The following is a 134,043-nucleotide window of genomic DNA, read 5'->3' as shown; positions in this document are numbered from 1 at the left end:
CGATAGGTGAAATTGCTATTTACTAGCTTCAACATTCGCGGTTTTAACATTTATTTCTTTGTTTTGTTTTTAATTGGAGAAGTGTTGAAAATCTATTCTCGCAAAGATGTGTAGATACAAAGGCAATCAATTTTACGTTTGGGTTTGAATTGTGCATAATACACCAACATTGTGTGAGAAGTTTTTCATTTAACACAATACGTGACGCGCAATCATACCGCAAATTTAAGAATTTATCTTGAAATTAATCGGGTGTGCTGGCAACATCAGAAAATGGGTAACGCGTCAATGCATATTCTTCTTCTTTCAGCTCAGGGAAAATAACACCGCAGTTCGTTTACAAAAGATTCAAGATGCCCAGAATCCTCTTTCAAATTTTTATTTACCTCACAATCAGAGTTTCTAAAACATGACAATATTTCCAATATTTATTTTTCTTCGCCAAGTTTGCAGCTTTGACAAAAGTGCCAAAAGATTATCATGAAAGAGATACTATTCGTTCATTTTACAGGTTAAGTTTATGTTGATGTTCGAATGTAGGGCCTATATGCTAGGTATGATACTCTCTCCAACCACTCTTTGTCGTTAAAGTAAATTCTTTATTTATGTCTTTTACAGTTCTTGAAACAGACGGGTGTTTAGGGCTCCAGATTTAATTTAATTTACGTCTTTTATTAACAATGAAGTCGGAAGAGTCTTGCTGGCGAGGGCATACCGGTGAATCATGCAGTGGATCCTCATTAGAGAGCTAAATCTTTTACTTTTTGCTGAAAGCCCGATTTTGACCCAAAACATGACGCACCATTCATACATACCCCACAGCTTTTTCCCATTTTAATCATCCAGTTTCAAAAAACTTTTTTATTTTCACAAAATAGCAACTCTTCTTTTTCTTCTTTACTTTCATCTGAATGAATATGTTTCACTAAGGCAAGCAACACGATCTCACGTCTGTCGATTCATTAACTTGAAAATCAAACAATGGTGAAAGTTTGATTTAATTCAAATTTGTTTTTTAACATCTGCGGACATGTCTGCTATAAGCCGCTGAATAGGTTTGTTAGGCAGAGATATTTTCTGCATCTGTACTGCACTGGAATCCGCAAAAATTAATTTCACCATCCTCAACATGCAGGGTTTGATGAGATTTTCTCCTATTGTATGAGAGGTTTTTTGCTTGGCAATTTCTAATGCGACTTCATAAGATGCTTGCACTAATCCTGTGTTACGAGGTAAAAACTTCCTGTTCGATCAAGTCTCTGACGTTTGCAACTAGCTTCAGGGCGACGAAAGAATTTCATATAGTTTTTGGTGTGGTTCGAATGACTCGTCTCAAAGGACGCTTTAGTTTTGAAGGTTTCATAGACTCGTGACTGAGAACATTGTTTAATCTCTATTCCATTTCCAGTGATGTCAGTATAGCAGAATTTCAGGTATTTTTCTAAATATTTATGTTTTTTCTTTCATTGCTAGGGTTTAGTCTGCCAGTTGGCGACCCCCCCCCCCCCAAGAAAGCCTTTCGCGACCCCCAGCGGTCGCGACCCCAATTTGGGAACCCATGGTCTAGACTAATTTCATACAACCTTCTGTTAGCCTAAAGCTAGAGGCCTACATTAGTCTAGACTAATTTCATAGAACATTTTGTTAGCCTAAAGCTAGAGGCCTACGTTAGTCTAGACTAATTTCATAGAACATTTTGTTAGCCTAAAGCTAGAGGCCTACATTAGTCTAGACTAATTTCATAGAACCTTCTGTTAGCCTAAAGGTAGAGGCCTACATTAGTCTAGACTAATTTCATAGAACATTTTGTTAGCCTAAAGCTAGAGGCCTACGTTAGTCTAGACTAATTTCATAGAACCTTCTGTTAGCCTAAAGCTAGAGGCCTACATTAGTCTAGACTAATTTCATAGAACCTTCTGTTAGCCTAAAGCTAGAGGCCTACATTAGTCTAGACTAATTTCATACCTTCTGTTAGCCTAAAGCTAGAGGCCTACATTAGTCTAGACTAATTTCATACAACCTTCTGTTAGCCTAAAGCTAGAGGCCTACATTAGTCTAGACTAATTTCATAGAACCTTCTGTTAGCCTAAAGCTAGAGGCCTACATTAGTCTAGACTAATTTCATAGAACCTTCTGTTAGCCTAAAGCTAGAAGCCTACATTAGTCTAGACTAATTTCATAGAACCTTCTGTTAGCCTAAAGCTAGAGGCCTACATTAGTCTAGACTAATTTCATAGAACATTTTGTTAGCCTAAAGCTAGAGGCCTACATTAGTCTAGACTAATTTCATAGAACCTTCTGTTAGCCTAAAGGTAGAGGCCTACATTAGTCTAGACTAATTTCATACAACCTTCTGTTAGCCTAAAGGTAGAGGCCTACATTAGTCTAGACTAATTTCATAGAACCTTCTGTTAGCCTAAAGCTAGAGGCCTACATTAGTCTAGACTAATTTCATACCTTCTGTTAGCCTAAAGCTAGAGGCCTACATTAGTCTAGACTAATTTCATACAACCTTCTGTTAGCCTAAAGCTAGAGGCCTACATTAGTCTAGACTAATTTCATAGAACCTTCTGTTAGCCTAAAGCTAGAGGCCTACATTAGTCTAGACTAATTTCATACAACCTTCTGTTAGCCTAAAGCTAGAGGCCTACATTAGTCTAGACTAATTTCATAGAACCTTCTGTTAGCCTAAAGCTAGAGGCCTACATTAGTCTAGACTAATTTCATAGAACCTTCTGTTAGCCTAAAGGTAGAGGCCAACGTTAGTGGAGACTAATTTCATAGAACTTTTTAACTATCCCAACCGTGTCTAAACCTATCCCAGACTTGTCTAAACCTATCCCAGCCGTGTCTAAACCTATCCCAGACTTGTCTAAACCTATCCCAGACTTGTCTAAACCTATCCCAGGCGTGTCTAAACCTATAACAGCCGTGTCTAAACCTATCCCAACCGTGTCTAAACCTATCCCAGACTTGTCTAAACCTATCCCAGGCGTGTCTAAACCTATACCAGCCGTGTCTAAACCTATCCCAACCGTGTCTAAACCTATCCCAGACTTGTCTAAACCTATCCCAGCCGTGTCTAAACCTATCCCAGCCGTGTCTAAACCTATCCCAGGCGTGTCTAAACCTATACCAGCCGTGTCTAAACCTATCCCAACCGTGTCTAAACCTATCCCAGACTTGTCTAAACCTATCCCAGCCGTGTCTAAACCTATCCCAGCCGTGTCTAAACCTATCCCAGACGTGTCTAAACCTATCCCAGCCATGTCTAGACATATCCCAGCCATGTCTAGAACTCTCCCAAAGTAGATCTGTTTAGGCATCAGGCTTGTCTATCAAGGTCACTTGCCATCAAGGTCAGACAGTACCATCTTAAGGCCGAACAAAAAACAATCGCCTTCTCGCAGGTCCTCTCGTGCTTGTTGCTATAGCAACAGTATATTATTTTATTCATCGCGATAAGGCCAGGGTGTAATGGGCTGGCGAGATCTAGCCGTAGATTGTGTCACGGACTGTTTATGCTTCCAATTGCTTGATTCTCGCCCACTCCGAATGTCATATTGTTTCTCGTGGATCTCCAGACCCCAAAACCCTAAGTGACGCTGAGCTATAAATCTGATTTGAGCAGCCCTAACAGCATGTCATCATTTCTGTTTTAATGGTGGCTACAGTTACTAATAAATGTGGGAATAGCATCGCTCTCTCTTTCCACAGATACAATACACTGTGGGAATAGTATTGTTCTGCTTTAAGTTTCAGATAAATGCGGTAAAGATTTTTTTTTTTTAGACCGTCGGGCTGTTTCTAATTCCTGCTCTAAAATAAGAAGTGTAGCATTAAAGTTGAAATGAAAAATCTAGATTTTGTTTTTGAAATGTTTTTACCATGGATTATAGTCACTGAATCGTTTAGTGGGATATAAGGATAAATATGATAAATTAGGCCCGTCACTAACTATATCAATTTAGGGATTAATTAGGCTAAATTCTCGGTAATAAGATATTTGGATAAATTAGGACAACTACTACTAGTTAATATGAATTTGGGATGAATTAGACTACTATGTATACTTATATAGGATGGGTGGCAGGGTTTTACACTGCGCCATAAGGCTTATTTAAATGGTTCTGTACTAAGCAAATAAAAAAAAATTATTATTCTCTTAATTATTATTAAATTAAGGTTTATTAAAGATTATAATATAGCTATAAAAAGGAATTTTTTCAAAATCAATTATAGAAATGCAAACACCTAAATAAAACGAACATAGAAAATCGTTATACATACCAAGCTTTCTTGTTCCACATTCTTTTGATCGCTAGCTAGCTTTGAAGTTAAACTGTACGCAATATTCGGAGGACCTAAGAGAGGCAAAGACATTTTTACAACTTCATTATTTCAGACCTGACATAAGTTAGACCCTTTTTATGTATGGGTGGTTGTCTCGTGATGGCAATACTTTGCAATAAAATAGGTTACGATTCTAAATTAGGAAATAGTTTAATTTAAAATTAAGTGAGTTACTATTATATATATATATATATATATATATATATATATATATATATATATATATATATATATATATATATATATATATTTGTGTGTATGTATGTCTGTATAAATATATAATAGTTTCCATCCGAATGTTTTAAGTTAGCAGTACATAGTTTTTTATACAAGGGAGATAACAAGGTTTTTAGAATAATCTAATCTACTACATTCCCTTGATAAAGTCGAATAAGTACCTTCCTAAACAAACACAAACACACATACACACATACACATATACACACAAACACATACGCCGTCACGGAAAGAATTATTTCAGGGAATTCTAGTGGATAAGGTTGATGTAATGGGTGGGGTGGGGGGGGGGGGGAGTAGAAGTCAAAGAAAATTCAGTGGATTAAGTTAATGTCGGGTGGTATGTACAGTTGATTATGAACAGTGGATTTTATGTACAGTGGATTATGTACACCGGATTATGTACAGTGGATTATGTAGTGGGTGATGTCTGTTGTTTTAAGTTGATGTACTTGGGTGGGGGTGTTCCCAGTGTTTTAAGGCGATTAAGGGGTGGGTGTATGTCCAGTGTCTTATGTCGATGGGCGTCACTAGGTCAGCAGGTGTGGCACCCCTCCAGAGAAAAACACACACACACATACACACACACACACACACACACACACACACATATATATATATATATATATATATATATATATATATATATATATATATATATATATATATATATATATATATATATATATATATATATATATATATATATATATATATATATATATATATATATATATATATATATATATACCTGTTTAAGTAAGCCTACTTAATAATTTTTAAAATTCCGAATCTATTTAAAAAGCACTTTTGGGCTGACCTTCGACCTTTACTTGCAGCACTGTGTTGCACGCTTGCTGTGCTATTGCAGCGAGTGTAGCCTTGGCCGCCGGTCAGTGATGTCCCGACAGTGTGAGCAGTTTTTCTTGGAACACTGGAAGACAGTTATTTTAGATTGGGGCATCTAAAAAAAGACGGAGATTGCGTTACGAAACTCCGCAGGAAGAGTTCCTCGAGTTACTAAAAGTAATTATTTTTAGAATTCTATGTATAGAAAGATAGACAAAAATTAGTTTTAAAAATGTAACATGCCTGATGAAACTTAACAGTAGTATTTATTACTAATCCTTACTTTTAAAACTGTTGGTTTCGCTGCTAGACCATTCCTGTTGTTAGACCTATGGAATTTTTTAATGGACGAAGGGAAACAACCAAGTTAATATTTCAAAATAATCTAAGCCTGGTTAATTCCTCTGAATATTCAAAATAAAACAATATACAATTTTTAGCGCAATTTCCATACTGGGGGATTGCGATTATTAACTCGTCATTTCTGGATGGATGGATGGATGGGTGGGTGGGTGGGTGGGTGGGTGGGTGGGTGGGTGGGTGGGTGGGTGGATGGATGGATGGATGGATGGGTGGGTGGGTTTGGGTGGGTGGGTGGGTGGGTGGGTGGGTGGGTGGGTGGGTGGATGGATGGATGGATGGATGGATGGATGGATGGATGGATGGATGGATGGATGGATGGATGGATGGATGGATGGATGGATGGATGGATGGATGGATGGATGGATGGATGGATGGATGGATGGATCGATGGATGGATGGATGGATGGATGGATGGATGGATGGATGGATGGATGGATGGATGGATGGATGGATGGATGGATGGATGGATGGATGGATGGATGGATGGATGGATGGATGGATGGATGGATGGATGGATGGATGGATGGATGGATGGATGGATGGATGGATGGATGGATGGATGTGTGTCCGCAGCGTGTCCGAAGCTTGTATCTTCTTCTCAACGAAGTAATATCGAGGACTAGTTCCAAGAGTAAATATGTTGAGCAAGTTCCGAGGATGAACATAGGCCAAAAAAGTTCCCGGAATTCCTTCCTCGATTTCCCGGAAAAGCCAAAAAACTCGAAAAAATGCAGTTTTTTGCTCATATCTCGGCAACCAGACCACTTAGCGACTTGAAACATTTACCCAATCGATTCCTGTCATAATTTAGGACAATATTGCCGAAGAAAGTTTTCAAAAATATCCTTTCGTTCGGTCACAAAAAATTAATTTCTTCTAATTTGTATTGGCTAAGATTACTAAGAATATACAAATATTTCTACCACCCTCATCCCTTCGCGTCTCACCACTAGAAGAAGCGAAGCGGTGAAGTTCCAAACCAAGCACACCGGCTGAGGCAGTCGCTAGTGAGAGGTAACGTCTACTTGTTTTCCCCTTTGATGCGTAGCTGGACGCGTTCTGCGGTACACGCTGCTCTTGTGGAGAGAAACGAAAAGGGGTGCAAACATCTACGGATGATTCGTTCGGTCACAAAAAATTAATTAAGGAAATTGCGCTTAAATTGTCACTAGACTTTTTATTAACTTGTTTTTATCATGGAGACCTCAGGGAGTCTTTGTGAGCCATTGAAGTTCGTGAAAAGTAAGAGCTCTGTCCTATCACGATGTAGGCCCGGCGCTACCATTAAGGTGTACTGGGCATTATCCATGTGTAAACGCCATTAATTAAAAATTAACTAATGATTATTACCTTCAATTGTATGCTAATAAAGTAAAGATTCCTCTTTAGACCTAGCGATCCATGGGGCAGATGAAGTAGAATTTATATATTTCTTGACCTCTACACATGGAGGGATTATGTGGTCAGCACTATGCCCAGTCGACTCAGGGTAATGTAATATGATAATTATCGTATTTAATATCGATCTTTCAATTTCGAGCATAGATAGTTATCTAATTGTAATGGTAGTGGAGAACTTACTTGCCTTCAACTATTTCGCAAAGTAGACTTTCGAAAAAAAATGTGATTACTCTTCAACACTGAAATTGAATTAGTAAAAACTTTTGCGAAGAAGCAGACATGAAAAATTAAATTTAAAAAATTATAATTGGTGCGAAAGGGGGCGTTTGAATCGGTTTTGCCGAGGGCACTAAATAACCAGGTGCACTCGCTGCCACCATGCACGGAAATGTTTCAGCTCATCATTGATTGTGTAATCAATATATGTGTCATGCACTACAGGTGCTATGAAAAGATGGTGAATTGATCAGCAGATATCTGGCTATGTGTAGCTGTAACGGATATAATATGTTTTTTTTCCTAATTATTAGATTTATAGTCGTCAGGATATAATTGAAATTAGGTTTTCCTGACAGAAACTTATTAGAAAACTCCTTCTTCGACCTACGCACAAGCAGTCTGTTTAATATATTGAGAATTGTGAAGTCAAGGGAACTCACTCTTCTTGTATTAGTCTTATATTTATAATGTTTTGAGTGATGTCCCTTGTATGTCATGTGTCCTCCGGTAGCTGAATAAAGACTAGAAACATCAACGTGGCGTTATCGTCCGTTGTATCCAGTGGCGGAACTAGAAAAAAGGGGCCACCCCGCAAAAATTTTTTTAGCCCCCCCCCCCCATATAAATATATGGGTCCATATATGTATATATGTATGTATACATATACTCAAACACAAAATACGAATATAGGATACTTATTGCTGGCCTGTTCGTGTTATGAGAAATACGTGTTTTTTTTTAATTAAAACATATTACAACATCATGTCATGTGTGTAAGTGCACTAGTCTGTTTTGTGAAAACCAGCTTTATATTATTTTAGCCGTATCACCTTTAACCTCATAGTGGTCAAAAGGATATAAAACATGAAAGCTTTCTGTAAATAATGGTGTCTCGTGTCATGTTTATTTTTATGTTTTTTTTGTATTTATTTTATTAATTTTAAATACATTTTCTTTTTATACAGTGTCATTCTTTAGTATGTAATTTATAAACAAATAATAAGAAAGAGAAGTAATTGCTTTTTAATTTGTTTAGTACAAATCTATTAAAACAAGGCTTATGAGCATCACTATTTGACTATTCAAAAAAGGGAAATAAGTCATGGAAGTGGTTTGAACGTTTGCTTATCTTTGATAAGTTTGATTGTAGGAGAAAGAGGACTCGGCTTTCACAGTGGTTTAAAAACGAAGGAAAAATGAGCGTGGGGTGGTGTCTATAGAATAAAGATAATCCAACCGCAGCTACGGTAATCTTTTTTACAAAACAAACATTAAGTAAAAAATGCAAGAATTTTTTTTTTAACTAAAACAATTTTTTATGGTCGGCCGTGGGCCCCTAAATGGCGTGGGCCCCCCCCCCCCCCCGCATTGCGGGGTCTGGCGGCACTGTAGTTCCGCCCCTGGTTGTATCATAATAAAAACACCAATCTATTACATTTGGCGACGAGGATAAATCAATCCACTAAAAAGAGCACATGCTTACTTAAGAAGAAGCTTGCTAGAGCATATTGGCTAAGTATTTCTAGGATAATGGCGCTGTATGGCCAGATAAAAGAATTTAATTCGAATGAAGAAACCATTCATGATTATCAAGATAGGTTAAGCTTTTACCTTGAAGCTAACGACGTGACGATAGAAGCCAAAAAGAGAGCTGTTTTATTAACAGTCATAGGGCCTCAACAATTTAGGCTATTAAAGGACTTATGCGCACCAGCTAGTCTAGCCACCAAGAGCTTTAACGAGCTGAGCAAATTGCTAACAGACCACCATGCGCCTGTACCATCAAAGTTTCTATGTCGAGCTAGATTTGACAGTAGGACTCGTCAACCAAACGAATCAATATCAGAATATGTTGCTGCTTTACGTCATCTAAGTGAATTCTGTGAATTCGGGGACACGCTGTCTGACAGACTATGTGAAAAGTTTGTGACAGGTGTAAACAGCCCTGATGTTCAAAGAAAGTTGCTTCTCGAGTCAGATCTCACATTGGAAAAAGCAATACAACTTGCAACTTCATTCCAGCAGTCATCCGATAAGGCGAGATCTCTGACGCCCTCAGGGATCCATGCAGTAGACAGCAGGTTAGTCAACAAACACCAACCCCATCAGAGCATTTCAACTTATGCTAAACAGCCTGCACGTTCAAATCCTAGATCTAAATCTAGTAATAATTATCAAAAATGTCATCGATGCAACGGTCCCAATGCATCTCATCGATGCAAGTTCAAGTCAGCAACTTGTTATAAGTGCAGTAAGCAAGGTCACATTGCCAAGGCCTGCTTTGCAAAGTCTTCGTCTGTTGCTAGATCTAGCCAGTCAGGACAGTACCGCAACCAAAGGCAGCACTATGTTAACTGTCACCAAGTCAGCCTAACCCAACCAATGAACCACTCTACCAGTGAAAATGCTCAAACTGATTCGCAGCCGGAGTTCAACCTGGTCTCTGTGAAATCAACAAGTCATGCTCCCATCAACGTACTAATTTGTATCAACGGTAAGAGCATCATCTTCCAACTTGACACGGGAGCATCTCTAACTGTCATCACAAAGAAGGACTTTGACGCTGTCACAGGAGGATCAGTGCCTCTTCAACCATGTCACAAGTGCCTAACAACATACACAGGTGACAATGTTCCGGTGATAGGAGAGTGTATGGTTCATGTAAGCTATAATGGTCAAAGTGTTAAACTTCCTCTTCTTGTGGTTGAAGGAAATGGACCACCATTACTAGGTAGGAACTGGTTAGTTGATCTTAAGTTAGACTGGGAGGGTATATTTTCAGTGAACAAAGCAAGAAATTCTAGTTTTACTTCAATAGATAAAGTTATATCTGAAAATGAAGGTGTCTTTGGTAGTTCAGGATTACTAAATGATAGGACAGTGAAGATAAGCATTAAAGACACAAATCCGAGATACTGCAAAGCTAGAGTTCCACCTTATGCAATGAGGGATAAAATTGAAAATTAGCTAAGTAGATTGGAATCTAATGGCATCATAAAGAAGGTAGACTATTCCGATTGGGCAACGCCCATTGTGCCAGTGTTAAAGAAGGATGGTTCTGTAAGAATTTGTGGAGACTATAAAGCTACACTGAATAAGCAAATAGAGCTAAATAAGTACCCTATTCCTAACATTGAGGAAATTTCTTTGAATTTGGCAGGAGGAGACAAATTCACTGAATTAGACTTTATTCATGCTTATACTCAACTAGAACTGCATCCAGATTCAAAAGTCTATACGACAATAAACACACATAAAGGACTCTACCAATATGAAAGACTATGTTTTGGTATATCATCTGGCCCTGGAATTTTCCAAGCTGTCATGGACAGTATTTTTCAGGACATTCCAAATGTTTGTGTTTACTTTGACAATGTATACATAACTGGTAAGAATGACACTGAACATCTTAAAACACTTGATAAAGTCTTGAAAATAGTTGGTGAAAAGGGTTTAAAGATAAACAAAGATAAATGTCAATTCATGCTGACAGATATTAGTTTTCTGGGTTATAATTTGAGCAGACAGGGTCTCAGACCTCAACCTGAGAAAACAAAAGCCATTAAAGAAGCACCCAAACCTGAAAATACCCAACAGCTAAGAGCTTTTTTGGGCTTGATAAATTACTATGCGAAGTTCATAGGGAATCTGTCTGGTAAACTATCACCACTGTACAAGCTGCTGCAGAAAAATGCAACTTGGCACTGGGGTAAACAACAAGATGCTGCTTTTAATACAGCAAAAGAAGCTTTGTCTTCTGACACCTTACTAACTCACTATGACCCAGGGAAAAGACTTATCTTAACATGTGATGCTTCACCAAATGGTGTAGGCGCAGTTTTATCCCACATAGATGAAAATGGTGACAGACCCATTGCTTTTGCCAGTAGATCTTTGAACCAGGCTGAGAAAAATTATTCTCAGTTAGATAGGGAAGGCTTAGGCATCATTTTTGGTGTTAAGAAATTTCACAAGTTTCTGTTTGGTAGGGAGTTCACCATCTTTACAGATCATAAGCCATTGCTGGGTTTGTTTGGGGAAAACAAACCCCTGCATAAGCATGCCTCACCAAGAATTCAAAGATGGGCTATCACACTAGCCGCATACAATTATGAATTGAAATACAAACCTGGATCTGAGAATAGTGCAGATAGTCTTAGTCGATTACCTTTAAAAAACCAAAGCCTTAGTTGTGTACCAGAAGATGTATTTGTTTTTTTCACTATCATGGATAACTCCAATATAAATGTGAATGATGTTAAGAGAGAAACACAAAAAGATGAGTGCTTGATAAAAGTATATGAGTACTGTAAGAATGAAAGAGTAAACAGGTTCTTAGCCAAATACCGCACAACTCCTCATATAACAACAGGTGTTGCACCATGCGAATTGCGGTGTGGTAGGAAAATTAAGACTCACCTTGACCTACTACATCCAACTGTTCAAAGGTCTGTTTCCCAACATCAGCATACACAAAAAGTAAATCATGACAAAACATCCATTGAGAGAGAATTTGGTGTTAATGAGAATGTGTATCTAAGAAATTATAGGAGAAAGGAAAAATGGATACCAGGTCAAATTGTTCAATGTACAGGACCTGTGTCTTATAAAGTAAAAACAAATGATGGACTTATTGTCCGTAGACATGCAGACCAGTTAAAAATAACTTGTGCGGATAATAAGTGTGAATCTGTCAATCCCGCCAAATCTGACTAGTTCACACCAACTCAGTTTGTTCCACAACCAAGTTCTGTTGATATGAGTGAAACAAGTAGTCTAGAGTCAGAAAATGTAAATTCTGGAATTAATGATTTAGATCCTGGACTTCCTGAGCTAGAGAATCCAGATGGTCAGAATCTTGAGTCACCGAATCAACAGCCACTGAGAAGGTCAAACAGGACAATCAAAGTCCCAGATAAGTTAGACCTTTGATTTTAAAGGTTAAGAGGACTTTGACATCATTGTTTTGTATTTTAATTATGTTGTAGGATATTTTGCATTTGTTTGTAAGGGTGTAATCTACCAAATGATTCAAATCATATAATGTTCATGTTACAATATATTTGGTGATTTTAGGATACTATCATTTGTTCTATTGAGAGCTGTGTTGTTGTTTACTAAGGGTAAAGGGATGTAATATATTGAGAATTGTGAAGTCAAGGGAGATCACTCTTCTTGTATTAGTCTTATATTTATAATGTTGTTTTGAGTGATGTCCCTTGTATGTCACGTGTCTTCCGGTAGCTGAATAAAGACTAGAAACATCAACGTGGCGGTATCGTCCGTTGTATCATAATAAAAACACCAATCTATTACAGTCTGACATATTTTTTTTGCTTACAAAAGTCATCGGTAGATCCATTCGGAGTTTCTTTCTGGCTTCTCTTTCTTTACAAACTTTTATTAATAAAAAGTTCCCTTTTCAAACCTGACGGCCTACGGGGCTAGTCAAGTAGAGTTCACTTGTTTCTGTGACCCCGGCATATGAAGAGATAATGTGGTCAGCACTATGCCCAGCAGTCTTTACTTTCCCTAACGTGAGTTAGGTACCCATCAGAGTTGGGTGGAATCAGGGACGGTCTACTGACCGTGAACCCAGATTCGAACTCGAAACTTACGGGTTCGCAATCCAAAGCGTGGGTCTCTTCCTAAATATTAGTAAAGGTATCCACACTTTTCTTTATAGATATTTAAATAGTAGTCTATAATTTAATTTTTCCTTCTTAGTGCATTACTATATAAAAGCTTGTTATTATAACGTTTTTTATGAAAAAAAATTTTACAAGCTTTTATTTAACTCACTTCCTCTATCTGTCGTCAGTCAGTCTGTCTAGCTCGAAACGCCCGAGCGAAATTGCAGGCACTTCTAACTGAAAGATACGGTTCCTAGTTGGTGCGTGGGTCAAGACATGAAGACAATGCAACATGACATTAAATTTGACTTAATTGGTTGCTTCATATTTTTTTTTATGAATTGATTAAAATTGTGTCCAAATTAGTAGGCTGTCTCAATGTAATAAGGGGTCGTCCATAAATAACGTCACACTCGTAGGGGGGAGGGGGTCCGTAATTTTGTGACGGTGTGTGATGAGGGGGAGGGGGTTCAGATGGTGGAACTTCACACTTTGGCATTATAAAAAAGCAATGTTATAAAACGAATTTTAGCAGTTATTTCGCGTTTTAGAAAACTGTTTTAATAAATTGTAATAGGAATTGATCAAAATACTCTAGGTTGACGGAGTTCTAACACGATTTTGGAAAAATATCGATGTTTAAAAATGTTGAAGGGGTTGTAGGCTGAGGTGTGACGTCATTTTAGAGGGGGGGGGGGGGGGTTCTGGCTTTTTGTGACGACGTGTGACGGAGGGAAGGGGGGTGAGGAGGTAAAAATCGGCAAAAAAGCGTGACGTCAGTCATTTATGCATGACCCCTAATGCACTAAAAAGTAGAAAATAAATTATACACTACTATTTAAATAACTATAAAGAAAAGAGTTGGTTTCTTCCTAAATATTAGTAAAGGTATCCAATAGATACTTATACTTTAGTGACCCACGCTTTTCTTTATATTTATTTAAATAGTAGTGTGTATAATTTATTTTCTACCTTTTGGTGCATTATTACATAAAAGCTTGTTATTAAAACGTTTTTTATGAATTTTTTAAATTAATTATTTTATTAATTTTGCTTCCCCTTCTCCCTAACTACTAGATCTATCTCAGTATCTGCGAAGGATAGAGGACTGCTTCATTTTAAATCATGTGAAGATTGATTTTAAAATGTTGGTAATGATACTTAGATCTAGATCTATAATTGTGTCAAAAATGATTAATATTTTAGTGTTCAACACTACATTTAAATTTACAGATATATTCTAGAATCTATATAGAGAATCTATATCTTTATAGACAGATCTAGATTATAGGTCTATTCTGGGCTCTAGAATCTATAAACAAATGATCCCGACATGGGTAAAATAAAAATAGGATGAAATTAAGAAACGGTTAAACGTAAATAAATAGGAAATGGCGCGCTACCACATCGTGACTAGAGTAGATATTAGATATCATTATTTCGACTAGACCATTTGGCATTTATATCTAGAGATCTACAAGCCTAGATTTAGATCTAGATCTAGACCTAAATTAAAAAGATTTCGAGACCTATTGATAAGAATCTATCCTTGCCAATAATCTAGATTATTCTAGATCTAATTCTAGATCAGATCTAGACCTAGATCTAAGATCTAGATCTTAGAGTCTAGAGAAATCTTGATCTAGAATCTATTCTAGATTTTCTAGAATTAGAATATAATATTATATAGATTCTAGAATCTAGATCTATATCTAGCTCACTGCTAAGTTAAGACCATCCACTTATTGCAGAGCAAAAATGGTAGGCTTAATTAATGACATATTTTTTATTTAAATTTATTGATTTGTTGATACATTTGATTTTAAACATTAGGACCCAGATCTAGATCTAGAGTGAAGTTCCACAATCGGTCACACATAGCGAACTCCCGACTTTCACCGGGCGCTATTTTGTAACCGTTTAACACAGAAACAACCCAAAGTAACCCTAACCCTAAGCCAAAGTACTATATCACTCCTCTGCCTTTCTACTCTTAATATGTATCAATCATTTTATATTATATTCCTACGCATTGAATTTGAGATATTCATGTTTTAGTGACGTGCTACTTGCGATATTTTTTCCCCCTCTTTTTTTTTCCCTGCGGCCATCTGAACCGGCTTGCGTAACGATCGTGTTTTATACGTTTTAATCCTAGTTTAATAGGCCTAAATAAAATAAATATTTTACACTTTTAAACTTGTTGTTGATTGTATTATTAATTAATAGATTGCAAAACCAAATTAAAAACTTGTTAATTAAATTAATTAACGACATTAAAAGTTGACCCAGTGATGACTCAAGGGACGCAACTATATTAATCATAACAAAGGGACGTAACAACCACTGACAAGACATAACGTAACATTTGCTTAGATATGCTTGTATGTAGAGTCACAATCTAGATTTAGAAGAAGTAGATGATCGAAATAATTTAAAACAGCAGAAAAAAAATAGAAATTATACAGATTCTAGGCTTAGCTTGAAATGTAGAGCATCTAGAACTAGGCTAGTCTAGCTCAAGTCATTGGTTACGCAGCGAGGTGAAACCACCCAAATCGTTACCCAAGCTGCGGCCACCCCTATTCACCTATCAGGTTGCTTTATTAGCCTTATCTATCGTATGTACATGTCCCGCACATATTGTAGAGGCTATTTATAGTTAACCTAGTTATAAAAAGCTTTGATTGGTTGGTTTATTCATCTCATCCGGGACCTAGTGTTTTTCATAGGGGGAACTAGAATCGCCTACGACGTCATACCTCGAAACTTTAAAATTTAAAAACTCGACTTCCAGAAGGAGAAAAACAAAAGAATTTGACCTGGATATATTTAGAAATAGACAGGTTTACAGCAGATATCGGTAGTTTCGTATAAAACATCAAAACAAATATTGTACGAAGCGATAAACAGGCGATGGCAGCACCCGGGTTTTAACCACGCGTGGAACTTTACTCTAGATTCTAGTCTTAGTTAGTTTAACTGCTAAGGCTAAGTTAAAAAGTTTGATTCACCTTCATCTTGCGATCTAAGCTAGATCTACATCTATCTACATCCTGACTTTTTCATTTGTACTTGAAAAAATTTGCCATTCTAATGAATGCCTATTCTAGCGATAAGAATCAAAAAATTAAATATAAAGTAAAGTTCCGTACGCTGTTAAAACACCGCTGCAGCCGCACTCCTGTTTTTCCCTTCATATAATAATTCACCCAATTGTTTGGATGTTTTATACAAAACTACCGATATCTGCTGTGCGCATGTCCATTTCTAAATGTATCCAGGTCAAATTCTTTTGTATTCTCATTCTGGAAGACGAGTTTTTAAATTTTTAAAGTTTAGGTATAACGTCATAGGTGATTCTAGTTCCCCCCAGATGAAAACACTAGGTCCCGGATGAATAAAACCAATCAATCAAGGCTTTAATAACTAGGTTAACTATAAATAGCTTCTACATGTGTGCGGGACCCTGTAAATACTATAGTTAAGGCTATTAAAGCAACCTGAGAGGAGAAATTGGGGTTGTCGCAGCGGGGGGTAGCGATTAGGGTGTTTGTTGTACCCTTAATGTGTCACCAACTTGAACTAGACTAGCCTAGATCTAGATCTTCTCTATTTAAATCTAAGTCTAGAATCTAGGCCTATAGAGAGGTTGCACGTGATGTCATGGATTTGTAACCATGTAAACGTCCGCCATTTTGGGTCTACATTCAAAATGGTGGTCTGCGCTGTGAAAGGTTGTAGTTCTCGCTATGGAAATTGTAAAGGCATTTCTTTATTTCGACTGCCTAAAGTTATATTACACCAAGGTGAAACAGATCGGCAGTTAACTGAACGTAGACGTCGTACATTTTTGGCCAATATTTACCGAAGCGGTGTGAGTGAAGCAGCTGCAAACAACATGCGGATCTGTTCTCGACACTTTGTTTCAGGTAAAGAGTTAAATGATTTACATTTAATAAAATGTTAGGTCATCTCAAATACTAATATATCGAAAGTTATAAAACGTAATTTGTATTAGAGTCTAGTCTCGTGAATATATATAGTCAATATTCGATATATTATATAGATCTAGTAATATATTGTATTATTTTACCATACTCGAGTCATATTGACGATAGAGTAAGGCCTAGCATTAGCTGGGTAGCTAGATCTAGAATCTAGTTAAATACTCTATCTACAACTACTACTAGATCTAGTACTGAAACTTATAAACTAAGGTCTAATTATTATTTAACTAATTAAAGTCTCATAAACACTTATAATATATGATAAGCCTAACAACTTTACTATTGTATTACGGCATAAATAATTTTTTTTGGTTTCTGCAACTGAAATTATTGGAAACAGATTGGGTCACAGCTTACACTAGTTCTAGGTTAGGCAGACATAGAACTCTAGGATTAACTAATTATTACTTAAATTAACTTTACAAAATTTACACTAGATTCTAAATGTTTTATCAGAGTAAATAAAGAATAGTAAGTAATAGATCTAGTAGACTTAAGACTTAAATATAACTTTATTTTTTAAACTGTATATCATATTGAGTCTAGTAATTATTAATAACATATTATATATATTATAGTTAGTCATATTTCTCATATTTGGATAAGCTTTTTAAAAATAGGCCTTCTATTCACGTGTAGTCTTTTTAAAAAAAAATATTCTATTTATCCAGGTAGACCAGCAAACTTCAGAGATGAAACAAATGTTGACTGGGCTCCCACCCTGTTCCTTGGACATGATAATATTTCTATGGCAAAAGTGAAGTTATCAGTCGAAAGACACACACGTACATTAGAGAGACAAGCAAAGAAACGTGCTTATGAAGCTGCAGAGGCCCTTTTGGTACTACCATTGGGCAGTTCAACAAATATCCAGTGCTTCAATAATCAAACAGCCAATACTTCCCCAGTGGATATGGGTGAAGGTAGTTCAAATATTCAGTGCTTCTATAATCAAACAACCATTTCCCCAGTGGATATGGGTGAAGGCAATTCAAATATCCAGTGCTTCAATAATCAAACAACCAACATTTCCCCAGTGGATATGGGTGAAGGCAATTCAAATATCCAGTGCTTCAATAATCAAACAAACATTTCCCCAGTGGATATGGGTGAAGGCAATTCCAATATTCAGTGCTTCAATAATCAAACAAACCACACTTCCCCAGTGGATATGGGTAAAGATAAGGCAAATATTCAGACAATCAACACTTCCCAATTGGCTATTAGTCATCAATATGCAAAGGATAGCACACAAACTATCACTAGCAGCATTGGTGTCAATATAGATTCTCTTTTTTTTGAGATGCAACAGTTAAGGTGTGAGAATTATTTGCTTCGTGAAAAAGTATTATGCTTTGAGCTAACCCCAGAGTCTTTCATAAATGACGATGATAAAGTCAAATTCTACACAGGTATTCATTCTTATGGTGTACTGATGCTTATCTTCAATAGCAGTAGTGGCACTATAAATCATAACCACAATAATTGTCTCACCAAATTTCAGGAATTTGTGCTAACATTGATGAAATTAAGGCTTAGTCTGCCGCTGCGAGATCTGTCATACAGATTTAAAATTTCACTGTCAACAGCCAGTAGAATTTTTGAGAAATGGGTTCGCCATATGGCTCACAACCTTAGACAATTTATAGTGTGGCCTGAAAGGGAGGACATACAAAAAACTATGCCTAATTGTTTCAAGCGTTCCTTTGGTGCAAACACAGCAGTTATTATTGATTGTTTTGAAATTTTTATTGACAGACCATCAAGTCTAGCTGCTAGAGCAATCACCTGGTCACAATATAAACACAACAATACCATTAAATTTCTTATAGGCATCACTCCACAATGTACTATATCTTTTATATCTAAGGCTTGGGGTGGTAGGGTTAGTGATAAATACTTAACAGAACATTGTGGCATTTTAAACAAACTTTCACCTGGAGATTTAGTTTTGGCTGATAGGGGATTTACAATAGCAGATAGTGTTGGGCTTTATTGTGCAAAGCTTGCTATTCCTGCTTTTACAAAGGGAAAAAAACAACTATCAGCTTTGGAAGTGGCTGAGACAAGAAAGATTGCAAATGTTCGGATTCATGTAGAAAGGGTTATTGGGTCAGTTAGACAAAAATACAAAATTCTAAGTGACACTTTACCACTGGATTATTTAAATGAAAAGGGCAATCCTTTAATAGATGATATAGTGACCACTTGTTGTGCATTGATTAATCTTTGTCCAGCTATTGTGCCTTTTGATTAATTTGAGTATTTAAAAATGCCATTTATTGTTGTCAGCACAATCTATTGTTACCAGGTTGTATTTTAATATTTAATAAAAAATAAAAACACATTTCATATTTCATTTTTATTTTAACTTATTCAGAGTAGGCTTATTTCTTTTTGTCAGTGGTAAGCCAACAGCTTTAGTAATGCCAGATGCCTTTTTATTGGTATAATAGCATGCCAAGAGTTCAGGCAATATAATTTTCTGAAAAAATTCTGCTGCCTTAACAGAGATGCTTGACCACAAATTACTGTCAAAAAAAATTCTTTCTATGTGAACATCTTTTGTTGTCCATATGACAAAATCAGCATATGAAGACTTGGTAGCTGCCATTTGGGTCTGGATTTGATAGTAGTAGCGGTGTGTGCTACTTAATTGTTTATTTGGTCCCAGACCAAGGTTTTTGGCCTCCTTATTGGATATGTCACTTAACATTTTCTCCTTAGTGCATGAAGGACACTTTATCTCAACCACACCTTGTCCACAGCAGTCACAGGTAACCATACCATCTGGAGAGGCTCCTATGTAGTGCATTTCAGGATGAATTACTAGTCCACTTTTTGTAATTTTAAAATTAATATGCTGTGCCCCCCAGCTTTGTGCATATTGCTGAAATGCAAAGCTTTCATGTTCACAACCCCACCTCATGCCAGGAGATTGAAATGTTTGTTGCTGAGGGTAACATATTTGTTTTACAAGGCACATTGATGGCTGTGCTAAGTTGGTGTTGCAACAGGCTTGAATTCTGGATGCAGTAATACGCCCAGCTCTTTGACGAAACCATTCCTTTGAATGTGACTGATCTCTAGTTGCAGCTTCAATAGCCTGCCGAGAAACCTCATTGAAATGTTCCCAGCGTAAAGAATTCCCCACTGCCACTAGCTGAGTGTAACTTAAATTTATGTGTTTTGGGTCAAATAATGATGTGAGCGGAGAAGGTAGTGTTGTCTGTGAAGCTCTGAATGTGTAAGTGTGTTTAGGGAGTATTGATAGAATAGCTGATGCACAGCTTATTTTTGATAGCTCTTCCAAAAATGTATCTTTGTCTAGCGGGGCAGACTGTGTTTGTTTCTCTATGACTGATGTGTTTATGGTTGGCTGCTTGTCTAATTTCTTCTTCTTTGCCTCTGGGGTATCAAAATTTACATCAGCCACCGCCAGATAAGGGACTTTTTGAAGGGAGGGAGGGAGAATCCACTGACAAGTTTTTTGTGTGGTTGACACATTATCTTGCAGTCTACATCCTGCTTCTATGGCAAACAGCAGGGCCCCTATGTGTGAACACGATTCGCCTAGCCCAGCCATGCAATTGCAGTGGGCAGCCAAAATAACTCCAGTTTGTTGACAAAAAAGCCATGGCTCAACTGGCTTTTCTGCTGCCTTTTGTGAATGCTTGACCTGCAAAATAAGACAAGTATTAATTAACAAATTGAGGCTATAACATAAACACAAATCAAACTGTTGTAGCTGATTAAAAGGAAAAATAATTCAAGCTAGAAAACATTGGATTATTAGATTCAACAAAAATGTACAGGTCCTAAAAAGTTTGGTACCTTATAGTGGTACTAATTTTCTATTTGATTTTTTAATTTTATGAATGGGCTCATCATGGGTTTATTATCATGGTTTAAGCATGGTAAACCCATACCAAATGTTGCCATCAACTACCACTGAGCAGAACAAGTCACCAAATTTAATGTAAAATTAGTGTTTATTTTATGTGAGAATGGTTTAGAATAATCATCAATATTATTAATATAAATATTGGATTAGTAAAATCCAAAAAAATGGACAGGTCCTAAAAAGTGGGATACCTGCCTTATACTTACACCCTGCTTTCCCCTAAGTCATTTAAATATTTAGGTAAACATCATAAGACATTATATTTAGTCTATTAATTAAGAATTGACTTACTTTGGCAACAACGACGACTTTGCTTCCAAATTCTCTGCATTTTATTTGGGACACAAGCCCATCCGTAAAGTATACATAGGACTTCATGCTTTTATAGTTTCTCATCTGTTCCTGTGTCACTTTGTTGGTCGAAAACACTAAATAGTTCACTATGTCCATGTTTTCAATTTTTGGCCAAATACTGATATCATCTACAAGTTGACGCTGATCACTAAGAAGATACGGATCTTCAATGCATAAAAGTTCAATTTTTTTAATGTATTGTTCTTGCTCGGTAGGTGCGAGGCTTTTAACATAAGCTGAACACATTCTGGAACTAGTCTAACACAAAACTGTACTGAAGACTCCACTGCCTAGCGCTTTATATTAAAATAATTTATATACACCGGTTGTTAGGGCCGGCGATAGGGCATCAACATGGCGGTCAACATGGCGGCGGATGAAACATCACGTGGTTTTGGTCACGTGTGTGCAACCTCTCTATATATTGTCTTAATTTGTCTGTTGTTTTAAATTATTTTCAATCATCTACATCTTCTAGATCTAGTTTGTGTCTCTACAGACAAAAAAGTCCAAGCAAATGTTACATTATGTCTTGTTAGCGATTGTTACGTCTCTTGTATTATGTATATTATGGTTGCGTCCCTTGATTGTTCACGGGGTCATCAGTGATGTGTAGTTTAATTACAGTCTTTTTTATTTTGTTTTGCAATCTCTTAATTAATAATACAATGAACAACACATTTTAAAGTGTTAAATACTTATTTCAATAATTAAAATTATGGTTGTTACGTAAGCAGGGGCAGGCAAAAAAAGGCGGGAAAAAAATATTGCATGGAGGCTCGGCACTAAAACATGAATATCTCAAATTCTATGTGTAGGAATACAAAATGACTCATACATATTAGCGCAGAATGGCAGCAAAGTCACAGAAGACTTTTTGTTTGTTTCTGTGTGAAACAGTTACAGTCACACAGTACTTTCAGTTTGTTTCTGTGTGAAACAGTTACAGTCACACTCAGTACTTTCAATTTGTTTTTGTGTGAAACAGTTACAGTCACACAGTACTTTCAGTTTGTTTCTGTGTGAAACAGTTACAGTCACACAGTACTTTCAGTTTGTTTCTGTGTGAAACAGTTACAGTCACACAGTACTTTCAGTTTGTTTCTGTGTGAAACAGTTACAGTCACACAGTACTTTCAGTTTGTTTCTGTGTGAAACAGTTACAGTCACACAGTACTTTCAGTTTGTTTCTGTGTGAAACAGTTACAGTCACACTCAGTACTTTCAGTTTGTTTCTGTGTGAAACAGTTACAGTCACACAGTACTTTCAGTTTGTTTCTGTGTGAAACAGTTACAATCACACAATACTTTCAGTTTTTTTCTGTGTTACAATGTTTCTGTGTGAAATAGTTACGATGTTTCTGTGTAGTATGCACCATTCATACCCAAACTTGAAATTGATTGCCTTTTGAGATTTAGTTACTTTTGTGTCTACATATCTTTGGGAGAACAGATTTTCAACATTTCTCCAAATAAAAACAAAACAAAGAAATTAATTATATGTTTAGAATGACATGAGGTTGCGTTAACAAAAACTCAACCGCAAATGTTGAAGCTAGTTAACAGCATGCAGTTTCACTCATAGTATTAAAACCGTTATCAAGAATAATTTATATAGAAAGTCTACTAGAACATCTTATTTTAATTCTTATTAATTTCCTTACTAATTTCGACTTTTTAATTCTATGGGGAACCACTGAACTAATATATTTTGCATCAAGCTTAGATATTCATGTAAAATGACTTATGGATGGTGTCTAAATTTAAATTTCCACGTTTGAGGATTAACTGATTAATAATATAAATACAAAGATTAAATTGGTCATTTCTAATATAATAGTACATTATCTTTAAAATTTAATAATAGTTATAAGATAATACTACAGAGGTAATGGAAAGTAAAAAAAAAAAAACTAATTCAAAGATAAAGCTGGAACATTAACACTTTAATAATGTGATCTAAAGCAACAGTAATTAGTTGTTTAAAAAGTCAAAAAGCAAAGAAAACAGAACTATGTGACTTTATTTTACTTAAAAATAACTGAAACTAAGCAACAGTAATATAATTTTTAAACAGTAGGTTCAGATCAGCAAATAAGGCAGCTGTCTATCCTTTGGTTGTGGCACATCACATCTAGTTTCTGTAGGCTATTTATTGATTAGCCATCCTTAACTACTAAATAAAAGTAGCCTTTAACTAATGCTACTAATATTTAGATACTTCAACATAATCATTTAATTTTGCAAGGGCGGTGCCTCAGGAAGGTGCCATTTATCTTTATATGCTGTATATAAGAGCGTTGAGCTCAATGGTGCCTACATCTTTATATGCTGTATATAAGAGCGTTGAGCTCAATGGTGCCTACATCTTTATATGCTGTATATAAGAGCATTGAGCTCAATGGTGTCTACGCTCATTCCATTTATCTTTATATGCTGTATATAAGAGCGTTGAGCTCAATGGTGCCTACATCTTTATATGCTGTATATAAGAGCGTTGAGCTCAATGGTGCCTACATCTTTATATGCTGTATATAAGAGCGTTAAGCTCAATGGTGCCTACGCTCATTCTAAACAATGTGATAGGCAATGGATAAGATGGGGCTTTGCAGACGCTGACTTAATTGAATCAGACGTGTTCGCTAGCGCCCCAGCAGGCTGCGAATTGGCGCCCTGGGCTATCCTGTGGGCAATATAGCCTACATTAGTTTTAACGAGCACCTTACAATATTGACCAGGTAGCACACAACATTCAATGATTAAACCGAGCCAGGGGCCATACACGTCACCCCTTCGCTAGTGTAATTGTGGGTCCCTGAGAGCACCCCTCTACGTCACTGATAGGCGGTGTGTAGTTAACTGTGATATTACGGACAGTGATTTATGTACACTCAAGGCTTTTATACTGCATGTCCCATGGCATGCTGGGCGGTAGTGTAGGTAAACCTGTGCCCCGATAAATATGATTCAAGCCGCATGCATTGTTTACATTTAAATAACTCAGTTTTAGAAAACAAGGTCATGAGTCTAAGAATATCGGATTGGTAAAGCATTGATAAAACCCTCCTAATATATTTCATCAGACTTCGTTTTTTCTTTTATGCATTACTGCACCTTTCATCTGATCGCCATAAAACTTTGAGTTTATCAGAATACCCCGAGATGGTTTCTGCAGGGGGGGGGTCAATTTGGCTCCCAGGCTTTCCTGTCAACGCTATGGTGCTTTTGTTCATTTTAATCAGTGCGATAGACTATGGGTAAAATGGGGCAATAAATTGAATCAGGCCTGTCCACCTGCGCCCCGGCAGGGTGGGGGTTTGGCACCCTGGGCTATCTCTTGAGTGCTATGCCGTCTACTTTCATTTTAAACAGTGCAAAAGACTATGCATGAGATGGAGTCATTCACTAAACATAATCAAACACATCCCCCGGCAGGGTGCTGTTTGGCACCCTGGGTTAACCTGTGAGCACCATTGTGGCTACATTAGTTTTAAGGAGTCCTGGGTTAACCTGTGAGCACCATTGTGCCTACATTAGTTTTAAGGAGTCCTGGGTTAACCTGTGAGCACCATTGTGCCTACATTAGTTTTAAGGAGTCCTGGGTTAACCTGTGAGCACCATTGTGCCTACATTAGTTTTAAGGAGTCCTGGGTTAACCTGTGAGCACCATTGTGCCTACATTAGTTTTAAGGAGTCCTGGGTTAACCTGTGAGCACCATTGTGCCTACATTAGTTTTAAGGAGTCCTGGGTTAACCTGTGAGCACCATTGTGCCTACATTAGTTTTAAGGAGTCCTGGGTTAACCTGTGAGCACCATTGTGCCTACATTAGTTTTAAGGAGTCCTGGGTTAACCTGTGAGCACCATTGTGCCTACATTAGTTTTAAGGAGTCCTGGGTTAACCTGTGAGCACCATTGTGCCTACATTAGTTTTAAGGAGTCCTGGGTTAACCTGTGAGCACCATTGTGCCTACATTAGTTTTAAGGAGTCCTGGGTTAACCTGTGAGCACCATTGTGCCTACATTAGTTTTAAGGAGTCCTGGGTTAACCTGTGAGCACCATTCTGCCTACATTAGTTTTAAGGAGTCAGGGGCCAACGCGTCGCCTCTGCTGTAGTGTAATCATTGGCTCTTGAGAGCACCCCTCTATGTCCCTGACACCTAGGTGGTCACTGAAGTGTGTTCTACCTATTACGGTGAGTGATGAATGTACACTTAACCCTTTGAGCCCTGGCCTCCCTGGCCTAATTTCTCCCATTTCCTGAGCTCCCAGGGCCAAACCATTTTTAACTTATCTGCTTCTAACTTTGCCTATAACTTTTGAACCGTTTGAGATAATCAGACCAAATTTGGTATCCAGACTCAGGATCAAACATCAAAGCAGAAAGATTCTGAAATTCTTTATTTGTTTACAATGTATGAACAGAACAATGTATATAAAACGAACACGTAATTATTGTTTTGATAGAACATAGAAGAAACCAATTTTCATTTAGTAATTGTTTTGTTATTATTGATACCTGGCCATACTAGTTCATCGCCAGAAGTCCACTTTTGTGTGATAACTTTCAAAACAGTTATCACTGCCGGACCCGATGCAAAGAAAAAATTTGCATGTTTTGCACCAGTAAACAGTTTTATTTTTTCGTTTCGGCAAGTCTTTGTCCTTGGCACCACGTGCATCAGAACGTACTTGAACAGTTTCATTGTCACTGTCAATTTCAATGTCACTGAGTTCAGTCTCAAATTCAACGTCACTATCATCACAACATAGACCAGGTATATTATCTTCTTCATCAGATTCAATAAGTAGTTGTAATGCCTGAGTTGCAGTCATTCTACTTCTTTTGTTGATATTTCGGTCTTTTGCTTCATCTTTTGCACCAACTTTACGTGCTGAAGTCGATGGCTGTGGCTCAGCTTTTCGTTTCGGCGGCATTGCAACGAAATGTAAACACTTTCACTTTTCCTAAAATCTATTTTTAGAATCATAATCACGCACTAAAAAGACATGCGCAGTTTTAGTCAGTCTTCCACTAATTATATTTAATTAGACGGTATACCGGCCGCTAGGAATATGACGCTAGATCATCGGGCCGGAAAACCGGCTTTTAGGACATATATGCCTAATGTTGAAGCCGGTTTACCGGCCTGGCGGGCTCAAAGGGTTAAGACTTTCATGAGGTAGTGTAGGTAGACCCAGCTTCAGTTTTTATTATTTTTATGGACACTTTTGATTGCAAAATCTAAAAATCACCTTTTATCCATGTCAACAATTATGGTCACTTTTGATTGCAAAATCTAAAAATCATTTTTATCCATGTCAACAATTATGATGGAAGGATTCTCCTTAACTGGGTAATGTCCATTGAGTCAATGAAATAAAGTCAATGTACTGTTGCTAGTGGGTGCCACCTTGTAGATACTGTATGGAAGGTATTTGTTGTCAATTATCGCTAAGCAATATTTTCAGGATATAAGGAATTTTTTTGGATCAAGCGTAGCACACGTAAAAAGTTCACATAACAAGCAAAGAGTTGAATCAGGCAAGCAATCAGCCAGACAAGCAGTGAAGTGTCCTACACAGAAAGCGAGTGAGGACTTGGTATCAGCCACAAGAAAGGGATCTGCTAAACACTGCACAACATTTGGAACTTCATCTCAAAATAAGTATAGCTTTGATGAAGAAAGTGATGCAATTGTAGTCAATGATGATTCAGATAGTGAAATTATTAAAAATTCTCAAGACTCATTTCAAGGTAAGAAAAAAATGAATGGATTGAGTGTCATTAAGGGTAGTAGCCAGATTTCTAAAGACAAAAATTCTAAATGTGTTGGCAAAATAAATGAATGGCAAAATGATGAAAAGAATAGCAAGCAGTTAGAAAGGAAAAAAAGTGTAAATAAGAAACAGAATGAAAACAAAAGGAGGTCTCTGGAAGAGGAGTTAATTGAAGTGGAAAGTGTCAAATCTGGTTCCTCAAAGTCTGCCAAGCTCTCTTCTCAAGGGAGTGAGTCCATTCAAGAAAAAAGAGGTGAGTCGACCAATGCTGCAAGCAATGACCATCAAATTGAGATCAAAGCAAATCCCAAAAAGAGAGCCCAAAAAAGGAAGGTGAGTTAACATTCTTATTGAATAATCTTGATTAGGAATCATGCATTTGGAAGAGGAATTAGTTCATAGGATTTTAATGATCCTAACCATTTTAATTTTAAGATCTTGTTGTTTACTTGTCTAGCTATCAGGTGAAGAAGAAATATCAGAGTTAAGCAGTAGTGATGCTGATGAGTTCATCAGCAGCAGAAGAAAAAAGGCTAGTTCCAGCATGGTCAAGTCATCTAAAAAAAATAGAGTTCTAGACTCAGGTAGGTTAGGCTTAAAGCAATCATCAACTGATTCTTGCACTTGTTGCTTAAAGCCATCAACTGATTCTTGCACTTGTTGCTTAAAGCCATTAACTGATTCTTGCACTTGTTACTTAAAGCCATTAACTGATTCTTGCACTTGTTGCTTAAAGCCATTAACTGATTCTTGCACTTGTTACTTAAAGCCATCAACTGATTCTTGCACTTGTTGCTTAAAGCCATTAACTGATTCTTGCACTTGTTGCTTAAAGCCATTAACTGATTCTTGCACTTGTTACTTAAAGCCATCAACTGATTCTTGCACTTGTTGCTTAAAGCCATTAACTGATTCTTGCACTTGTTGCTTAAAGCCATTAACTGATTCTTGCACTTATTAACAGACTCTGATGAAAAGCCACTGGTTAAAGAGAAATCAAAAGGAAAAAAAGAGAAAAAAGAATTACAAGATGACTCTGGTAAGAAAAAAGAAAAGTTTAAAAACTTGATCACAGAATAAACCTGATTGCTCAGGGGGAAGGGGGAGGGAAGAGAAATTTTTTGCACAAATGACAGTGTGGATGTGTTACAAGTTAGTATTTAAAATAGTCATTTAATGAAAAAATTATCGCCCTCAGAAAGGCTAGGCTCTAGATTTTACCCGCTATTTTTCATTAAGTTTGGGTTTGCAGGTAGAAAATTACGGAGGAGGTGTGTAAGTGGTAGTTAAAGTATAATTTATCTAACTAATTTTAATCCACCTTCAGTTAAACTGTTTTTTTTTTTAATCTTTACAAATATTGATGATTAGGGCTAACTAACCCTCCCCTCCTTGTAACTAGAGAAAACTTAATATAAAAACTAGCTCAATTTTCTAAAATAAATGTCATTATACTGTAAGTAATAGAGTACAAGTGTTGCATTATTCTGTAAATTAGTCGCTAAAATATTATCCGTTTAAAGTCTGGAATTTTTCCAAAAAAAGTCTGGAATTTCATTTTCTAAAAGTGGTACGAACCCTTTCTAGCCTAATTATATTTTTAAAGGTTCCTATATATGTAATCATCTTCAAGAAATTGTATCAATTCTATGGTTTTCTCTTTTAATGTGTGACTAACCAATTTTCTGCAAGGTTCTGATGAAGATCCACTTCCAAAGGAGAAACCAAAAGGCAGGCAGAGAAAGAAAGAAAACCATACAAATGACTCGGGTAAAAGTTTTATTTAGCACATACGTTGCATGAATACTGACATTTATTATTTTCTTATACACAGAGTATAGAGGAAATATTGTAATCGTGCAAAAAAAAAAAAAAAGATTTGCAGAAATCTCATTGTTTTAGACGGAAGCTGGTCGTTTTCCCAAAAGACACTTGCCTGAATGCCGTTTGCCCGAAGGCCGATTTCCCGAATGGACACTTGCCCGAATTCGACAAATCCCCGAATTTACACTTGCCCATATGCGACAAATGCCTTAAAGCCACTTGCCCGAAGGCAGTGTGCCCAAAAAATGTTAGTATTAGAAAATAAATGTTACCAAATAGACATTATTAATCAATTCAAGTTTGAAATTTTGATAACAAATACATTTCTAAGCATAAAAACAACAATGTTTATATATTTTTTTTAATTAAGCTTTAATTTTTGAGAAAGTGATGTAAAAAAATCTTTTTTCTTTATTAAATATAAGGTGATGTTGGCAGCTGTGTCTTTACACTCTTTTAATAAATGTTTTGAACACCTTGCTTAGCCGACATGTTGCATTGGTTGTATAGCGCTTATGACATGGTGTAGGCGGCGTGGTGTCTCGCATCATTGAACAGAGGTGCGTTTTTGTTGGATTTTTTTTGTTTTGTTTAACATGTGTGGTGATCATTTCACAAAGAACAAGGCATGGTCTAGGTGGCAAATTTAAGAACTAAAGATAGTCAATTATATTTTATCTCCATTTAATGCACCTCGTTTAGACAATGTGTTGAAGCGATTACTGAATAAAGAAAGCAAAATTCATTTTAAAATCCTGAGATAAATGAAAATGGAATTTTTGTCTTGTTTCAAAGATCGGAAAGAAAATATGTTTGTACACTTTTTATATTTTGCAAATACAAATTAATTAAGAATGTCTGTGTTCGGGCAAGTGTCCATTCGGGCATTTGTCACATTTAGGCAAGTGTCCATTCCGGCATTTGTCACATTTGGGCAAGTGTCCATTCGGGCATTTGTCACATTTGGGCAAGTGTCCATTCGGGCATTTGTCACATTTGGGCAAGTGTCCATTCCGGCATTTGTCACATTTGGGCAAGTGTCCATTCGGGCATTTGTCACATTCTTGCAAGTGTCCATTCCGGCATTTGTCACATTTGGGCAAGTGTCCATTCGGGCATTTGTCACATTCTTGCAAGTGTCCATTCCGGCATTTGTCACATTCGGGCAAGTGTCCATTCGGGCATTTGTCACATTTGGGCAAGTGTCCATTCCGGCATTTGTCACATTCTTGCAAGTGTCCATTCTGGCATTTGTCACATTTGGGCAAGTGTCCATTCCGGCATTTGTCACATTCTTGCAAGTGTCCATTCCGGCATTTGTCACATTCGGGCAAGTGTCCATTCGGGCATTTGTCACATTTGGGCAAGTGTCCATTCCGGCATTTGTCACATTCGGGCAAGTGTCCATTCGGGCATTTGTCACATTTGGGCAAGTGTCCATTCCGGCATTTGTCACATTTGGGCAAGTGTCCATTCGGGCATTTGTCACATTTGGGCAAGTGTCCATTCCGGCATTTGTCACATTTGGGCAAGTGTCCATTCCGGCATTTGTCACATTTGGGCAAGTGTCCATTCCGGCATTTGTCACATTTGGGCAAGTGTCCATTCCGGCATTTGTCACATTCGGGCATTTGTCCATTCTGGCATTTGTCACATTTGGGCAAGTGTCCATTCCGGCATTTGTCACATTCGGGCATTTGTCCATTCTGGCATTTGTCACATTTGGGCAAGTGTCCATTCGGGCATTTGTCACATTTGGGCCAGTGTCCATTGGGGTAAACAGCATTTGGGCAAGTGTCTTTCAGGAATTTATCGTAGACTCGTTTTAGACCTCCCTGAGTAGGAAGAACTTATTTTTGCAATCTTGTCTGTGTGTGTGTGTCTCTGAACATGATAACTTGAGTACCATTAAAATTTCATATATAATTATTATATCAAATTTATAGTTCTGTATCAACTTTTTGGCAATTTCTGGTCACCGGAAGTGAAACTTATTCTACTTTTCAATTTTTCAAAAGTCTAGGGTTAGGGTTAGTATAACTTGAGTTCTGTTTCTGATAAATAGATGAAACTTCACATATAAGTAAAAGATCTTATCCTCTGTTTTCTTTCAAATTTTGAGTAATTTCCGGTGACTGGAAATAGTACTTTATGCTATTTAAAAAAATGCATATGATTTTATAAAGTACTAATGTCCTGTAATATCAAAATGTATACCTGCATTGATTGCAGTACAGTTAGTGTGTTATTCTTTTTTCCACAAGATCTATTCTATATTAAAAAGTTCAAGTATTAAAAATTAATTGAAAGGCATGTGCATATCCCCTGTGGTGTATTATAAGAATACGAGCCGACCCGCGACATATCATACGCCGCTATTTAGTTGTTTTTTCTACTTTTCAGTCATTCTTAATTTGTGAATTCGACAGTACCAATGCTGCCACTGAAAATATTTGCTTTAAAACACTAAACCCCCATCTCCCCCCCCCCCCCCCCCCCCCGTGAAAGCAGCCTCCTCTTAATTACCTCCTCTAAGTTTAAAATAGTTTCAAACTGAATTATCTGCCCCTAATAGCCGTCAGCAAACTAAACATTTAGTGTGAACTACAACTCATCTGACCATGTGAAGGGGGTGGGGGGGTGGTAGCGATGGAGAGGAAGAGAGGGGACTGCAAGGCGCGCGCTTGCAGCTTGTTTTCTAACGGCTCCCAGAAGAGAATTATATATATATATAGATTTGAGAAAGTTGAGGGGAGATCACTCTTGCTTTATTTATGGAATACTGTTATGTTTTTTTAATTTGTGACCTTGAATGTTATGAGGTTGTGTTGTGTTAGTTTGTGATTCATGTTGGATAATTTGCTGATGGTTTTTATCTTTGATTAATGTAGACATTGTTGAATGATGAGTCAAGTTTGAAACAATGGGTCTCTCCATGATTTTTAGATGAAGAAAGAAAACTGACAGCTTTGGATAAGTTTGTCATTCACAAGAGAAATGTGAAGGGCTCAGCAGAAGCTCCTGTGAGAACACCTGTGAGTGTTGTTGACTTTTTTGGATCAGGGAATACAAGCAGGTGTCAGCGCACAACGGCCGTGAGCAAGCGTAAACATGGGGATACAGTGGAGAAGGTGGGCAATTTCTTCTACTGCATAGCTCTAATATTTCAAGCACCAATTTCTTCTACTGCATAGCTCTAATATTTGTAAACATCGGGATACATTGGAGAAGGTGGGCAATTTCTTCTACTGCATAGCTCTAATATTTCAAGCACCAATTTCTTATACTGCATAGCTCTAATATTTCAAGCACCAATTTCTTATACTGCATAGCTCTATTATTTCAAGCACCAATTTCTTCTACTGCATAGCTCTAATATTTCAAGCACCAATTTCTTATACTGCATAGCTCTAATATTTCAAGCACCAATTTCTTATACTGCATAGCTCTAATATTTCAAGCACCAATTTCTTCTACTGCATAGCTCTAATATTTCAAGCACCAATTTCTTCTACTGCATAGCTCTAATATTTCAAGCACCAATTTCTTCTACTGCATAGCTCTAATATTTCAAGCACCAATTTCTTATACTGCATAGCTCTAATATTTCAAGCACCAATTTCTTATACTGCATAGCTCTAATATTTCAAGCACCAATTTCTTATACTGCATAGCTCTAATATTTCAAGCACCAATTTCTTCTACTGCATAGCTCTAATATTTGTAAACATGGGGATATAGTGGAGAAGGTGGGCAATTTCTTCTACTGCATAGCTCTACTATTTCGAGCACCAATTTCTTCTACTGCATAGCTCTAATATTTGTAAACATTGGGATACATTGGAGAAGGTGGGCAATTTCTTCTACTGCATAGCTCTAATATTTGTAAGCATCGGGATACATTGGAGAAGGTGGGCAATTTCTTATACTGCATAGCTCTAATATTTGTAAACATGGGGATACAGTGGAGAAGGTGGGCAATTTCTTCTACTGCATAGCTCTAATATTTGTAAGCATCGGGATACATTGGAGAAGGTGGGCAATTTCTTCTACTGCATAGCTCTAATATTTCAAGCACCAATTTCTTCTACTGCATAGCTCTAATATTTCAAGCACCAATTTCTTATACTGCATAGCTCTAATATTTCAAGCACCAATTTCTTCTACTGCATAGCTCTAATATTTCAAGCACCAATTTCTTCTACTGCATAGCTCTAATATTTGTAAACATGGGGATACAACGGAGAAGGTGGGCAATTTCTTATGGGGATACAGTGTAGAAGGTGGGCAATTTCTTCTACTGCATAGCTCTAATATTTCAAGCACCAATTTCTTCTACTGCATAGCTCTCATATTTCAAGCACCAATTTCTTATACTGCATAGTTCTATTATTTCAAGCACCAATTTCTTATACTGCATAGCTCTAATATTTGTAAACATGGGGATACAGTGGAGAAGGTGGGCAATTTCTTCTACTGCATAGCTCTATTATTTCAAGCACCAATTTCTTATACTGCATAGCTCTATTATTTGTAAACATGGGGATACAGTGGAGAAGGTGGGCCATTTCTTCTACTGCATAGCTCTGTTATTTCAAGCACCAATTTCTTATACTGCATAGCTCTATTATTTCAAGCACCAATTTCTTATACTGCATAGCTCTATTATTTCAAGCACCAATTTCTTATACTGCATAGCTCTAATATTTCAAGCACCAATTTCTTATACTGCATAGCTCTAATATTTCAAGCACCAATTTCTTATACTGCATAGCTCTATTATTTCAAGCACCAATTTCTTATACTGCATAGCTCTATTATTTCAAGCACCAATTTCTTATACTGCATAGCTCTAATATTTCAAGCACCAATTTCTTCTACTGCATAGCTCTAATATTTCAAGCACCAATTTCTTATACTGCATAGCTCTAATATTTCAAGCACCAATTTCTTATACTGCATAGCTCTAATATTTCAAGCACCAATTTCTTATACTGCATAGCTCTAATATTTCAAGCACCAAGTTCTTATACTGCATAGCTCTAATATTTCAAGCACCAATTTCTTATACTGCATAGCTCTATTATTTCAAGCACCAATTTCTTATACTGCATAGCTCTAATATTTCAAGCACCAATTTCTTATACTGCATAGCTCTATTATTTCAAGCACCAATTTCTTATACTGCATAGCTCTATTATTTCAAGCACCAATTTCTTCTACTGCATAGCTCTAATATTTCAAGCACCAATTTCTTATACTGCATAGCTCTAATATTTCAAGCACCAATTTCTTACACTGCATAGCTCTAATATTTCAAGCACCAATTTCTTATACTGCATAGCTCTATTATTTCAAGCACCAATTTAATATACTGCATAGCTCTATTATTTCAAGCACCAATTTCTTATACTGCATAGCTCTAATATTTCAAGCACCAATTTCTTATAATGCATAGCTCTATTATTTCAAGCACCAATTTCTTATACTGCATAGCTCTATTATTTCAAGCACCAATTTGTTATACTGCATAGCTCTATTATTTCAAGCACCAATTTCTTCTACTGCATAGCTCTAATATTTCAAGCACCAATTTCTTATACTGCATAGCTCTATTATTTCAAGCACCAATTTCTTATACTGCATAGCTCTATTATTTCAAGCACCAATTTCTTATACTGCATAGCTCTAATATTTGTAAACATGGGGATACAGCGGAGAAGGTGGGCAATTTCTTATTGGGATACAGTGGAGAAGGTGGGCAATTTCTTCTACTGCATAGCTCTAATATTTCAAGCACCAATTTCTTCTACTGCATAGCTCTAATATTTCAAGCACCAATTTCTTCTACTGCATAGCTCTATTATTTCAAGCACCAATTTCTTATACTGCATTCTATATTATAGTTTCGCTGTCTGTCTATCTATCTATCTGACAAGAACGCTCTAGAGAAAACACAAGCAAAATAAAAACATGCACAGTAATTCAAAAAACGAAGTATGACGCGGTCACATTTAGCTTAGAGCAAGCCGAGAGTGTACGCAATTGTATGACGTCATTGATTTTCGAGTAAACATTGAATAAAAAGGAAATTTTGTCTAATCTAGGTGGTTTGCGTGAAGATTTTCTTTTATACAATTCTTTCATACAATTCTTCGGGTAGGGGCGAAGCCCCACCCCCGCGTAAAAACGTCTGAGGCCCCCCCCCCCCCCCCCCCGCCCGCCCCAACTCAAAAGAAATGTCGTAATCGATACTCTATAATAAAATTATCGCCTAATTAAGGTGTCTAATCTAAAAAGTGGTTTTCTTGCAATTTCTTTAATGCAATTCTTCGGGTAGTGGCTAAGCGCGACACCAGTGTTTCTTTCAGACTTTTTCCTCCCCGGAGAGGGGTGGGGGTAATTGAAATTTTCGGGGGCGGGGGTAGAATTTTCGGGGAGGGGGGCGGACACTGGAAAAAGTATATAATTATATTTCATTGAATAAGACGGTAGACATGTTTTTTTTGGGGGTGGGGGGGGGGGGTGGTTTCCTCATCGATACTCTATAATAAAATTACCGCCTAATTAATGTGTCTAATCTAAAAAGTGGTTTTCTTGCAATTTCTTTAATGCAATTCTTCGCGTAGTGGCTAAGCGCGACACCAGTGTTTCTTTCAGACTTTTTCCTCCCCGGAGAGGGGTGGGGGTACTTGAAATTTTCGGGGGCGGGGGTAGAATTTTCGGGGAGGGGGCGGACACTGGAAAAAGTATATAATTATATTTCGTTGAATGGGACGGTAGACATGTTTTTTTGGGGGGTGGGGGGGGGGGGGGTTAGTTTAGAGAAAAGAGACAGCACTATTAACCTAGCGCCCGGTGTATCCTTCCTCAAATGGCCATTTTTCTCGTAGCTCTAATATTTGTAAACATGGGGATACAGCGGAGAAGGTGGGCAATTTCTTCTACTGCATAGCTCTATTATTTCAAGCACCAATTTCTTATACTGCATAGCTCTATTATTTCAAGCACCAATTTCTTATACTGCATAGCTCTAATATTTCAAGCACCAATTTCTTATACTGCATAGCTCTATTATTTCAAGCACCAATTTCTTATACTGCATAGCTCTAATATTTCAAGCACCAATTTCTTCTACTGCATAGCTCTAATATTTCAAGCACCAATTTCTTCTACTGCATAGCTCTAATATTTCAAGCACCAATTTCTTCTACTGCATAGCTCTAATATTTCAAGCACCAATTTCTTATACTGCATAGCTCTAATATTTCAAGCACCAATTTCTTATACTGCATAGCTCTATTATTTCAAGCACCAATTTCTTATACTGCATAGCTCTAATATTTCAAGCACCAATTTCTTATACTGCATAGCTCTATTATTTCAAGCACCAATTTCTTCTACTGCATAGCTCTAATATTTCAAGCACCAATTTCTTCTACTGCATAGCTCTAATATTTCAAGCACCAATTTCTTCTACGGCATAGCTCTAATATTTCAAGCACCAATTTCTTATACTGCATAGCTCTATTATTTCAAGCACCAATTTCTTATACTGCATAGCTCTTATATTTCAAGCACCAATTTCTTCTACTGCATAGCTCTAATATTTCAAGCACCAATTTCTTATACTGCATAGCTCTAATATTTCAAGCACCAATTTCTTCTACTGCATAGCTCTAATATTTCAAGCACCAATTTCTTCTACTGCATAGCTCTTATATTTCAAGCACCAATTTCTTCTACTGCATAGCTCTATTATTTCAAGCACCAATTTCTTATACTGCATAGCTCTAATATTCCAAGCACCAATTTCTTATACTGCATAGCTCTAATATTTCAAGCACCAATTTCTTATACTGCATAGGTCTAATATTTCAAGCACCAATTTCTTATACTGCATAGCTCTAATATTTCAAGCACCAATTTCTTATAATGCATAGCTCTATTATTTCAAGCACCAATTTCTTATAATGCATAGCTCTATTATTTCAAGCACCAATTTCTTATACTGCATAGCTCTATTATTTCAAGCACTCATTTGCAGTGGTCTGTGCCACCCAACTTTTTTTATGCTATTAAATTCATTTGACAACTAGAGCCTTTTTCAGGGTCATGAAATAAACGAGTATCTCAAATTTTAACTGTAAAGTTTTTAAAAAAAAGTTTTGGTAGTTTTCATGGCTCAGAAGTGCAAATACCAGATGGGTTTAAGAAAGCCAGAATTCATTCATTTCACACTTTTATTCCCATCCATCTTTTGTCTGGAATATTTTGTCTTTGAGATAATTTACTGGGATGATCAAGTAGACTTGACATTTTGTTTTCTAGGATGATCAAGTAGACTTGACATTTGATGAGGAATGTCATGATGATGAGGATTTTCTAAAGACACTCGACCAGTTAGATGGACCAAATGTTAAAAAAGTTAGTCGATATCAGTTATGGTCAGTTAAAATAGTTAGATGGACCACTAGCTACAACAGTTTAAAAATTATTTGAATCTTCTCTCAATCCATTGTGTAAAAACAAATGCCTTGGTTGTGCAGGTCAAAGTTGAAGAAGAAAACCCAGCACTAGCCACAGAAACCTGTAAGTAGTTTGTTCTAGACTAACAGAACTGTTCCTCAAGTAGTTTGTCTATAACTTCTATTTCATAGGGAAAAAAAAGTAGTAAAATTGTTTTCATTGCAAGCTTTTATATTATCATCTTTATCCTTCAAAAAATAGATAATAAATTATTTTCTTAATAATCACTGTTTAAAAAGCTATGCAGAAAGCATTTGTCGCTTCTAACATTATTGTAAAGGTATTCAATAGATAATATAGTAACCCATGTTTTTTATAGTTTTCTTTGTAGTGCAGCTTTTGACGCACCGTTTGGTCAGTTGGGTGCACCGTCTGGTCAGTTTGATGCACCGTTTGGTCACTTTGGTGCACCGTCTGGTCAGTTTGATGCAATCTGGTCAGTTTGGTGCACCGTTTGGTCACTTTGGTGCACTGTCTGGTCAGTTTGGTGCACCGTTTAGTCACTTTGGTGCACTGTCAGGTCACTTTGGTGCACCATCTGGTCACTTTGGTGCAAGTTCGGGTCAGTTTGGTGCAACGTTTAGTCACTTTGGTGCACTCTCTGGTCAGTTTGGTGCACCATCTGGTCACTTTGGTGCAAGTTCGGGTCAGTTTGGTGCACTCTCTGGTCAGTTTGGTGCACAGTCAGGTCACTTTGGTGCACCGTCAGGTCGCTTTGGTGCACTGTCTGGAGAGCCTTGTTTAGATTTTATTTAGCAAGTCTTGCTGACAAACTTTTATTTAGCAAGTCTTGCTGACAAACTTTTATTTAGCAAGTCTTGCTGACAAACTTTTATTTAGCAAGTCTTGCTGACAAACTTTTATTCAGCAAGTCTTGCTGACAAACTTTTATTTAGCAAGTCTTGCTGACAAACTTTTATTTAGCAAGTCTTGCTGACAAATATTTAGCAAGTCTTGCTGACAAACTTTTATTTAGCAAGTCTTGCTGACAAACTTTTATTTAGCAAGTCTTGCTGACAAACTTTTATTTAGCAAGTCTTGCTGACAAACTTTTATTTAGCAAGTCTTGCTGACAAACTTTTATTTAGCAAGTCTTGCTGACAAACTTTTATTTAGCAAGTCTTGCTGACAAACTGGCAAGCAAGATCAAACAAAGGGAAGAGCATTGCGTGGCAAATTTAAAGGAAGAAACACAGCCAGCAAGGGAACATTTAAAAACAGTAAGTACTTACAGCTTGTGCTTGTGATTTCAGCCTTGAACTTCCAACTTTACAGGCGTATCTTTTTTTTTACCTGAACTTCCAACTTTACAGGCATATCTTTTTTTTTACCTGAACTTCCAACTTTACAGGCATATCTTTTTTTTTACCTGAACTTTCAACTTTACAGGCGTATCTTTTTTTTTACCTGAACTTCCAACTTTACAGGCGTATCTTTTTTTTTACCTGAACTTTCAACTTTACAGGCATATCTTTTTTTTTACCTGAACTTCCAACTTTACAGGCATATCTTTTTTTTACCTGAACTTCCAACTTTACAGGCGTATCTTTTTTTTTACCTGAACTTCCAACTTTACAGGCGTATCTTTTTTTTTACCTGAACTTCCAACTTTACAGGCGTATCTTTTTTTTTACCTGAACTTTCAACTTTACAGGCATATCTTTTTTTTTACCTGAACTTCCAACTTTACAGGCATATCTTTTTTTTTACCTGAACTTTCAACTTTACACACGTATCTTTTTTTTTACCTGAACTTCCAACTTTACAGGCGTATCTTTTTTTTTACCTGAACTTTCAACTTTACAGGCATATCTTTTTTTTTACCTGAACTTCCAACTTTACAGGCATATCTTTTTTTTACCTGAACTTCCAACTTTACAGGCGTATCATTTTTTTTACCTGAACTTCCAACTTTACAGGCGTATCTTTTTTTTTACCTGAACTTCCAACTTTACAGGCGTATCTTTTTTTTTACCTGAACTTTCAACTTTACAGGCATATCTTTTTTTTTACCTGAACTTCCAACTTTACAGGCATATCTTTTTTTTACCTGAACTTTCAACTTTACAGGCGTATCTTTTTTTTTACCTGAACTTCCAACTTTACAGGCATATCTTTTTTTTTACCTGAACTTTCAACTTTACAGGCATATCTTTTTTTTTACCTGAACTTCCAACTTTACAGGCATATCTTTTTTTTTACCTGAACTTCCAACTTTACAGGCATATCTTTTTTTTTTACCTGAACTTCCAACTTTACAGGCATATCTTTTTTTTTACCTGAACTTCCAACTTTACAGGCATATCTTTTTTTTTACCTGAACTTCCAACTTTACAGGCATATCTTTTTTTTTTACCTGAACTTCCAACTTACCCTTAGACTTAGGGTTATAGTTTTGTCTATTTTAATTAGGGTTCTGGTAAGAAAAAGGTAAGCAAAAAAGAAAAGATTTACACCATGGAGGTAACCAAACCAGCTGACAAGGTCAAGGTTGAATCACCACCACAAGATGAGATCAAATTGACACCAGACACCAAACATCTGAAAATTCTAGCAACAACAAAGAGCCCTACAGAGTCAGCTGATCTAGATGAAGTAAGGCACCAACTTAATCTCTTTATTTTAAAACAGAAATATTTGATCACAAATTTAACATGGACATTTAAAGCCCAACTGTCACATGGACATTTAAAATCCACATGTCACATAGACATTTAAAGCCCAACTTTTCCAATGACAACATCTTGTATTACAGAGTGGCTTTGGGAGAAAAGGAATCTCAGGATTTCAAGCATTCAAAGCCAGGTCAGGACCAGCAGCCCTAGGCTCTAAAGACATCCCAGAGGTGAGTTTCTCATGCATGGCTAGCATAGCTCACTCTCACCAATCCCTATCCCAGAGGTGTGTTTCTCATGCATGGCTAGCATAGCTCACTCTCACCAATCCCTATCCCAGAGGTGTGTTTCTCATGCATGGCTAGCATAGCTCACTCTCACCAATCCCTAACCCAGAGGTGTGTTTCTCATGCATGGCTAGCATAGCTCACTCTCACCAATCCCTATCCCAGAGGTGTGTTTCTCATGCATGGCTAGCATAGCTCACTCTCACCAATCCCTATCCCGGAGGTGTGTTTCTCATGCATGGCTAGCATAGCTCACTCTCACCAATCCCTATCCCAGAGGTGTGTTTCTCATGCATGGCTAGCATAGCTCACTCTCACCAATCCCTATCCCGGAGGTGTGTTTCTCATGCATGGCTAGCATAGCTCACTCTCACCAATCCCTATCCCAGAGGTGAGTTTCTCATGCATGGCTAGCATAGCTCACTCTCACCAATCCCTAACCCTATCCCAGAGGTGTGTTTCTCATGCATGGCTAGCATAGCTCACTCTCACCAATCCCTAACCCTATCCCAGAGGTGTGTTTCTCATGCATGGCTAGCATAGCTCACTCTCACCAATCCCTATCCCAGAGGTGTGTTTCTCATGCATGGCTAGCATAGCTCACTCTCACAAATCCCTAACCCTATCCCAGAGGTGTGTTTCTCATGCATGGCTAGCATAGCTCACTCTCACCAATCCCTATCCCAGAGGTGTGTTTCTCATGCATGGCTAGCATAGCTCACTCTTAGCATTCAGGTCTATTGGCACACAATCAGTCCATTGCTTTCATTTGATTCATGTCTTATGTCAGCTGTAAGAAAACCATTTGTCTTCATTGAAGGGAGCTGAGAATTGTCTAGAAGGCTTGACCTTTGTTATCACTGGAGTCTTGGACTCCATTGAAAGAGATGAAGCCAAGTCGCTGATAGAGAGGCATGGAGGAAAGGTGACAGCTAGCATCAGTGGCAGGACCAGCTTTCTTGTTGTAGGCAGGGAGCCAGGTCAGAGTAAAATAACAAAGGTAAGTTTACAATTGGTCAAGCTTTTGAATTGGTGGTGGTCAAACTTTTGTGTTGCTGGTGGTCACACTTTTGTGTTGCTGGTGGTCAAACTTTTGTGTTGCTGGTGGTCAAACTTTTGTGTTGCTGGTGGTCAAACTTTTGTGTTGCTGGTTAAACTTTTGTGTTGCTGGTGGTCAAACTTTTGTGTTGCTGGTGGTCAAACTTTTGTGTTGCTGGTCAAACTTTTGTGTTGCTGGTCAAGCTTTTGTGTTGCTGGTCAAACTTTTGTGTTGCTGGTGGTCAAACTTTTGTGTTGCTGGTGGTCAAACTTTTGTGTTGCTGGTCAAACTTTTGTGTTGCTGGTCAAGCTTTTGTGTTGCTGGTCAAACTTTTGTGTTGCTGGTGGTCAAACTTTTGTGTTGCTGGTCAAACTTTTGTGTTGCTGGTGGTCAAACTTTTGTGTTGCTGGTGGTCAAACTTTTGTGTTGCTGGTCAAGCTTTTGTGTTGCTGGTGGCCAAACTTTTGAGTTGGTGGTGGTTAATCTTTTGAGTTGGTGGTGGTTAATCTTTTGAGTTGGTGGTTAAACTTTTGAGTTGGTGGTTGAACTTTTGTGTTGCTGGTCAAACTTTTGTGTTGGTGGTGGTCAAACTTTTGAGTTGCTGGTCAAACTTTTGAGTTGCTGGTGGTCAAACTTTTGAGTTGGTGGTGGTCAAACTTTTGTGTTGCTGGTGGTCAAACTTTTGTGTTGCTGGTGGTCAAACTTTTGTGTTGGTGGTCAAACTTTTGTGTTGCTGGTGGTCAAACTTTTGTGTTGGTGGTCAAACTTTTGTGTTGCTGGTCAAACTTTTGTGTTGCTGGTGGTCAAACTTTTGTGTTGCTGGTGGTCAAACTTTTGTGTTGCTGGTGGTCAAACTTTTGTGTTGCTGGTCAAACTTTTGTGTTGCTGGTGGTCAAACTTTTGTGTTGCTGGTGGTCAAACTTTTGTGTTGCTGGTGGTCAAACTTTTGTGTTGCTGGTCAAACTTTTGTGTTGCTGGTGGTCAAACTTTTGTGTTGCTGGTGGTCAAACTTTTGTGTTGCTGGTCAAACTTTTGTGTTGCTGGTGGTCAAACTTTTGTGTTGCTGGTGGTCAAACTTTTGTGTTGCTGGTGGTCAAACTTTTGTGTTGCTGGTCAAGCTTTTGTGTTGCTGGTGGCCAAACTTTTGAGTTGGTGGTGGTTAATCTTTTGAGTTGGTGGTGGTTAATCTTTTGAGTTGGTGGTTAAACTTTTGAGTTGGTGGTTGAACTTTTGTGTTGCTGGTCAAACTTTTGTGTTGGTGGTGGTCAAACTTTTGAGTTGCTGGTCAAACTTTTGAGTTGCTGGTGGTCAAACTTTTGAGTTGCTGGTGGTCAAACTTTTGTGTTGCTGGTGGTCAAACTTTTGTGTTGCTGGTGGTCAAACTTTTGAGTTGCTGGTGGTCAAACTTTTGTGTTGCTGGTGGTCAAACTTTTGTGTTGCTGGTGGTCAAACTTTTGAGTTGCTGGTGGTCAAACTTTTGTGTTGCTGGTCAAACTTTTGTGTTGCTGGTGGTCAAACTTTTGTGTTGCTGGTGGTCAAACTTTTGTGTTGCTGGTGGTCAAACTTTTGTGTTGGTGGTGGTCAAACTTTTGTGTTGCTGGTGGTCAAACTTTTGTGTTGCTGGTGGTTAAACTTTTGTGTTGCTGGTGGTCAAACTTTTGTGTTGCTGGTCAAACTTTTGTGTTGCTGGTGGTCAAACTTTTGTGTTGCTGGTGGTCAAACTTTTGTGTTGCTGGTGGTCAAACTTTTGTGTTGCTGGTGGTCAAACTTTTGTGTTGCTGGTCAAACTTTTGTGTTGCTGGTGGTCAAACTTTTGTGTTGCTGGTGGTCAAACTTTTGTGTTGCTGGTGGTCAAACTTTTGTGTTGCTGGTCAAACTTTTGTGTTGCTGGTGGTCAAACTTTTGTGTTGCTGGTGGTCAAACTTTTGTGTTGCTGGTCAAACTTTTGTGTTGCTGGTGGTCAAACTTTTGTGTTGCTTGTCAAACTTTTGTGTTGCTGGTGGTCAAACTTTTGTGTTGCTGGTGGTCAAACTTTTGTGTTGCTGGTGGTCAAACTTTTGTGTTGCTGGTCAAACTTTTGTGTTGCTGGTCAAACTTTTGTGTTGCTGGTCAAACTTTTGTGTTGGTGGTGGTCAAACTTTTGTGTTGCTGGTCAAACTTTTGTGTTGCTGGTGGTCAAACTTTTGTGTTGCTGGTGGTCAAACTTTTGTGTTGCTGGTGGTCAAACTTTTGTGTTGCTGGTGGTCAAACTTTTGTGTTGCTGGTGGTCAAACTTTTGTGTTGGTGGTCAAACTTTTGTGTTGGTGGTGGTCAAACTTTTGTGTTGCTGGTCAAACTTTTGTGTTGCTGGTGGTCAAACTTTTGTGTTGCTGGTGGTCAAACTTTTGTGTTGCTGGTCAAACTTTTGTGTTGCTGGTGGTCAAACTTTTGTGTTGCTGGTGGTCAAACTTTTGTGTTGGTGGTCAAACTTTTGTGTTGCTGGTGGTCAAACTTTTGTGTTGGTGGTCAAACTTTTGTGTTGCTGGTCAAACTTTTGTGTTGCTGGTGGTCAAACTTTTGTGTTGCTGGTGGTCAAACTTTTGTGTTGCTGGTGGTCAAACTTTTGTGTTGCTGGTCAAACTTTTGTGTTGCTGGTGGTCAAACTTTTGTGTTGCTGGTGGTCAAACTTTTGTGTTGCTGGTGGTCAAACTTTTGTGTTGCTGGTCAAACTTTTGTGTTGCTGGTGGTCAAACTTTTGTGTTGCTGGTGGTCAAACTTTTGTGTTGCTGGTCAAACTTTTGTGTTGCTGGTGGTCAAACTTTTGTGTTGCTGGTGGTCAAACTTTTGTGTTGCTGGTGGTCAAACTTTTGTGTTGCTGGTGGTCAAACTTTTGTGTTGCTGGTCAAACTTTTGTGTTGCTGGTCAAACTTTTGTGTTGCTGGTGGTCAAACTTTTGTGTTGCTGGTGGTCAAACTTTTGTGTTGCTGGTCAAACTTTTGTGTTGCTGGTCAAGCTTTTGTGTTGCTGGTCAAACTTTTGTGTTGCTGGTGGTCAAACTTTTGTGTTGCTGGTCAAACTTTTGTGTTGCTGGTGGTCAAACTTTTGTGTTGCTGGTGGTCAAACTTTTGTGTTGCTGGTCAAGCTTTTGTGTTGCTGGTGGCCAAACTTTTGAGTTGGTGGTGGTTAATCTTTTGAGTTGGTGGTGGTTAATCTTTTGAGTTGGTGGTTAAACTTTTGAGTTGGTGGTTGAACTTTTGTGTTGCTGGTCAAACTTTTGTGTTGGTGGTGGTCAAACTTTTGAGTTGCTGGTCAAACTTTTGAGTTGCTGGTGGTCAAACTTTTGAGTTGCTGGTGGTCAAACTTTTGTGTTGCTGGTGGTCAAACTTTTGTGTTGCTGGTGGTCAAACTTTTGAGTTGCTGGTGGTCAAACTTTTGTGTTGCTGGTGGTCAAACTTTTGTGTTGCTGGTGGTCAAACTTTTGAGTTGCTGGTGGTCAAACTTTTGTGTTGCTGGTCAAACTTTTGTGTTGCTGGTGGTCAAACTTTTGTGTTGCTGGTGGTCAAACTTTTGTGTTGCTGGTGGTCAAACTTTTGTGTTGGTGGTGGTCAAACTTTTGTGTTGCTGGTGGTCAAACTTTTGTGTTGCTGGTGGTTAAACTTTTGTGTTGCTGGTGGTCAAACTTTTGTGTTGCTGGTCAAACTTTTGTGTTGCTGGTGGTCAAACTTTTGTGTTGCTGGTGGTCAAACTTTTGTGTTGCTGGTGGTCAAACTTTTGTGTTGCTGGTGGTCAAACTTTTGTGTTGCTGGTCAAACTTTTGTGTTGCTGGTGGTCAAACTTTTGTGTTGCTGGTGGTCAAACTTTTGTGTTGCTGGTGGTCAAACTTTTGTGTTGCTGGTCAAACTTTTGTGTTGCTGGTGGTCAAACTTTTGTGTTGCTGGTGGTCAAACTTTTGTGTTGCTGGTCAAACTTTTGTGTTGCTGGTGGTCAAACTTTTGTGTTGCTTGTCAAACTTTTGTGTTGCTGGTGGTCAAACTTTTGTGTTGCTGGTGGTCAAACTTTTGTGTTGCTGGTGGTCAAACTTTTGTGTTGCTGGTCAAACTTTTGTGTTGCTGGTCAAACTTTTGTGTTGCTGGTCAAACTTTTGTGTTGGTGGTGGTCAAACTTTTGTGTTGCTGGTCAAACTTTTGTGTTGCTGGTGGTCAAACTTTTGTGTTGCTGGTGGTCAAACTTTTGTGTTGCTGGTGGTCAAACTTTTGTGTTGCTGGTCAAACTTTTGTGTTGCTGGTCAAACTTTTGTGTTGCTGGTGGTCAAACTTTTGTGTTGCTGGTGGTCAAACTTTTGTGTTGCTGGTGGTCAAACTTTTGTGTTGCTGGTGGTCAAACTTTTGTGTTGCTGGTGGTCAAACTTTTGTGTTGCTGGTCAAACTTTTGTGTTGCTGGTGGTCAAACTTTTGTGTTGCTGGTGGTCAAACTTTTGTGTTGCTGGTGGTCAAACTTTTGTGTTGCTGGTGGTCAAACTTTTGTGTTGCTGGTCAAACTTTTGTGTTGCTGGTGGTCAAACTTTTGTGTTGCTGGTGGTCAAACTTTTGTGTTGCTGGTCAAACTTTTGTGTTGCTGGTGGTCAAACTTTTGTGTTGCTGGTCAAACTTTTGTGTTGCTGGTGGTCAAACTTTTGTGTTGCTGGTGGTCAAACTTTTGTGTTGCTGGTCAAACTTTTGTGTTGGTGGTGGTCAAACTTTTGTGTTGCTGGTCAAACTTTTGTGTTGCTGGTCAAACTTTTGTGTTGCTGGTCAAACTTTTGTGTTGCTGGTCAAACTTTTGTGTTGCTGGTGGTCAAACTTTTGTGTTGCTGGTGGTCAAACTTTTGTGTTGCTGGTCAAACTTTTGTGTTGCTGGTCAAACTTTTGTGTTGCTGGTGGTCAAACTTTTGTGTTGCTGGTCAAACTTTTGTGTTGCTGGTGGTCAAACTTTTGTGTTGCTGGTGGTCAAACTTTTGTGTTGCTGGTGGTCAAACTTTTGTGTTGCTGGTCAAACTTTTGTGTTGCTGGTGGTCAAACTTTTGTGTTGCTGGTGGTCAAACTTTTGTGTTGCTGGTGGTCAAACTTTTGTGTTGCTGGTGGTCAAACTTTTGTGTTGCTGGTGGTCAAACTTTTGTGTTGCTGGTGGTCAAACTTTTGTGTTGCTGGTGGTCAAACTTTTGTGTTGCTGGTGGTCAAACTTTTGTGTTGCTGGTCAAACTTTTGTGTTGCTGGTGGTCAAACTTTTGTGTTGCTGGTGGTCAAACTTTTGTGTTGCTGGTGGTCAAACTTTTGTGTTGCTGGTCAAACTTTTGTGTTGCTGGTGGTCAAACTTTTGTGTTGCTGGTGGTCAAACTTTTGTGTTGCTGGTGGTCAAACTTTTGTGTTGCTGGTCAAACTTTTGTGTTGCTGGTGGTCAAACTTTTGTGTTGCTGGTGGTCAAACTTTTGTGTTGCTGGTGGTCAAACTTTTGTGTTGCTGGTGGTCAAACTTTTGTGTTGCTGGTCAAACTTTTGTGTTGCTGGTCAAACTTTTGTGTTGCTGGTGGTCAAACTTTTGTGTTGCTGGTGGTCAAACTTTTGTGTTGCTGGTCAAACTTTTGTGTTGCTGGTGGTCAAACTTTTGTGTTGCTGGTCAAACTTTTGTGTTGCTGGTGGTCAAACTTTTGTGTTGCTGGTCAAACTTTTGTGTTGCTGGTGGTCAAACTTTTGTGTTGCTGGTGGTCAAACTTTTGTGTTGCTGGTGGTCAAACTTTTGTGTTGCTGGTGGTCAAACTTTTGTGTTGCTGGTGGTCAAACTTTTGAGTTGGTGGTGGTCAAACTTTTGTGTTGCTGGTGGTCAAACTTTTGTGTTGGTGGTTAAACTTTTGTGTTGCTGGTGGTCAAACTTTTGTGTTGCTGGTGGTCAAACTTTTGAGTTGGTGGTGGTCAAACTTTTGAGTTGCTGGTGGTCAAACTTTTGTGTTGCTGGTGGTCAAACTTTTGTGTTGCTGGTGGTCAAACTTTTGAGTTGGTGGTGGTCAAACTTTTGTGTTGCTGGTGGTCAAACTTTTGTGTTGGTGGTTAAACTTTTGTGTTGCTGGTGGTCAAACTTTTGTGTTGCTGGTGGTCAAACTTTTGAGTTGGTGGTGGTCAAACTTTTGAGTTGCTGGTGGTCAAACTTTTGTGTTGCTGGTGGTCAAACTTTTGTGTTGCTGGTCAAACTTTTGTGTTGCTGGTCAAACTTTTGTGTTGCTGGTGGTCAAACTTTTGTGTTGCTGGTGGTCAAACTTTTGTGTTGCTGGTCAAACTTTTGTGTTGCTGGTCAAACTTTTGTGTTGCTGGTGGTCAAACTTTTGTGTTGCTGGTGGTCAAACTTTTGAGTTGCTGGTGGTCAAACTTTTGTGTTGCTGGTCAAACTTTTGTGTTGCTGGTCAAACTTTTGTGTTGCTGGTCAAACTTTTGTGTTGCTGGTGGTCAAACTTTTGTGTTGCTGGTGGTCAAACTTTTGTGTTGGTGGTTAAACTTTTGTGTTGCTGGTGGTCAAACTTTTGAGTTGCTGGTGGTCAAACTTTTGAGTTGGTGGTGGTCAAACTTTTGAGTTGCTGGTGGTCAAACTTTTGTGTTGCTGGTGGTCAAACTTTTGTGTTGCTGGTGGTCAAACTTTTGTGTTGCTGGTGGTCAAACTTTTGTGTTGCTGGTCAAACTTTTGTGTTGCTGGTGGTCGAACTTTTGTGTTGCTGGTGGTTGAACTTTTGTGTTGCTGGTGGTCAAACTTTTGTGTTGCTGGTGGTTAAACTTTTGTGTTGCTGGTGGTCAAACTTTTGTGTTGCTGGTCAAACTTTTGTGTTGCTGGTGGTCAAACTTTTGTGTTGCTGGTGGTCAAACTTTTGTGTTGCTGGTGGTCAAACTTTTGTGTTGCTGGTGGTCAAACTTTTGAGTTGGTGGTGGTCAAACTTTTGTGTTGCTGGTGGTCAAACTTTTGTGTTGGTGGTTAAACTTTTGTGTTGCTGGTGGTCAAACTTTTGTGTTGCTGGTGGTCAAACTTTTGAGTTGGTGGTGGTCAAACTTTTGTGTTGCTGGTGGTCAAACTTTTGTGTTGCTGGTGGTCAAACTTTTGTGTTGCTGGTCAAACTTTTGTGTTGGTGGTGGTCAAACTTTTGTGTTGCTGGTGGTCAAACTTTTGTGTTGCTGGTCAAACTTTTGTGTTGCTGGTGGTCAAACTTTTGTGTTGCTGGTGGTCAAACTTTTGTGTTGCTGGTCAAACTTTTGTGTTGCTGGTTAAACTTTTGTGTTGCTGGTGGTCAAACTTTTGTGTTGCTGGTGGTCAAACTTTTGTGTTGCTGGTGGTCAAACTTTTGTGTTGCTGGTGGTTAAACTTTTGTGTTGCTGGTCAAACTTTTGTGTTGCTGGTGGTCAAACTTTTGAGTTGCTGGTGGTCAAACTTTTGAGTTGCTGGTGGTCAAACTTTTGTGTTGCTGGTGGTCAAACTTTTGTGTTGCTGGTGGTCAAACTTTTGAGTTGCTGGTGGTCAAACTTTTGTGTTGCTGGTGGTCAAACTTTTGTGTTGCTGGTCAAACTTTTGTGTTGCTGGTGGTCAAACTTTTGAGTTGCTGGTGGTCAAACTTTTGTGTTGCTGGTGGTCAAACTTTTGTGTTGCTGGTGGTCAAACTTTTGTGTTGCTGGTCAAACTTTTGTGTTGCTGGTGGTCAAACTTTTGTGTTGCTGGTCAAACTTTTGTGTTGCTGGTGGTCAAACTTTTGAGTTGCTGGTTAAACTTTTGTGTTGCTGGTGGTCAAACTTTTGTGTTGCTGGTGGTCAAACTTTTGAGTTGCTGGTCAAACTTTTGTGTTGCTGGTGGTCAAACTTTTGAGTTGCTGGTTAAACTTTTGTGTTGCTGGTGGTCAAACTTTTGTGTTGCTGGTTAAACTTTTGTGTTGCTGGTCAAACTTTTGTGTTGCTGGTGGTCAAACTTTTGTGTTGCTGGTGGTCAAACTTTTGTGTTGCTGGTGGTCAAACTTTTGTGTTGCTGGTGGTCAAACTTTTGTGTTGCTGGTGGTCAAACTTTTGTGTTGCTGGTCAAACTTTTGTGTTGCTGGTCAAACTTTTGTGTTGCTGGTGGTCAAACTTTTGTGTTGCTGGTGGTCAAACTTTTGTGTTGCTGGTGGTCAAACTTTTGTGTTGGTGGTTAAACTTTTGTGTTGCTGGTGGTCAAACTTTTGAGTTGCTGGTGGTCAAACTTTTGAGTTGCTGGTCAAACTTTTGAGTTGCTGGTGGTCAAACTTTTGTGTTGCTGGTGGTCAAACTTTTGTGTTGCTGGTGGTCAAACTTTTGTGTTGCTGGTGGTCAAACTTTTGTGTTGCTGGTGGTCAAACTTTTGTGTTGCTGGTGGTCAAACTTTTGTGTTGCTGGTGGTCAAACTTTTGAGTTGCTGGTTAAACTTTTGTGTTGCTGGTGGTCAAACTTTTGTGTTGCTGGTGGTCAAACTTTTGAGTTGCTGGTTAAACTTTTGTGTTGCTGGTGGTCAAACTTTTGTGTTGCTGGTGGTCAAACTTTTGAGTTGCTGGTGGTTAAACTTTTGTGTTGGTGGTCAAACTTTTGAGTTGCTGGTCAAACTTTTGTGTTGCTGGTGGTCAAACTTTTGTGTTGCTGGTGGTCAAACTTTTGTGTTGCTGGTGGTTAAACTTTTGAGTTGCTGGTTAAACTTTTGAGTTGCTGGTTAAACTTTTGAGTTGCTGGTTAAACTTTTGAGTTGCTGGTCAAACTTTTGTGTTGCTGGTGGTCAAACTTTTGTGTTGCTGGTGGTCAAACTTTTGTGTTGCTGGTGGTTAAACTTTTGAGTTGCTGGTTAAACTTTTGAGTTGCTGGTTAAACTTTTGAGTTGCTGGTTAAACTTTTGAGTTGCTGGTCAAACTTTTGAGTTGGTGGATAACTTAAAATTTGGTCAACTGAAAATAGTTTCAATGAGGCATTGACCCCATACAGTGAGGCATTGACCCCATACAGTGGCATTGACCCCATACAGTGTGGCATTGACCCCATACAACGTGGCATTGACCCCATACAGTGTGGCATTGACCCCATACAACGTGGCATTGACCCCATACAGTGTGGCATTGACCCCATACAGTGTGGCATTGACCCCATACAATGTGGCATTGACCCCATACAACGTGGCATTGACCCCATACAGTGTGGCATTGACCCCATACAATGTGGCATTGACCCCATACAGTGTGGCATTGACCCCATACAGTGTGGCATTGACCCCATACAGTGTGGCATTGACCCCATACAGTGTGGCATTGACCCCATACAGTGTGGCATTGACCCCATACAGTGTGGCATTGACCCCATACAGTGTGGCATTGACCCCATACAGTGTGGCATTGACCCCATACAGTGTGGCATTGACCCCATACAGTGTGGCATTGACCCCATACAGTGTGGCATTGACCCAATACAATGTGGCATTGACCCCATACAGTGTGGCATTGACCCCATAAGTATGGAAATATGTAGAAGATCTAAATCTAATGAGTTGAAAAACTCTCTAATTCCAAATTCTGATAGTTAAATAGCTTCAAGTTGAATAGACTGCTGGTCAGTACTAAATTGAAGACAAGACACATGTCCTCATTTTGTTTGAAGGGTAACCAGCTGAAAGTCAAGCAAGTAGATGAAGATCAGCTCTTTGATCTTATCCGATCCTTGCCTGGCAAAGTTTCCAAGTATGAAATTCAAGCCAAAGATCAAATTAAAAAGGTAAAACGTGTATTGTAATTGTGAAACAGACTACAATTAACTGCTAGGTAACATAGACTAGAGTTGACTGCTGGGTAACATAGACTAGATTTGACTGCTGGGTAACATAGACTAGAGTTGACTGCTGGGTAACATAGACTAGAGTTGACTGCTGGGTAAAAAAAGTAATCTTTTAAGTAATAATTTTGCGTGCGTATTAGTCTAGCTATAGCTTTATTTATACACATTAACATTTATATTAACATTTTTCGGGCAAACGGCCTTCGGACAAGTGTCCATTCAGGCGTTTGTCACATTCGGGCAAGTGTTCAGTAGGGCATTGGTAGCATTCGGGCATTTGTCGCATTTGGGCAAGGGTCCATTCAGGAAATCAGCATTTGGGCAAGTGTCTTTCGGGTAAATGTCCGGCTCCCAGAAGGGGGGGGGGGATACAAATTTTGAACTTTTCATAAATATATTTCTAACTGCTAATCTAAAATGATTTTTATCATTTCTGAAACAATGATTTGTGTTTGAATAAAATATTTGAACAACTTCAAGTCTAAAGATTCCTACTGGTTATATTCTTCAGGAGTCTTTGATAAAAGATACTCATTATGAAGGAGTAGGTAAGCATTCAAAAACTTTGAAGTTTGACGAAGCTACACCATCAGGACCTGCCAAGTGTTTATTTACTCAAATCAAAAGCACTCCACAAACCAGTTCAGCTGATGTATCTCCTCCATTAAACAAAGCAGACGGCCCCAGTTGCCCTGAGAGTTTGCTGTGGGTGGACAAACACAAGCCCACCTCACTCAAGAATATCATTGGCCAACAAGGGGAGAAAAGTAATGCCAGAAAGCTGCTTCACTGGCTGACTGCCTGGCATGAGAACATCATTGTTAAAAGACTTAAGGCTTCAGGTATGTTGGCTTGTCCTTGACCTCTCATGTCTGCAGGCAAGCAGGTCAAAAATAGGTGCTAACAATAGGTGCTAACAATAGGTGCTAACAATACTCCTGTGCAATATGAGTACATGATTGTTCCAATGGATTGAAAGCAAATTTGATCTAGTTGTCAGTTGTCCAATTGGTTCTACTCTAAAGCATTGCACTTTTTTGGGTTAGATTTTTTCTATTTATGTATTCTACTGCCCCTGGATAATTCATAGCAAGAGTATATACAGAATTTATGATACAATGACAGCTTCAACTCATTGACTATACAATATATTGAGTTACAAATTAGTACAGTGGGGAAAAAATGGATTCTGTATATAAATAAAACCAGAAGTGTGGGGGTGTGCTCAAGGATGTCCTACCCAGGATCTGAATTGGAGACTTTAGGGATAGCAGACGTGTGCCCTCACTCTATTAGCCTTATTAAAATAACTAGCCGTTGGTACCCGTTACACATAAATTATAGGACTATATATTTCAATGTTATACTTGTTTGGGAAAAATGTTACACGTGAATTATAAGACTATATATTTCAATGTTATACTTGTTTGGGAAAAATTTTTATAAAAAAAATTATTGGTCAAAACGCTATGTGCTCTACCACACGTTGAACAATATTAGTGACAAAGCAAAGAAATAACTAAACAGCTTAAAATCCGACACATTTAAAATCAAATAGGCGGCTACCAATACCTATTAAATTAAAACCAAATTATATACATTATTAGTCAACACAACACCATATTAAATGCACACACTGATTAAGAGACTTAAAATTAAGAGACTTCGTTAAAAACCCGGCTGTTCAATGGTAGTTGTGCTGTTTTTGTCTTTTAAAAACCTGGTTGTTCAATGGCAGTTATGCTGTTTTTGTCTTTTAAAAACCCGGCTGTTCAATGGTAGTTATGCTGTTTTTGTCTTTTAAAAACCTGGCTGTTCAATGGTAGTTATGCTGTTTTTGTCTTTTAAAAACCTGGCTGTTCAATGGTAGTTATGCTGTTTTTGTCTTTTAAAAACCTGGCTGTTCAATGGTAGTTATGCTGTTTTTGTCTTTTAAAAACCTGGCTGTTCAATGGTAGTTATGCTGTTTTTGTCTTTTAAAAACACTTATTTTGGCACAGCATGGATCTGACCACATTATTCCTTCATAGGAAGGAAGACAGAATCAGGTGAACTCTACTTCACCTGCCCCATGTCCCGCCAAGTCCCAATAGGCAACTTTATCATTCACATCTAATAAAAATTAACTTTGATGTGGTGTGTCTCGAACCCGTACCATCCACATGGTAACTATTTCACTATCATCTCAGCTATTTAGGCATTTCAGCTTAGGTGCAGAATAAGTGTAGTACTTTACTTGAGTTACGTGAATAGGCCCTATTATCTCAAATGAAACTTTATCCAAAATTACCTGATTCCATTAGCCAAACAAACAAAGATGTATATAAAATAATTAAGGCCTGAAATAGTTTAGTATAGAAGCTCATTATGGGCATAGATTCTAGATAGAGCTAGAGTCTAGATTTTGCTAGATCTAGATATAGAATCTAAATAGATAAAGTAAATTTTATAAGTTTAGGCCAAGAAAATTGTATACATTTCATAGTGTACGTCTTGAAGTTGATAAGTAGATGTATAGACCTAAACCAAATTTGAATGAAATAGCTCATTTCTTTATATTCTAAAATTGGAAGATGAGGCCATTAGTTTTGTGCTCTTTCCTTTGTTTAAACATTTGGCATGTGACATCATGCCGTATCTTTAGGTTCTCCATATATCGCTCAACATATTGATCACTTTGCCAAAAGATATTGAGGACAGAGAGAGAGAAGTGCGCACATGGTCTTTTATATATTAAGATAATTTTACTTTTATTAGGGTGTTAAATTAGCAATAGTGTGAAGTTAAGTATTAGTTAAATTAGTATAGGCTTTATATAAAGGTTAAGACTCGAAGCATAATTTTTTAAAACTCAAGTGAAAGATATACAAAGATAATCATAAATAAACATGACTCATTTATTTAGTCGCCACAATATGTCATGGCCAATTATGCAATTAAGTATTAAAAATTATTTTTTATTTAGAAAGGAAAAGCGACTTGGCAAAGTGTTGACTACACTATCACTTCATATACCAATATGAAATCTAAAATCATAAGTTTGTTTTGAAAGCAAAACCTATGCTTTTAATTTTGAATAATGATATAGTCTGTTTTAAAAAATGAAAATATTGGGTTTTTTTTTCAAAGCAGAAACAATGACTTTGTATTTTTCAGCAAGTTTTTTTGCTGGGGGTAAAGGAGATGGGTCAGGTAACAGAGCTGCGCTTCTTTCTGGACCCCCCGGGATTGGGAAAACTACAACTGCTACACTAGTCTGTAAGGTAAGGACATTAGTTAAATACATGCTACACTAGTCTGTAAGGTAAGGACATTAGTTAAATACATGCTACATTAGTCTGTAAGGTAAGGACATTAGTTAAATACATGCTACACTAGTCTGTAAGGTAAGGACATTAGTTACAACTAAATACATGCTAACTAGTCTGTAAGGTAAGGACATTAGTTACAACTAAATACATGCTACACTAGTCTGTAAGGTAAGGACATTAGTTAAATACATGCTACACTAGTCTATTGATTTAAATTTCTTGATATGCAACATGTCAGGATGTTCCTTTAGAAATAATGAATTAACGAAATAATGAATTCCAATGTAAAAACAGGAAGCCAAATTTTCCTATGTGGAACTCAATGCCTCAGACTGTAGAAGCAAACGAAGTCTGAAAGAAGTGGTCTCTGAATCTTTGAATAACCAGACTCTAATAGACTACATGGGAGAGAACTGTTCTAACACAGGCCAGAGACATTGCCTCATTATGGATGAAGTGGATGGGATGGCTGGTAATGAGGACAGAGGTGGTCTCAATGTAAGATTTATTGCTACACTTGGGGGAACTAATGCAGTTGATAAATAGTGATTTTTGTAGGAACTAATACAGTTTATAAATAATGATTTTTGTAGGAACTAATACAGTTTATAAATAATGATTTTTGTAGGAACTAATACAGTTGATCAAAATGATTTTTGTAGGAACTAATACAGTTGATAAAAATGATTTTTGTAGGAACTAATACAGTTTATAAATAATGATTTTTTGTAGGAACTAATACAGTTTATAAATAATGATTTTTGTAGGAACTAATACAGTTTATAAATAATGATTTTTGTAGGAACTAATACAGTTTATAAATAATGATTTTTGTAGGAACTAATACAGTTTATAAATAATGATTTTTGTAGGAACTAATACAGTTGATCAAAATGATTTTTGTAGGAACTTATACAGTTGATAAATAATGATTTTTGTAGGAACTAATACAGTTTATAAATAATGATTTTTGTTGTAACTGGTACAGTTGATAAATAATGATTTTTGTAGGAACTAATACAGTTTATAAATAATGATTTTTGTAGGAACTAATACAGTTGATCAAAATGATTTTTGTAGGAACTAATACAGTTGATAAATAATGATTTTTGTAGGAACTAATACAGTTTATAAATAATGATTTTTGTAGGAACTAATACAGTTGATAAATAATGATTTTTGTAGGAACTAATACAGTTTATAAATAATGATTTTTGTAGCTAGTACAGTAGATAAAAATGATTTTTCTAGGAACTAATACAGTTGATAAAAATTATTTTTGTAGGAACTGGTACAATTGATAAAAAGCACAAAGATACCTATCATCTGTATTTGCAATGATCGCAACTCAGTGAAGATGCGTTCCTTGTCTAACTACTGCCTAGACCTGCGGTTTACACGTCCAAAAGTTGAGCAGATCAAGGGGGCCATGATGTCCCTTGCATTCAAAGAAGGGGTTAAAGTCCCGCCTGCTGCATTGAATGAAATTATTTTAGCCTCAAACCACGACATCAGACAGGTGAGTCCAATTTATAACAGCTGAAAGGTATGTTTTATATTCATCCACATTTTTTCAGCAAGCCTTCTAAAACACTAGAATATTCTGATTGTTTTGACATTTTTCAGATTATTCACAACCTGTCTATGTGGAGTGTATCTGACAAAAATCTCACATTTGACCAAGTGAAGATGGATTCTTCCAAAGCACAAAAAGATGTCAAATTGGTAAGTAGTGCAGTACTTGTCTGAAGTAGTGAGGTACTTGTCTGAAGTAGTGAGGTACTTGTCTGAAGTAGTGAGGTACTTGTCTGAAGTAGCGAGGTACTTGTCTGAAGTAGTGCACTACTTGTCTGAAGTAGTGCGGTACTTGTCTGAAGTAGTGAGGTACTTGTCTGAAGTAGTGCAGTACTTGTCTGAAATGTTAGGGTACTTGTCTGAAGTAGTGAGGTACTTGTCTGGTGTAGTGCAGTACTTGCCTAAAGTAGTGTAGTACTTATCTGAAGTAGTGCAGTACTTGTCTGAAGTAGTGCAGTACTTGTCTGAAGTAGTGCAGTACTTGTCTGAAGTAGTGCAGTACTTGTCTAAAGTAGTAAGTTACTTGTCTGAAGTAGCGAGGTATTTGTCTGGAGTAGTGCAGTACTTGTCTGAAGTAGTGAGTTACTTGTCTGAAGTAGTGCAGTACTTGTCTGGAGTAGCAAAGTACTTGTCTGAAGTAGTGCAGTACTTGTCTGAAGTAGTGCAGTACTTGTCTGAAGTAGTGAGTTACTTGTCTGAAGTAGTGAGGTACTTGTCTGGATTAGTGCAGTACTTGTCTGAAGTATCAAGGTACTTGTCTGAAGTAGTGCAGTACTTGTCTGAAGTAGTGCAGTACTTGTCTGAAGTAGTGCAGTACTTGTCTGAAGTAGTGCAGTACTTGTCTGAAGTAGTGAGGTACTTGTCTGGAGTAGTGCAGTACTTGTCTAAAGTAGTGCAGTACTTGTCTGAAGTAGTGCAGTACTTGTCTGAAGTAGTGCAGTACTTGTCTGAAGTAGTGCAGTACTTGTCTGAAGTAGTGCATTACTTGTCTTAAGTAGTGAGTTACTTGTCTGAAGTAACGAGGTACTTGTCTGGAGTAGTGCAGTACTTGTCTGAAGTAGTGAGGTACTTGTCTGGAGTAGTGCAGTAATTGTCTGAAGTAGTGAGGTACTTGTCTGGAGTAGTGAGTTACTTGTCTGAAGTAGCAAGGTACTTGTCTGAAGTAGCGAGGTACTTGTCTGGAGTAGTGCAGTACTTGTCTGAAGAAGTGAGTTACTTGTCTGGAGTAGTGCAGTACTTGTCTGAAGTAGTGAGGTACTTGTCTGGAGTAGTGCAGTAATTGTCTGAAGTAGTGAGGTACTTGTCTGGAGTAGTGAGTTACTTGTCTGAAGTAGCGAGGTACTTGTTTGAAGTAGTGCAGTTCTTGTCTGGAGTAGTGCAGTACTTGTCTGAAGTAGTGAGGTACTTGTCTGGAGTAGTGCAGTACTTGTCTGAAGTAGTGCAGTAATTGTCTGAAGTAGTGCAGTACTTGTCTGAAGTAGTGCAGTGCTTGTCTGAAGTAGTGAGGTACTTGTCTGAAGTAGTGCAGTACTTGTCTGAAGTAGTGCAGTACTTGTCTGAAGTAGTGCAGTACTTGTCTGAAGTAGTGCAGTACTTGTCTGAAGTAGTGAGGTACTTGTCTGGAGTAGTGCAGTAATTGTCTGAAGTAGTGAGGTACTTGTCTGGAGTAGTGAGTTACTTGTCTGAAGTAGCGCAGTTCTTGTCTGAAGTAGTGCAGTACTTGTCTGAAGTAGTGAGGTACTTGTCTGAAGTAGTGAGGTACTTGTCTGAAGTAGTGCAGTACTTGTCTGAAGTAGTGCAGTACTTGTCTGAAGTAGTGCAGTACTTGTCTGAAGTAGTGCAGTACTTGTCTGAAGTAGTGCTTCCTTTACTAAAGGGGGCCCTGCTTCCTTTACTGGAGGGGCCCTTCTTCCTTTTGCTTCCTTTACTAGAGGGGCCCTGCTTCCTTTACTGGAGGGGCCCTGCTTCCTTTACTGGAGGGGCCCTGCTTCCTTTACTAGAGGGGCCCTGCTTCCTTTACTGGAGGGGCCCTGCTTCCTTTACTGGAGGGGCCCTGCTTCCTTTACTGGAGGGGCCCTGCTTCCTTTACTGGAGGGGCCCTGCTTCCTTTACTGGAGGGGCCCTGCTTCCTTTACTAGAGGGGCCCTGCTTCCTTTACTGGAGGGGCCCTGCTTCCTTTACTGGAGGGGCCCTGCTTCCTTTACTGGAGGGGCCCTGCTTCCTTTACTGGAGGGGCCCTGCTTCCTTTACTGGAGGGGGCCTGCTTCCTTTACTAGAGGGGCCCTTCTTCCTTTTGCTTCCTTTACTGGAGGGGCCCTTCTTCCTTTTGCTTCCTTTACTGGAGGGGGCCTGCTACCTTTACTGGAGGGGCCCTTTTTCCTTTTGCTTCCTTTACTGGAGGGGCCCTTCTTCCTTTTGCTTCCTTTACTGGAGGGGCCCTGCTTCCTTTACTGGAGGGGCCCTGCTTCCTTTACTAGAGGGGCCCTTCTTCCTTTTGCTTCCTTTACTGGAGGGGCCCTTCTTCCTTTTGCTTCCTTTACTGGAGGGGCCCTGCTTCCTTTACTGGAGGGGCCCTGCTTCCTTTACTGGAGGGGCCCTTCTTCCTTTATTCCTGGAGGGTCTCTGCTTCCTTTACTAGAGGGGCCCTGCTTCCTTTACTAGAGGGGCCCTGCTTCCTTTACTAGAGGGGCCCTGCTTCCTTTACTGGAGGGGCCCTGCTTCCTTTACTGGAGGGGCCCTGCTTCCTTTTGCTTCCTTTACTGGAGGGGCTCTTCTTCCTTTTGCTTCCTTTACTGGAGGGGCCCTTCTTCCTTTTGCTTCCTTTACTGGAGGGGGCCTGCTACCTTTACTGGAGGGGCCCTTTTTCCTTTTGCTTCCTTTACTGGAGGGGCCCTTTTTCCTTTTGCTTCCTTTACTGGAGGGGCCCTTCTTCCTTTTGCTTCCTTTACTGGAGGGGCCCTTCTTCCTTTTGCTTCCTTTACTGGAGGGGGCCTGCTACCTTTACTGGAGGGGCCCTTTTTCCTTTTGCTTCCTTTACTGGAGGGGCCCTTCTTCCTTTTGCTTCCTTTACTGGAGGGGCCCTGCTTCCTTTACTGGAGGGGCCCTGCTTCCTTTACTAGAGGGGCCCTTCTTTCTTTTGCTTCCTTTACTGGAGGGGCCCTTCTTCCTTTTGCTTCCTTTACTGGAGGGGCCCTGCTTCCTTTACTGGAGGGGCCCTGCTTCCTTTACTGGAGGGGCCCTGCTTCCTTTACTGGAGGGGCCCTGCTTCCTTTACTGGAGGGGCCCTTCTTCCTTTACTGGAGGGGCCCTGCTTCCTTTACTAGAGGGGCCCTTCTTCCTTTTGCTTCCTTTACTGGAGGGGCCCTGCTTCCTTTACTGGAGGGGCCCTTCTTCCTTTATTCCTGGAGGGTCTCTGCTTCCTTTACTAGAGGGGCCCTGCTTCCTTTACTAGAGGGGCCCTGCTTCCTTTACTAGAGGGGCCCTTCTTCCTTTTGCTTCCTTTACTGGAGGGGCCCTGCTTCCTTTACTGGAGGGGCCCTTCTTCCTTTATTCCTGGAGGGTCTCTGCTTCCTTTACTAGAGGGGCCCTGCTTCCTTTACTGGAGGGGCCCTGCTTCCTTTACTGGAGGGGCCCTTCTTCCTTTATTCCTGGAGGGTCTCTGCTTCCTTTACTAGAGGGGCCCTGCTTCCTTTACTAGAGGGGCCCTGCTTCCTTTACTGGAGGGGCCCTTCTTCCTTTATTCCTGGAGGGTCTCTGCTTCCTTTACTAGAGGGGCCCTGCTTCCTTTACTAGAGGGGCCCTGCTTCCTTTACTGGAGGGGCCCTGCTTCCTTTACTGGAGGGGCCCTGCTTCCTTTACTGGAGGGGCCCTGCTTCCTTTATTCCTGGAGGGTCTCTGCTTCCTTTACTAGAGGGGCCCTGCTTCCTTTACTAGAGGGGCCCTGCTTCCTTTACTGGAGGGGCCCTGCTTCCTTTACTGGAGGGGCCCTGCTTCCTTTACTGGAGGGGCCCTTCTTCCTTTATTCCTGGAGGGTCTCTGCTTCCTTTACTAGAGGGGCCCTGCTTCCTTTACTGGAGGGGCCCTGCTTCCTTTACTGGAGGGGCCCTTCTTCCTTTATTCCTGGAGGGTCTCTGCTTCCTTTACTAGAGGGGCCCTGCTTCCTTTACTAGAGGGGCCCTGCTTCCTTTACTGGAGGGGCCCTTCTTCCTTTATTCCTGGAGGGTCTCTGCTTCCTTTACTAGAGGGGCCCTGCTTCCTTTACTAGAGGGGCCCTGCTTCCTTTACTGGAGGGGCCCTGCTTCCTTTACTGGAGGGGCCCTGCTTCCTTTTGCTTCCTTTACTAGAGGGGCCCTGCTTCCTTTACTGGAGGGGCCCTTCTTCCTTTATTCCTGGAGGGTCTCTGCTTCCTTTACTAGAGGGGCCCTGCTTCCTTTACTAGAGGGGCCCTGCTTCCTTTACTGGAGGGGCCCTGCTTCCTTTACTGGAGGGGCCCTGCTTCCTTTACTGGAGGGGCCCTGCTTCCTTTACTGGAGGGGCCCTGCTTCCTTTACTAGAGGGGCCCTGCTTCCTTTACTGGAGGGGCCCTGCTTCCTTTACTGGAGGGGCCCTGCTTCCTTTACTAGAGGGGCCCTGCTTCCTTTACTAGAGGGGCCCTGCTTCCTTTTGCTTCCTTTACTGGAGGGGCCCTGCTTCCTTTACTGGAGGGGCCCTGCTTCCTTTACTAGAGGGGCCCTGCTTCCTTTTGCTTCCTTTACTGGAGGGGCCCTGCTTCCTTTACTGGAGGGGCCCTGCTTCCTTTTGCTTCCTTTACTGGAGGGGCCCTGCTTCCTTTACTGGAGGGGCCCTGCTTCCTTTACTAGAGGGGCCCTTCTTCCTTTTGCTTCCTTTACTGGAGGGGCCCTGCTTCCATTACTTTGAGCAAGCCTTGGTTGGGTTTAATCATCATTCTAGCTGTCCACTGTATCTCTAGTGTAGGCCAATCTTTAGAAGTAACTTAGGTACCCTAGTGTTCCATTTGCTGGAGGCTGCTTAGTGATTGTACCTACCACCATCTGCCTGGGGGTTCGGGCCACCCCCACCCCTCAATGCCAGTAACAATGGGATTATGTTCTTGAAACCAAATGATATCTTTGCCTACTATAGCTCCTGCCAAACCTCAGGCCATGAGAGTTGATTATTGTCAGATCTCTTTCTGCATACGAACATGAGAAATCAATGAATTTTTCTACAAAAAAACAATGTTCTGTGCACAACTGAATTTGGTACAGTCTTATTGAATTTCTCAGGGTCCATTTGATGTGTGTCGTAAAGTTTTTGTCAGCGATGAAGAGACCAGAAAGATGAGCCTGACTGAGAAAGCTGATCTGTTTTTCATTTCTCAGGGTCCATTTGATGTGTGTCGTAAAGTTTTTGTCAGCGATGAAGAGACCAGAAAGATGAGCCTGACTGAGAAAGCTGATCTGTTTTTCCATGACTACAGCTTTGGTCCCCTTTTTGTCCATGAGAATTATCCCAGCGTCATCCCATTCAATGCCAAGTAAGTGACATTGGTTAATGCCACAAAATGTCAGGTAAGTGACATTAGTTAATGCCACAAAATGTCAGGTAAGTGACATTAGTTAATGCCACAAAATGTCAGGTAAGTGACATTAGTTAATGCCACAAAATGTCAGGTAAGTGACATTTGTTAATGCCACAAAATGTCAGGTAAGTGACATTAGTTAATGCCACAAAATGTCAGGTAAATGACATTAATGTCTTCCCACTCAATGCCAAGTAAGTGACATTTGTTAATGCCACAAAATGTCAGGTAAGTGACATTAGTTAATGCCACAAATGTCAGGTAAGTGACATTAGTTAATGCCACAAAATGTCAGGTAAGTGACATTAGTTAATGCCACAAAATGTCAGGTAAGTGACATTTGTTAATGCCACAAAATGTCAGGTAAGTGACATTAGTTAATGCCACAAAATGTCAGGTAAGTGACATTAGTTAATGCCACAAAATGTCAGGTAAATGACATTAATGTCTTCCCACTCAATGCCATGTGACATTGGTTAATGCCACAAAATGTCAGGTAAGTGACATTAGTTAATGCCACAAAATTTCAGGTAAGTAACATTAATGTCATCCCACTAAATGTCAGGCTACTTACATGATGTCACTCCTACAAAATTATAGGCAAGTTACCAGTCCGACCAATAGCAAAATTGTTCCACTCAAATTTTCTAATTGATCCACTCAATTGTTCCACTCAATTGTTCCACTCAATTGTTCCATACAATTGTTCCACTCAATTGTTCCACACAATTGTTCCACTCAATTGTTCCACTCAATTGTTCCACACAATTGTTCCACACAATTGTTCCACTTAATTGTTCCACTCATTTGATCCACTCAATTGTTCCGCTCAATTGTTCCACTCAATTGTTCCACACAATTGTTCCACTCAATTGTTCCACTCAATTGTTCCACTCATTTGTTCCACACAATTGTTCCACTCAATTGTTCCACTCAATTGTTCCACTCAATTGTTCCACACAATTGTTCCACTCAATTGTTCCACTCAGTTGTTCCACACAATTGTTCCACTCAATTGTTCCACTCAATTGTTCCACTCAATTGTTCCACTCAATTGTTCCACTCAATTGTTCCACTCAATTGTTCCACACAATTGTTCCACACAATTTCCACTCAATTGTTCCACACAATTGTTCCACACAATTGTTCCACTTAATTGTTCCACTCATTTGATCCACTCAATTGTTCCGCTCAATTGTTCCACTCAATTGTTCCACACAATTGTTCCACTCAATTGTTCCACTCAATTGTTCCACACAATTGTTCCACTCATTTGTTCCACACAATTGTTCCACTCAATTGTTCCACTCAATTGTTCCACTCAATTGTTCCACACAATTGTTCCACTCATTTGTTCCACACAATTGTTCCACTCAATTGTTCCACTCAATTGTTCCACTCAATTGTTCCACTCAATTGTTCCACTCAATTGTTCCACACAATTGTTCCACTCAATTGTTCCACTCAATTGTTCCACACAATTGTTCCACTCATTTGATCCACTCAATTGTTCCACTCAATTGTTCCACTCAATTGTTCCACTCAATTGTTCCGCTCAATTGTTCCGCTCAATTGTTCCGCTCAATTGTTCCACTCAATTGTTCCACACAATTGTTCCACACAATTTCCACTCAATTGTTCCACACAATTGTTCCACACAATTGTTCCACTTAATTGTTCCACTCATTTGATCCACTCAATTGTTCCGCTCAATTGTTCCACTCAATTGTTCCACACAATTGTTCCACTCAATTGTTCCACACAATTGTTCCACTCATTTGTTCCACTCAATTGTTCCTCTCAATTGTTCCACACAATTGTTCCACTCATTTGATCCACTCAATTGTTCCACTCAATTGTTCCACTCAATTGTTCCGCTCAATTGTTCCGCTCAATTGTTCCACTCAATTGTTCCACACAATTGTTCCACACAATTGTTCCACTCAATTGTTCCACTCAATTGTTCCACACAATTGTTCCACTCAATTGTTCCACTCAATTGTTCCACTCAATTGTTCCACTCAATTGTTCCACTCAATTGTTCCACTCAATTGTTCCATACAATTGTTCCACTCATTTGTTCCACACAATTGTTCCACTCAATTGTTCCACTCAATTGTTCCATACAATTGTTCCACTCAATTGTTCCACTCAATTGTTCCACTCAATTGTTCCACTTAATTGTTCCACACAATTGTTCCACTCAATTGTTCCACTCAATTGTTCCATACAATTGTTCCACTCAATTGTTCCACACAATTGTTCCACTCAATTGTTCCACACAATTGTTCCACTCAATTGTTCCACACAATTGTTCCACTCAATTGTTCCATACAATTGTTCCACTCAATTGTTCCACACAATTGTTCCACTCAATTATTCCACTCAATTGTTCCACACAATTGTTCCACTCAATTGTTCCACTCAATTGTTCCACACAATTATTCCACTCAATTGTTCCACACAATTGTTCCACACAATTGTTCCACTCAATTGTTCCACACAATTATTCCACTCAATTGTTCCACTCAATTGTTCCACTCAATTGTTCCACACAAATACAGACAAGCTTCTGGGAGACTTAGTTTGTACGAAAATCTTAGTGTCAGGGGCCTACATGATAGGGTTCATTTGTCTCTGGTGCTTTTTATGGGGCTCTTTTGTCTGAAACGTTTTATTGGATCATTTTGACGCCACATTGTTTTAATCCAATCCAAACCAGACAAGTAGTCCTCCACTCTAGCGATCTAACCCAAAGCCTCACACATTTGTTCACATCAGTCTTCAACCATTTCCCCTCTACTGTCTTTCATACCCACATTTGACCTTGGGGAAAAATACATAACCCATCGTGTTTAGCTGAACTCATTTTCCCTGGTGTTTTAACTACTTTAACCTAACCATGATAATAAGACAAATATTATTTAAAAAACATTATAGCAACAAGCTTTTAAATGCACTGAAAATAAGAAAATAAACTAATTTCCTTTCTTTCATAAAAGCTTTTGTTGCTCAAATATGTAAAAGATCTCAAGAGCTAAAAGTTACTGTCTGTGACCATATATTACAGACTCAGCAAGTTCTTAAACTTGTTACCTCCCCTTAGTTTCAAAACAGTTTAATTAATTTTTAATGACTAATTAAACATCTAATGAAATTAAAAAATAGATGTACTTGTATTGTCTAAAAGTGGAGCGTACCTAGAAAGTTTGAATAAATCACTGCATAAGAAGTGAGTCAAAATTGAGTTAAAAAGTTTTGCCACAAACCCACAAAGAAAAAAAAACAAGACATTGTGAAGTAAATAAAAGCTTGTAAAAATGACCAGTATTAAATGCATCCAACAGACCATTTTCCAACCAGAAGCCGGATAGTCTAGTCTATATTATGTTAAACATGTTAGGCAATCCTTGTTATTTACTAGTCAATTGTCTGTTGACAGAAAGCACAAGCTGCACATTAACTATGGACATCATTTGTGATCGTGATAACTTTATTTCAGAGGGAATCACTCTAGGCACATGTCCTGTTTGGCCAGAACAATTGACAGTATTTGTGATGGTGATAACTTTATTTCAGAGGGAATCACTCTAGGCACATGTCCTGTTTGGCCAGAACAATTGACAGTATTTGTGATGGAGATATGGTAGAGAAACTAGTAAGAAAAGATGGCAACTGGTCTTTGTTACCCACACAGGTAGGTTGTGTGGCAGGTTAATGACTGGATTCATTCAATCTTATGTAACACATATAGTTACCAGCCAGGGGGGGGGGGGGGGCAGGTTAATGACTGGATTCATTGAATCTTATGTAACACATATAGTTACCAGCCAAGGGGGGGGGGCAGGTTAATGACTGGATTCATTGAATCTTATGTAACACATATAGTTACCAGCCAGGGGGGGGGGGGGGGCAGGTTAATGACTGGATTCATTGAATCTTATGTAACACATATAGTTACCAGCCAAGGGGGGGGGGGGCAGGTTAATGACTGGATTCATTGAATCTTATGTAACACATATAGTTACCAGCCAGGGGGGGGGGGGGCAGGTTAATGACTGGATTCATTGAATCTTATGTAACACATATAGTTACCAGCCAGGGGGGGGGGGGGGGGGCAGGTTAATGACTGGATTCATTGAATCTTATGTAACACATATAGTTACCAGCCAGGGGGGGGGGGGGGGGGCAGGTTAATGACTGGATTCATTGAATCTTATGTAACACATATAGTTACCAGCCAAGGGGGGGGGGGGGGGGCAGGTTAATGACTGGATTCATTGAATCTTATGTAACACATATATAGTTACCAGCCAGGGGGGGGGGGCAGGTTAATGACTGGATTCATTGAATCTTATGTAACACATATAGTTACCAGCCAGGGGGGGGGGGCATAAGAATAAAGTTGTAATTCATTGGGTTGCAGCCCCTGTGTGACCGCAGCTGTTTTCCCTGTGTCTCATGTCATGGGATTATGGGTAGCTTGTGCCTAGCCGTGTCAGACATACCCAAGGCTGCTGTCTGTGGACACTGAGGGTGACGGTACCTAGAGGTAGATCATGACAGTGTAGACCTAATGAAGGGCTACAATTCATTATTCATCTATAAGTCGCCATCTACTGTTTTCTACACTGTTTACTACTGTTGTTCTACATCGCCGATTATGGTTTGATGTAAAGCCAGTAGTTGACAACAGTGTCGGTTCAGTGTGTCCTAAATCTCAGGGTCAGCCGTCTTAACCACAACACCTAAGTGGGGAAAAGCATCACCACTGAGTGAGTGTTACACTTAACTGGAGGAATTTTTATGGGTTTTATGGCAGGTTAATGACTGGATTCCTTGAATCTTCACTGGAGGAATTTTTATTAATAACTCAGTTGGTGCTGTTATAACTATTGAAACTTAGTTGGTGCTGTTATAACTATTGAAAACTTAGTTGGTGCTGTTATAACTATTGAAAACTTAGTTGGTGCTGTTATAACTGAGTATGTTTCTGTTTGCCAGGCAATGTATTCCAGTGTCATCCCAGGTGAGCTCATGCGAGGCAGTTTTCCTGCAATGACATCTTTTCCCCAGTGGCTGGGCAAGTTTTCCAGCACCTCAAAAACCAGCAGGATCCTTCAGGAGCTCAACATGCATATGAGATTAGTGTACGTGTTATTTGTGGCTAACATTGTTTTACATACCAGCAAAAAATCTAAACATAGTTTTGCAATATTGTCCGTATGTCTATGTTTAAGTCTATGCTTGTGTCCATTTTGGAAAACGGCATTTGGGCAAGTGTCTTTCAGGAATTTGTCGTAGACTTGTTTTAGATCTCCCTGAGTCGGAAGAACTTATTTTTGCAATCATGTCTGTGTGTGTGTGTGTGTGAACATGATAACTTGAGTACTGTTACAGCTAGGTTGAAGAAATTTCATATACAAGTATTATACCAAATTTATAGTTCTGTATCAACTTTTCAGCCATTTCTGGTAACAGGAAGTGAAACTTATTCTACTTTCAATTTTTGCTAAAGCCTATAACTTGAGTACTGTTTCTGAGAGACACAATTTCAAAGTTAAAGATCTCATTCTTTGTTTGCTTTCAAATTTTGAGAATTTTCTGGTGACCTGAAGTAGTGCTGTAAGCTATTTCCGAATTGAATTTATTAAGGTCTAATGTGTCGCACTATATTAAACGCATTGTTTGCTTTTCACTATTCTATTTTAAAAAGTTTAAGTATGTAAAAATTGATAAAAAGCATGTCTCCTGCTTTATTTTTATAGCTTACAACACATTACTTGCACATCACACTGGTAACATAGTGACTGTCAGACTGGTAACTTAGTGACTGCCAGACTGGTAACATAGTGACTGTCAGACTGGTAACTTAGTGACTACCAGACTGGTAACTTAGTGACTGCCAAACTGGTAACTTAGTGACTACCAGACTGGTAACTTAGTGACTTCCAGACTGGTGACTTAGTGATTATTATATTGAATTTAGTTTTGAACATTTTCTTTTTAGAACATCATGTGACAAGCAAAGTCTTAACATGGATTATCTTCCCACACTCCGTTCTTGCCTGACCTCTCCACTGGTCACCAAAGCTACTGATGGAGTGTCTGAGGTCATCAAGGTCATGGATGACTATGACATCATCAAGGATGACTTTGACAATATTCTAGAGGTCACCAAATGGCCAAATAGCCTTGACCCCATGTCTAAGCTAGACTCTAAGGTAAGCTGTCTGTAACAACATGTATTGTTAATGTGACAATACGATGTTATTGTTGTGACAATACGTTGTTATTGTAAGTTCTTTCTTCAATAGACACGATGAATTGTTCTTTCATTTTCCAACTTTATTTACAGTGATAAGATAGATCCATAAGGAATAATGATAATAAATCCATAGTAGGATAACAATAATAATAAATCTGTTATGAAACGGAGTCATCTGTGTGCTTTGTTTTGATGATGGTGGTGATGACTGTAGTGAGAGGTTCAAATAAAACGCCAACACAATTTCAGCTGAACAACTTTCATTAAATACACTCTATATGGTAGTCCGACTATGGTCTAAGAAAGCAGAACTAGTTCATTAATAGCGACCGGCCTTAGGGGCCAGCTCTATTACACTTTACAAAACACAAAACACGACTACATGCTAGCCAGTCTAAAGTTCCACTGTCCTATCTTTCTGGCCCAAGCTTGACCCTGGGTTCCTTAACCCCTGCATGACCCTGGCATTCCAGCAAATGCTAGGTGGGACTGATGCATTGTGTCCAAGTTCAGGTGCGGGAGGGGGTGGGGAGGGGCAGTACACGCTGTCCCAGTTCAGGTGTGGGACAGGAGGGGGGTGGGGTAGATACCCACTAGTGGGTCTACCCACTAGCGGTGGGACGAGGGGGGGGGGGTTTGACTCCGTTATAACAAAATCCATAGTAGGATAACAAGCCAATAGCAGGATAACAAATAAGCCAAGGACAATCCACGAACATAGTGACATGGTGATGGCTTACATTCTTCTATACAGGCACCCTTGTCCACCTTACGCTCACCTTTATATCCTACATTCTCTCCCCTAACGTCAGTGAGCAATATAACAAAAAGCATGGAAAAACATGATTAGTCGCTCACAAATTCCTTCCGTTGGCCAGGTACTCCACTTTTATACAAGTTAATGCTAAATACAATATACATAAACAATACCAACAGTACAGTCTGTTACACAATAGAAGTGAAGGTTGATCCTTCAAGACTGTTTAGAGGTGTTGGATTTAGCATTATTTCATAGAATTATGAATAGTCGAACCTATACAGAAATCCACACTCATATCATAACACTACCTTTTCTCTTAAACCCCAAATACTTATCATACCACTTGTATCCATATAACCAAAATATATATCAAACATCTCATCCATATCATGCCCCTCATTCATAACCCCTTATTAGTTTGTGAAAATATAAAAACAAATGAAAACATAAACACAAACAAACATTAATACAAACACCAACTTAAAAGCGCAAATAATAAAGAAAAAAGAAAGAAAAAATATAATGCAAACACGAACTTAACCATAAACTAAAACATAAACACAAACGTAAACTTAGAGGACATTTTGGAACAGCTTCTAAACTTATTGATTAAAGATAATAATTACTTAACAGTATATTCAGTGCGTAAAATAAATAAAATGTATTTAAAACTGTGTTTTACCTACCACATTGCACTTTATTAATCCATGCTAATTATATCATTTTTTCCAACATTAAAACAATCTAAATGGGTAATACATTTTGTTTGAATTTGTTCTTAGCACTTTACGTCAATTCAGATGTTAAGTTGTAAAATGAAAACATTTTTTTTTAAATGATTAATGTTGAGTTTTCTAGACATCAATTTAGATTTTAGTACAAAAATTAACACTTTGAAAATATTAGACAATGGTAATGAAGTCTAGTTTTTTACTATATGCATGTCATCCTTAAGTCCACCACATACATACAGACACAATCCATTGGAACGTTATATATAAGAATTGGTCTTGAAACTTTTCTTTTGTTCTCACCACCCTTTTACAAGTAAGAAATGCTCGTCTTTTTTTTTCTAATTGTAAATATGTTTGAAACAAATAAAACTTTGACTTAGCTATGTAGGAATACTGTTATGTTTTAGTTTAAAATGGTCTAGTATCTTTGACTTAGCTATGTAGGAATACTGTTATGTTTTAGTTTAAAATGGTCTAGTATCTTTGACTTAGCTATGTAGGAATACTGTTATGTTTTAGTTTAAAATGGTCTAGTATCTTTGACTTAGCTATGTAGGAATACTGTTATGTTTTAGTTTAAAATGGTCTAGTATCTTTGACTTAGCTATGTAGGACTACCAGAATGTTTCATTTTGACTCTAGACAAAGGCAGCTTTCACCCGGCGCTACAACAAAGAAATTCATTTGACGCCTTATGCCACTGGCACAGTGAGTAAAAGAAAAATACGAGGGACAGCTATGGTGGAGGAGGAAGTGTTTGAGGAAGACGGAGGGGAGGAGAGGATTGCTGAAAGTGAAAAGGAGGAAGACGAGGACATAGAGCAGGACACAATGATTAAGGTAATGAATGTCAAACAGTCATTAAATAAAATTAGGGGGTCAAAGGTTGAAATTAATTGTCAAATCTCAATTATTTTTTTTTCTCTTACAAATACATCCTTTATACTCAATACGAGAAAGTAAAAATTAATAAAAATTCTATAATAATAAGGTTTTATATATAAACACTAGTATTTAAATAACTAACCCTAGAAAAGAGTGAGTCTGCTTCTTAAAGTTTCGTAAATGTATTCAGTAGATAATAATGTAATAGTGAACCACACTTTTCTTTATAGTTATTTAAATAGTGCATTATTATATATTTAAAGGGAATCATTTATTTTCTTCTTTTTAGTGCGTAATTATATAAAAGCTTGTAATTTAAATGTTTTTTTTTTATTAATTTTATTTTCAATACAAATCTATTTGTAACACAATAGATTTTTATGATTGAAAAACATGTGGGCCAAATGTACACAAACAATGTGCTTATAATTTCATGGAAAATTGTGTTTTTTATAGGAAACTTTAATTAAATCATAAACAATTAATTAAGCATAATAAGCTCACTTAAGTTTTTGGTTTAGTATAAGTGATTACATGTTTAATGGTTGGCTAGATTACTGCTTAGCAATAGAACTAGTAGATAATTGGGGGAAGTTGGCTCAAAATATCCTTGAATACTCCCAAAGTTGGCTCAAAATATCCTTGAATCCTCCCAAAATTGGCTCAAAATATCCTTGAATCCTCCCAAAATTGGCTCAAAATATCCTTGAATCCTCCCAACTCTGACTCGGGTTAGGAAAAGTACAGACTACTGCACAAAGAGCTGATTTCTCAATGCAATATAGGTCGTTGAGCTTAGAGTCAATTTGACAAGAGTCCATGTGGGTCAAGTCCTACTGTCATTTTTTGGGTAGGGTGTAATTGCCATGGGGGGTGGGAGTTAACAATAACATTTGTGCTGATAGATGGGGGGGGGGTCCTGCTCTTGACACATTTTAGCATTTAACAAATGTTTTGGATTCATTTTTAGATTCATTATTTTAAATTGATTATTGTTCCACATCTAAACCAATACTCAAGATTTAGAAAGTTTGTGATAAATAACATTTCATGGTGGGTTTTATATTTAGGATTGATTGGAGTTATGTTATGGTTAGGCCCTTTTAGTTTAACAGCAACCAAAAAAAAAAAGTTTGGCCAAGTCCGTTGTGACTCGTGAAATTTGATCTGGTCAACCACTGCCAGCACTGAGCATCAAGTGAAAAGAATTCTACACTCCCCTCCCCTTACAAAATCACTGAGTTTTTTTTTAAATTTGTTTATTCACTTTTACACAGTCTAATATTCTATATGACTTTTACACAGACTAATATTCTATATGACTTTTACAGTCTAATATTCTATATGACTTTTACACAGACTAATATTCTATATGACTTTTACACAGACTAATATTCTATATGACTTTTACACAGACTAAAAATCCAGGAAAACTGCAACACAGAGCAGCTGGTGGATCACAGAAAAGTGGATCACAGAAAATTGGATCACAAAAAGGTGGATCTGGTCAGAAAACAGGGAAAAAACCGGGTCGCGGGGTCAGCAAGCAGAATAATTCTGGAAGATAATTGACAATTCTTTCATTTGTGTTGCCATCATTTATGGACAAAAAAATATTAAAACTATTCACTAGTTATCATAATTACGTGTGTTCTTTCACCTTATTACATATGTTCTTTCACCCAATTTTTGTTATTACAATTCAAGGGTTTTAATTTAACTATATCAGTTGGTTTCTTCATCATGACAGCAAGCAGCTTTTTGTCCAGTCCTTGCAACAAAAAAACCCTATTGATGATATAGAAAAATATATATACAATTAATTAAAGCTTTACCAAGTTCAATTCAAATGAAGGGGGAAAAACACAATAGGATTTTGTGACTGGTAATTAGTACTTGCCCATCATTGCATAGTACTCTAGTCAACAGACTGGCTTCGGATTCACGTTTGTAATTGACAAAGTTTACCAAACAAAAATTATTTATTATTCAAGTAGAGAGATTTTGTCCACACCATAGAACATTTAAAACATTTTTATCGATCACAGACCTCTACACTAAATTTATTCTCTTTAAGCTTGAGCTACGGTTTAAATTTAGAGCATATATCCTGCAATATATTTATGAATATAAGCAACTAAAAATATTTTAGAATAGTTGTAAACAGCTATTTTATATAACATGGTAAAAGTATATTTTTAATAAAATGGAAATACATAATTAAATATTTTACAAACCTGTATTCAAGCGTATCACTTATTTCCCCTGCTTTTGAAATCTGCGGCTCCCACAAGCGTAAAATCCTTCGTATGTTTCAGGGATTAGGACATCTGGTCTTTTAATGATCCTAATCTTAGGGGTCCTTTCCCTCTTTCATTTTTTACAAGCTTTTACGTATAGTTATTTAAATAGCAGTGTTTAATTATATATTTCAAGAAAATATTTTATTTTCTGCTTTTTAGTGCATTATTACATAAAAGCTTTTTTAATAATGATTTTTTTAATATGAAAAGGTTAACTGGAGAAAAAACGTGATTTTCTTACAGTTTCTAATACTGTTGACTCTCTACAAGCTCCCTAATAAAACTCAATAGTATTATCTAATCAATAGTAATAAAACTTTTACATCTTATATTAACAATGACCGATAAAAAACTTTTACTTCGGCGCCCCACGTTTTTCATTTTTTGTCATAATGCGCATGCAGTTTGCGATCGCTTATAGTAGAGTGATCGCTTGCATTATTGTGATGTATAGCATTTATTTTCTACTTTTTAGTTCAATCAGAAAACGTAGGTTTTTTTTTTTTTCAAATTTTAATGATAATTATTTTCTACTTTTTAGTCTTTGTTTGCATTCAAATCTTGCTATTGATTTTATATATTATATTTGTTCTTCTGTCTCCATCGCTAAAGCAGCAGATTTCGGTTTCGATCTTTTTCGAGCTTCTTTTGATACTCACCTTCTTCCATAAATTTTTGGTCGTTTAGGGGGATTTTCCAATCTGTATCCCGCTTTGCGCTTCTCCTGATACTTCTGGCGTGCCTTTTCCAATCGACGTTTCTTCTGTGTTTCTTTCACCATTTTGCCCTCGCGTGCAAACCATTCGACCATCAACATTCTACTTCCGGATCAGTCAGATTTGCATAGGTTTGTACACAAACACCGCGTGACCACTACTCAGCCAATCGCGTGCTCGCTCCTTTATGATTTTTCATTTGTTTTTCAGTAAGCCAGAAGAGGGAAAGTACCGAACTTTTTTTTATCAAATTACAATTACTAGGTTATGTCCCTTTTTTGTACAAATCAATAAGAGTCTAAAATGACCAATAAAAATTTTCTATGGATAAATTTAGTAATAATAATAATTGAATATTGTATTGCCATCGGAAACAAAGCTTCCCTGAAAATTTCAGCGCGCTAGCTAACTGGGAAGTGCCCGAAATTTCTATCGCATGATTTGATGGAAAGACAAACAAACAGACGCGAAAGCAAGTTAAAGAAAACGTGGGGAAAAAGACATCTAAAGTTGCGGTCTCACAGGGGCCGCAACCAAATAAATAAATTATCCCCCCTGACTGGTAACCATGGTATGTGTTACAAATTAATTTATGTTGAGTATTATATTATCGTTTTACTTTTTACCGTCATTTCCCCGGTAGTCATCTTTCTCGTTTTTACTTGTGACGTGTTGAAATTTCTTTGTAGCTTCCCGTGTTTGCCCCTTTGACTCTTACTTACTTACCTAGTTATATCTTTTCTTCGTTTCTCTCCCTTTCGTCACTTTCCTTTGTCTGCTTTTGTTTGGTTCTATATTAGTACCGTACTGACATTTTACTGTGGTAGTCCCCCTTTCCCCCGTTTTACTCTTCCTCGATTGTGTCGTATTTGAATTAGTAGGGTTGTTTCCCTTTCGTCGCATGCATTACTTCTGGTTGACCTGATTGTGTTTTTCCTCGTTTTTCTCCTTTGCGCGATTTCTGTTGCATTGCTTGTTTACTTTAGGGTCATCCATAAATGACGTCACACATCAGCCTACAACCCCTCAAAATTGCTTTTGAATTTTTTTTAAACATTGATATTTTTCAAACATCTTGTTTGAACTCTGTCAACACAGAGTATATCTATTACATTTTCTTAAAACCGTTTTCTAAAACGCGAAATTACGGATAAAATTCGTTTTCTAATATTGCTTTCTTGTAATGCAAAAATGACGTCACACCAACTGAACCCCCCCCCCCCCCTCATCACACATCGTCACAAAATTACGGACCCTCTTCCCCCTACGAGTGTGACGTCATTTATGGACGACCCCTTTCTTATTTTCTGAGGGAAGTATAATTTAATATCGTGCAGAATCATTAACAACTATGTTGGCAGTTTTCGCCGTTTTACACCTCCTTACTGTATTGTCTACGGAATATAAATCCTGCAAAAATCTACATCGAGAGTTTGACAAGTTTTGACCTTGTGACTTGGTTTTGCAATATTGTCCATCTATGTGCTCGTGAACACAATAACTTTATTGCCGCTTCAGTTAGGATGACACAATTTCTTATTTAGGTATGATAGAAAAAACTTGTAGCTCTGTATCATTTTTTTAAATAATTACCGGTAACCGAAAATGGTACTTACTCTACTTCTGGATTCTGAAAAGCCCATAACTAGAGTACCGTTCAAATTAGGTGCAGGTAATTTCATATACAGGTATTAAATTGTAAGCGCATGTTTCTTTCAACTTTTGGAAGTGTTCGTGGATATTATATCTTCATATATAAGTATATCTTATACTTGGATTACTTTCAATTTTTTAATGAACTTCAATAAACCGAAGTGGTACCATATTTATGTGTTCTAAAATACCAATAACCTTTGTACCGTTTCAAGTGGACGAAATTTAAACCCATGTATAAAATCTTATTCGCTTGATTCTCTCCAATTTTTTAGTGGTTTCCGGTGAACGAAAATATAACTTTACGAGATTTACGATTTCTAAAAATTATTACTTCTACCAGACCGATTTCTTCTAAACTTTTCAGAAAGGTCTAGTATCGATAACAATGCAGTGTCATATAAAATTTTGCTCAATTAGATGCTTAAAACAAACATTTTTTAAATTAATCAATGTTTCGTTTATAAAGAACTAATTTTTCCGTTTTTACGTTCATTTGGTGCGCAATTCAATGTTCTACTTGATTCTATCTATCTATATAGACTGCTACTAACATCGAGAAGGTTGTGTGTGTTTTTGTTTGTTTGTTTGTCTGTTCAGTTAGGTGAGAGCATCTGCACTATGTGTAGAACTGTAAATTACGTATATATGTAATGTAGAGAATAATGTTCTTTTTTCCCAAACTCAAATTTATTTAAAGAAGCTAATTAATTAATTTATCGATATATTCATTTGTAGAAATACCCCATTGTAAGCTAAGGCGTGACTTCTTTTAAGATATGAATGATAACGTTGCCTATCGGGCCTTGGCGGGTCACGCGAAGAAGAGATCGGCAGGTGAAGAAGAGTTCACCTGTGACTTCAGCTTTTGAAGGGATAGTGTGGTTACATCTATGCTTGGCCAAATCGGTGTTTTAAAAGAAAAAAAAAACATGTTTTTCTGAGGTGTGGCGTCTTTTTTAATGTGGGGTCTGACTTTTTGAATGTGGGGTCTGACTTTTTGAATGTGGGGTCTGACTTTTTGAATGTGGGGTCTGACTTTTTGAATGTGGGGGTCTGACTTTTTGAATGTGGGGTCTGACTTTGAATGTGGAGTGACTTTTTGAATGTGGGGTCTGACTTTTTGAATGTGGGGTCTGACTTTTTGAATGTGGAGTCTGACTTTTTGTGATGATGTATGACAGTGGGAAGGGAAGGCGAAAGATAAAAATTGTCAAATAAACGTAGTCATTTATGGATGAACCCCGAAACCCACGGTTATCCAAGGATAGCGGGTAGACTAGCTATATTATAAAAATTGTAATATACGACAAAGTTTAGGGGAATTTACTCCCTTTTTATTATTTTTACGTTCCTCTCTTATTTGAATTTTTTAAGTGAAAAAAAGACTTTTTTTTGCAATGAATTGTGTGAAAAAATTTGGATCTCTTCTCTGTGTAGGCCCGTATATATGTATGTATGTGTTGAGTGTGTGTGCCTTATAATTTTACAAAAATAACATGGCACTTTTTAGAGTGTCGGAAAAAAATTAGAAATTTGAAAACTTTTTACTGCTTCAGATATCTGAATAAATTTGAAATCCACGATCTTAGAATCTGAAGTTCTTGACATAGCAGCATTTCAACAGGCGCAACAGTCGGCACCCCGGCTATTGCGAGACGCGAAGCACTCCGGAATCCCCGGCGAGCACTAAGGCGCCTACGTTCGTTTTTTTTTTAAGGCTATACACTAAAGACACGATTGTCAAGAATAATCGTTGACTTTATCGAATCAGGCGCGTCCTTCGGCGCCCTGGCAGGGGGCAATATGGCGCCCCAGGTGTTGTTTTTTTTTGGGCGTAGTGTAGGTAAACCCATGCCTCGTCAAATATGATCCAAGTGCAGGCATTGTTTACATTTTTTTAAACTCAGTTTTAGAAAAAAAAAAGGTCACGCGTCTAAAAATATAGGATTGTTAAAGCTGTGATGAAACCCTCCTATATTTCGTCAGATTTTATTTGTCTTTTATGTATTGCTACACCTTTCTTCTGATCGCCATGAAACTTTGGAAAATTGTTGAGAATACTCATGGGGAGATTTCTGCGAAAAAAAAATTTCAATTTCACACCGGCGGCGCACCGGTAGAAAGTAATTTGGCGCCCAGGCTTATAACATGCGAGCTATGGCGCCTACGTTAATTTTAAACAGTGTGACTATGCATAAGATTGGGCGTTTAGTCGTTCACTAAATTGAATCAGGCGTGTTCGACGGTGACCAACAAGTTGCATCTTGGCGCCTCGGGTTATCCCGGTAGCACTATGTCGCATACGTTGATAGAATATGGATAAAAAGTGGTATTATATTTGTATTATAGTCTTTCATAAACTGAATCAGGTGCGTCGGCCGACGCCTCTGTAAGGTATGATTTGCCACGGGCTATCCTCGGACTTTCTTCTATACCCGCGGCAACGCGCGGAATGGGCACGCTAGTATATATATATATATATATATATATATATATATATATATATATATATATATATATATATATATATATATATATAAAACACTGCTGGTAGTGTGTCACTCCTTCCTTCCGTCATCACTATAGATTTTAGAACCATAAAAGTAAACACATCAGATTTTTTCCCTCCTAATACACCTCTTTATTTGCCGTCAAAGATACGCAATATTTGTAAGTAGAAAACTGTGTCACAGGTCCTGACACGAATCATTATAAGGATTAGAGTAGGGTCTATTTATGTAACGACTTAAATTTTTTGGAAACTCGGCAAAGTTTTTACTCTTTTGCATAGGTCAACAATAGAGCACGAAGAAAATATTAAATACAAGCACATCGCTAAAATATATTAAACCGCTCAATGTCAATGTGTTTGAATTTGCCTTGTGTTTGCATGTTTGTTTTCTGTTGTTTTTGTGTGCTGCGTTTATGTTTATGTTTGCGTTTCTGTTTGTGTTTTTGTGTTTGCGTTGTGTTTGTGTTTTCTCTTGTGTTTGTGTTGTGTTAGCGTTTGTGTTTGTGTTTAGTTTTGTTATGTTCCCTAGTTGGTACACTTAAAAAAGATTCATCGTGGCGGAGCACGGGTATGCCGCTAGTCTATAATATAAGGCTGGTGGTAGTGTGTCAGTCCGTCATCGCTATAGATTTTGCAAGTAATAAAGTAAACACTTAGTTTGTGTTTATGCAATGCGTTGTTGTTTGCTTAGGTTTGTGTTTAAGCGTTTTCGTTAGCGTTTGTGATTGCTTTTTCTGTTGTATTTTTTTGCGTTTGCTTTGTGTTTGCATTTTCTGTTTAGTTTGTGTTTGCTTTTGCGTTTTATTGTTTGTGTTTGTGTGTTGTGTTTCTGGGTTTTTTTGCGTTTGTGTTTGCATTTTTTGTGTTTGTGTTTTCTTTGTGTTTGTGTTTAGTTTTGTGTTTTGTTCTGTTCCCAAGTTGGTAAAAAAGTTCCACCGTGGCGGAGCACGGGTATCCAGCTAGCATATATATATATAAACAGACTTTGTTGATATTGTTTTATAGTTTTACCACATTTTAATTTCGAGTAAAGTACATGTGCTCAATTCAATTCTCAGTTCAAACACTTAAAGTGTTCTATCTTATTAATATTATTTAATTTAAAAACCTGATGAGTAGTGTAGACGTAGATTCAATATAGCTGTAGTCTACTGTCCATTAGATTCAATATAGCTGTAGGTCTACTGTCCCATGGAGGTTTGCTACAAACACAGAGGGGAAAAAAAACTAATTTTTACAAGCTTTTATTTAGTTTTCAATGTATGTTTGTTTGTATGTAGTTTGTTTGTGGGTTGTCGTGTAACTCAGTTTTGACCCACTTCTAATGCAGCGATTTCGTTCAAAATTTCCAGACACGTCCCACTTCGATGACAATACTTCTTCGTTCTTAATTTTAGTGTTGGAAGGGATTCCCTCGATGCGCCGTTGAGACCATTGACTCCTAATTCAGCCTGATTTTTTTAAAATATTAAATTTGCTTCCAACCAGGAAACGACGACAAGGCAGCAGCTGTTTGATTTTGGAGTTGTCTCTCCTAGAAGAAAAGAAGACTTTTCGGTTTTAGCAACCATGAGTTTTACTGACTCAACCACGCCGACCCCTGAGGACAATACAAGTCTATCGAGTCCAGTGCAGGATCTGGCCGGGATGGCTAGTATCTATATATATAATTCTCTTCGTGGGGACCATAGAAGACACCACGCAGCTTAGCCACCACCCTCATCCCCACCTGTCAGGTTAGCTGTGGTTCACCCCGAATGTTTACAATAGTAGGGCCGGTTCGAATACGTGACGGCTATTAAAGGCAGATAACTTAGTTTTTAAACGATTTGAAACTAAGGGGAGATAACATGTTCTGCTTGATATTTTCATTGTCTTCTGTAAACGGCTGCTTTCACTGGGCGGGCTGGGGTGGATTGGGGGAGGCAGGGAGGTGGGGTAGTGTCGAATTCACAAATTATGAATTGTTGATAAGTAGAAAATAAAACAACTAGATAGCGGCGCATGCTACGTCGCGGATCAGCTCGTAATAATATAATACCTGAATGGTGGTTACTGCTAAAGGATCTCTCCCAGCACCGATCCGGGTGAGCAGACGAGATGACACCTCATACATCCATCTGCGTCCAGCTGGTAGTTGCATCCCATTGGTGGAGCAGCACACGGGGGTGGGGGTGGGCACACAGTGGCTCCTTAAAATTAGACAATAAAGTTCAGTTGTCGTGTTGACTTACTCGCACTATATATGGCAATGTCCCTGAATACAAGTTGAACCCATTAACGAGTGTGTATTTTTTAAAAGTAAAGGAGGAGTGAACTCAAACTTTCTCGTATATTCTTATAGAAGGGTTGGGTGGCCACTTCCAGTGCAATCGGGCTGTAGAAACAAAAATATGTTTGTGGCAAAATCGTTCGTTTCTCGAGAAAACACAAGAGAACAAAACCTCTCGTGTATAAAAAGCTTTATGAGAATTCGATATAAATTTTTCAAATTCTGAAGGTTAATGAGAAATCGGAAACTGAGCAATGTATCCCTTCCGTTTACAACAAATTGTTCAAACGTTGATAGAAATCTACGCTCAAGAGCTGTACTGTAAAATAAAATTATAAATATCAACGTAAAATGCTACTCAAGATCTCGTGTTCATGCGGAATTAGAATAAAATATTTCCCTTTATCACTCAAACATTAGTAAATATGTTTGCGGGGAAAGGGTTAATAGAAACTAGCGACAAAATCTTAGAATTAAATATGAATCTTCATCCACCTCACTGAAGCGGTTCTCAAATTATAAGCTTTTGGGAAACTGGAAGTAGAGTAGGCTAAACAAACAAAACTTCTACTTTGCACCAGAAATTGCTCAAAAGCGGGTAGATAACTACAAATTGGATGTAATAATAAATATATTACATGTTATTAACTAATTGAAAGGGTAGCCTACTCATGGTACTGTTTTCACACACAGAAACACACACACACACACACTAACTAAAAGAAAAGTTTAAACTGATATTTATTTTTTCAGGCTTAAAAAAGGTGATCAGCGTCGCGATTTGTCAATAGTAAAAACAATTTGTGATTTTAAAACTATTTTTGACGTACTAAATAGATACAATAGGATTTATGCGCCCTAGTCCTCTCTCATTCGCAAACTGAGCATTCGCAAATAGAACATTCGCAAATAGAACACTCGCAAATAGAACATTCGCAAACAGAACATTCGCATACTACTATTACGAAAAATGAGAAACACAATATATACATTGTAGTCAGCAAAACACATAATTAAATTATTTAATACCCCAATGTTTTCAGTGCATTAAAAAAAAATTCAGTAAAACAAAAACGGTTATGTTATGAACTCATCTTTTTGTTGTATTTTTGTAATATTTTTTTTATTTGGCCGACAAAAAAAATATTTTATCTAGCTTGTGCCCGTATCGGTTAATAATAGAATGAATACAAACATTAATTTCACCCTTATTTTCGAAATAGAAGATCTGGCAAACTTGTCCTATTGATTTCATTTACCCAATCTTATCAAACTATGAGTGATTTCCGGTGACCGTAAATACTGGTTTACATTATTACTATAAGAATTTGATACTTTATGTCCTATCTTTTAAAGTTACCGGTACCACTCTGTCTGGGATCTGAGAACATACTAGAAAGTTTAGGGGAGATCACTCCACATTATCAAAATGTGAGAAGCCGATTTCATTGCAACTCATTTAAATGATAGGGTCTGTTCTTTGTGTATGTGTGTTTAGGTTGGATTTAAAAGTTAGTTAATGCCATATATATTTATAGATGTAAACCGATACGTTTGGCGCTTTTTAAACTGTAAAAAAAAAGTTAAAAACCAAAATTTTAAAATATAACCTATAAATCAAGTCAAGTAAACATTCCTCCTCAGTGTTTCTTCCAGACTTTTTTCTCCGGGGGGGGGGGGGGGGGGCACTTGAAATTTTCGGGGGGGGGGGGGGGCGGTAGACTTTCTTCGGGGGGGGGGGGGCGGACACTGTTAAAAGTATATATTTTTCTATATAAATTATATAAATTTCTTTCGCTCGGGGGGGGGGGGGCGGTAGAATTTTTTCGGGGGGGGGGGGGGGGGCTTCGCCCCCTCCCCCCGAAGAGATGCCTGGAAGAAACTCTGCTCCTCCTTAGACAGGTGAGATAGAGTTCATGTTTCTTGACCTCGGCGTATGAAGGGATGGTGTGGTCAGCACGATACCCAGTCGCATTTAGTATCCCCAATGTAAGCCAGGTACCCATAAGAGTTAGGGGCTGATCCGTGTTCCGTGTAGCAGCCAAATGCTCTACCGTTCGAGCACGCCGTCCCACCATCATTCCGTGTAGGCTACTATAAAATTATGTTTGTAAATTTATTGATGACATTCATATAACGCTTTGTGTGTTCAAGTTTGTAACCGGAAGTAGAACTTGACGCTGTGTTACGATTCCTCAAAAAAAGCAAAAGAATGTATCTATCTTGATCCATCTGCCTGAGTTCCATCATGGGTGGAAACTTGGGCACATTTTCGAAACATATTTTTGCTTTCATTCTTTCTTTTTTTCATTTAAGTATTTAAATATTAAAAAATAAAACAAGTATAAAAACCTCTATAATAATAAGCTAAAATGATCGCTAAAATGTATAAGAGATCTTATTAATGACCAATGATTATATTAAGAAAAGCAAATTATTTTTATATTTCAGTGCACTTAAAATCTTTCTATGAGAAAGGTTTTGTTTTATTTAACACTTTTTACTTTCTCGCATATACGAAGTATAGAGAAAGTCTTGTAATCGTGCAAAAAAAAATCGAGATTTTCGCAAATCTCGACGTTTTACACCTCACTGATACGGAAAAACATAATTTTGCAATCTTGTCCGTATGTCTGTGTGTCTGTCTATGTCTCTCTGTGTGTGTGTGTGTAAACACGATAACTTGAGTACCGTTACAGCTAGGTTGATGAAATTTCATATATAGGTATTGTATCAAAATCGTAGATCCCTATCAACTTTTGAGCGATTTCCGATAAACGGAAGTGGTACTTTTTCTACTTTAAATTTTTAAAAAGCCTATAACTTGAGTACTATTTCAGATAGATAAATAAAATTTCACATGTAAGTAAAAGATCTAATTCTCTACCTTCTGTCAAATTGTGAGTAATTTCCATTTACCGGAAATACTAATTTACGCTATTTCCGTTTTCTCAAAAAAGCATGTAAATTTATAAAGTACTAATAATACTGCGCACTATTATGAACATCTTTATTTGGCGTTCGCTTGGTGCGCAATTCTTTTTTCTATGAGATTATATTCTATTTTTAAAAGTTTAAGTATTTCAAATGGATTAAAAATCATAACTATATCCCTAGTTTCCATCCCCTGTTGTTTTATATAAGAATATTCGAGAAAGTTTAGGGGAGATCACTCCCGGTTTATTTAAAAAGTAATTTGTTCTAGACGAAGTTGACACCTCATAATCAGTGAGTAAATTATTTACGCAAAAATCTGATCAGTAGCTTGTTCAACGTGCTCAACAAAAACAATTTTTTTTTACAAAATTACATACCAAAAATGATCTTCGTCGATTGAACGCCCTTAGTATTATAGAATACATACACAACTGTCGGTGTAATGTTTCAACAAGTTACATTGTTAAAATTACGATTAGTTATGATTAGTAGGCCTACTTAGTGCGAAACATTATAGTCAAGATAAATCTTAGAACTTGGTGTTAAATTGTTACATCACCTTGTGTGAAAATTATAAAAGACAAGAAGAATAAAAACGTCACTAAAGTCATCAATACAGCCTTCATTTTCTCCGTTAGCTTTAGGCTCCTGAATGTAGCGAAATGTAACTGGGATTTTACACTGCTTCTAGATCGCAGAGATAGAATCTCTACAGCTGCTAAATCTCATACATTAAACTTGAACAGCTGCTAAATCTCAAAGATAACAAGATCAGTGGTATTTTGTTTATGGTTAGCTGAATTTAAAGAATCAGTGGATAACCCGAGACAGACAGAAAGACAGACAGACAGACAGACAGACAGACAGACAGACAGACAGACAGACAGACAGACAGACTGACTGACAGACAGACAGACAGACAGACAGACAGAATGACAGACAGACAGACAGACAGACAGACAGACCGACCGACCGACTGACAGACAGACAGACAGACAAACAGACGGACAGACAGACGGACGGACGGACGGACAGACGGATGAACGGATGGATGGATGGATAGATAGCTAGATAGATATGTGTATATATATATATATATATATATATATATATATATATATATATATATATATATATATATATATATATATAAACATACGCGCGGCATCAAAACGGCCAATGACAAAACGGCCCCGTCAAAACGACCCCGACAAATCGGCCCCGACATAAGAGCCCCGTCAAATTGGCCCCGTCAAAATGGCCAGCGACATATGGACCCCGACATAAAGGCTACCGATAAATGGGCTTCCGTTATTTAGGCTCCCGACAAATAGGCTCCCGACAAAAGGGCTCCAGTCAATAAGGCTTCTGACAAATATACTCCCGTCATTTTGGCTCCCGACATATAGGCTCCCGTCATTTAGTTTTTTCCACAAAACGGCCCCCGTCATTACGACTCCCGACAAATAGGCTCCCGCCATTTAGTTTTTCCACAAAACGGCCCCCGTCATTACGACTCCCGACAAATAGGCTAGCGTCATTTTGGCTCACGACTAAAAGGCTCCTGTCAATTTGGCTCCAGACAAAAGGACCACTGACAATACCGTTTCTGTAGAGACTAAATCTCCCGGCAAAGCGGTCTCATTGAATATGACACCTGCCAGTGGGACCCCTTCATCAATATTCTTTCGAGTTAGCTTATCCAACACTCTTAAGTAATACAACGTATGCATCTCTTGTTCGGCAGGCCTTATTTTTATATTAGTTTATCTATTATAAAATATAGTATGTTTTAATGTGATGAAATGTAAATTTGACCTCATGGTTTACAAGAAGCTCACTTTAGATACACCTACATCATGATGTCAATATTAGAGCCATGTAATCTATAAAGACAGTGGTGTTAGTTTCTCTTTATAAGTGGTAAAACTTCAGAAGATTGTGCAAACTATAGTTGGCAATGGTTTATTTTTCAACTGCTTATGTTGAACTTTGAATACTAAAAGTTTCTTCCTGATATTGCTGATAGATATTTTTTATGGCACTTTAAATGTTTAAAAGTTAATTTTCTCAAAACTTGTTTTTTCAAGATTTTTGCTTATTGTAACTCTAATGTTTTAGCTGTTTGCAGAGATAATGTCTTGAAACTTGGTGTACTTTTTCATTATTCATGTTATGGTGTAACTGTACATGTGAGAATGATGTGCATTGTGTACATTTTTTTTTTTAAAAATTTCATAACTTGTATGCCTTGTTTTAAATTATGCATTTTTTATAAAAATTGAAAAAAATGTTTCTTTTACATTTTAATGCAAACAAACTGCTTCTGTACACTCTAGAATGGTTCTAGTTAAATAAACAGAATTAAAACCATCAATATTTGTTCACATTATTGAAACATTAGATTTGTAAAAAAAAGGTGTTTTTTTAAAGATGGCCGCCGTTACCATGGCAACCATGCATAATTAGGTCCTCAGAATGTGGAATTTTTATTTACAGTTGCTAACTATTAATAATAGTATATTGTTACTTGCTTATCTCTGCTGTGGGCTAGTTTGGTTTTTACAGTGGAGTGGCCCCTTAAGGGTCATCTATCTATGACTTCCATAATTGAGTCGGTTATAGGCTGTTCCAACTCAGTGTGTGTGGAGAAGGGTCCACGCTGTACCTTCCTACCTCCAGTATGCTTGTAGGTTATCAAAACAAAATGTCGTTATCCTGTAAACATCATGTATATCGTACATTTTCACTTCTGTGCTCGCTTTTATGCAAAAGATCTTTACAGTTGTAAATAAGATTATCAAAATTTTAGAATTCATAGATTTTAGCTGTTAGGGGCTTGATTTGTTTGAGAATTGATGTTGGTTCATGAAAAACAATTTCATTCAGGCATTAAAAAGAGGTTATAGTAGTAATGGAGGTAGGACAACATGGTTACTTTTATGCCAATGGTGACATTACCATTCATTTGTCTGGAGCCAATATGTCGGGAGTCATTTTGTCGGTAGCCAATATGTCGGGAGCCCATTTGTCGGTAGCCACTATGTCATGAGTCCATTTGTCGGGAGCCCATTTGTTGTGAGCCCTTATGTCGGGAGGCAATATGTCGGGAACTACTTTGTCGGGAGCCAGTATGTCCTGAGCCTATTTGTCGGGAGCCAATATGTCGAGAGTCCAATTGTCGGGAGCCTAAATGTTGGGAGCTCATTTGCCGGGAGCCTATATGTCGCGAGTCAATATAACGGGAGCCCATTTGACGGGAGCCAATAAGTCGGGGCCCTTTTGACGGGGCTATTTTGACTGGGTCGTTTTGTCGGGGGTCGATTTGACGGGGTCATATTAACGGGGCCGTTTTGACGGGGCCGATTTGTCCCGGGCCGTTTTGACAGGCCAACATATATATATATATATATATATATATATATATATATATATATATATATATATATATATATATATATATATATTAGCCGGCCAGGCCCTTCACTGGCCTCTGTGAAAAACCAATCTGTAAATGACCATGACTTGTGTGTTTATTAAGTGGGATATATCCGGCATTATCTAGGTTTAGGAAGTATATTACTTTTCGAATTAACCTTTACAAAAACCAACCAAAACCAAAACAATAAAAAAACGCAAATGTAACACAAAAACAAACAAAAACACAAACGCAAACAAAAAAGTAAAAAGATAACAAACACAAATCCAAACAAAAACACAAACCCAACCACAAGCGTAATCCCAAATACAAAGAAAACACAAACGCAAATTAAAAAGTAAACACAAACACAAACGCAAATACAAATAGAAACGCAAACAATAAATTAAATTAACATTACTAAGGTGGAGTTGATTGCCGCAGAGGATGTCTTTTGGTATTCTAGCGTCAGGCATGCAGCAGACTTGACCAACCCAATCATGCAGCAGACTTGACCCAGCCAACCCAATCATGCAGCAGATTTGACCCAGCCAACCCAATCATGCAGCAGACTTGACCAACCCAATCATGCAGCAGACTTGACCCAGCCAACCCAATCATGCAGCAGACTTGACCAACCCAATCATGCAGCAGACTTGACCAACCCAATCATGCAGCAGACTTGACCAACCCAATCATGCAGCAGACTTGACCAACCCAATCATGCAGCAGACTTGACCAACCCAATCATGCAGCAGACTTGATCCAGACAACCCAATCATGCAGCAGACTTGACCCAGCCAACCCAATCATGCAGCAGACTTGACCCAGCCAACCCAATCATGCAGCAGACTTGACCCAGCCAACCCAATCATGCAGCAGACTTGACCAACCCAACCATACAGCAGACTTGACCAACCCAATCATGCAGCAGACTTGACCAACCCAATCATGCAGCAGACTTGACCAACCCAATCATGCAGCAGACTTGACCAACCCAATCATGCAGCAGACTTGACCCAGCCAACCCAATCATGCAGCAGACGTGACCCAGCCAACCCAATCATGCAGCAGACTTGACCAACCCAATCATGCAGCAGACTTGACCAACCCAATCATGCAGCAGACTTGACCCAGCCAACCCAATCATGCAGCAGACTTGACCCAGCCAACCCAATCATGCAGCAGACTTGATCCAGCCAACCCAATCATGCAGCAGACTTGACCCAGCCAACCCAATCATGCAGCAGACTTGACCCAGCCAACCCAATCATGCAGCAGACTTGACCCAGCCAACCCAATCATGCAGCAGACTTGACCCAGCCAACCCAATCATGCAGCAGACTTGACCCAGCCAACCCAATCATGCAGCAGACTTGACCCAGCCAACCCAATCATGCAGCAGACTTGACCCAGCCAACCCAATCATGCAGCAGACTTGACCCAGCCAACCCAATCATGCAGCAGACTTGACCAACCCAATCATGCAGCAGACTTGACCAACCCAATCATGCAGCAGACTTGACCAACCCAATCATGCAGCAGACTTGACCCAGCCAACCCAATCATGCAGCAGACTTGACCCAGCCAACCCAATCATGCAGCAGACTTGACCCAGCCAACCCAATCATGCAGCAGACTTGACCAACCCAACCATGCAGCAGACTTGACCAACCCAATCATGCAGCAGACTTGACCAACCCAATCATGCAGCAGACTTGACCAACCCAATCATGCAGCAGACTTGACCAACCCAATCATGCAGCAGACTTGACCAACCCAATCATGCAGCAGACTTGACCAACCCAATCATGCAGCAGACTTGACCAACCCAATCATGCAGCAGACTTGACCCAGCCAACCCAATCATGCAGCAGACTTGACCCAGCCAACCCAATCATGCAGCAGACTTGACCCAGCCAACCCAATCATGCAGCAGACTTGACCAAGCCAACCCAATCATGCAGCAGACTTGACCCAGCCAACCCAATCATGCAGCAGACTTGACCCAGCCAACCCAATCATGCAGCAGACTTGACCCAGCCAATCAATCATGCAGCAGACTTGACCCAGCCAACCCAATCATGCAGCAGACTTGACCCAGCCAACCCAACCATGCAGCAGACTTGACCCAGCCAACCCAATCATGCAGCAGACTTGACCAACCCAATCATGCAGCAGACTTGACCAACCCAATCATGCAGCAGACTTGACCCAGCCAACCCAATCATGCAGCAGACTTGACCCAGCCAACCCAATCATGCAGCAGACTTGACCCAGCCAACCCAATCATGCAGCAGACTTGACCCAGCCAACCCAATCATGCAGCAGACTTGACCCAGCCAACCCAATCATGCAGCAGACTTGACCCAGCCAACCCAATCATGCAGCAGACTTGACCCAGCCAACCCAATCATGCAGCAGACTTGACCAACCCAATCATGCAGCAGACTTGACCAACCCAATCATGCAGCAGACTTGACCCAGCCAACCCAATCATGCAGCAGACTTGACCCAGCCAACCATGCAGCAGACTTGACCAACCCAATCATGCAGCAGACTTGACCAACCCAACCATGCAGCAGACTTGACCAACCCAATCATGCAGCAGACTTGACCAACCCAATCATGCAGCAGACTTGACCCAGCCAACCCAATCATGCAGCAGACTTGACCCAGCCAACCCAATCATGCAGCAGACTTGACCCAGCCAACCCAATCATGCAGCAGACTTGACCCAGCCAACCCAATCATGCAGCAGACTTGACCCAGCCAACCCTATCATGCAGCAGACTTGACCCAGCCAACCCAATCATGCAGCAGACTTGACCAACCCAATCATGCAGCAGACTTGACCAACCCAATCATGCAGCAGACTTGACCCAGCCAACCCAATCATGCAGCAGACTTGACCCAGCCAACCCAATCATGCAGCAGACTTGACCCAGCCAACCCAATCATGCAGCAGACTTGACCCAGCCACCCAATCATGCAGCAGACTTGACCCAGCCAACCCAATCATGCAGCAGACTTGACCCAGCCAACCCAATCATGCAGCAGACTTGACCCAGCCAACCCAATCATGCAGCAGACTTGACCCAGCCAACCCAATCATGCAGCAGACTTGACCCAGCCAACCCAATCATGCAGCAGACTTGACCCAGCCAACCCAATCATGCAGCATACTTGACCCAGCCAACCCAATCATACAGCAGACTTGACCCAGCCAACCCAATCATGCAGCAGACTTGACCCAGCCAACCCAATCATGCAGCAGACTTGACCCAGCCAACCCAATCATGCAGCAGACCTGACCAACCCAATCATGCAGCAGACTTGACCCAGCCAACCCAATCATGCAGCAGACCTGACCAACCCAATCATGCAGCAGACTTGACCAACCCAATCATGCAGCAGACTTGACCCAGCCAACCCAATCATGCAGCAGACTTGACCCAGCCAACCCAATCATACAGCAGACTTGATCCAGCAAACCCAATCATGCAGCAGACTTGACCAACCCAATCATGCAGCAGACTTGACCCAGACAACCCAATCATGCAGCAGACTTGACCCAGCCAACCCAATCATGCAGCAGACTTGACCCAGCCAACCCAATCATGCAGCAGACTTAACCCAGCCAACCCAATCATGCAGCAGACTTGACCCAGCCAACCCAATCATGCAGCAGACTTGACCCAGCCAACCCAATCATGCAGCAGACTTGATCCAGCCAACCCAATCATGCAGCAGACTTGACCCAGCCAACCCAATCATGCAGCAGACTTGATCCAGCCAACCCAATCATGCAGCAGACTTGACCCAGCCAACCCAATCATGCAGCAGACTTGACCCAGCCAACCCAATCATGCAGCAGACTTGACCCAGCCAACCCAATCATGCAGCAGACTTGACCCAGCCAACCCAATCATGCAGCAGACTTGACCCAGCCAACCCAATCATGCAGCAGACTTGACCCAGCCAACCCAATCATGCAGCAGACTTGACCAACCCAATCATGCAGCAGACTTGACCAACCCAATCATGCAGCAGACTTGACCAACCCAATCATGCAGCAGACTTGACCAACCCAATCATGCAGCAGACTTGACCCAGCCAACCCAATCATGCAGCAGACTTGACCCAGCCAACCCAATCATGCAGCAGACTTGATCCAGCCAACCCAATCATGCAGCAGACTTGACCCAGCCAACCCAATCATGCAGCAGACTTGACCCAGCCAACCCAATCATGCAGCAGACTTGACCCAGCCAACCCAATCATGCAGCAGACTTGACCCAGCCAACCCAATCATGCAGCAGACTTGACCCAGCCAACCCAATCATGCAGCAGACTTGACCCAGCCAACCCAATCATGCAGCAGACTTGACCCAGCCAACCCAATCATGCAGCAGACTTGACCAAGCCAACCCAATCATGCTGCAGACTTGACCCAGCCAACCCAATCATGCAGCAGACTTGACCCAGCCAACCCAATCATGCAGCAGACTTGACCAACCCAATCATGCAGCAGACTTGACCCAGCCAACCCAATCATGCAGCAGACTTGACCCAGCCAACCCAACCATGCAGCAGACTTGACCCAGCCAACCCAATCATGCAGCAGACTTGACCAACCCAATCATGCAGCAGACTTGACCAACCCAATCATGCAGCAGACTTGACCCAGCCAACCCAATCATGCAGCAGACTTGACCCAGCCAACCCAATCATGCAGCAGACTTGACCCAGCCAACCCAATCATGCAGCAGACTTGACCCAGTCAACCCAATCATGCAGCAGACTTGACCCAGCCAACCCAATCATGCAGCAGACTTGACCCAGCCAACCCAATCATGCAGCAGACTTGACCCAGCCAACCCAATCATGCAGCAGACTTGACCAACCCAATCATGCAGCAGACTTGACCAACCTAATCATGCAGCAGACTTGATCCAGCCAACCCAATCATGCAGCAGACTTGACCCAGCCAACCCAATCATGCAGCAGACTTGACCCAGCCAACCCAATCATGCAGCAGACTTGACCCAGCCAACCCAATCATGCAGCAGACTTGACCCAGCCAACCCAATCATGCAGCAGACTTGACCCAGCCAACCCAATCATGCAGCAGACTTGACCCAGCCAACCCAATCATGCAGCAGACTTGACCCAGCCAACCCAATCATGCAGCAGACTTGACCCAGCCAACCCAATCATGCAGCAGACTTGACCCAGCCAACCCAATCATGCAGCAGACTTGACCCAGCCAACCCAATCATGCAGCAGACTTGACCCAGCCAACCCAATCATGCAGCAGACTTGACCAACCCAATTTTGCAGCAAACTTGACCCAGCCAACCCAATCATGCAGCAGACTTGACCCAGCCAACCCAATCATGCAGCAGACTTGACCCAGCCGACCCAATCATGCAGCAGACTTGACCCAGCCAACCCAATCATGCAGCAGACTTGACCCAGCCAACCCAATCATGCAGCAGACTTGACCAACCCAACCATGCAGCAGACTTGACCAACCCAATCATGCAGCAGACTTGACCAACCCAATCATGCAGCAGACTTGACCAACCCAATCATGCAGCAGACTTGACCAACCCAATCATGCAGCAGACTTGACCCAGCCAACCCAATCATGCAGCAGACTTGACCCAGCCAACCCAATCATGCAGCAGACTTGACCCAGCCAACCCAATCATGCAGCAGACTTGACCCAGCCAACCCAATCATGCAGCAGACTTGACCCAGCCAACCCAATCATGCAGCAGACTTGACCCAGCCAACCCAATCATGCAGCAGACTTGACCAACCCAATCATGCAGCAGATTTGACCCAGCCAACCCAATCATGCAGCAGACTTGACCCAGCCAACCCAATCATGCAGCAGACTTGACCCAGCCAACCCAATCATACCGCAGACTTGACCCAGCAAACCCAATCATGCAGCAGACTTGACCAACCCAATCATGCAGCAGACTTGACCCAGACAACCCAATCATGCAGCAGACTTGACCCAGCCAACCCAATCATACAGCAGACTTGACCCAGCCAACCCAATCATGCAGCAGACTTGACCCAGCCAACCCAATCATGCAGCAGACTTGACCCAGCCAACCCAATCATGCAGCAGACTTGACCCAGCCAACCCAATCATGCAGCAGACTTGACCCAACCAACCCAATCATGCAGCAGACTTGACCCAGCCAACCCAATCATGCAGCAGACTTGACCCAGCCAACCCAATCATGCAGCAGACTTGACCCAGCCAACCCAATCATGCAGCAGACTTGACCCAGCCAACCTAATCATGCAGCAGACTTGACCCAGCCAACCCAATCATGCAGCAGACTTGACCCAGACACCCAACCATGCAGCAGACTTGACCCAGCCAACCCAATCATGCAGCAGACTTGACCAACCCAACCATGCAGCAGACTTGACCAACCCAATCATGCAGCAGACTTGACCAACCCAATCATGCAGCAGACTTAAACCAGCCAACCCAATCATGCAGCAGACTTGACCCAGCCAACCCAATCATGCAGCAGACTTGACCCAGACAACCCAATCATGCAGCAGACTTGACCCAGCCAACCCAATCATGCAGCAGACTTGACCCAGCCAACCCAATCATGCAGCAGACTTGACCCAGACAACCCAATCATGCAGCAGACTTGACCCAGCCAACCCAATAATGCAGCAGACTTGACCAACCCAATCATGCAGCAGACTTGACCAACCCAATCATGCAGCAGACTTGACCCAGCCAACCCAATCATGCAGCAGACTTGACCCAGCCAACCCAATCATGCAGCAGACTTGACCCAGCCAACTTAACCATCACTGGGTAAAGATTTACTTAGCACCAAGTGAGTTGGCTTGCTTCAAGATGTCTTGGCTGGAGACCCGGTCTTCCCTTGTAGGCAGCGTATATGAAAAGTGGACTGAAGTCTTGTAAATGTGAATATTGTGAACGAAGATGCGCTCTAATTCTCTGGCTTAACATTTCCATCTTGATAAACTAAAAAAACATGATGTCTTGCTTGAGTGAACACGGATGTCTTGCTTGGCTGCATAAAGAACCCTTTAATAACCGATACGTCACTTTGTCAAGTAACAAAATACATACGCCGTCAGCTTTTAGTGTTGTTGACTAGAATAGTTTTAACTAATAAACAACGAAGCTATACAAATACGTTATTATCACTGGACCATAACAAGTAGCCTACCTTCAAATGGTAACCTTAAGCCATGCATGGAAAAGCTGTCGAATTTGTTTTTATGATGATCCTTATAAATAATGTATTGTTGTATCGATGTATTATTGTACTAATGTATTATTGTACTGATGTATTATTGTACTCATGTATTATTGTACTCATGTATTATAGTACTGGTGTATTATGTACTAATGTATTATTGTATTGATGTATTATTATACTGATGTATTATAGTACTGGTGTATTATGTACTAATGTATTATTGTATTGATATTGTATTAGGAATTCCACTTCTAGGCCGTACGATCGGACGATCTCAGAACACAACCGTTCGTTCTGTCTCTCGGCCTTTCTGCGCAAGTACCCTCAAGTAGATAGATATATAGATATACAGAAAGAAAGATAGATAGATAGATAGATAGATAGATAGATAGATAGATAGATAGATAGATAGATAGATAGATAGATAGATAGATAGATAGATAGATAGATAGATAGATAGATGGATGGATGGATGGATGGATGGATGGATGGATGGATGGATGGATGGATGGATGGATGGATGGATGGATGGATGGATGGATGGATGGATGGATGGATGGATGGATGGATGGATGGATGGATGGATGGATGGATGGATGGATGGATGGATGGATGGATGGATGGATGGATGGATGGATGGATGGATGGATGGATGGATGGATGGATGGATGGATGGATGGATGGATGGATGGATGGATGGATGGATGGATGGATGGATGGATGGATGGATGGATGGATGGATGGATGGATGGATGGATGGATGGATGGATGGATGGATGGATGGATGGATGGATGGATGGATGGATGGATGGATGGATGGATGGATGGATGGATGGATGGATGGATGGATGGATGGATGGATGGATGGATGGATGGATGGATGGATGGATGGATGGATGGATGGATGGATGGATGGATGGATGGATGGATGGATGGATGGATGGATGGATGGATGGATGGATGGATGGATGGATGGATGGATGGATGGATGGATGGATGGATGGATGGATGGATGGATGGATGGATGGATGGATGGATGGATGGATGGATGGATGGATGGATGGATGGATGGATGGATGGATGGATGGATGGATGGATGGATGGATGGATGGATGGATGGATGGATGGATGGATGGATGGATGGATGGATGGATGGATGGATGGATGGATGGATGGATGGATGGATGGATGGATGGATGGATGGATGGATGGATGGATGGATGGATGGATGGATGGATGGATGGATGGATGGATGGATGGATGGATGGATGGATGGATGGATGGATGGATGGATGGATGGATGGATGGATGGATGGATGGATGGATGGATGGATGGATGGATGGATGGATGGATGGATGGATGGATGGATGGATGGATGGATGGATGGATGGATGGATGGATGGATGGATGGATGGATGGATGGATGGATGGATGGATGGATGGATGGATATTAGTAGACTGTCTAACTTACTTTATTCAAACCATTTTCTAATTTAGTAATTTAACCTATTTCATTGCAAAAAATATTATGAGACAACAAATCACAAAAATAGCTCTAACTTATATCAAACGAGATTTAATTGTGATTTAGAAACTTTATATATCTTATTTGTACCTTTTTACTTTCTCGTATATACGAAGTATAGAGAAAGTCTTGTAATCGTGCAAAAAAAATCGAGATTTTTACAAATCTCGACGTTTTACACCTCACTGATACGGAAAAACATAATTTTGCAATCTTGTCCGTATGTCTGTGTGTCTTTCTGTCTGTCTGTCTGTCCGTGTGTAAAAACGATAACTTGAGTACCGTTACAGCTAGGTTGATGAAATTTCATATATAAGTATTTTTTTTCAAAATCGTAGATCCTGATCAACTTTTGAGCGATTTCCGATAAACGGAAGTGGTACTTTTCCTACTTTGAATTTTTCAAAAGCCTATAATTTGAGTACTATTTCAAATAGATAAATAAAATTTCACATATAAGTAAAAGATCTAATTCTCTACCTTCTATCAAATTGTGAGTAATTTCCGTTGACCGGAAGTACTAATTTACGCTATTTCCGATTTACGCTATTTCCGATTTCTCAAAAAACTAATGTAAATTTCAAAAGTACTAATAATATTGCGAACTATTATGCGCTTTTTTATTTGGCGTTCACTTGGTGTGAAATTAATTTGTCTACGAGATTTTATTCTATTTTTAAAACTTTAAGTATTTAAAATGGATTAAAAATCATGTCTATAGCCCGAGTTCCCATCCCCTGTTATTTTATATAAGAATATTCGAGAAAGTTTAGGGGAGATCACTCCCGGTTTATTTTAAAAGGAAAACGTTTTGTTTTCAACATCTCACTTATACCCCCTAAAATTGTGAAAAATCGTAATGTCTTGCAAGCCTGTCTGTTTAAACACGTAGGTTCGAAATGTGTTATTGTTTCCTGTGTTTGTTTTATTCTTGTGTTTTGCAGCATTTATATTAATAAATTTGAACACATTTCTTTTTACAGCTTTGTCATTCTTTAGCATACTTTGATTTAATAAAAATTAAGAAAAGAAATTGCCTTTTAGATTGCTTAGTATAAAACTATTAAAATGAGTATTTTGGCTACCGTATTAGACTATTTAAAAATCGGACAATAAGTCATGGAAGAGGTTTGAAGTTTTGCCCATCTTAACACTACAACCCATGTAGTTGTTGTTTTTTTTTTTCTATACAACAATGTGTTAGTTAAGGAAGTGGCTATCGCTGCTGTAGTAGATTTTTTTTTAGAAAAACATTCTATCAAGCTGCAAAAAATTATTTTGTGGTTTTTTGGTCGGAATTCGGCCCACGCATGGTAGTTCCGCCCTGAACTATATCCGTAAGTCCATGTCATCAATTTGTCAAGTTTGCTGAAGAAAACATTTATTTTAGGTCAATGTAACACTGATCAATTTTGTTGAGTCTTTCTTGTAGCTGCGTAAATAAAAAGCTTTTTCCAATTTACCTACCATATGTTTGGATGATATGGCACATCTGTTGAAATATGTAAGTAGCATTTTTCAAATCAGTCACACCATAATAGCTTGGTTGTTGTTGTTTTTTTAATTTATTATTTTATTTTATTTTATTTTATTTTTAGTACTATCTGTATGTAAGTATAATGTATATTCTGCGGATCTGTGTGCGTACGTGTGCAGTGCCTATGTGTATGTAAGTATAATGCACATACTTTGGATAATTGACCTGTGCGGCTTTACAGTGCTCCTGATTTGCACTAAAGCGAAGTCGAACAACAAGACAACTCCTGTCGTGGGTGGCGTAAATAACATCTACACGACCTATAAAAGACGCCAGAATACAATCGGCCAACAGACACAGATCGTTGGTTAAGGTAGGTTGTCAGCCAACAAAGATCGTTAGGGTAACTTGTCAACCAACAAAGATCGTTAGGGTAAGTTGTCAGCCAACAAAGATCGTTAGGGTGAGTTGTCAGCCAACAAAGATCGTTAGGGTTAATTGTTGTTTTAATTTTTTTAAGTAAATAAATTGTTTTGTGTACCAATATTAGTTCACCATAGAAAAATTAAGATTTATGACAAGTAATTGTGTGTTCAAAAATTCTATTTTACAAGCTTTTCTGACGTGCCTTTATTTAATTTGATTCTTCGCCATCCGTGTTTAAAGGAAAAAACTTGCAAAAGAAATTTAATTTTACACATATGTTAAAATCTGATGAAGGTGTGACAAAATTATTTTGAGATAATCCGATTGTTGTTTATTTTTACTTTCTAGTATATACGAAGTATAGAGAAAGTCTTGTAATCGTGAAAAAAAAATCGAGATTTTTACAAATCTCGACGTTTTACACCTCACTGATACGGAAAAACATAATTTTGCAATCTTGTCCGTATGTCTGTGTGTATGTGTGTGTGTCTGTGTGTGTGTTACTGTCTGTGTGTAAACACGATAACTTGAGTACCGTTACAGCTAGGTTGATTAAATTTCATTTATAGGTATTTTATCAAAATCGTAGATCATGATCAACTTTTGAGCGATTTCCGATAACCGGAAGTGGTACTTTTTCAAAAGCATATAACTTAAGTACTATTTCAGATAGATAAATGAAATTTCACATGTAAGTAAAAGATCTAATTCTCTACCTTCTATCAAATTGTGAGTAATTTCCGTTGACCGGGATTACTAATTTACGCTATTTCCGATTTTCCGTATGTAAATTTATAAAGTACTAATAATATTGCGCACTATTATGAATATTTTGTTTTGGCGTTCGCTTGGTGCGCAATTTTTTTTTCTACTAGATTTTATTCTATTTTTAAAAGTTTAAGCAAACAAATATCATGTCTATATTCCGAGTTGCCATCCCACGTAGTGTTATTAATACTAATAGTTTCGCTGTCTGTCTATGTATCTATCTATCTATCTATCTATCTATCTATGTATCTGACAAGAACGCTCTAGCGAAAACACAAGCAAATTAAAAACATACATAGTAATACGGAAACGAAATATGACGTCACATTGGAGCATATAGTAGAAAATAATCTCAAGCCGGAGAGTGCACACAGTAATATGACGTCATTGATTCTCGAGTAAACATTGAATTAAAAAGCCAATTTTGTCTAATCTTAAAAGTGGTTTGCGTCTAAGCCGACCCCCCCCCCCCCCCAACTCAAAAGAAATGTCGTCATCGGTACTCTATAATAGAATTACAGCCTAATTCATGTGTCTAATCTAAAAAGTGGTTTGCGTGCAGAGTTTCTTTCATGCCATTCTTCGGGTAATGGCTAAGCGCGACACCAGTGTTTCTTTCAGACTTTTTTCTCCCCGGAGGGAGGAATTTTTTCTAACCTAAAAAGTGTTTAGCGTTCACAGTTTTTTTCATGCATCTCTTCCGGTATGGGCGAAGCCCCGCCCAGGTTCTTTCTTTTGTTTGGATGATCTACAAATGCGACCAGTGTTTCTTTCAGACTTTTTCTGCCCGGAGAGGGGTAGGGGTACTTGAAATTTTCGAGGGCGGGGATAGAATTTTCGGGGAGGGGGCGTACACTGGAAAAAGTATATAATTATATTTCGTTGAATGGGACGGTAGACATGTTTTGGGGTGGGGGGGGGGGGGGGGGCGGAGCCCCCTACTCCCAAGTAGAGTTGCCTGAAAGAAACTCTAAATGCAAATTTTGTCATGAATGAGATTAGGTGCATGCTTTAGGGATATGCCTATGACTATATTTTGTATAAATTAAAGTACCAATTCTGGATAAAAATCCGTTTTCAATGTCATTTTTTGTTTCAGGTTAAATTGAATTAAGATGGTGATTTTGGTTTTGGTTTTACTTTAGAGAAAATAGACAGCATTATCAACCTAGCGCCCGTTGTATTATTCCTCAACGGGCCACTTTTCTCGTATTAGAATATTCGAGAAAGTTTAGGGGAGATTACTCCCGGTTTATTTAAAATGTATACAGCTGGATGAGCTGGAGTCGATCATTGATGTTGACATGGATATAAAAAACTGTGTGTGTGTGTGTGTGTGTATGCGTGCGTGCGTGTGCATGTGTGTGTGTGTGTGTGTGTGTGTGTGTGTGTGTGTGTGTGTGTGTGTGTGTGTGATCAAAGTGGCCGTAAAAAAAAAGAAAAATACTTTTAAAATCAATGATATAAAATTGCAAATCCAGAAAACTTGAAAATATTTTTTTTAGTTTAAGGCTGCATATTTCTATTTATTTTTATCAAGCCTAAGTTATAACCCGATGTTTCACTTTCGTAAGAAAAACATTGATTGGCTGTACAGGAACTCCGTGATCGATTTCTGACAGCCCCACGTTATAATTTTTTTGTTTGCAAAACTTTGCAGATCAATTTTTTAAATAACAATGCAAATTTAAACAACATGACCTAGTTTTTCTTTTTTTTAGCTTACAATGTGTACAATAAAATTTATGGCGGCCTATCGAATAGCAGGATGCCATTGTTTATGTCGCCATTACACGTGAAACCAAATTGTTTTTGCTTTTTTTTTTTTTTTGTTTTTTTTTTTTTTTAGATACCGAAAATATTAAAAACATAAGATACATCTAATCTTTAGTAAATTCCGAAAAAAAAACCAGACAGACAGGATTTTATAACCATATTAATTGTAACTACGCCGTGCATGATTTTTAAATTAATTTATACCTTTGAGACTTTTCTCGCTGGTGTCCATTACATCCAATCTTTAGTAAAATCAAACAAAAATCAAACAGTCCGATTTTTTAAACCTTATGTTTTTTGATAACATCTGAAAATCGATAATAGTGTTGGGAACTAATTAAAAAAAACAAAAAAAAAACAACAGATATCGTTAAAGCTATAAAAGATAGGAAATTTAGCTTTAAAATACATTAAACTTTTCAATTGACTCAAACGAGAATAGTCTCAAAATTATTCGAAACACCAATCAAATGTTTTTAAAAAATCTAGAACATAAAAAAATTCTAGAACATAATGATTTTATTTCGGAGAAAATAGAATCTAGAATTAAGGTTACTTAGATCTAGATTCTAGTAAATTAGCTTTATCGAAGAAAAAAATGTCAAATAAAAATGACATATATCTAATTTGTTAAAAACAGAAACAAGTACAAAAACCACTTTTTTCCCGGTTTTAAATATTCCATATACATTTTTTTGTCTTAGTTATTGAAATTAGGATATATTTTAAATGAAAATAAAATTTTGGTGTAATTTTACTTCGTGGTTAACAGTAGTCTCCATTCGGAGTTTTAAAGGTGAGTAGCATGAGATCGAAACACGTCCAGTCAAAGTGGTGTCCGGCCAAAATCAATTTGTTTGTTTTAATTTTTCTACAAAGAAAGTGCACAAAGAGAAATAACAAAGCACGCAAATGGTTCTAATTCATTATTATTTTGTCGTTAGCGTTAATAATTTAATAATTTGTTTTTCATATGAGGTTCAAGAGCAGAAGATATTGTAGAAAGAAATCTATGTTTTAAAAAGACAAAAACCTTGTAAGCTGAGGCGTGACTTCTTTTTAGATGTGTACTAGACTACCCGTCATCCCTTGGATAACTGTGGTTTTCGGGGGTCATCTATAAAAAACATCACGTCTGTCACTTATCGTCACAAAAACCAGACCCCACATTAAAAAAGGCGTCACAATTCAGATGTTTTTGTCTTTTGAAAACACCGACTTCGGCTGAGCATGGGCCTGACCACACTATCCATTCACATTCTGAGGTTACAAAAACAGGTCAACTCTACTTTACCTGCCCAGTGTATCCCCAACTCAGACAAATTGTTGTCTTTTAAAACACCGATTTCGGCTGAGCATGGATCTGACCACACTATCCCTTCATATGCTGACGTCACAGGTGAACTATACACCTACCAAACTCTACTTCACCTACCCAGTGTCCCGACAAGTCTCAGACATGTTTTTATCGTTTTAAAAAAAGATGTCGGACAGAGAAACAGGTGAACTCTACTTCACCTGCCCTGTGTTCCGCGAGGTCCCGATAGGCAACTTTATCATTCACGTTATAAAAAAAAATTAAACTTTTTCGTGATGTGTCTCAAACCCGTACCACCCGTATGTTAGCCATTACACTATCATCTTAGCTATATGGGCACTGACTATCTAACGTAGAATTAGTACTATAATGTACTGCAAAGTAAGAAACCAGTTACACGAATAGGCCCTATTATTTTCAATTAAATTAGGGGCCTATATACCTAATTCACCTATTCCATAGCTAAACAAAGATTTATATAAAATAATTAAGGTCTGAAACAGTTTAGTATATAGATTCTAGATCTAGATGTAGCATTTACGTTAAGTCTAGATCTAGATGTAGAATTTACGTTAAGTCTAGTTTTTGCCGTAACTCTAGATCTAGAACCTAGATAGATAAATCCCATGTAATCTCGATGTGTGACTAGGGAGGGTCAGGGGGAGTTAAAAATCGTCATTTACGAACGACCCCTAAACCCATAGTTATCCAAAGGATAAAAACAGTTTTCTAAAACAAAAAATAACGGCTAAAATTCAGTTTATAGCATTACTTTTAAAATGCGTGAAGTCACGCGATCTGAAACCCCTCCTGTAATAGATTGAAATAATTGTGAGGTCAAGGGAACTCACTCTTCTGTATTAGTATTATATTTATATTGTTATCTTGAGTGATGTCCCTTACATGTTGTTATGTATATAAGTCTCTCGCCACTTCTCACTTCCTCTCTCTTACCGTCATGGCGTCTGTAAATAAAGATTGTTAACACCAACGCGGCTTCTCGTCAGTCATTACAATCCACCTCATTTGGCGACGAAGGATTAACATCTACTAGAAAGAGCACCTACTTACGCAAAAAAGAGGTTTGCTAGAGCTTATTAGCTAATTATTTCTAGAATAATGGCGCTGTATGGCCAAATAAATCAATTTGATGCGAATGATGAAATCATTCAAGATTACCTAGAGAGGTTAAGCTTTTACCTAGAAGCTAACGACGTGACGATAGAAGCCAAAAAGAGAGCTGTTTTGTTAACAGTCATAGGGCCTCAACAATTTAGGCTACTAAAGGACTTATGCGCACCAGCTAGTCCAGATACCAAGAGCTTTAACGAGCTGAGCAAATTGCTAACAGACCACCATGCGCCTACCCCATCAAAGTTTTTATGTAGAGCTAGATTTGACAGTAGGACTCGTCAACCAAACGAGTCAATATCAGAATATGTTGCTGCTTTACGTCATTTAAGTGAATTTTGTGAATTCGGCGATACGCTGTCTGACAGACTATGTGAAAAGTTTGTGACAGGTGTAAACAGCCCTGATATTCAAAGAAAGTTGCTGCTCGAGTCAGATCTAAAATTGGAAAAAGCAATACAACTTGCAATGTCATTCCAGCAGTCATCAGATGCGGCGAAATCTCTTACGCCTTCAGGGATCCATGCAGTAAACAGCAGGTTAGTCAATAAACATCAACCCCATCAGAGCATTCCAACTTATGCTAAACAGCCTGCTCGTTCAAATCCTAGATCTAAATCTAGTGATAATTATCAAAAATGTCATCGATGCAAAGGTCCCCATGCATCTCATCAGTGCAAGTTCAAGTCTGCAACTTGTTATAAGTGCAGTGAGCAAGGTCACATTGCTAAGGCCTGCTTTACAAAGTCTTCGTCTGTTGCTAAATCTAGCCAGTCAAGACAGTACCGCAACCAAAAGCAGCACTATGTTAACTCTCACCAAGACTACCTAACCCAACCAATGAACCACTCTACCTGTGAAAATGCTCAAACTGATTCGCAGCCGGATTTCAGCCTGTTCTCTGTGAAATCAATAAGTCATGCTCCCATCAATGTACAAGTTTATATCAACGGTAAGAGCATCAGCTTCCAACTTGACACTGGAGCATCTCTAACAGTCATAACAAAGAAAGATTTTGACGCTGTCACAGAAGGATCAGTGTCTCTACAGCCGTGTCACAAGTGTCTAACAACATACACTGGTGACAATGTTCCGGTAATAGGAGAGTGTATGGTTCATGTAAGTTATAATGGTCAAAGTGTTAAACTTCCTCTTCTTGTGGTTGAAGGAAATGGACCGCCATTACTAGGTAGGAACTGGTTAAGTGATCTTAAGTTAAATTGGGAGAGTATTTGTTCATTGAAGAATGTAAAAGAATCTAGTCTTACTTCACTAGATAAAGTTATATCTGAAAATAAATGTGTTTTTGGTAATCATGGATTACTAAATGATAGAACAGTGAAGTTAAGCATTAAAGACACAAATCCAAGATACTGCAAAGCTAGAGTTCCACCTTATGCAATGAGGAACAAAATTGAAAATGAGCTAAGTAGATTGGAATCTAATGGCATCATAAAGAAGGTAGACAATTCCGATTGGGCAACGCCCATTGTGCCAGTGTTAAAGAAGGATGGTTCTATAAGAATTTGTGGAGATTATAAAACTACACTGAATAAGCAAATAGAGCTAAATAGGTACCCTATTCCTAACATTGAGGAAATTTCTTTGAATTTGGCAGGAGGAGACAAATTCACTGAATTAGACTTTAGTCATGCTTACACTCAACTAGAACTGCATCCAGATTCAAAAGTCTATACGACAATAAACACACATAAAGGACTCTACCAATATGAAAGACTATGTTTTGGCATATCATCTAGCCCTGGAATTTTCCAAGCTGTCATGGACAGTATTTTTAAGGACATTCCAAATGTTTGTGTGTACTTTGACAATGTGTACATAACTGGTAAGAATGACACTGAACATCTTAAAACACTTGATAAAGTCTTGAAAATTGTTGGTGAAAAAGGTTTAAAGATAAACAAAGATAAATGTCAATTCATGCTGACAGAAATTAGTTTTCTTGGTTATATATTAAGCAAGCAAGGTATCAGACCTCAACCTGAGAAAACAAAAGCCATTAAAGAAGCACCCAAACCTGAAAATACCCAACAACTAAGAGCTTTTTTGGGCTTGATAAATTACTATGCAAAGTTCATAGGAAATCTGTCTGGTAAACTATCACCACTGTACAAGCTGCTACAGAAAAATGCAACTTGGCACTGGGGTAAACAACAAGAAGCTGCTTTTAATACAGCAAAAGAGGCTTTGTCTGCTGACACCTTACTAACTCACTATGACCCAGGGAAAAGACTTATATTAACATGTGATGCTTCACCAGATGGTGTAGGAGCAGTCTTGTCCCACATGGATGAGAAGGGTGACAGACCCATTGCTTTTGCCAGTAGATCTTTGAACCAGGCTGAGAAAAATTATTCTCAGTTAGATAGGGAAGGCTTAGGCATCATTTTTGGTGTTAAGAAATTTCATAAGTTTCTGTTTGGTAGGAAGTTCACCATCTTTACAGATCATAAACCATTGCTAGGTTTATTTGGAGAAAACAAAACCCTACCTGAGCATGCCTCACCAAGAATTCAAAGATGGGCTATCACACTAACTGCATACAATTATGAATTGAAATACAAACCTGGATCTGAGAATAGTGCAGATAGTCTTAGCAGATTACCTTTAAAAAACCAAAGCCTGAGCTATGTACCAGAAGATGTATTTGTTCTCTTCACTATCATGGATAACTCCAATATAAATGTGAATGATATTAAAAGAGAAACACAAAAAGATGAGTGCTTAATAAAAGTATATGAGTACTGTATGAATGGTTGGCCTGAAGAGTCAGTGAATGATGACTTAAAGCCATATAAAATAAGAAATTAAAAACCTTTGTGAAGATAATATAAAAGATGGAGAAGATGCAGTCCATTATCAGTCAAAGTTGCCTAAACAAAGTATTTGTAACTTAATAAGTGATTATGGTGATATGGCAATTTCAAATGTTTTAAAGAGAATACATTAGTAAGAAGGAATGTGACCATCAAACAACTTTGCTAACATCATTAGCACTTACAGAAACTAAAAGGGTAACATCAAAAGAAGAAAAAGATTTTTGCCATTGAATACACCCACTTCAAATACTGGATCACAGTTGCAAAGTGATATTGTCCAGGATATTACTTTTAAACAGTATGTTTGGTTACAAAAAGTGCACTATCAGATTACCTGAGAAAATTGATCAATCAAAGAAATCTATGTCAGTTAAGGATCTGAATAACAGCATAATACTTCCAGATGCCAATTCAAAAATAGTTCCATTAAATCATGGCAATAATGCATTGAAAGAGAATTTGGTGTTAATAAGAATGTGTATCTAAGAAATTATGGGAGAAAGGAAAAATGGATACCAGGTCAAATTGTTCAATGTACAGGACCTGTGCCTTATAAAGTTAAAAATGACTTGTGCAGATAATAAGTGTGAATCTGTCAATCCCACCAAATCTGAACAGTTCACACCAACTCAGTTTGTTTCACAACCAAGTTCTGTTGATATGAGTGAACCAAGTTGTCTGGAGTCAGAAAATGTAAATTCCGGAGTTAATGATTTAAATCCTAGACCTCCTGAGATAGAGAATCCAGATGGTCAGAATCTTGAGTCACCAAATCAGAAGCCACTGAGAAGGTCAAGCAGGACAATCAAAGTCCCAAATAAGTTAGACCTATGATTCTAAAGGTCAAAAGGACTTTGACATTATTGTTTTGTATTTTAATTATGTTGTGGCATATTGTGCACTGTTTGTAAGGATGTAATCTACCATAGTGTTCATGTTACAATATAATTGGTGATTTTAGGATACTATCAATTGTTCTATTGAGAGATGTGTTATTGTGTTCTAAGGGTAAAGGGATGTAATAGATTGAAATAATTGTGAGGTCAAGGGAACTCACTCTTCTGTATTAGTATTATATTTATATTGTTATCTTGAGTGATGTCCCTTACATGTTGTTATGTATATAAGTCTCTCGCCACTTCTCACTTCCTCTCTCTTACCGTCATGGCGTCTGTAAATAAAGATTGTTAACACCAACGCGGCTTCTCGTCAGTCATTACAATCCACCTCACCTCCCACCATTAAACATCGTCACAAAATAACGAACTCCTTTATGAGTGTGACGTCATGTATGGAGGAAGGACCCCATACGAGATTTGCCACAGTCCACAAACAAACAGACGTTCCGAAGTAAATTAAATCTAAGTACATCTCACATTAAAAAAATTATAAATCTAAGGAAAAAGGTTTTTATTATATTTATAAAACACTCAACAATCACAATTGAAAAAATGCACTAAAATTTAAACAAAAAATAAACCGGGAGTGATCTCCCCTAAACTTTCTAGAATATTCTTATATAAAAAAACGGGATGGGAACTCGGGATATAGACATGAATTTTAATCCATTTTAAATACTTAATTTTTTTAAAATAGAATAAAATCTCGTAGAAAAAATAATTGCACACCAGTGAACGCCAAATAAAGATGTGCATAATAGTGCGCAATATTATTAGTACTTTATAAATTTACATGCGTTTTTTGAGAAATCGGAAATAGCGAAAACTAGTACTTCCTGTCAACGGAAATTACTCACAATTTGACAGAAGGTAGAGAATTAGATCTTTTACTTACATGTGAAATTTCATTTATCTGTTTGAAATAGTACTCAAATTATAGGTTTTTGAAAAATTCAAAGTAGGAAAAGTACCACTTCCGGTTATCGGAAATCGCTCAAAAGTTGATCAGGTTCTACGATTTTGATAAAATACTTATATATGAAATTTCATCATCCTAGCTGTAACGGTACTCAGGTTATCGTTTTTATTCACAGACAGACAGACAGACACACAGACATACGGACAAGATTGCAAAGTTTTGTTTTTCCGTATCAGTGAGGTGTAAAACGTCGAGATTTGTAAAAATCTCGATTTTTTTGCACGATTACAAGACTTTCTCTATACTTCGTATATACGAGAAAGTAATAATATGATGACAATCGAACGTAGGTCTTATGTTATAAGTGTTAGGGTTAGGGTTAGAGTTATAAGTGTGTACCCATGCCCACAAACATACACACAAACATATTGAGCAAGCTAAGTAAAAGCCTTTAAAAAAGCAACCACAAGTTATGACAGTCTGCATATTTCATGTCAAACTAGATTCAGTGAACCGTGGTAGAACTGGTTGAACGACTTCGGCGTGCTGGTTTGTTAGGTACACTTGAACTGGTATGTAACCAGTGTTTCTTCCAGACTTTTTTCTCCGGGGGGGGGGGGGGGCACTTGAAATTTTCGGGGGGGGGGGGGCCTTAGACTTTCTTCGGGGGGGGGGGGGCGGACACTGTTAAAAGTATATATTTTCTATATAAGAAACTCTGTATGTAACTAACTCCCCTAAGTTGTGTAGTTTCGTCTTCTGTATATCGCACAAGGCTACCCTTAAAGAACAACAACTACCATAAGGCCAGTGAGCCACCATAAAGCCAGTGAGCCACCATAAAGCCAATGAGCCACCAGAGAGCCAACATAAAGCCAGAGAGCCAGCAGAGAGCCACCATAAAGCCAGAGAGCCACCATAGAGCCACCATAGAGCCACCATAGAGCCATAAAGCCACCATAAAGCCACCATAAAGCCACCATAAAGCCACCATAAAGCCACCATAAAGCCACCATAGAGCCATAAAGCCACCATAAAGCCACCATAAAGCCACCATAAAGCCACCATAAAGCCACCATAAAGCCACCATAAAGCCACCATAAAGCCACCATAAAGCCACCATAAAGCCACCATAAAGCCACCATAAAGCCACCATAAAGCCACCATAAAGCCACCATAAAGCCACCATAAAGCCACCATAAAGCCACCATAAAGCCACCATAAAGCCACCATAAAGCCACCATAAAGCCACCATAAAGCCACCATAAAGCCACCATAAAGCCACCATAAAGCCACCATAAAGCCACCATAAAGCCACCATAAAGCCACCATAAAGCCACCATAAAGCCACCATAAAGCTACCATAAAGCCACCATAAAGCCACCATAAAGCCACCATAAAGCCACCATAGAGCCATAAAGCCACCATAAAGCCACCATAAAGCCACCATAAAGCCACCATAAAGCCACCATAAAGCCACCATAAAGCCACCATAAAGCCACCATAAAGCCACCATAAAGCCACCATAAAGCCACCATAAAGCCACCATAAAGCCACCATAAAGCCACCATAAAGCCACCATAAAGCCACCATAAAGCCACCATAAAGCCACCATAAAGCCACCATAAAGCCACCATAAAGCCACCATAAAGCCACCATAAAGCCACCATAAAGCCACCATAAAGCCACCATAAAGCCACCATAAAGCCACCATAAAGCCACCATAAAGCCACCATAAAGCCACCATAAAGCCACCATAAAGCCACCATAAAGCCACCATAAAGCCACCATAAAGCCACCATAAAGCCACCATAAAGCCACCATAAAGCCACCATAAAGCCAGAGAGCCACCGTAAAGCCAGAGATCCACCAGAGAGCCACCATAAAGCCAGAAAGCCGAAATAAAGCCAGAGACCCACCAGATGGCTAGAAAGAAACATGAGAGCCAGAGAGCCACCATAAAGCCAGAGAGCCACCATAAAGCCAGAGAGCCACCAGAGAGCCACCATAAAGCCAGAGAGCCACCATAAAGCCAGAGAGCCACCATAAAGCCAGAGAGCCACCAGAGAGCCACCATAAAGCCAGAGAGCCACCATAAAGCCAGAGAGCCACCAGAGAGCCACCATAAAGCCAGAGAGCCACCATAAAGCCAGAGAGCCACCATAAAGCCAGAGAGCCACCAGAGAGCCACCATAAAGCCAGAGAGCCACCAGAGAGCCACCATAAAGCCAGAGAGCCACCAGAGAGCCACCATAAAGCCAGAGAGCCACCAGAGAGCCACCATAAAGCCAGAGAGCCACCAGAGAGCCACCATAAAGCCAGAGAGCCACCAGAGAGCCACCATAAAGCCACCATAAAGCCACCATAAAGCCACCATAAAGCCACCATAAAGCCACCATAAAGCCACCATAAAGCCACCATAAAGCCACCATAAAGCCACCATAAAGCCACCATAAAGCCACCATAAAGCCACCATAAAGCCACCATAAAACCACCATAAAGCCACCATAAAGCCACCATAAAGCCACCATAAAGCCACCATAAAGCCACCATAAAGCCACCATAAAGCCACCATAAAGCCACCATAAAGCCACCATAAAGCCACCATAAAGCCACCATAAAGCCACCATAAAGCCACCATAAAGCCACCATAAAGCCACCATAAAGCCAGAGAGCCACAATAAAGCCAGAGAGCCATCAGAGAGCCACCATAAAGCCAGAGAGCCACCATAAAGCCAGAGAGCCACCAGAGAGCGACCATAAAGCCAGAGAGCCACCATAAAGCCAGAGAGCCACCAGAGAGCCACCATAAAGCCAGAGAGCCACCATAAAGCCAGAGAGCCACCAGAGAGCCACCATAAAGCCAGAGAGCCACCAGAGAGCCACCATAAAGCCAGAGAGCCACCAGAGAGCCACCATAAAGCCAGAGAGCCACCAGAGAGCCACCATAAAGCCAGAGAGCCACCAGAGAGCCACCATAAAGCCAGAGAGCCACCAGAGAGCCACCATAAAGCCACCATAAAGCCACCATAAAGCCACCATAAAGCCACCATAAAGCCACCATAAAGCCACCATAAAGCCACCATAAAGCCACCATAAAGCCACCATAAAGCCACCATAAAGCCACCATAAAGCCACCATAAAGCCACCATAAAGCCACCATAAAACCACCATAAAGCCACCATAAAGCCACCATAAAGCCACCATAAAGCCACCATAAAGCCACCATAAAGCCACCATAAAGCCACCATAAAGCCACCATAAAGCCACCATAAAGCCACCATAAAGCCACCATAAAGCCACCATAAAGCCACCATAAAGCCACCATAAAGCCACCATAAAGCCACCATAAAGCCACCATAAAGCCACCATAAAGCCACCATAAAGCCAGAGAGCCACCATAAAGCCAGAGAGCCACCAGAGAGCGACCATAAAGCCAGAGAGCCACCATAAAGCCAGAGAGCCACCAGAGAGCCACCATAAAGCCAGAGAGCCACCAGAGAGCCACCATAAAGCCAGAGAGCTATTAGAAGGCCACAGTAGAGTTGTCAGATATCCAGAGAGATATTAGGATGTTATCATACTAATAGAGAGTGAGATACCCAGAGAGCCATTAGTGAGCATGCAGAGAGCCATCAGATATCCGAATACAACACCGCATACCAAGATTTTTGGGACTTTTATTATTAAATGTGACCTTCTGATATTTGTCATTAATTATCACATTTTGACATTAATCATTATTGTGATTTTGTGGCATTTGTCATTCGTCATTAGTTGTTAAACTATGATATTTGTCAATAATGGTGACTCTTGTCATATTGTGACATTTGATATTAGTTGTGACCTTGAGTATTATTTATTAGTTATGACCTCAGTGGCGTAGCAAGGGGAGGGCGGGTGGGGCGGCCGCCCCGGGCGCCGACCTTAAGGGGGCGCCAAAAGGGGTAGAAAAATTAATTGAAAAGCTCATTTTAAGCTGAAGTATTAAATTATATACAAAGTTACGAAAATAAACGACTTCAAGGCGTTTCACATTGATTTAACTGTTTTCTATATCAATTTTGATGCACCGAAATATAAAATCTAATGGGATAGTAACTGGTAAGAAGATCCACAAACCTTTCCAATTTATTTTTTTACTTGGGGGGGGGGGGGGGGGCGCTTTTTCAAAGACAGGAATAACTATAAATAGAATGGGAGGGAGGGGCGCAAAAAATGTATATTCCGCCCCGGGCGCCGGAATCGGTCGCTACGCCTCTGTATGACTTTTGACATTCGTCATTCGTTTTACCGTCTTTGACTCATGATTGATCTGGTATTAACAGCATGATTTATTTTACCCTCGGACAGAATACAGCATTACATTATATCAGCTGAAGTCAGTGGCATATATAACATAACATTTTGTCAAAACAAAAATTAAAATCAGGAGTGATCTCCCCTAACTTTTTCGTATATTACGTTTTTACTTTCTCGTATATAAAGTATCGAAGAATTGGAAAGTTTGCACACAAAAAATTGAAATATAATTTTTTACAAATCTGGATGTTTTACATTTCCTTGACTCGGAAAAACTTAGTTTAGCAAATATGCCTGTGTGTCTGTATGTATGTGAACAGTTATGTTCACTAAATATCATGTATAGGAATTATATCAAATTTGAAGTTCTTTATCAACTTTTGAACGATTATCGGTATCCGGAAGTGGTACTTATTCAACTTCCGGTTTCTGAAAATCCAATAGATTGAGTTTTGTTCAAGCTAGGTAGACGCAATTTTAGAAATAAATAATACATCGTATGCGTATGCTTCTATCAAAATTTGAACGCTTTTCGGTAACTGGAAGTGGTACTTTACCTTGTGCATTTTTGCTTAGTTGTAAGAAAGAAGATGGTTCTATTTTTAGTGTGTGATGACGTCATGAGCTCGTGGGTGTTCCTGCTACTGTTTGTGACTCTGTCGTCTGCTGACCATTCTCGTCAAAGTAAGTTGAAATACACGCACATGTATACAGAAGCCCACTTTCGCACGCTCTTACCCATGAACTTGTACGCAAACACATACACAGATGTGTACACATGGTTAGTCCGATGTAAGGGTTAGAGGTTAAAATTAATTGACGATGGAAACTCTTTTCCTCAAACTATGTTTTACAAGATGGCTGCTCGCGGACCGTGGATGTGGCCATCATAGGGGCGGGGCCCAGCGGGGCCTATTCAGCCTACAAACTTCGCGACGCTAAAAAAGCTGTTGAAGTCTTCGAATTCTCCAACCGTGGCGGGAGGCGTACACGACAACCCTCCCAACGCCCCAGTCTCCTCGTGAGCAGGGGATGAGTTCATACCTAAGTTCACGTCCAGAGTCAGACTGTCTAAGGCACTGTAAATTGATTTGACTAGCCCTGCTGTTGCTTTCCTGCTGTATGTGTTGCTGTTGCTACTCTGTTCCCTCTGTTGCTTTTACCCAACAAAATTATCATGTAACTTTGTTGCTACTGCTGTTCCGGCTGCTGTTGCTTGTTACCCAGACAAAATGTATCATGTAACTTTCTTTAACAGGACTGACAAAGGAACCGTTTACCTTAAATCACGGGAATTCAGCCAATGCCCTCTATTACCTGAGAGGGAGAACTCTGACCTCAGCACAGGTCAGCGGCGGCGACGTGCCCTACAACCTGAGTCCTGAGGAAAAGGCGAACCAGGGGCGTTTGTTTAGGTATGTCGGGTGGGGTCGGTCACAGCAACCTTAACATATACATTCAGGTAATTGGCGTCATAACTAGCAAAATTGGTATTGTTTAGACGTTCGAATTCATGTATTATTTATTTATTATTCTATGAGATTCGAACTCTGAAAATAGTTTAGAGAGAAAATGATGTTTTTAAAAGACAAAAACATGTAGAATCAGGTGTCTCGTCCTTTTAGATGTGGGGAGGGGGGGGGTGTCTCGTCCTTTTAGATGTGGGGGGGGGGGTGCTTTTTCTGACGATGGATGACAATTAGGATTAAAATCGTTTAAAAGCGTGACGTCATGAATAAGTCACCAGTAAACCCGGAGTTTTCCAAAGGATAACGGCGATTTAGCATTTAACAATTAGCTACCCGTCGCGCGTTGCTACCTTAGAAGAAAGACACTCATCATGTTAATACGTTGTATGTTTTGGCGGGGGTGGGGACGGGTTTTTTCTAGTTCCGCCACTGATAATAAGATCTTATACTTGGATTACTCAAAAATTTTGGATGACTTTCGATGTCCGGAAGTGGTACTGTATTCTATTTTCGGGTACCAAAATACGGTTAATATATTTACGGCTTCGGGTAGGTGAGCAAAATGTCATGCATAATTATAAGATCATGTTTCCTTCATTTTGAAAGATTTCCGGTGATCGAAAGTACTTCTTTTTCAAAAAGCCAAATGAATTTGATAATTTTATATCTTTTTATACATATATAATATATATCTTATTTTAAAGTTTGTTTAAGAGAGCGGAAAGTATGTGCATTATAAAGGGGTTTCTTGTTCTATTTCCGATTTATCATCAACTTTCAGCCAGGTACGATCCCTTGGCTTGGTTAAAATATTGAATGTTGTGTCATTATTGTAGAGTGCTCTTTAAAACCAACGTAGGCGCCATAGCGCTCATTGGATAGCCCGGGTCGCCAAAACACACCCTGCTGGAGCGCCGTCCTTGCCAAATGGAATATTTTTTTTACCCTACAGAAACCTTCCCGGTAGCATTCTCAACTTTCTAAAATTTCATGGTAATCGGATAAAAGAAAAACATGCACACATACATACACACACACACACACACACACACACACATATATATATATATATATATATATATATATATATATATATATATATATATATATATATATATATATATATATATATATATATATATATAAATTTTTTTTTTTTTTTTTTTTTATTTTTTTTTTTCCCGACATTTATACGGTTATCGTTAGTTAACCATCCCACATGTCCACTAACTGTACTTTGTTGACAAGCCAGCTAATATGAAGTTTAACTTTTCACAATTTTTGTTGGGCGTAAATAAGGTTTTTAAAACTCACTAATTTCAGGCCAGAAATTATCTTAAGCCTATTTCTGTGTTACTATTACTTCTATGCAATCATAGGAGCATTCTCAACAACTTTATAAAGTTTGCACATACACACACACACACATATATATATATATATATATATATATATATATATAGAGAGAGAGAGAGAGAGAGAGAGAGAGGAGAGAGAGAGAGAGAGAGAGAGAGAGAGAGAGAGAGAGGGATATATATATATATATATATATATATATATATATATATATATATATATATATATATATATAACCATCCCACAAGTCCACTAACTGTACTTTGTTGTACCACAGATACTACCTGGAGAAGATGACTGGGTACAACGGCACACAGGTGACGCAAGACATTCTAATGCAACTTAAACTCGCGGACGGTCGCTACATGTACAAAGTACCGTGAGTAGCTAGTTGCTGGCTACATGGGCAGCAGATAGACACCTGGACAGAGGGCAGACACATAGACAGGGGACAGATACATGGGCAGAGGGCAGATACATGGGCAGAGGGCAGATACATGAAAGCTAATACACAGAGAGTGACCACTTACTTGAACTATTACCATTGTGTCGAGTTGATCAATCGTCCTCCAAATGGACAATAATTTCAATCTTACCCGAAGTTATGATTATTTTATTAGGATTTGTGTCAATTGATCCTTATAAAATATAGTCAGATTTATTTTCTTCTTCTTCGTTCTTGATTGTACAATTAAGTATTACGTGCAGCGTTTCTTCCAGGCATCTCTTTGGGGGTCTCTGTCCCCCCGTAGAAAGTATACCGCTTCCCCCCCCCCCCACCCCCACCCCTTCCCACGAACGAAATGGAATTTATATAGAAAATGTATACTTTTAACAGTGACCAACCCCCTCTAGGAAATTTTAGTCCGCCCTCCCCCCCCTTCCCGAAAATTTCAAGTGCCCCCCCCCCCCGGAGAAAAAAAGTCTGGTAGAAACACTGATTACGTGTCAACTTGAAATGCGCCACATAGGCCATTGGCTCCGGTTTCAGCCTGCTTTGTCCATCCAAGACCGAACTACAAGTCAAGTGTTTTTTTTATTTGGAAGTGTCTCTCCCAGATGGGGTACTATCTCTAGCTACCGAGCCTCAACTGCCGGGGGTTGTAACTCGAGACTTTTTGGTTTAGTAAACATTAACTTTACCGTCCTGGCCACACCAACCCCATAGTCAGATTAATTAACCAGAATATAAAGTCAGATTAATTAACCAGAATATAAAGTCAGATTAATTAACCAGAATATAAAGTCAAATTAATTAACCAGAATATAAAGTCAGATTAATTAACCAGAATATAAAGTCAGATTAATAAACCAGAATATAAAGTCAGATTAATTAACCAGAATATAAAGTCAGATTAATTAACTAGAATATAAAGTCAGATTAATTAACCAGAATATAAAGTCAGATTAATTAACCAGAATATAAAGTCAGATTAATTAACCAGAATATAAAGTCAAATTAATTAACCAGAATATAAAATCAGATTAATTAACCAGAATATAAAGTCAGATTAATTAACCAGAATATAAAGTCAAATTAATTAACCAGAATATAAAGTCAGATTAATTAACCAGAATATAAAGTCAGATTAATTAACCAGAATATAAAGTCAAATAATTAACCAGAATATAAAGTCAGATTAATTAACCAGAATATAAAGTCAGATTAATTGACCAGAATATAAAGTCAGATTAATTAACCAGAATATAAAGTCAGATTAATTTACCAAAATATAAAGTCAGATTAATTGACCAGAATATAAAGTCAGATTAATTAACCAGAATATAAAGTCAGAATTACTGCTCAGGATTTAAAGTCAGATTAACTCGATTAGGATATAAAGCCAGATGAATCGATCAAAATATAAAGTCATATTAGGATTAAAACATGCGTTCTCTTTCAGATTCGACGAAGCTTTTGACACCGTGGCGACATCAGAAGGGAAAGCTTTTCTGCGGGCTATCGCACTCTTTGAGTCTGACGGTGCCACCGACACGTCCCCGCTTCCAATTTTTGAGAATAACCTGGGCCCTGATAGGTCAGCTAACGACTGCTTTTCTTCGACCGATCGACCGAGACAGTCTCGTCGACAAACAAAGAGACCGACCCACTGACACAAAGACCGACCAACAGACACAGTGACTAACACACCGACAGACTGACGTGTTTATCATTGTTCTGCCCAACAGTGGTGACTTCGTGGTGCAGACGATTAAAGAGGGCATGAACGCCATACCGGTCAAGCTTATCGACAAGTTTCTCCAGGCTAACAAAGGGTCGGTTTTCAAGAAATGAAGACGTTGGAATTAGATGTAGCTGTTTCAAAGTCATTGACCTGTGATCTATTTATAGCCTGTACAACTCTCCTATGTGTGAGACAATTCTCAGACCACCACAACCCCACCCCACCAATCCGCCTGGAAAATGTTGGCTGCATGATTTACTGCAGGCACTTAGGTCAAGCGCTCGCCTTAATTAAAAACTAGTTTTACTATTGAATAAATGAAAAATCTGATTTTACTATTAAATGATGAAAAAGCTAATTTAACTATTGAGAGAATGAAAAAGCTGATTTTACTATTTAATGATTGAAAAAAATCTGATTTTACTATTGAATAAATGAAAAAGCTGATTTTACTATTGAATTAATGAAAAAGCTAATTTTACTATTAAATGATAAAAAGGCTGATTTTACTATTTAGAGAATGAAAAAGCTGATTTTACAATATAATGATTGAAAAAAATCTGATTTTGCTATTGAATAAATGAAAAAGCTGATTTTACTATTGAGTGATGAAAAAGCTGATTTTACCATTTAAGGATTGAAAAAGCTAATTTTACAATTGAATAAATGAAAAAGCTAATTTTACTATTAAATGAATGAAAATGCTAATTTTACTATTGAATGAATCAAAAAGCTGATTTTACTATTCAGAGATTGAAAAAGCTGATTTTACAATTGAATGAATGAAAAAGCTAATTTTACTATTAAATGAATGAAAAATCTGATTTTACTATTGAATAATGAAAAAGCTGATTTTACTATTGAATGAATGAAAAAGCTAATTTTACTATCGAGCGAATGGAAAAGCTGCTTTTTCTATTGAATGAATGAAAAAGCTAATTTTACTATTGAATGAATGAAAAAGCTAATTTTACTATTGAATGAATGAAAAAGCTAATTTTACTATTTAATGAATGAAAAAGCTGATTTTTCTATTGAATAAATGAAAAGGATAATTTTACTATTGAATGAATGAAAAAGCTAATTTTACAATTAAATGAAGGAAAAAGCTAATTTTACTATTTAATGAATGAAAAAGCTGATTTTTCTATTGAATGAATGAAAAGGATAATTTTACTATTGAATGAATGAAAAAGCTAATTTTACAATTAAATGAAGGAAAAAGCTAATTTTACTATTAAATGAAGGAAAAAGCTAATTTTACTATTTAATGAATGAAAAAGCTGATTTTACTATTGAATGAATAAAAAAGCAGATTTTACTATTGAATGAATGAAAAAAAAGCTGATTTTACTACTGCATGAATGAAAAAGCTGATTGACAAAAAGCCAAATCCAACTGACACTAAACACAACAAGTTCTCTGAATATTCCAGTCACAAGCTAAACCTCAACAGACGTCTGGTGTCAATCAGGAAATGGCAAAACAGCTACGTCCTTGAACTTGTGCACACAAACACACAGAATGGCTACACGTTTGAAATGGTCAGTGCATTGTTATCAGATACTTGACCATATTTACCCACAAGACATCTTGCCTTATCATCATCTGAACATAAACTAAGAGCTAAAAATACTCATGTACCCCTGTTGATTGCTTGTTTGGCCCAAAGGCTCGGCCTCAGCCGCCGCACACCTGCCCGAAAGTCGATTTCCTTCATGTATGTTCACCTGTTTAACGTTTGCCCGAGCGTGTGGGGGGGGGGGTGAACATTTTTAGTAGAGGGCGAGGATAATTTTAACGCGAATAATTTATTATTCTAGTCGTTAAAAGAGTAGACCTTACCCCTTAGCTTAACAACCAGCTTATCATAACTTGAAAAAAATTCAAAATAACTTGAAACATAATCAACATAACTTGAAATATAATCAACATAACTTGAAACATAATCAACATAACATGAAACATAATCAACATAAATCTCTTTCAGCTTGGCAGAGATCTTGTTTGTGCCGGGAAAGTGATTTTAGCTGTACCGAAATTTGCTTTAAAAAAAATTGATTGGAGCCCTCTCAGGTAAAAATAGATTGGGATCCATTCAGGTAAAAATGGATTGGGGTCCATTCAACTAAAATGGATTGGAGTCCGCTCAGGTAAAAATGGATGGGGTCCTTTCAGTTAAAAATTGATTGGGGTCCATTCAGGTAAAAATGGGTTGGGGTCTACTCAAATAGTTTTTGTGCAGAATTAAAAAGATTAAAAAATCGTAGGAACACAAAATGATTCCAATACAAATATTATAATCATGTGCCCTATCGGCCTATGAAACACATTCTAGACACAAATTTAAATGACGTAGGTTATACAGTTACGTCTGGATTTGACTTACAATCACCACTAGTTAAAGTAGATTCTAAGTCTAACTTTCTCACAATTACCCCTAGGTAAAGTTAGATTCTAAGTCTAACTTTCTCACAATGACCCCTAGGTAAAGTAGATTCTAAAGTTCACCGTCAAATTTTTTTCTCCAGAGACAAGAGAGTCGATGACGCCATCAACGCAGTCAGGGAAGTTCCGGTCAGCAAAGTCTTCATGACGTTCTCGCGACCCTGGTGGCTGGAGAGTGCACCCCACGCCAGCTCCGTCATGTTTTCTGACCAGGCATTCAGTCAAGCCTACGACTTCGGGAGATCCAACGTAACTGGAGTCTACGCTCTGCTGGCAAGTTACGCTGACGACAGTAAATCGAGCAGGCTGCTAGCTCTCAACACTAAGGGGAATCTTCTAGCAGGCTCGGCCCCTGGCGCACAGCGGGTCAAGACACCAATGGCCGAGCAACTTCTCACCGACCTGGCCAAAGCCTACGGCATGAAGAGAGACCAGATCCCAGCGCCTCTGACGTCACTGTCTCAGTTCTGGGTGTCTTATCCTTTTGGTTGTGGCTTTGTCGTTTGGAGAGCAGGCTATAGGTATGATGACGTCATCTCAACCGTTCAACACCCGTCACTGACTGACGACGTGTTTGTGGTTGGGGCAGATCACGCCAAAGGTTATCACGTTGGTTGGTCTGAAGGTGCCCTTTCCACTGTCGACAGGGTTTTTTCTCTCTATTTTAACTGATCATCTAATCCTAAAAAAAAAATCCATTTTTTGTCTGATGTATAAAATTTGAAATATTTTAGACAATTCTATCACATTTGAAATATTTTGGACAATTCTATCACATTTGAAATATTTTGGACAATTCTATAACATTTGAAATATTTTGGACAATTCTATAACATTTGAAATATTTTGGACAATTCTATCACATTTGAAATATTTTGGACAATTCTATCACATTTGAAATATTTTGGACAATTCTATCACATTTGAAATATTTTGGACAATTCTATCACATTTGAAATATTTTGGACAATTCTATCACATTTGGAATATTTTGGCCTATTTTGTTAAACCTAACATGAAATTCAATAAAGCGGGAGTAATTACCATAATCTGACTCGTATATTCTTCTATGCTTTACGGGAGATGGCACTTTCAGTGCAATCGTGCAATAGAAATGTTTATATATATATATATATATATATATATATATATATATATATATATATATATATATATATATATATATATATATATATATATATAATTAAAATTGAATACAGTAGAAAAAAGTTTTTTGCTTATCAAATAAAGTAAACATTTAAGCACATCTGATTGGAAAAATTAGTCTACATATAATAAAGCGAGAGTGATATCCCCTTAGCTTCTCGAATCCTAACATATAAAATTTCATAAAAAACGTTTTAATAAAAAGCTTTTATGTACTAATGCACTAAAAAGTAGAAAATAAATTATAGACTACTATTTAAATAACTAGAGTTACATGACTAAAAACCATTGCGCGCCGATTGAAACGTGATGGCGCAGCCATTGAACGTGATGGCGCAGCTATTGAACGTGATGACGCGTGTGGTGTGGTTAGATAGACATGCCTACTAATTCGGTCCAAATTTTAGAGAGATATTTTATCAAAACGGAAAAAATTTAATTCGTTTAATTAACAAAGCGTTAAACGTAATTATTAATTATTAATTTCTCAGCGATTATTTCTCATTCTATCGAGTTTCATGGGTTTTTATATTTAAGATTATGAACACATCGGCTTGAAAAAATAATTATATACACTTAAATACATAATGACATTTTACTTTTATTACTAAACCTACACTGCTTTATGCACACACACATACACACACACACAAGAATATTTTAGCGGCATGTACAACGTCAAAAAAAAAAGAAACTCCTTTATACTGAATAGTTCTACCTAATAACAAAAATGTAAAAATACATAGTCCTAGAGCACACTAGCACATACATATCTAATACGAGCATATGTGTGTGTGTAAGTAGGATGTGAGGTAGGCAGACAGGCGGGGTGGAAGTAAAGCAGTTTGGCAGGAATAACGACAGGTAGGAAAGTAGTAGGCAGGCAGCAGCGCAGGCAGGTTAGTAGATAGGTAGGTAAATAGGCAGGGAGTTAGGTATGTATGTAGGTGGGCCTATGTAGGAAGGCGCCTCACTCGGTATATTGAGCTATTATAATAGCCCATCATATTCATAGCGTTTTGCAGTTATTAAAACAAACGAAGGTACCATAGTACTCACGGGAAAGCCCAAGTAGCTAAATCGAACCCTCCCGGGCGCCAGCAAATCGAAAAAAAAAATTCGTAGAAACATCCACAGGGGTATTAGCAATAGCTTCTCAAATTTTAAGGACAAACGAATGAAATGTTTGGTAATGCTTAAACAAATAAACCCACATATTCGTTGTTGGGGCGCGGGTTCGTCCAAACTGCTGCCTAGACGCACCAAGCATACTGTATGAAAGCCTTGACTGTACGTTAATCAACCTCTGTAATAGTGAGGTAGAACACACATCGGCGACCGCCCACGTGTTAGAGACGCTTCCCTTGGCGCTACAGGGAGCCACAGGTTACACTATCAAAAGGGGGCGCTCCTAATTCGGTTTAATTATCAAATGTCGAGTGCCATCGTTGCCCTATTGTAGGGTGCTCTTTAAAAAGAAAGTAGGCGCTCCCGGTAAAAACCCAGGGCTCACGCTGTCACCAACTGCCAGGGCGCCGGCGGGCGCTCTTTATTCTACTTAGTGAACAATTAAAGAAGCCCATCTAAACCGTAGTGTCTCCCGGGAAAGCTCTTGGCCGCTCTGGGTCACTCAATCGCCGAGGAGCAGGCGGATGGACCTGGTGCAGTTTTACTCTGAATATCAGAGGCGTATCGACCCTTCCCGGCGCCCGGGTACAAACTTTCAATTTGGCATTCCCCACATCCCCCCTACACCCCATATAATTTTTTTTATTTATAATGCAAAATTCTAGTTAAAATGAGCTTTTAGTTTTTTCCAACCCATTTTGGCGCTCCGTAGGGTCGGTGCCCGGGGATATATGTACCCCCCCCCCCCTCGCTACGCATCTGCTGAATCTAGTAGTACCTATGACAGCAATTGATGAGATAGCCGCTCTGGATTCTGGACTAATAATCGTATAATGAGAAAAATCGAACCCTCCCAGGGTGCCACCCTCAAGAAAAAAAAATTTCTCGAAACCCTTTTCACCAACTCCCCAAAATTTCATAGCACTCGTACGAACAGTGTCAAATCGCATCCGACTTTTATTTTTATAGAGAAAAATTGCATTGCTTCCTGCCAGATACCCCAGGCACCGACCGAAAAGGGGCGCCAAAAGGGGTAGAATTTTTTTTTTCAAAATCCTCATTCTTCAGTCAAATTTAAGAAAATAGATTTATACATGACTGATTTCCTGAATTGTTGTATGTATGAGAGTATGTAGGGATGGCCGCCTTTTTGGCAGTGTTTGAATAGGGTTGACACAATATTGATAGTTCGCCCCGGGCGCCGGAATAGGTTACTACGCCTCTACTTTTCTGCTAGGGTGCCGCCCTTGTGAAATTAAAAAAAAAACTTCCGCAAGAATTTCCACAGGAGTATACTACAAATCTTCACAGTGTTTCTTCCAGACTTTTTTCTCCTGGGAGGGGGTAGGGGCACTTGAAATTTTCGGGGGGGGGGGGGGGAGCGTGTGAACAATGTTAAAAGTATATATTATTTTCTATATAAATTCCATTCCTTCGGGCGGGGGTCAGTAGACTTTCTTCGGGGGGGGGGGCTCTCCTACCCCCGCCCCCCCCCCCCCCTCTCCCCCGAAGAGATGCCTGGAAAAAACTCTGCTCATAAAGTTTTAAGGCGATCCGATAGTAATTCATATAGGACAAACAGACAAACATACTTTCATTTCTATAAATATAAATAGATATATACTTTAACTAGTGTCCGCATACCCGCACCTGGAAATTTAGTCACAATTTTCTTTGTTTGTTACATTTTAACCCTTTAGGTTAGTCAATATCAACAAAACTGAACAAGATGCACCAAATACATGTATCCAAGAAATTGAACAAGTAAAATGAACGTTATCCTTTTATTGTTTTTAGATATAGAGTAGTAACAGACTACAGACAGGTCCCAACTAGCGACAAGGTACTTGTTTTTATTAAAACACAGATCTAAGACATTTTCCATCTGAGTGGGTTTTGCAGTACAGCGGTTTCTTAAGTTGTGGACGAGTGATGGGACATATCTCTGTTGAGTAGCTATGTATTCTGTCCCATGTTAGACACATTTGTAAATATCTGTCACAATATGGGCATATAGATAATAATAATATTACAAAAGCGTGTCTTTGTGGACGACGCTAAAATTTGGCATCGACACCAACGGCCTACAAGTTCAAATTTGGTCCTTCAGAAATGTTTGAAGTCTCTAGATCAAACCTAATTTTCTCTTGTATGCGCCTATTGATAACATAACATGTAGGCCCTATTAAGTCTGAAAGTCTAAAAACAGAATCACAAATATATCTTCTAGACTTGTGAGGTTTACAGATTAGGCTGACCAGAAAGATGCGCAACGGAAAAAAGAGCACACAGAAAAAAAGAGCAAACAGAAAAAAAGCGCAAACAGAAAAAAGCGCAAACAGAAAAAAGCACAGACAGAAATTTAGCACAAAGCCCTATATAGACTAGATGGCACATTTATACATGACTGTTAGGGCTGCTGTGAGAGTGTCGTGTTTGATCACGTGATCTACTATCATTTAAAGCTTACCACTAAAATGTGCATTCCCATTACCACGATACAGGCGATAATCGCTTTACACAATGCCTATTATTTTCTTGGTCAATATTTATTCAACTACTATTCTTGTATTATTTAGACTAAGGTTAAGGTTATTAACCAGTCTGGGTTTAGCCGGACTTGCACTGACCGGAAATTAGTTAGATAAGCCTAGAAGGGTAGGTGGTGTAGTTATCCCCCCCCCCTAGCACGGCTTACTAGATAAATTCACATGCGATATTTGATAAATCGGAAATGGCGTAAAGTATCACTTGTGGTGACCGGAAATTAAAGAATTTGATCTTTTACTTATTTAGATATTTTTACGTATTTTCCGGTTACGCAAATCGGTGAAAAGTTGATAGAGAAATAAAAATTTGACGTATTACATATATTTGAAATTTCATGAACCTAGCTGTAACGTAACGCAAGCTATCGTGTTCACATTTACAAATACACACACACACACACACACGCAGAGATACGGACAAAATTGCAAAGCCCAGTTTTTCTGATTTAATGACGCGTTAAATGCCGAGATTTTGATAAATCTAGATTTATAATTTTCGCCCGAATAAAATAAGTCCGCTACATTCCGTATTTGATGAATTACTGAGGTGTAAAACTGTCAAAATTTCATGTGATTTTTGTACACAATAACTGTATTTCCTCTATAGGCCTGATAAGTATACGGGAAAGTAAAAAACATGAAAGTGATCTCCCATAAACTTTCTCGATCATTCTTATATAACACCACGTGGGATGGCAAATGGATTATAGACAGGATTTTAATCAATTTTTACAAGCTTTTATTTAACTCACTTCCTCGTCAGTCGTCAGTCGTCATTCTGTCTAGACCGAAACGCCGGAGTGAAAATTCGGACACTTCTACTTGACCGATATGATTCACACTTGGCACGTGGGTCAAGACATGAAGACAATTCAATCTGAAATTAAATTTGACTTAATTGGATGCCTAATTAATTTTTTATGAATTAATTAAATTTTGACCAAATTAATAGGAATTTCTATCCAACCACATCACTGTAGTTTTTATTATTACACTACTATTTAAATAACTATAAAGAAAAACGTGGGTCACTTTCTAAATATTAGTAAAGGTATCCAATAGATACGAAAGTGATCCTTGCTTTTCCTTATAGTTATTTAAATAGCAGTGCATAATTTATTATTACATAAAAGCTTGCTATTAAAACGTTTTTTATGAAAAACAATTAACTCACTTCCTCTGTCTGTCGTCTGTCGTCAGTCTGTTGTCAGTCTGTCTGTCTAGATCGAAACGCCCGAGCGAAATTTCGGACATTTCTAACAGACAGATACGGTTCGTAGTAGGAACGTTGGTCAAGGCATGAAGACAATGCATTATGGCATTAAGTTTGACTTAATTGGATGCCTAATTAATTTTTTATGAATCAATTAAAACTTTTGTCCAAATTAGTAGGCTGCATCAACAAACTATTCCGCACTATTAGGCACATATCATCACGTTCAACAGGTGCACAATGGTTTTTAGTCATCCAACTCTAGTGTAAATAAAACATAAAGTTCTGAAAAAATTATCATTACAAATGTTTTAATAAAAAGCTTTTATGTAATAATGCACTAAAAAGTAGAACATAAATTATACACTACTATTTAAATAACTATAAAGAAAAGCGTGGGTCTCTTTCTAAATATTAATAAAGGTATCCAATAGATACGAAAGTGACCCACGCTTTTCTTTATAGTTATTTAAATTGTAGTGTAAAAGCTTGTTATTAAAACGTTGTTTTTTTTTAAATGAATTTTTAAAAATAATTTTGAACCAATTTTTTTTACAGGTGTGTCATTCTTTAGTATACTTTGATTTAATAAAAATTAAGAGAAAAATTGCTTTTTAGATAGCTTAGTACAAAAGTATTAAAATGAGCATTTTGGCTACCGTATTAGACTATTTAAAAATGGGGCGATAAGTCATGGAAGAGGTTTGAAGTTTTGCCTATCTTAACACTACAGCCCACGTACTTGTTGTTTTTTTGTCTATGCAATAGTCTGTTAATTAAGGTAGAGCAATCAATTTAGCATTGATCAATTTTGTTAATTAAGTCTTTCATGTAGCTGCATAGAAGAAAAAGCTTTTTCCACTTTACCTACCATATGTATGGATGATAGGGCACATCTGTTGAAATATGTAAGTAGCATTTTTCAAATCAGTCAAACAATAATGGCTTGGTTGTTGTGTTTTTTGTTGTTGTTGTTGTTTTCTTTTAGTACTAATAATTCGTATAATGTGGATATTTATTATGTCAGATGCTTATATTAATTAACTTTTAAAACCAGCTATATGAGTGTGTGCTGTGACTGTGAAGTGTTTATCTGTATGTAAGTATAATGTACATTCTGCGGATCTGTGTGAGTAGGTGTGCGTACGTGTGTAGTGCAATGTATAATGCATATACTTCGGATAATTGACTTGTGCGGCTTTACAGAGCTCCTGTTTTGCACTAAAGCGAAGTTGAACAACTAGATAACTCCTGTAGGGGTGGCGTAAATAACAGCAAACCTTACACCCACACAGAGGCGTAGCGACCCTTCCCGGCGCCCAGGGACAAACTTTTCGATTTGCACCCCTCCCCCCCTCTCAAACTTTTGATTTGCACCCCTCCTCGAGATTTCGATTTGCACCCCCCACCCCCCGCCCCGCTCAAACTTTCGATTTGCACCCCACTCAACCTTTCAATTTTTTTCCAACCCATTTTGGCGCCCCCTATGGTCGGCGCCCGGGGACATATGTCCCCCCCCCCCTCGCTACGCTACTGCACCCATACAACCTATAAAAGACGCCAGAATACCAACGGCCAACAGACACAGATCGTTGGTTAAGGTAGGTTGTCAGCCAACAAAGATCGTTAGGGTAAGTTGTCAGCCAACAAAGATCGTTAGGTTAAGTTGTCAGCCAACAAAGATCGTTAGGGTAAGTTGTCAACCAACAAAGATCATTAGGGTAAGTTGTCAACCAACAAAAATCATTAGGGTAAGTTGTCAGCCAACAAAGATCGTTAGGGTAAGTTGTCAACCAACAAAGATCGTTAGGGTAAGTTGTCAACCTACAAAGATCGTTAGGGTAAGTTGTCAACCAACAAAGATCATTAGGATAAGTTGTAAGCCAACAAAGATCGTTAGGGTAAGTTGTCAACCAACGAAGATCGTTAGGGTTAATTGTTGTTTTAATTTTTTTAATTAAATAAATTGTTTTGTGTACCAATATTAGTTCACCATAGAAAAAATTAAGATTTATGACAAGTAGGGCCTAATGGACACCAGCGAATTGACGAGATTCCTTCCGTAATGTTGTTGACATGGAATAAAAATGTGCTTTTTACTTTCTCGTATATACGAAGTATAGAGAAAGTATTGTAATCGTGCACAAAAATCACTTGAAATTTTAACAATTTTCACCGTATTACACCTCAGTCCTTCATCACATCCGAAGTATAGAGGACTTATTTTAATCGGGCAAAAATTATCAATCCAGATTTATCAAAATTAAGAGGTTTAATGCGTAATCCAGTCTGAAAAAACTGGGCTTTGCAATTCTGTCCGTATGTCTGTGTGTCTGTGTGTGTGTCTGTCTGTCTGTCCGTGTGTAAACACGATAACTTGAGTACCGTTACAGCTAAGTTGATGAAATTTCATATATAAGTATTTTATCAAAATCGTAGATCCGTTTCAACTTTTGGGCGATTTCCGATAACCGGAAGTGGTACTTTTCCTACTTTGAATTTTTCAAAAGCCTATAACTTGAGTACTATTTCAGATAGATAAATGAAATTTCACATGTAAGTAAAAGATCTAATTCTCTACATTCTGTTAAATTTTGGGTAATTTCCATTGACCTGAAGTAGTAATTTACGCTACTTCCGATTTTCTCAAAAAACTAATGTAAATTTTTAAAGTACTAATAATATTGCGCACTATTAAGCACTTTTTTTTATTTCGCGTTCACTTTGTGTGCAATTCTTTCGTCTACGAGATTTTATTCTATTTTTAAAACTTTAAGTATTTAAAATGGATTAAAAATCATCCCCTGTTGTTTTATATAAGAATATTCGAGAAAGTTTAGGGGAGATCACTCCCGGTTTATTTAGATTTAGGACCATAAAAATAATAAATGATAAAATTTTATTAAAAACTTAAGCCTAAAATTAATTCAGAAATGTAATATTTTTAGAATCAACTAGAATACCCGTCATCCGTTGGATAACTGTGGGTTTCGGGGGTCATCCATCAAAAAACATCACGTCTGTCACTCAGAGGCATAGCGACCCTTCCCGGCACCCGGGGACAAACTTTTCGATTTTAACCCCCCCCCCCCCAAAGATTTCGATTTTCACCCCCCCCCCCCCCCTCCCTCAAACTTTTGATGTGCACCCCCCCCCCACTCAAACTTTCGATTTGAACCCCCCTCAACCTTTCAATTTATTTTTCCAAACCATTTTGGCGCCCCAACATATGTCCCCCCCCCCCGCCCCCCCTCCACCTCCCCCCCGCCTCCCCTCCCACCCGCCCCCCCCCCCTCCTCGCTACGCTACTGCAGTGTCACTTATCGTCACAAAAAACAGACCCCACATTCAAAAAGATGTTTTTTATCATTTAAAAACACCGAAAACACCGATTTCGGACTATCCCTTCATATACTGACGTCACAGGTGACCTACTCAACTCTACTTTACCTGCCCAGTGTCCCGCCAAGTCTCAGACAACATGTTTTTATCGTTTAAAAAACTATTCCAGCCGAGCATGTCTCTGACCACACTATCCCTTCATATGCTTAGGACAAAGAAACAGATGAACCCTACTTCACCTGCCCTGTGCCCCGCGAGTTCCTGATAGTCAACCTTATCATTCACATATAGGGCTTAAGAAAAAATAATTGAAAACGTAAAAAAAAAGTTCTATTAATTTTTATGACACTGACTTTAAAATTTAGCCTTCACTCTCCAAAGCAAATTTTAAAATGCTTTTCTGGCATATCTAGCCCTGGCCACCTATACCATGTTTAAATAATGTGAACACCCGCCATCTTGCTCGTGGTAAACATGGCCTAAAAATGGTCCGAAGTCATTCGTCCGGTCCGGACGCCATATTGTTGTTAGCAGCCGACCACGCCTCCAAGTTAGTTAGTAATCCTACTATATCTAGATATAGAACCTAGATTTTAAAAAATCCCATTTATTCTCGAATTAGATGATCATTGAAGCTAAACAAAGATTTATATAAAATAATTAAGGCCTGAAATAGATTCTAGATGTAGAATTTACATTAAGTCTAGATCTAGAATGTACATTGAGTCTAGTGACCTAGATCTAGGCTAGATCTAGATTCTAGTCTAGAATCTAGGCTAGATTCATAACTTAAATTAACTTTCCTTCAACAGCTGATCTTTAGATCTAGAGAAATTTATTGTAAAACTAATGAAAAAAGACAGTTTAAAATTGATATAAGTGTTGGAACGTAATAAATACAGCAAACGGACGTATTGTTTAAGTTATAGCCGGCAGAAAATTAGCTTTGTAACGCGTTAAACTTTTGAATGGGCCACAAAGTCTATGATGGAGTCCGCCATTTTTATTGTACTAAAAAAGTAAACACATCAAGGGACGTCACTATTCCCACAAAGTTTAGTCAATGTTTTAACATTTTCTTGGACAGATTGTAGATCTAGAGAAATTTATCGTAAAACTAAATGACAAAAGACAGTTTAAAATTGATATAAGTGTTGGAACGTAATAAATACAGCAAACGGACGTATTGTTAAAGTTATGACCGACAGAAAATTAGATTTAGAACGCGTTAAACTTTTGAATGGGAACACAATTTTCTTCGATAGACGCCGCCATTTTATTGTACTAAAGAGTAAACAAAAACCTGTGACGTCACGGTCCCGCCGAGTGTAGTGGTCGTTTTAATCTTTTTTAAAAAAATGGGTTATTCTGCGTATGAATAAATCAATAAATTAATTAACGTCTTTAAATAAATGTGTGATTAACAGTCTGTCTGCATTAAAAAATTATTCTCTACCTACATACTATTTTACAGCTATCCAGATTGAGTCGAACATATCACAATAGTCGATCAGGCAAACAAACAAACAAACAAAAAAACAAATAAATATTCAAACATGTAAACAAACTTGACTTTTAGTAGTATATATTCTCTACCTACATACTATTTTACAGCTATCCAGATTGAGTCGAACATATCACAATAGTCGATCAGGCAAACAAACAAACAAACAAAAAAACAAATAAATATTCAAACATGTAAACAAACTTGACTTTTAGTAGTATATAGATGCTATACAAGTTGCAGATCCAGAATACTTGAAAATAATTTGTTGAGTTTAAGGCTACATTTCTATTTATTTTCATCAAGCCTAAGTTATAACCCGATGTTTCACTTTCGTAAGACAAACATTGATTGGCTGTAAAGGAACTCCGTGATCGATTTCTGACAGCCCCACTTCATAGTTAATCTGTTTACAAAATTTTGCAGATCAAGTTTTTAAATAACTATGCAAATTTAACACCATGACCCATTTTTCTATTTTTAGCTTACAATGTGTACAATAAAATTTATGGCAGCCATTGTTTATGTCGCCATTACACGTGAAAACCAAATTGTTTTTGCCTTTTTAAAAAAATTTATTTAGTTACCGAAAATATTAAAAACATAAAATACATCCAATCTTTAGTAAAGTCCGAAAAAAAACAGACAGGATTTTATAACCATTTTAATTGTAACTACGCCGTGCAAGATTTTTAAATTAATTTATGCACCTCTCAAATACCTTTGAGACTTTTCTCGCTGGTGTCCATTGTGTGTTCAAAAATTTTATTTTACAAGCTTTTCTGACGTCCCTTTTTTACTTTCTCGTATATACGAAGTATAGAGAAAGTATTGTAATCGTGCACAAAAATAACATAAAATTTTGACAGTTTTCACCGTTTTACTCTTCAGTCCTTCATCACATCCGGAGTATAGAGGACTTATTTTAATCAGGCAAAAATTATAAATACAAATATAACAACGTTTTGGCGTTTTATGCGTTATCGAGTCGTAAAAACTAGACTTTGCAATTCTGTCCGTATGTCTGTGTGTCTGTCTGTCTGTCTGTGAATAAAAACGATAACTTGAGTACCGTTACAGCTAGGTTGATGAAATTTCATATATAAGTATTTTATAAAAATCGTAGATCCTGATCAACTTTTGCGCGATTTCCTATAACCGGAAGTGGTACTTTTTCTACTATGAATTTTTCAAAAGCCTATAAGTTGCGTACTATTTTAGATAGATGCATGAAATTTCACATGTAAGTAAAATATCTAATTCTCTACCTTCTGTCAAATTTTGAGTAATTTCCGTTGACCGGAAGTACATATTTACGCTATTTCCGATTTCTTAAAAAACGCATATAAATTTATAATGTACTAATAATATCCCGCACATTTATACACATTTTATTAGGCGTTCACCTGGTGTGCAATTCTTTTTTCTACGAGATTTTATTCTATTTCAAAAACTTTAAGTATTTAAAATGGAGTTCCCATCCCCTGTTGTTTTATATAAGAATATTCGAGAAAGTTTAGGGGAGATCACTCCAGGTTTATTTAAAATGTATACAGGCGGCCGAGCTGGATGAGCTGGAGTCGATCATTGATGTTGACATGGATATAAAAAACTGTGTGTGTGTGTGTGTGTGTGTGCGTGCATGTGCGTGTGTGTGTGTGATCAAAGTGGCCGTAAAAAAAAAAGAAAAATACTTTTAAAATCAATGATATAAAAATTGCAAATCCAGAAAACTTGAAAATATTTTTTTAGTTTAAGGCTGCATATTTCTATTTATTTTTATCTAGCCTATAACCTGAAGTTTTAATTTCGTAAGACAAACATTGATTGGGTTTACAAGAACTCCGTGATCGATATTCTGAAAACCTCACTTCATAAAAAAACTCATAGTAATTTGTACTCAAATTTTGCCGATTTAAAAGGCTTGAAAAGTCTAGGTAATCATACTAAAGTTCTAAAAAAAAATCTTTAAAAAGTAATATGGCAAGCTTTAAAATTACATTTAAATTTTTAAAAATTAAAGCCGTTTAGGAACCATCAATTACACTCATGTTCATATTTTTGTATTGCATATATGTAAGCCTTGCTAGGGGGGGGGGTAACTATACTATCTACCTAGGGTTAGGGTTAGGGTTAGGGTTAGGGTTAGGGTTAGGGTTAGGGTTAGGGTTAGGGTTAGGGTATGTAATAACTGTCCGGTCAGTGTAACCAAGATAAAACCCACGGTGGTTAAATCTAAACCATAGACTAGATAAGAAACACACAAAAAACTTTAACAATTTAATAAAATGTATTTTCCAAAATTTGAACCAATCTTTTAAGAAAAGATATAAAATTTAAAAAATAGAAACAAAACTAGGCAAAACAAAATATACAAAGCAAAACACACCGTTCGATGGAATATTATGTACCTTCGATGCCTCGGACAGTCTAGGCTCTGACCACACAGACAACCTTCCTATCCCCTCCGGCAATCGAAACGCCATCTAATATCCGCACCAAACACATATGCCATATAAAAAAAAACAATACATTCCAAACAATACATACACAACACCGCATACCAATATTTTTGGGACTTTGTGACATTTATTATTAGTTGTGACCATCTGATATTTGTCATTAATTGACACTGTGACATTTGTCATTATTTGTAATTTTTTGGCATTTGTCATTAGTTGTGAAACTATGATATTTGTCATTAATGGTGACTCTTGTCATATTGTGACATTTGATATTAGTTGTGACCTTGAGCATTATTTATTATTAGTTATGACCTTTGACATTCGTCATTCGTTTTACTGTCTTTGACCCATGGTTGATCTGGTATTAACAGCATGATTGTTTAAGAACCTCTGACATGATATAGCATTACATTTTTTCAACTGAAGTCAGTGGCATATATAACATAACATTTTGTCAAAATAAAATTTAAAAAAACAGGAGTGATCTCCCCTAAACTTTTGCGTAAATTACGTGTTTACTTTCTCGTATATAAAGTAGAATTGAAGAATTGAAAAGTTTGCAAAAAAATTGAAATATAGATGTTTACAAAGCTCGAAGTTTTAGACTTCCCTGACTTGGAAAAAAATTAGTTTTGCAAATATGTCTGTGTAACTGTATGTATGTGAACACGATAACTTGCTTACCGTTTCGTTTATGTTCTCTAAATATCATGTATAGGTGTTTTATCAAATTTAAAGTTCTTTATCAACTTTTGAACAATTCCCGGTATTCAACTTCCGGTTTCTGAAAATCCAATAGATTGAGTTTTGTTCAAGCTAGGTAGACGAAATTTTAGAAATAAATAATACATTGTATGCGCATGCTTCTATTAAAATATGAACGCTTTTCGGTAACTGGAAGTGGTACTTTACCTTGTGCATTTTTGCTTAGTTGTAAGAAAGAAGATGGTTCTATTTTTAGTGTGTGATGACATCATGAGCTCGTGGGTGTTCCTGCTACTGTTTGTGACTCTGTCGTCTGCTGACCATTCTCGTCAAAGTAAGTTGAAATACACGCACATGTATACAGAAGCCCACTTTCGCACGCTCTTACCCATGAACTTGTACGCAAACACATACACAGATGTGTACACATGGTTAGTCCGATGTAAGGGTTAGAGGTTAAAATTAATTGACGATGGAAACTCTTTTCCTCAAACTATGTTTTACAAGATGGCTGCTCGCGGACCGTGGATGTGGCCATCATAGGGGCGGGGCCCAGCGGGGCCTATTCAGCCTACAAACTTCGCGACGCTAAAAAAGCTGTTGAAGTCTTCGAATTCTCCAACCGTGTGGGCGGGAGGCTGTACACGACAACCCTGCCCAACGCCCCAGGTCTCCTGCTGGAGGCAGGGGGGATGAGGTTCATACCTGAAGTTCACGTCAGAGTCGAGGAGCTGTCTAAGGCACTGGGTAAGATTTGATTTGAGCTAGCCCTGCTGTTGCTGTTCCTGCTGTAGTGGTGTTGCTGTTGCTACTGCTGTTCCGGCTGCTGTTGCTTGTTACCCAGACAAAATGTATCATGTAACTTTCTTTAACAGGACTGACAAAGGAACCGTTTACCTTAAATCACGGGAATTCAGCCAATGCCCTCTATTACCTGAGAGGGAGAACTCTGACCTCAGCACAGGTCAGCGGCGGCGACGTGCCCTACAACCTGAGTCCTGAGGAAAAGGCGAACCAGGGGCGTTTGTTTAGGTATGTCGGGTGGGGTCGGTCACAGCAACCTTAACATATACATTCAGGCAATTGGCGTCATAACTAGCAAAATTGGTATTATTTAGACGTTCGCTTTCATGTATTATTTATTTATTATTCTATGAGATTCGAACTCTGAAAATAGTGTAGAGAGAAAGCGATGTTTTTAAAAGACAAAAACATGTAGAATCAGGTGCCCCGTCCTTTTAGGTATATATATATATATATATATATATATATATATATATATATATATATATATATATATATATATATATATATATATATATATATATATATATATATATATATATATATATTATAGCCGGGAGCCCAGCTCGAGCTTAATCCACCCCTGAGAAGGCCAATTCATTTTCCCAGTTCTACGGAAAAAATGAACCAGATGTACAAAGCCAAAATACCCTAAAATGGTTTTGAAAATAGTCATCGTTTTTCACCAAATGAACAATGTTTATATATGGATATACGGACTGGTCACTTCTAAAGGCCTTTCGAATTTTTCCCGAAGATATCATAGATTTTTTTGTTACTCCCGAGGGTCGGTCCACAACCTAAGGAGTTATGATGGGGTTCCTATGTGAGCATTTTTATTCAATATATAGCTCATATAAGGCGCCGGTCAGTCGAGGTAAGTTTTGACCCCCCTCTTAGTGGACTTTGTGGCGATCGGT

General features: G+C 38.5%; 4 protein-coding genes, 1 long non-coding RNA gene and 1 pseudogene across 9 annotated transcripts in view; 4 read left to right on the top strand and 2 right to left on the bottom strand.

The window, feature by feature from the left end:
* Positions 1-14,416: 14,416 nt before the first annotated feature.
* On the top strand, positions 14,417-71,960 carry LOC131942387 (replication factor C subunit 1). The gene is made up of 24 exons (XM_059302223.1): positions 14,417-14,816; positions 26,796-27,437; positions 27,562-27,688; positions 28,069-28,143; positions 28,797-28,874; positions 31,875-32,059; positions 37,260-37,355; positions 37,478-37,520; positions 38,574-38,677; positions 39,870-40,052; positions 40,213-40,302; positions 41,180-41,359; positions 51,024-51,137; positions 51,709-52,039; positions 54,354-54,460; positions 54,803-55,006; positions 55,794-56,027; positions 56,135-56,233; positions 61,465-61,619; positions 65,244-65,361; positions 66,669-66,814; positions 67,675-67,888; positions 70,069-70,266; positions 71,727-71,960. Exons 1-24 carry the CDS (start codon positions 14,814-14,816, stop codon positions 71,877-71,879), a joined length of 3,879 nt encoding a protein of 1,292 aa, XP_059158206.1. The 5' UTR covers positions 14,417-14,813; the 3' UTR covers positions 71,880-71,960.
* Positions 16,729-19,441, top strand: LOC131942383 (uncharacterized). Its single transcript, XM_059302221.1, has 2 exons — positions 16,729-16,987; positions 17,737-19,441. Exons 1-2 carry the CDS (start codon positions 16,771-16,773, stop codon positions 19,320-19,322), a joined length of 1,803 nt encoding a protein of 600 aa, XP_059158204.1. The 5' UTR covers positions 16,729-16,770; the 3' UTR covers positions 19,323-19,441.
* LOC131942386 (uncharacterized) lies at positions 19,379-21,687 on the bottom strand. Its single transcript, XM_059302222.1, has 2 exons — positions 21,261-21,687; positions 19,379-20,744 (listed from the first exon to the last, which is right to left on the bottom strand). The coding sequence occupies exons 1-2, from the start codon at positions 21,567-21,569 to the stop codon at positions 19,428-19,430; spliced, it is 1,626 nt and encodes a 541-aa protein (XP_059158205.1). The 5' UTR covers positions 21,570-21,687; the 3' UTR covers positions 19,379-19,427.
* Positions 71,961-78,490: 6,530 nt separating the features above from the next.
* On the bottom strand, positions 78,491-83,417 carry LOC131942428 (uncharacterized). The gene is made up of 3 exons (XR_009386757.1): positions 83,267-83,417; positions 79,540-79,690; positions 78,491-78,700 (listed from the first exon to the last, which is right to left on the bottom strand). It is a non-coding gene; the product is annotated as an uncharacterized LOC131942428 (long non-coding RNA).
* Positions 83,418-96,748: 13,331 nt separating this feature from the next.
* On the top strand, positions 96,749-119,285 carry LOC131942382 (L-amino-acid oxidase-like; annotated as a pseudogene).
* A 5,778-nt stretch (positions 119,286-125,063) lies between these two features.
* The window catches only part of LOC131942381 (aplysianin-A), a 22,793-nt gene continuing 13,813 nt past the window's right edge, over positions 125,064-134,043 (top strand). Inside the window, exons 1-4 of one of the 5 annotated variants that reach the window (XM_059302217.1) lie at positions 125,064-125,211; positions 132,576-132,653; positions 132,827-133,066; positions 133,195-133,351. In XM_059302217.1, coding sequence (XP_059158200.1) covers positions 132,590-132,653; positions 132,827-133,066; positions 133,195-133,351 — 461 coding nt within the window. In that variant the 5' untranslated portion in view covers positions 125,064-125,211; positions 132,576-132,589. Of the gene's footprint in view, positions 125,212-125,858; positions 125,905-126,049; positions 126,115-126,184; positions 126,205-132,575; positions 132,654-132,826; positions 133,067-133,194; positions 133,352-134,043 lie in introns of those variants that run through there. The other 4 variants (XM_059302218.1, XM_059302216.1, XM_059302220.1 and 1 more) reach the window with 4 other exon arrangements.

The sequence above is a fragment of the Physella acuta genome, unplaced genomic scaffold, assembly GCF_028476545.2.
Source record: "Physella acuta isolate Inbredline_101_S28 unplaced genomic scaffold, ASM2847654v3 ptg000405l, whole genome shotgun sequence".
Lineage (NCBI taxonomy): Eukaryota > Metazoa > Mollusca > Gastropoda > Physidae > Physella > Physella acuta.
Note: the sequence above shows the minus strand (reverse complement) of the source record. Positions and strands in the feature narration are given on the sequence as shown.

What these genes read in the sequence shown, in the direction of transcription:
- LOC131942383 (XM_059302221.1), top strand. Translation starts at nt 16,771, where the DNA reads ATGGTGGTCTGCGCTGTGAAAGGTTGTAGTTCTCGCTATGGAAATTGT. An exon ending in TTCTCGACACTTTGTTTCAG is followed by an intron (nt 16,988 to 17,736) that starts GTAAAGAGTTAA and finishes CTATTTATCCAG; the next exon opens with GTAGACCAGCAAACTTCAGA.
- LOC131942387 (XM_059302223.1), top strand. An exon ending in AGTCAGCTGATCTAGATGAA is followed by an intron (nt 40,053 to 40,212) that starts GTAAGGCACCAA and finishes CTTGTATTACAG; the next exon opens with AGTGGCTTTGGGAGAAAAGG. An exon ending in GTCATCCCATTCAATGCCAA is followed by an intron (nt 61,620 to 65,243) that starts GTAAGTGACATT and finishes ACTTTATTTCAG; the next exon opens with AGGGAATCACTCTAGGCACA.
- LOC131942386 (XM_059302222.1), bottom strand. Translation starts at nt 21,569, where the DNA reads ATGTGTTCAGCTTATGTTAAAAGCCTCGCACCTACCGAGCAAGAACAA. An exon ending in AAGTCGTCGTTGTTGCCAAA is followed by an intron (nt 20,745 to 21,260) that starts GTAAGTCAATTC and finishes CTTATTTTGCAG; the next exon opens with GTCAAGCATTCACAAAAGGC.